A 144,179-nucleotide genomic window follows, 5' to 3' on the forward strand; every position below is an offset into this window, starting at 1 on the left:
GGGGAAACCAAAACAAATCGAAAACCCCAAACTCATTCAACTCTTTTAAAAATTATTTTTATTGTAACTGTTATTATTATTATTATTATTATTATTATTATTATTATTATTATTATTATTATTTCAGGAATAACTACCCTGATCGTCACAAAAACTGTAATTTCAAATAAGGAGCAATGAACTACTGTTGGAACCAAAAGGAGTCCTAGGTGAACGTGCATATTTGGCATCTCCCACCTGTTTTGCAGAGGGAAAAGGGAAGGCTGATATTCCAGCCTGTGCAGAAGAGTGCATGCTCTAGTGGCCAGAGCCTGAACAACTATTACCTGACAACCCAAAATAAGAACTGCTACCATATTTGGATAAATGAACAATTTAAAGTCATATTCTTAAATTACAACGTGTGCATCAGATTAACATCTGAATATGATTAAACAGAATTCAAGTGCAGAGAGTCAATTTATGGCAGCTCAAGAAATAATCAGGTCCACTACAGTTATACAACACAGTATATTTAGCAGCTGTGTATTTTGAAGGCTTCCCTCCCTAGACCATTTATGCAACTATAGATTCAAGTAACCATTCTGAACATACACACTACAATGAATGGAGAATATGAAGAAGAGCAAAATCAAATTCAAAATAAACAAACCCCCACGTAAAGCAGCTTAGTGTGCCTGTTAACTTGAACATGTCAGTTCATCGGAGCCAAAAGTGTGATCAGCTTTCATACCCAGAGGTGTCCACAATGTTTCAGTTCAAAAAGAGTTGGGGCAGTTAAGACTCATTAAAAATACTCTAATGTACATTAATTCACTAGACTTAGGTTAAAGCATTTTTGCTGCAGGATAGGGAAAGGATGTGCTCATTCCATAGGCAGAAACATTGTTTTCCTGATCTGTAGAGCCTTTTGTCCTTTTATTAGGATAGGGAACACAAGGAATACTGAAAGACCTGGACCTTTTGCCTTCTGTGCACAGCTAATCCTAGACCTCTCCTTTGGATCAACTTTCTGAGCTCACACAAGACAGCCCACAGGACTTGTCCGATTTGCTTTTGTTTGTTTGTTTGTTTGTTTAAACTTGAACAAATAGGTAGATTCTCCCCTTTGGAGCTGCCAGAAATTAATATTATGCCAAAATTTTTAAGGCCTATTAACTGACTATGATTCTTTTTAAATTGTATGTAAAAGAAGCCTCAGCCTAATTGCAATTCATGTTAATATGAATTAGCTGAATGCAGCACTGCTGATGAAGCTTCAAGGTACTTACTGGAGGAGAAGCAAACTTCTATTTTTGTAAAAAGCATTTTTTTCAAGTGATCCCTGGCAGCCTCTGTAACATTTCAGGTTATTTGCCAGCAGGAAGTACAGACCTGGGGAAAACAGCAGTCCTGTGGCTGGGGAGGTAAATCTGCCCCTGGGTAAATCAGTAAGAATTGAAGAAAAACCCCACACAATTTACAGTCAAATGCACTGGACAGCAGGGCAGCTCTTCAGCATTGCTAGGTATTGTCTCTATGTGTTTGCACCTATAAAAATGTATAAACTGTCTGCCACAAACACACGCATCTTCCATTCTTTGCAAGGTTACCGTCAGTTACTTTTCAGCTCTTTATAGCAGGTAAAGTGTGACAAGTTATCACCACCTGCCCACCAGGCAGTACCAACCAGTTCATGCAGTGTGTCCTTAGCAGAATGCTGAAGCACTTTGCTGCTCTTGTATGCTCAACTTTCTATTTTCAGTGTCAAATCGGGATGTGAATTTCAGGTCTGCTGAATAACGGGATCTGTAGGATAGATCCTTGAAATAGCTCTCACACTGATTTCTCAGCAGAGAAAATATCTTTTCGTTCAAGAAAGTCCCAGCAGATAAGAAAGCAGCTCCCCACTTGTCCCAGCACCACACTTTGAGAATAGCATATAAAAATTCATTACTGCAAGTTTCCTCTGATTCTTTCACTCCAGAGGCAAAGCCTGAACCATGCACTGAATCAGCCTTGTCCTTTCAGTCTTCCTGCAAAGATTTACTGGGTTATTTCTTTATTCTGCCCCACTCCTGTCAATGTACCAAAATTCAGCAGAATACTGCATATGACATATCAAAGTGTCTCTTTCCAGTTAAGGACTAGATGTCCTTGAAGTCTTGTATTTTTTATGGCTGGCCATACATCACATTCCAGTTGTACCAAATGAAATTCTATATAAACATACAGAAGGTTGAGATCCAGCACTAACAAAATCCAAGAGAACAAATAAATTATATTTGGATGGAAACAAATTCTAGGGACTTGGACTGTCCTTCCTGGTTAAGATCAGGTGTCTCATATTTCCTTAACAAATACATAAGGGAATTTGTTATTTCCACTACAAATACAAGTATTTTAGCCTACTTAACCACACATCAGGGTAATCACCTCATCTCAAGCTTTTTTGAATAGGAAATTCAAGTGTTCTTCACATCAGAAGAATGCTTTAGCCTCTCTAATTTCCTATTTGGCAAGGATCATGCCCACCACAGCAACATCCCATTAATTTGGAAGCCTCAATATATCTTGAGGATTCTCACCACTTCAAATAGTAGGTTCAGAGAATCACATGGACATAAAACTCAAAAAGATTAATATTACAGAACTGACTGTTGATCAAACTCTAAGAGCAATACGGTACAACATAAATTAACCCAGGTAACCTGATATAATTCCAGACTGTTCAACTGTATTTGTGCAGGGTGAAATAACTAAGCTTTCTACAATCCTCTGAACTCAGTTGCCTACAGGATCTTTGGTTTCACATTTTTGCACGTGTAGCTGGCAAAAATCTCTCTCCCATTTGCAAACTGAAAGCCAAGCCTGCAGCACTTCAGCTCGCCTTCTGCCATATGTTTCAGTTTCACAAGTTTGGTCTTCTATTTGCAGAGTCTGAGTGTGGGGGTTTGCTATTCTTAGCATTTCTGCCTGATGAAAAGCTTGTTTTCTGGCAACTTGTAGCAGAGAGATCACAAAAGCTCCGAGACTCAGATTTCTGCAGCATGCACTTCTCCTCTGACGGTTTTTTATCTTTTACTGCTCCAAAGCACAGCTCAGGCTGCAAGAGCACATGCTGGACTGATCCACAGCTTCCCATATGCACTGAAATGGGATTTCTTCTCCTTGGCAACAATAAATAATCTAATAAAAAAGACACTGCATCTTATAAACAGATTTTTATTCCTTTGCAGATCTCTCCAAGGGCCAGCAAACTTTGACCCAGCAGACTGACATCTCCAGGCGTACCAGATTTAAAAAGAAAATACCCAGCACCACTGTCAAAATATCTATTACTTGCTTACACGACCCACGTGCCACCTCAGCTGTTTCAGAGCACTCTGAACCCAAAGTCCAAATCCAAGTGAGAATGGAAGTGTTCTGAGGTGGCCAGTGGCAGGGTGACAAGGGGCAACTTTAACTAAGGTCACACTGTGGTCGCCAACAGGGAAACAGAATGTATTTATGCATTAAAAGCTTTAATTGATCCCACAAAGGGATCGATTGCTCACTGTCTCTCTCAGTGCAAGAGAAGGGGGGCATCAAATGAAGCTGCGTGTTACAAGTTAAAACAACCAAATGAGGAGGACTTTCAGGCAGCCTGCAATTGATCTTAGATAAAAATTACATTAGTCCCTCCTGTCTCAACCATTCATTTTTGGGCTCTCATCTAATTGTACTCGTGCAAGATCATTAAGTTAAATAAGTTTAGAAGACCAGAAGCATCTCAGTTCCAGACAAATGTGATGGATCCAGATGGAAATATCTTTGGGAACCAGCCTTTTATTCATGGGGCTGATTCTCCTTGGTCAGTGCAGGATCATTCTTCAAAGTACTAAGGCTATCCCTATCTACTTTTCAATACTCCCTTGTTTCATAAAACAAAATATTCCTAGGCTGCACTTAGATACTGTAACTCATGACCCAGTGATATTAGTTGCTTTTTCAGTTTCTGAGAGTTTCTAAGGCAGTAATTTCCCAGCTTCCTCATCCCATTTGCTTTGATTAGTTAGACCTGGAATTTAGGAACAGAGCTCAGAATCTCTCCCCCTTCTGTGCCTCAGAGAGGTCTGATACCTTCCTGCTATATGGCACTTTGCCCCTTTACAACAAAACTGCTCAGAACTGCCAAGCTCCCTTTTCACAGAACAAATTCAGCTCCAAAATTCTGTCCTCCATCAGACCCAGCTCTAACATTACTGATTATAGGTTTGTCTCCTCTCCTCCCTCCTACTATTGAAAGTATGTTTCAGATTAATTTCCTTACACAGGTATTTTCTGTAGAATTAAAAACTAATGAAACGTTTCATCCCAAATGCCTAAGTGCTAGAGACATTTCCAAACAATTTGGTAGGAAAGTACATTTGGAATAAGAAAGAGGCTGCTTGCATTTCACTTCAGATTACCATTTGCCACTTTGGATTCATTTTACAGTCCACTTCATCAACATGCTCTGCAGTTGCCAAACACAGCCATGCAATTGTTACGCTATAGAATGAAAATCCAGCTGTACACACAAGGACCCAGGTGTCAAGACACATTTAGAAGCACAGCAACCATTGGAATTGATGGAGTCACACACTTAAATAGTGCAATGGAACTGGGGTCAAATTTTAGACACGAATTAAGACAATGCACAAGCTAAAACCACTCAAGAGGAAAGTTTTTCATGATCTTGGCTCCACTGCCAGTGTTGTGACCTCTTGGATGTTGTCAATGCTTGAGAACGTCAGATCAGACTCATTACAGAGCAACCTGCGTGAAATTCAGTGACCTCTGACACCAAGTGGATCAGACTAGACAATCTGATTATGCCTTCTGCGAACCTCCTAAGAGCCATGGATTAGATCCCCCAATGAAAAAGGCTTGGCAGGGCCCCCCATTGCTCTTAGAGCAGAGGTCTTGCCATCAGCACCTCCAGACAGAAATCAAAGTCAACCTCTCAATCGCCTCCCAAAAGCTGACAATATTATTTAATTCTCAAATGGTAAGAACCAGAAAGCAGCTTGGAATTTCTGTTTCCTAATAATTCTGCTGGAAGCACTGAGTGGAGAAGCTGGGAATTTGTGACTTGGAATTTAGACATGAATCAGCAAAGATGGGATACTCCACTTGGCAGAGTGCCCTTGAATTAGAGGAATCTGTAAAAGGAGCAATTCTCATAGTTCAAGTTATTGAGGTTTGTGCCCGAATTCTGCACAGATACACACACGTGGTGCTTCTCAATGAATAGATGGTGCTAGCGATTCTTGTCTCTCCCATCATTAAGTTTTATCCATTAAAAACACAAGTTTCTCCATGCAGACCTATTTTTATTGTAAGTAATGTAAGAGAGTAACTTAGCAAAGAAAGATGGTGGATTGACATTTGCTATATTTATCAAAGAACTACACAGATACCATTTCAGGTACGTGCCAAGCAGAAGGATGGGTCAGTGCATGAAAATACCCAAAGGACAATGAAGTATGAAAGATCCACAGAGCAGAAGCTGTGAATTGTGACAACTACTTGGTTTTAAAAATACTCATAAAACGATTGCCTGCATTTTCTAGCATTCTCTAAAAATTAAAGTTCAGCAAAACAAAATCTGTACATCTGCAGGACGAGCAGTAGTCCCGTTCCACATAGATTTACTCTATTTTAGGGAAAAAAAAATAAATTTTAAAGAATCACAAAAGAGGAAGCCGGTAAAGTCAGGCTACTTGACCACCGCAAATCCAACTCTGCACATGGAGACCTTCCCACTGGGCAGTGAGCCTCAGCAGGAGCAATCACTACTCCAGACACAGGAGAGAGGCTGCTGCTACAGGGAGATAAAAATTACAGTGCTCCACAAGGAAACCCACAGCCAAAGGTGACTGCACAGAAGAAATTCTTACTGCAGCCCCTTTTCAACAGACTGCAATGTGCACACCTGACCTGACCAAGGAGCTGCCCAGCAAACAGCTCCTGCAAACATCCTGAGTGGATCCCACCACTTTGAATGGAGCAGGTCAGAGCTCACTGTTCACTTTGTCTGGACACAACTGCAGTGAAGGCAATCAAGAACAGTTTCACAGACAACAACTGACACCAGGGTCCCTTAGATCCCATTTTAGCCTGCTTACAAGGATTTGTGGTCAAACAACCTATTTCTCTGGCTTGGGCAATTCTAAGATCGGGTATCCAATTAACAGTGCAAACAGAAACATAATGAGGCACCATGTTGCATGGCAGGGCAGGTGAAGTGCCACGTTTCTCCTCTGGATCAATCTGAATGTGCATGAATAGACACTTGCTTTTGGGAGGGAAAGTTGTCCTAACCAGTTGAATAAGCCTGTGGCTGTGCTGTGCTGGTGCACTTTGCCAAGAGCTGCCAGGTGCCAGCCACATCGGCGCTCTCAGGGAGTCACCACAAGGCAGATACTCTCAAGAAGAAGCTGTCCTGTGACCAACAGCAGAATTTATCCATACAAGTCCAGCCATGCCCCCAAGATCTTGCTTCACAAGCTCAGACTACACACCCTGGCTCTAGGAATACCAGCCCCAGGGATCCCACCAGGCCTCTGAGCACAGAGGAACAACAAAACTGCTCTGATTTACTGCTGCTTGGAGCCTCCATCTCCCTGCTTTCTTGAGACTGTTGTTCTAAGAGATGCTTCTCCCCATCCCTGACTCCTGGGCAGCACTGGGGTACTCAGTGTTTACAGAAAGAGGGAGATTGTGTGTGTGTGTGTTCCATCTGGGGTGCAAGCTGACTGAACAAAGAGCTGGCAACCAGGCCCAGTGGTCCACATCCAAACCAAAGTTCAACTTCCAGCTCGGAGTCTTTGCCCTTTAAAGTATTTTCTTGCACCACTCTGTGCCAAGAAAATGAACGAACAAACAGAGAAAGGCAAACAGAGGAGGCACTGATTGCAAAAGTCTATTTCTGATATTCTTAATGTGCTTAGTGACATCGACCATCACAGTCAGATGTTTAAGTTGAACAAATTAAAAGCCTGCTTTTTGCCCTCGGCGTATTTTGGTTTGTAGAGCATCTCATTAGTGTGGTTTCCTTTAATGGCTCATTTAGTTTTTGGACTGAAAGTTAGAAACTAAGCAAAAGCTAATTTAAGCAAACATTTTTTGTACAGCCACTTGCTGGCACCTCAGAACTTAGGGGGCCTGGGAAGGATTGGGAAAAAAGGACTTTCTGTTTATCCACTTCACCACAAGTTTTTTGATGCTAAAATATGCAGGTTCTAAACACTGCAAAGAGAATATTTGTTTTCTTAAAAAACACTTCCATGAGAATTTAGTGGTCTGAAGTTGATATATCTACCCTCAGTGGCCAATTTTAATAGGCAATATCCCTTTAAAAACAAAGGGTCTTAGCTGCAAAGAGGTGCTTTGAATGAGAAAACAAATTTGGTTTTGAGGAGTTCAGATGCCTGGAACCTGACATCTTTAAAGCAGAAAGAGCTTTCCTCGAGAGATTCAGCTTCTGAAGAAACTGAACTAAAGGCCAACAGCACTTGGAAGGGAAATCTTAAGAACTGAACAGAAACCTTCCAAAATCTGTCTACGTGAAAGAATCAAGTCTTTAAAGTTCGAAATAATGGCATTATATAAAGGAAATTAAATTTTTCTCCGTGAAGCTAATCACATTTTAAACTGCAGATGCAGAAAATGCTAAAGGTTTGTGTTAAGCAATGAACCAGACAAAGCCCTCACCCTTCTGGCCTTATTAAATATCAGGCAGACATTCACAATTGCATTCTAAATACTTCACTGTTTTACACTAATGACACATGATCTGACATCCCAAAGATGCTCCACGGGATCTCAGTGTTTAATGCTGCTGAACTTCTCTCCCCACGTTGTCATGGCAGAAACATTTACCTCCTCAACAGCATGATGCCAGCAGCATCTCTAGAGGTGGGCACCAAACAATGATCCCCTTAAATACAAGTTAAGCATGTTGTCCTAAGTGTCTTAGGCTATCCAGTAAATTCCATGATGCCATGGAAATACAACTCCAGTCTGACACTCTGGGGGAATCAATAAAAACAAAACAGCAGATTGCACAGAGAGCTGATGTTTTCCAATCCACACCTTCCTTAAATAAGTAAAACTGTTGAAACTCCTCCCTGTTGAAAGTCACATGGCAAGCAATGTTTTTGCAGTGCTGAAAAGCTCTGGAGATCCTCTCACAGAGGACACTGCTCATTTGGGAGTGCATTACAACGCTCCCAATCTGCATAAATTTATCCAGATCAGGAAGCTACTGATCTGTAAGTGATCCCAGCTATCAGCTCCCTTCCTCTGTCTCACAAATATATCTTGATAAAAATCAATTACCCATTTCATCAGAAAAAACCCCTTCAAAGAGACATTCCTGCAGCTGAAATCACCCTTTCCCAATCTCCCACCTCTTCAAAAAAGTCTCAAACACTTGTCAGATTCTAAGTCACGTAGAGAAGCAGGAGAGTTGAAGTCAACAGTCTTTCCCTGCTGACTCCCTGCAGCGCAGAGGTAGGACAGGTACAGCAGGACTCTTATTTCCAGAGGCTTTTCTACAGTCTCTGTGTGGTACAGGGGGAACATCCTCCCCACATCACGTGCCCAGGGGTGCACAGAGTGCTTTGTGACAGGTGAAAGGATGCTCTCAGATTTCAGAGCTGAAAATGTGGGTTGCCAAAGGGTCCTCTCTCAGAAGATGAACCTCATGCTGGCACCAATGCCACAATGGTTTTTTGCCTTTTCTTTTTATATACCTTTATGTATTCTCAATATTCTTAGCATACTCACTAATAGTAATTCTTTAAGCCTAATATCTTAACATAGTCCTGGTATTCTGCTAGACCAGAAGACCAAACATCCTAAAGGCCCCACAGCTGGAGGCCCAAAATGCTGTCTTGAGACACCAAGGTTCTCTCTAGAACATATTCTGTAAACCAAGATTAAGACCATCTGGGGAGAAATACTTTAAAGTAAGGAGACGTCACGCCATTCATTTAAGCCTCTCATTGGGAAATCTTTGTCAAATATGCTAATTTTCAAAGTCTATAAAATTGTATACATGATATTCTCTGTGTGTGCATTTTGGCTTATTCCACCTCGACAAATTGTTGCACATTATTAAATACCAGGGTAAAAACCCTTTTATCCCTTAACCGTGTTTGGCTCATAATTCTAAGACCAGGGGAAAAGGCATCAACACAAAGCTGCATAATTTCCAAAAGGACAGAGGAACATTAGCAGCCCCTGAGGAGGAGCTGGGCCTGGTCCTCAGCCTCGCATGCTGAACACGAGAATCGATCTGCACCACAAAGTGTCTGGAATTTTTTTAAGAGATTGCTCTTTCCAGCCACACAGAGGTAGCACGGATCACACTCTGCAAGGTGCTCCCAAAACTCCATCTGAAGCTGCAAGGGGTGTTTCCGTGCACAGCCTGAGAAGGTCAGGAGGCACAGGCTGTACTGAAATGAAAAAAAATAAGTTTAGTTTTATTTTTATCCAAGTTTTCTCTGCTATGCTCAAAGGAAAATGAGATGAGTAGAGCTGGCCAAGATTTTTTCCTTATTACATTTGCTTTAAAAATCCATAATTTGATATCTAAATTATTTGTATATTTGGACTGAGCACAAAGAGCTTGAGGAAAAACACAGTTCAAAAGTTGGTTCTTTTTTTTTTTTTTTACTATTCTCAATGAAACATTTTAAACAGCTTTTCCCAAAGCTGTTTATACCTTAAAAATTAAAGGAAATGTTTTAAATTAAAATATTTCTTTAATGTCTCAATGTGTTGGATTAACTAGAAAGGATTATCCACCAGTTTCATAGCTAAATAAGAACAACAAAAAATCCTGTTATTTCAATAGCTCTAAAGAATGTGGATTAGGAAGACAAATCATGTACAGCACTTTATAATTTTTGGAAGCACGTTATGAGAAAAGCTGGAGGAGAGCTACCTACAAGGAAAGCCATAAATAGAATTGGCAACCTGTCCATCACCACTGCTGCTGGGAGGCTGCTTCACAGGTCCACGTGGATATCACTGTGTTTTGTGAATATCATTCAGGTTTTGAGCAGATGAAGTCACTGCACTGAAGCAACTTCAGCAATTTGTTTATGGAACAAATATCCCATGACAGGGAGTTTTTTTTTTTTTTAGTGGCTCAGTACCCCATTTTGGTAACTTTCCAGAGATAGTGCCAGACTAATTGAAAAGGCTAAAAGTAAATAAGTAATGAAATTTGAATCTGAGAACTGATTCAGAAGGAGTCTTGTTGGTTTTGTGGTTTGGAAAAGTATTTTAGAGGTTTTGGGCAGAGAGCCCATTGACTGAAACTTGCAAGTTAAATGCTGTAAATACAGAGCTTGTGGTGAATACACAAATCCTCTTTGAAACAAACTCCTGTAACTGGAATAGCCTTTAGTTTAAGCAGTGTGTTCCCCAAAGGCTGTTTGAATTCTTAGGTCTGTATCAGTTGCATAAAAAGGTGCTGTCCCTAGAACATTTTGTTGTCCCAAAGTTTAGCTTTCAGATGACAAAACGTTCTAGGGACAGCTAGAAATGTTTCAGGGGCAAGCTTCAAGGAATCTATCTGAGGAAAAAAAAAACAGTTCAGGTTCTTCACAACTTTGAATCAAATTCAGTGCTGTGTTTGCCATGGGATTTATTCATTAAGTTGCCATTACCAGTAATGTGAGCTGTGGGTGATGCCTTGGGAAGGCTGACCTGAAACAGAGACTGGACAGAGCTAGAGAATAAAGTAGGTATTTATAAATAGGCCTACAGGATACACCTTGGGCAGGACAGGGCGTGACCAGGGCTACACCCAAGGAGGACCCAAAACGGTCACAAAATGGACAAATGGTCACGAGGTCTCACACTTATTATAGGTTTTGGTCTATTTGCATATTGGGGTTTAATTCACCAATTACAGCTTCAGGTTGTGAGGTCCCATCCTTCTTGTTTCCTCACTCTAACCCACCCTTGTTTGTGCTTTTGGGCCTGAAAGGTGTCCTTGGTCTTCAGCAGGAAAAGGATTTGTTTTGTCTCCCTGCTGTGTGCAGAACTGAGTGACACTGAATGTAAGGCTCAGAACTGCACCCCTGGGCAGCACAGAATCTGGAAAACATGACAGCTAAAACTTAAAGCATCATGGGGAGAACACATCACAGAGAAAATTTATCTACTACTGTATCAGCAGAGATGCTGAAACTCATGGGTGTGCATGACATCCCGGTTGGAGCCAGAACCCAAAATCTGCCAGTTGCAAAGTAATTCCACGGATGACATTACAAACAGCAGCACCAGTTTGGCTGTATCAGATCCAGGGTCAGGCTCCTGCTGTGGCTCAAAGCCACAGTTCCTCGGCATGATTTTCCTTACACGTTTCAGTCTTCTCCATGAATGTACTTGTTGTCAGTAGCGCCACATACCTTGGAATGTTTCTTCCCAGCCTCCAGCAAGCTGCACAGATCAGAAACAAATTAATGGCAACAGCCACTAATCTGATTTTTCTTTATAGTGGGGAAAAATAGAGGTAAAGTTTGAGTTTGGAACAGATACAGCTAAGAGCACCATCACAACCAATGCCACAGTGCCCAAATCCTCCAGAGCAGTATCATACATGCTGAACTGTTTGACATAATAGCATGTGAAGGTAAGTTTATAGAAATAGCAGCATTTTGAAAAGGGTTTCTAATACCTGGTTTTTGAAGGGGTCATTTTAAAGGATTTTGGTCTATATCTTAGACATCTGCATTTACCCACGGAGCTATTTAAAACTCAAACAAGCCTTTAATCTTTATTCCACTGAACAGGAGGGAGGCAACAACTTCATGTCAGATCAAGGATATGGACGTATAAACAGTAAGCAGCTGAGTTTAATTTTTAGAAAGATCTTTTCTGTTCTCTGCTCGCAGACTGCCCTAAAAACATATCCCTGCTAAATTCCCAGTCTGACCGACTTCTAAAGCCAGCTACTTTAAACGTTCAGACTCAGCTAATCAGGCAGACAGCACCGTTGTCCCTGTAGCTCTTCTAACTCCTAATCAAAACCATTCCACAGTTCTTCATTTAGATACAGAAAATATATCACATTTCTGCAAAACCACAGAGACCTCAGCAGCTGTTCGTTTCCAGATTAGTAAACTGTAATTGGAGGGTAGGTGCTGATCCCAAGTCATTAGCAGAACCTCCACAAATGCTGTGGATGGCTGCCTGCTGTGCTCCTCGGTGCAAATGGACCAGCAAAGAAACACTTTCTGAAGACCAGAGATAACAGAGGTCACCAGCACTGGGATCAAGGCTCCAGATAATCTCCAAATTAAAGCCTTCAGGTGCAATGAAGCCCAGCTGGCACACATCAGGGTGATAATCTAAACATAATCCACAACCTGCCAAACTGAAGACTGAATTAATTACTACACTGAGGGGCTACCTAAAAGACCAGAGATTACTGAACTCCTAATTACGGAATTTGATTACCCTGGAAACAACATAGCTATTCATTTAATTTTATCACCTTCAGTTCCACTTTGGACAGACACAGTTTTGTTGAACTAAAATTAAGCCCCTGCAAGATTTTGGCATGCAGGATCAACCTTGGCTGAAAAGCCTGAAAAATTGACAGCCAGGTAAGCTACCCAAATCTTTTAGTTCTTTTCTTCAGAACATCAAGTCCTCAGAACAGGCTGCCTCACAAGTATCCTGCCATGCTTCATGAGGTGCTACACAACCAAAGAACAGTCACATTCTTGAGGCACTTTGGCTTTTTATTGACTCCATCTTAAGTGGACAGTACTAAAAATAATGGGCAAAAGTAACAAATAAAAATCTAGGAAGATTCATGTTTAATTAATTTCAGTTTTAGATTTATCACAATTGGCTTACCGAGGCTTAATACCCTGTTACTCTATTATAACATAACTCAGTTCCCTGACAGTGAAATTCTCTACGTCTGCAAATAAAAAGCCTGTTCTTCATGCATTCCAGGAACTGAGATGCACACTGCTTAAAGGGGAATGATCCAAAAATACAGCAGAAAAAGTGTTCTGATCATTTTCATAAGCTAATTTTTTGCAAAAGCCTTGTTAATATATTTTAAATAAACCCACATTTTGTTCTTGTAATTTATGACTTATAATACAAAACTGCAGAAAAAAATTATTAACACATTACAGTGATTCACTAATCTTCCCTCTTCCACCTGAAATTAAGGTGGAGCTATCCAATTAAAATTCCTCACTGCTTACTGAATTGAGCATTACTGTTCTGTTCACACACTCCTCTTCCAACAGAGCATTTTTAAAACAAAAGATTCGTTCCCCAAAACACACCAACACACCATGATGTGTCCAAGTCCTTTGAGCAAACACATCATCAGTTTATCTCCATTTCCTTCCAAGTTTGACACTGAACAATGGCAGAAATCTGCCTCAATTTGCGCTTTATTAGCAACACATCTTCATTTGAAGCACAAGGTGAGCAACATTAAAACGCTGTCTGACTGCACTATTTCAACTCAATCTCTGTTCCTACGGATTTAAAGCATCTTCTTCACAGATAATATGAAACACTGTCACAAAAAGCACACTGGAAGAGCTGGAGGATGAAAAAGAAACTTTACAATCAGGTCCTGAGGATGACAAGTACTAGATTCAAGTACAAGAGATTAGGACTAAGGCTTTGGTGGAGCTGCAATTGTTTTTTGGGGGTTTTTTTAAGAAAAGTAGTAACCTAGCTGATATTAAGCATCACCTTTACATTAGTAACCAAGAGAGACTTTTCCCCCACTTGCATGTTTGTTCTGCTTTGAACAGCGTCACTTTGACCTAGAACTGGAAGTCTGAAAGTCTTGTCTGAAGTCAACCATTTCCAAAATTTCATTCAAGGCAGAATTTGGAAAGTGCATTAAGTACAAGAAAGTCCAGCTCTCAAAAGTTTACTCTTTTTAAAAAAACAAACAAATAAGGTATAGGTTTGCAGAAATCTACAGTTATTCTTTCCACAGGCAAGGAATATGAGCATGAATGAACCAGGAGAAGTTGTAGGAAAGGGCCAAGGGAACGAGTCTCCTGAGACCTAATTCACAACTGAATTCTCAGGAAACATGTTGGTAATAAACACGAACAGATATTTTTAAAAACATTTCAGAAGACTTATAGGGCTGCTCCCTTCAAAAGAAAAAAACAAAAAAACCCTAAATTAAGATGGTCCCTGCCATGCCCCTTCCTCCTCTCTTTTTTTCCCCACACTGTTTCTTAAATTCTGTGTTTATCTAATTTGAACATTAGTCATTATTTAAAAAGAAAAAACCCAAACTTTGGAACAGCAAGTATTCTCAGAAGAAATCTCACATATTTTTAGACTAGATCACAGTTTATAAAGTCCCCAGGGCATAAAGATGGAAATAAAAAGCATTTTAAACAAACTACAAATATGCTGTAAAATGAGCATGGGCTTTGCAGTGATTATGCTCATAATTTTAAAAATTTGGATTGGATTTGGATTTGTAGAGGATTCTCAAAGCCTGACAGAAGGCTCACATAGTCTTGTACATCCGTATGCAAACTCTGAGTTAAGGTGTGCTGGCTTAGAAATGCCACGGAATAGGACAGACATTGTTGAGAGAGAAATTGAACTGGAAACAAGTTTCAAACACTGGCCTTGCAAACAGACCAGATATTTTGGAGAATTAGAACTGTGAAAGATGCATTGTAACAAGACCTCGTGGGGTAAAATAATAGGTGACTGGTGTTAGAAGTATTAGCAGCATTGTGTGGCAAAAGCTGATAGGCAAAAAAACCCACTTATACTGGCTTGTAATTAGGAAATAATTTGGCTTCTGATTGTGATGGTGTGAATTGTAACATCTGTACTGTCTCACCCTTCCCATGAGAGTGAAAACAGAATAAAAGTCTTTAAAACACCTCTCAGGAGCCCCATCTCTGGGTCAGAAAAAGGGATTTTGCAGCAGCTGAGAGAGCCAGGACTGCTGCCTGGAGAAGTGAAGGCCCAGGGGGATCTTTGATGCAAATCCATACCTGAATGAAAGGTGTTGAGAAGGTGGTGCCAGGCCCTTTGCAGTGGTGCCCAGCCAAAGGACAAGAGTCCATGGGCACAAACTGGAGCACAGGAGGTGCTGTGGAAGGAAATGCTTCCTTACTGTGAGCATGACTAGCACAGCTTGCCCGTGGAGTTTGTAGAATCTCCACTACTGGAGGTATTTCCAAGCCATCTGGACAGAGTTTGGGCAGCCAGCTCTAGGCAACCCTGCTTCAGCCTCCCTGCTGAGGGACAAATGACCTCCAGAAGCCCCTTCCAACCTCAGCCATTCTGTATTACATCTGTGATTCAGTATCCTTGCTCATTCCAAAGCAGAAAAAAGAAAATCGCACCCTCAGACACTTCACTTTTGAGTTCCTTCAGGAAAAAGCCTTGGTGCCTGATGCTGAGAGCCACTGCACGTATTCAGAGCACTGCTGAGTGCAACAAGAGGTTGCGTATGGGGGGACAACAGCCCCCTATCACAGACCTGCACTTGAGGTCTCCCCCACAAAAGTGCTCTGAGGAGCTGCACAACCTTAGTAAACACCAAGGGAGAACAAGATTCTCTTGCCACCACCAAGCTGGGCACTCACAAGCCAGTTAGAGCCAAGACGTGCACCTGGGTGTGACATGGGGAGCAGCTCACTGCCTGAGGCTGCTGTAACGAGCCAGGAGTATCAGAACTGGAAAGAGAATCAGCCAGGCTGCAGAAAAGCATTTTTTTTTCTGCCTCCTCTGACCTAAGGAAGAAAGCACCTTTCCCATTCCAAGCAACTTAAATGCAATCAGATATAACTTACCAGAGAAAAATGCCCTTTATCACTGGACTTTGCAAATATCAAGTGTCAAAATGTTTATATATTCCAGAAATGGTGTAAGAGGCTACATTTTCCATTGCCTTGAATCTCTAGCAAGCACTTGAACCAGGACAAAATGGAAGTATCTGTACTAATTTCATATTATGATCACACACTGAAAATCATGTCCGGTAAGGACTGTAAAACAGTAATGATTACTCCAGCTTGTGCCTAATGCTTATTTTGTCCCCATTTGTCATGTAATTGCTTATGTAGCTGGTGACAGCAACAAAACAGAGTTCTCACGAAATGGGAGTAACTTCTACAAACCTGGCAAGACAAAAAGTCAACAGGCCAGTGGAGGTCACGAAGAAACACACCCCTCCGCACACACAGACCATGCCCCCAGCCACTAGGCAAGAAAAGATTTTAAAATGCAAATTAGACATCCACGTAGTAACAAATCACCGTGAGCAGAAAACCTTTCAGCCCAGTACTTTAATTTCAAGATGACATATAGTTTAATGTTGGTGCTATAAAACCTCAGTGCTGTTTTTAACTTGCTGTTCTGCTCTCCCCTCAGATTTACTGCAACAGAATTGAACCAGGGTTATAAAGAGCATGTGTAGTTAAAGAAATTCTATTTGATCCTGGAAATAGTTTCAGAATGGACAATTAAATCCATTTTTCCAGCAACTTAGATAGTCTCAGCAGTCAGTGTTGTAATTTGTTGTAAAGCCTACCACACATGAAAAATTGTGGCTATCAGTTTCTGGCTTTTTAATGGTGTGATGCCAACCACAAGAGCTCTTTAATACAGTAAAGCTTAAAAAGACCAGAAAATGAACATTTTTTTTAATCTTCATTTTTCAAAACTGAAAAATTCTCCGACTCTTGAGATGAAAGGCACCACAGAAAGGCTTTCATATTAATTGTCTATGATACGGAATTCAAATACTCCTACAGGAAATCGCTAATCTTGGAGTGATATTAATATAAGTATGACTTAAGACACCAAGTAAGACTGTACATGGATCAAAGAAGACATTCAAGAAGTTGTCTTCTGTGGCTTGGGCATGAGCATGGGCAGAAACAATTGACATTTGTTTGTGTTTTTTTTTTAAATCTGGACAGAGCATTTTCTTTCTCCCTGACATAACCCCTGCTCTCTAGAAAGGAGTCATACTTCTTTCACTGCATTCCTCCTCTCACCTGAATTCAAGAAATACTGTGGATTTCTGCAAAGTACCAAAGCAGACAGCTCCTGATCTCAGTTGTCATATCTATACATTATGATACTGCGAAACAAAAAGAAATATTCTAAAAGGGAAACACAAAGTTTAGAGTATGAGGAAGTAAATCTCATTCTTTTATGTATATACTCACACACACACACATATAGAATTGCAGAATCCTTTAGCTTGGAGAAGACCTTTAAGCTCATCAAGTCAAATCATTCCCTCAGCACAGCCAAGCTCACCACAAACCCACATCCCCAAGTGTCACATCTACACATTTCTTAAATCCCTCCAGGTGTGGTGACTCCACCACTGCCCTGAGCAGCCTGTTCCTGTGGTTGAATACCCTTTCCATGGAGAAATTTTTCCAATATCCAATCTAAACCCTGGTGTGAGTTGAGGCTGTTTCCTCTTGCCGTGTCACTCACTCCTTAGGAGAAGAGACCGATCCTCCCCTCACTACAATCTGCTCTCAGGTAGTTGTAGAGAGGGGTACGGTCCTCCCTGAGCCTCCTTTTCTCTAGATTAAACAACTTTCCCAACACCGAGGTCAGGCTGACAGGCCTGTAGTTCCCAGATTCTCCTTCTGGCCCTTCATGTGGATAAGGATCACAGTTGCCCACCTCAGCTCAGCTGGGACCTCCCCAGCAGCCAAGAGTGCTGGTCAATGACGGACAGTGAGCGCTTCTGGTGCCTTGGGAAGGGTGACCTGGAACAGAGACTGGACAGAGCTGGAGAATAAAGTAGAGATTTATTGAAAGGCCTTTAGGGTGCACCTTGGGCAGGACAAGAGCATGGCCAGGGCTACACCCAAGGCAGACCCAAAATGGTCACAAAATGGACAGCTGGTCACGAGGTCTCACACTTTTGGTCCATTTGCATATTGGGGTTTAATTGTCCAGTTCCAGCTCCAGGCTGTGAGGCCCCATCCTTCTTGTTCCTCCCTCCAGCCCACCCTTGTTTGTGCTTTTGGGCCTGAAAGTTGTCCTTGGTCCTCAGCAGGAAAAGGATTTGTTTTGTTTCCCTGCTCTGTGCAGAGCTGAGTGACCCTGAATGTGAGCTCAGAACTGCACCCCTGGGCAGCACAGAATCTGGAAAACATGAAAGCTCAAACTTAAAGCATCACTTCCACCAGGTGCCTCAGCACCCTTGGGAGAATCCCAACCAGCCCCACAGACCTGTGTGTGTCTAAGTAGTGTGGCAAGTCCCTGAGCATTCCCCCCTGGATTGCGGCGCTTCATTCTGCTCCCTATCCCTGTCTGGCCTCTTGGGGAGTTCTGTACCAGGACAGCAGCTGGTGTTACTATTAAAGGCTGAGGGAAATAAGGTTTTAAGTATCAGCCTTTTCCTCATCCTTTGCCACTATATTTTCTTCTGTGTTCAGTAGAGATGAGAGGTTCCCCTTAGCCCTTCTTTTGGCGCTATTTATTTACTTTTTACTGCCTTATGTGGCACTGGGCCGATTGAGTTCCAGCTGGATTTTGGCCCTTATATAGGTGTGTGTGTATAACACTAGAGGCAGAATGAACCCACATTCTCCCCGTTCCATTCTTCCAAGTCTGGAACTCTTAGTAGCAACAGATGAGGAAGCTTAACAGAAGTAAACAAAAGAGATAATGCCAGACAGAATTGCTGTGGGCAGCCATGCCATGTGTTGGTGTCTCCTGGAGGGTCACATTAAATCCACACACTGCAAAAGACATTGGAGGCAGACAAAGGGAAAAGGTTTGAATTGCGACTGAGGACATGTTTGAATCAGGCCTCTCCGAGCAGATACTGCTCTAGAAATACTTACCAAATATACCTCAAACCCCATGTAATTAAAAAAACTGAATAAGATGTTTTTAAGGATTTAATTTCAGCAAAAACTCCAACTTACACCAGATTAAAAGATAAAATCTGACCTTTTATAACTGACACGGTCAGCAACTTGTTTAGTGTCCTGCCTTACCCACAGGATTTCTGACAGCTCACAACCTTTCCTCTTCTGTTGTGCTTTCCAGCTGAAAGATCATACAAAAGTCCCTCAGCTGAACTTTACCCAGAGCTGGTCAGGTGGCCTACCAAGCTCCCTCTGCTCACTGCAGGAAAATGCCATTAAATTCTGTTTTTTTCCAGCTGGGTTGGAAAGCTGTTTGTTGTCAAGCACTAAAATGGTCAGGAATGATGCTGAAAACTGAAATAGCTGTAACCTGTGCAAAGTGGAAAGAAATAAAACACAGATGTCATTTTCAGGGCTTCAGTTCCACACCCTACCTTTAGTTCAGGAGTTTACATTTTTTTAAGGGAAGCATCTTGGACTGCCCTGAATTTCTTCTCACGTCTGGATGGGGTTCAGTATTCAAAGGGCAAGTATCCATTTCTGATGTCCAGGAAGAAAACTGTGCCTGGAGAATTTTTAATCTCTATCTTGGGACAAAAAAACATAGTCAGAAATATCCTGACAGGAAAAATATTACATAGCAATCCCCATGTATTTACTAAAGGCCCTGACTTCTTGGTGTCTCCAGCTATGTATTACAGAATCTAAATTTATCATTGAAAGCCATAACCTTTAGCTAAAGACAATCTGAGGATCAAAAGAGCAAAGCAAAGGGATGATAAATTCAATACAATCTCCTGTGTAATATCAGACAGGACTTTTGCACCGCACCACCTGCTTCCAGCGAGCTGCCCAAAAATGAGGCAGATTTTACACCCACAAGATTAACTCTTAAAAAGATGCTTAGCTTCAATTTGTCCACCTTCAGTACTCAGAACAGCTCTGTGCTGTTTAGGAAAGGCAGCACATCTTGAATATAACCATAACATTTCCTCATGTAATGTCACATCCCTGCTTTCATCTATGCCCAACACAAGCTGGGGTCTGCCTGTGCCCACAGGGTATGAAAAGCTCCCCCTCATTCCATGAAATGTTAAAACAGATGACAGTACCAGTCAATTTGAAAGCTTTAACTGCTCAAGAATTAGTATCCAGCCACCATGTTTACTCCACAGAACTTTTCTCTCTTTGATGACTGCTCCATTATTCGAGGGTCAAAGGCCCCAGTTTAACCCAAGAGAGAGCAGAACGAAATCTGTCTACAGAAAACATAACTAGTAAAACTAATTCACTCTCCTATTTCAGAATACTGAAACATTTATTTTTAAAACAGCAATGATTTAAATCCTCTAATTTATTGTGGCATACCAATGCCAGGATACTCAGCCTTAGGTTCCTGTGTTCTGCAGACTACACCAACACTGGCTAGAGTATCAAAATATGTAGGCAAACACCAAGATGAGGAGGAATCAGGGAAGAAGAGAAATTAGAGCAGCCAGTCTGACACTTGTCAAAGCAGCTGTCAACAAAATTTTTCAGGCATTGAGGCAAAGTGTTTCAAGGTTGGATGTCAGAAGGTGGCTAAACCAAGTTACATTTGAATGTTAGGAAAAACATATTGCAGAGAGTTTGCAAGGAATACTTTTGTCAAGTTAATTGCCTTGCCACAGGTTGTAGCAATTACTATATGCCTTGAGTACTGCTCACGCTTGTGCTGGGGAAGCTGAGATGAGGCTTTACCAATTTATACACTGAGCTGAGTCTTTGAAGATTCTGCCATTCAGACTATTTGTTCTTGACATGTGTGGATTAAGATTTTTGTCAAAGCCTGATTTTGTTCTTTAAGTAGTAAAACACTGGCTGCCTTGTATCATGTACAATAAAAATATTCACTTAATAATGTCAAGCATGAGAGAATTTCCAGCAGTTGTGCCTCATCTTATTAGACAGAGCAGAAATGCCTAAACAGTCGTCTCCTTGCTGCTTCAGTGTGTTCCATAAGTGAATTCCCCTTCCTCCCACTTCCCACTGACTGCTCATTTTCTTTCTAAGCTGATCACACTAATGGTTTCACCCTTGTCTACTTGTGTGGGTTTGAAATTGGACAAAGAATCTCTCATACCTACTTCCAGAATATTTTATTTCTCTTATCTTGATAACATGCATTAGGAGTGTGATAAAGTGGTCTCTATCAGCACTTTCCTCTGTATTTAGATGAGATCATTTTGAGCAGCAAGGCAGAAGCAGGACTTCCAGATGAGATCATTAAAAATGATGCTGTGGAATGCCAGAGAAATCCAATCTGAACAGGTCTCATTATCACACAGGCTACAGACTATCATGAGCAAGTCTAAACTACACGCATTGTCAGCTTTCCTTTTAATATTCTAAATACTGACTGTCCTTTGTTTATCCTTTCCTACCAAAGTCCTCCATTTTTCAACAAATCTTACCTTATTCCAGAATTCAGCCCGTCTCTGACCTCAATCCATTATTATGAGGAAGTCTACCAAGATGATTAGAGGGATGGAACATCCTGCTTTCCTGCTCTGAGAACGGTTGAGAAAATTGAGATTATTCAGTCTGGGAAGCTTCATGGTGACATTTATGTGGCTTTCAGGATCTGAAGGGAGCCTACACGAAAGATGGAGAGGGGCTTTTTACAAGACCATGTAGAGACAGGGCAAGGGAGAATGGCTTCAAACTGAAATAGAGAAGGGTTAGATCAGATATCTGGAGGAAATTCTTGGCTGTGAGGATGGTGAGATGCTTGCACAGGTTGCCCAGAGAAGCTGTGGCTGCTCCATCCCCAGTGGCAGGGGGTGGAACGAGATCTTCAAGGTCCCTTCCAACCCAATCCATTCTATGGTTCTATGATCACTTCTAGTGAGTTTAGCAACCTGAAATGTGTTAGATGGAAAGTCTAGAGAATCAGCCTAATACACCAATTTTAAGGTGCATGATAAATAAATAATCATTAACAGTCAGGTTTAGCCTCAGCTACATTACTTCTGGGATTGGTTCACTCTAAATCTTCTGTTCAATAGCTTCTCAGGAACCCATGAAAACAAAGTAAGCACAGTGAAAGCAAAACACAAATGTAGATAATGTGCATTCTAAAACATGAGTCCTGATTGTGCATGTACTACATATAAATTGGAATACAAAGCTGCAATACATGCATCCATCCAACTGATGTTGTAGGGCAAAACGCTGACTCATACACCTGTGCAAAGCAGCAGTGCACGCAGCAGACATCCTGTGCTGAACTATGAGGTTATTTTGGATGATGGGGGAAACACAGAATGTGAAAAAGTTTATACAATCTGGTACAGCAGGGACCAGGACAGAGATTGCACATTCAGCCTTACCTTTGTCACTTCCACCGTGCTTTTGACAACCCTTAAAAGAGCAGTCTTTGGTGAAAAGTGTAAGTCTTCACCTCTGCAGAAAGAAAAGCATTGACATTTTGTTACTGATGTGCTTTCCCACAAAAGGTGAAGGAATGTTGCGGTAGATCTAAATAAATTCTGCCTGTAACAATGGTTGCACAATTGTACATTTTATCATTTAAAGAACAGTTACAAAATTACATCTCAACTATTCCATTTTTCTTTTTAAGGAAAGAACTGCAAACCCCGTGCCTGCCCTTACAAAAGTGTTACTGATAACGGATAGTGTATACAGAAAAGAATTTGTTGAAAACACTTTCAAAACCACCTAAAAATATAAATGCTGCTGAAGTCTGACCCTTTGTCTTACTTTGTAATGGTATGGTTGTGTCAGAGCAAATAAATTCCTCTCCAATTTATTTATTTACTAGTACCTGAGCAGATTTTAATTTTGTTGACACCTGCCCCTAAAAATGATAAAAGCACACCCATTCTGCCTCTCCCACTGCCTTATTCTAATGCATATGAGGGCAATTACTACTTGACAACTCCCTGATGAATAACTGTGCTCTTTGCCAGGCTTGTCACATTGATCACTGGCCAGCAATACAATTAATAAAGTATTGCTGTCCACATAGCTCATTAATAACTAGCCCGAACTAGACGTGGCAAGTCTGGTAGATCCAGAGCATTTTAATCTTTCATACCCTGCCAGCTTGGAAGATTAAAGGAAATCTCCAAGACAGTCTCCACATGCCTGCTCTGGGTTCCATGACATCCCAGCCACGGCTACAAACTCGACACCTGATATTTCATTAATGCAACTCAGTTGGACATTCCGAGCTTCATTTCCAAATGCTGCACTGCCTTGTGGTCAAAACATTATTTATTTCTTTCTCCTTCCTATTTATATTTCTGAAAGGTAGAATTGATTAAAGTTGTCAGTTCAACCAGAATTCATTAGAAAATAATGGCCATAAATTTAGTGCACTCTCAAACATTGCTTGATAATTCCATAACATTTAGAATGGAAAAAATCAATCTAGGACAGGTCCCACCTCTTTAATACAGAAAAGGATGAATTAAAACTCAGTCATGAGCAGCAAGTCTGGAGTTTTCCCACAACATTTTAGAGTAATTTTAATGTCTGCTTTTAGAGTTTTCCTGGCAAACAGGCTTCAAAGATATTCTTTTTTTATTTCTAGGATATATTATGGTCTGCTCTTTTAGTCAAGTCCATCCACAGAGGAGATAAAGTCCATTTAGCATAAAAATATTTTCAAGAATGCCAGCAAGCTACTCTATCATCCTTGGAAATATCTGTGCCTTCATTTTGCTTTGTGAGAAAATTCCAACTGCATCTCAAGCCTTGGATCAACAATATCCACATCAGGATCTCTGCCATTGTCTGTCCTCAGCTTTGCACAACTTCCAGTCACTTGAGGCTGATCATTCCCAGCAGCCACAAGGAAATATGGCACAGTAGAGATCCTCCATTAGGATCAAATAATCACCCTTTAATTGCACTAGCTTTATTAGGCAGAAGCAACACGGGGGAGGTAAAACATTCTAGGGAAAAAAAAAAAAAGTTATGTTCACCATTCTTTTAGAGATATGAAAGGCAGGAGAAATGCCTGAAAGGACCTCACTAATCGTAATCACTAGTCATCAGCCAGGAATAATGAAATGGGATGAAAAACGAGTCCTTATCTCTAGCAGAGTCCCCCATGAGGAAGGGCACAGATTCACGCCCTCCCAAGGAGCAAAGCGTCCCACCACTAAGATTATTCACCTTCAATGGGCACGTCAATCCTTTGCATTTTATTTCCAACTTTAGAGATTTTGTAATTCCCACCCCTGGCACAGAACAAGTCTTTTCCACACAGGTCTAGAGAGAAATGCACAGATCTTTATATCTTATGTGAATTTGACCTGTATCATCCTGCAGAACAAATGTTCTCTTATTGTTCTCCCATTCCAACTTTCCCTCAAGTGTTTCCTAAGAGCAAAAGTGTTCAGCACACCACCTCAGGCAATGACCAGATCACCACTGAAGTATCTGTTCCAGCAGATAAGCACAGTCCCACTGAAATACCTGCTCCTCTTCAGGTTGGCAAAGTACAGAAAGCCTTAGGACAAAGCTTCCTAGACAACACAAAGTGCTGCAGCTCTATCCCAAGGTTCTGGCTGCCAGCAGCCTGCTCAGCTCTGGAGGGAGTTTTGCTTTTAGTTTATCTTCTTGTGAACTCAGCCCAGCTCATGGACCAGGAATGGATTACACCCACAGGCAGTTTGCTGAGGATGTTCTCAGCCTCCCAAAATCCCTCTGTTTTCAATTCCTTGCTTCACAGGGCCAAGAATGGAAGCTGTGCCATCAGGCTGTCTTGCTATGGTATTCTTTTATTATGCTTTATTTTGCCTTTGGTTTCAAGGGCATGTTTAATACCCGTAGGCAAACACAATGGGATATCTTATTTGTCTATGTACATTACATTATAATAAAAGTGACATAGCAGAAGCTATGTGGACTTTGGAAGCTTCTTCTCACTCTGTTTTAATAAAAAAGTTTAATAAGGGAATCTTGACTTCTAGTAATGAAATGAAAGTCTATTGAAGCGGCATAATACACTGGCAGTGGATGGAATCACAGTTTGCACTTAATTAAAAAGATGGCTTTCATAAGATTACCCATGCAAATTAGTTGCCTCTTTCCTATGCGTTTAAGGGTTGCAGAACCAAAAGACATTTGTACTGTAAATTGTGAACAGAAAGATGGCAGCACTCAGTTATAACACCAGTTAAAGTCATCTCTTAGGAGTGCATTTTCCTTATCCACACCACTTTCTCAAGCTTAATGCACCAGTTCAGCTGCAGAGATCCATTCCACAATGAAATTTTGCATGCAGACGTTTGGAGAAAATAATATGCATGTAAAATGTCACTAGAAAGGATTATCATGGGAAACAAACTTGTAACAGCCCACTGAGGATGGATAGATGAGATCTGTCAGAAAAAATAACGCAACTGACAATCCTCAAAAGATTGCAGAAGCCTCTGGGAAAAGGTGTAGTATTAAATTCCAGATACTTCTATCAAGTAGGCTTTTTTTTAGCACAGGCAATACCAGGGCAGTGGGAAGTGATGAGATAGCTCAATGCCCAATGCTGGGGTTCCGAAGGAAGAGACTGTTGGTGCAAGCCATTTACCCATTGGCCTGGAAGTCCTGCCATCAAATGAGAAGTGGCAAAGTCCCATATCCAGTCTCCTTAGCTGGTCAATTTTGTTTCTAAGAGAAAAGAAAGAATTTGAGTTAAAAACTAAAAGTAACATTTACAAACCTTTCGAAGGAAGCATCTAAAACAAGCTCTTTTCAAATGCATTTGTTCTTTTGGTTTTGTGAAAGGGCTGTTGAAGGCAGTTATCACAGCAGGAGAGACTCGAAATTTTCTCTAACAGTCACCCTTGCAAAAGTCAGGGAGAATTTTTCCAAGGAAGTCTTCAGAGTGAAAACAGGAAAAATGCAGTGATGACAAGCGAGAGTGAACTGAAAGGTGGTGGTGTTCTACCTTCTGTCAACATGAGTGCTCTCTGCAAGGCCCAGCATAAATGGGTCCTATCAGCTCACAAGGAGTTGGTGCACTGTCTCACTCCAGAGTTTTGTTGTTCTTTTTTTTTATATATATATATTTTTAGGGACCAATTTTTAGGCAGTGAAATGTGCTCACAGAAACCCAAACCAACCCATTTATAGAAGACATAATCTTGAAAAGGCTTTCTAGGCATTTTCCAGAATACTTGGGACTAATTCTGGTTAAGACAGGCAATGAAGGTATAGGAATATATGTTTTGAGTCTATTTAACTCTCCACTGTAATCTGCTCCCATTTGTTTCAAACAGGAATATTCCTAACAACAGGATATTTTAATAACAGAACCTTTGTCAAACATCCTCTGCCTGCAGAAAAGTAACAGACCAAAGGGACAGCAGTGATTCTCACTGAGACACTTGTCCTGATTGCTCTGTGGCTTGAAACTGGTGCCTGAGGCACCTCCACGTCTGAGGCAGTCCAGAAAGCATTAAGCATTCTGGCCCAGCTATTTTCATGGCTGCTGCCACGTGCAAAGCATTGAGAGGCAGAAGGTGCCCCCTCCTTGACTGGGACTGCAGGCACCTGTTCACAGCAAATATTAAAATACAGAATAAAGCCCAGCATCTTTACTGCCATGGGACCTGCTCCCCAACAGCCAGACTAGTCACAGTTTTGGTGGGGCTCAGTGGTGCAGGATGTGAGGGATGACTGGCATGACCAGGGACATTATCCACTGACATTTAAGTGTCTGGGGGCAGCCGACAGGAAAGCATGTGCAAACAAAGCACATTTTGGAAATAACACCATTTTAATCATCAGTTGAAGTCAATTAAAAGGGGCTAGCCTTCAAGGATTCATTCAAATGATTTTTGGTGAGCAAATGCCCTCATAGGCAACAGGAAGTCTTCCATCTGGGAGAATTCCACTTTGGAGAGATCACTGGAAAGAGGTTTTCAGGAGTCTGTTTTAACTCCCACTGTGAGACACCCTGGAGATGTCCTGAACAGCCAGACATGTCAGTCCAGCATCCAGAACATGAAAAGATGGGAACAAACCCCAGGGTCAATGAGGTATTCAGTCAGGTAACTGCTGCTCGAGATCTTTACCTCAGTGTCTTGGGAAGAGGGAGGCTATGGGCAGCATAAGGAACAGGAAACATTTCTGAAAGGGAGAGAGAAGAGTGAGTGTAGCCAGGGACTCCAGTTTGTGTCTCTCAGTTTATGATGTGCAGTATTCACTGAACCTCTGATAATAATGACCAGGAAATGAAGAAAACTAAACAGAGAAAACACAAAAGCCACAGTTTTCAAGCAAAAATGGGCATGAGGCAGTTCAGATACCCAAAAAAAATCCCAGCACCCATAATAAGAACTGGAATTGCCTATTCTGTCGTTCAAATTTAGCTCAGCATCAGCCAGAAGCAGTAAAATAAGTGCCCTATATTTAGTGACAATGACTCACTATGAATGGTGATAGTTTTGGTTACAATTGCTCCTCACTGTCATAAAGAGCTGCCTGGAAAGTTGCCCCTACACAAAGATATCTCTGCAGGAACTCTCCCTTAGCTGAAGAAAAAATATATGTGATCTGCTCCATGACCTCAAGAATTTCTGTCAGGCCTTGGTCTTTGTGTAAGGGGTTCAGTGGTGAAGCAGCCCATGACTGTGCAGGGAACCCTTGGGTGGAAAAGGTGGGAGCAGCACTGACTGTACCAGGAACTCCTGCTGCCTGGCAAGAGTGGGAATAGTCAGTCACACCCTGAGAGCCCTGGAACATTCCTTCCAACTGCAACCTGAGAGCAATGAAAACGTGTTGGAGTTCTGCAAACTCCCACAATTACCAACCCGGGCTGTGGTCAGGATGGAATCTCACTGTGATTAAAGCCAAGCATCTTGTGACCCTATAAACACTGCTCCTACATGAGGCACTTTGAACACTCCTGGACTGCAGCAGGCTGCAGCCAGTATCTCCCCCTGAGAGGATGCTCTCAGAGCTCACACACCCTTCTGCAATAATCAGAGGACCCTTGCTGAAAGCTGACAATGGAGCCTAGGCTGATAGCCCTTCTCCTCAAGGCTCAACCCTTGCCCAGTGAGAAATGTCAACACCTTTGAAATATCTCACTGAAATATTCACCAGGGGAATTTTCAACAGGTACCTTTCTACACACATGTGTACATATACACATAGGCACAACTATCTTCAAGAGTGTACGGGTAAAAATCAGACCAAAACTTTTTGACTAATTGGCAAAAAAAAAAAAAAACTAAAAATACATACTGTATATATTTGTTTGTTTGTTTGTTTTGAACAACTCACCATCTGCAAGTTGACTGCAGGCAGACCATTTCTTCGTTTGTGTCTTCAAAGTCAAAATGCAAAAAATTACATAAATGAGAATCTGAAAAGAATTCTAAAAGAATCTGGACAGCTACCTGAGCATCCTGTTAGAGTGACCGGATATATAAGTGTCCATCTAAGTGCACTAAATCTGCCCAATTCTTAGAGCTCAGCAGTCAAATACAACATTGAAAGGTAGTAATGTAGATCATGATAATTATATCATATTATTGAATAGGATAATTACAGTAGAAAAAAAACCCAGGAATATAAGGTGCATATACTAGGAAAACTGCAATAGAAGGCATCCACTTGACTTTAAGAGACTTTGTTATTTGCGCAGGATGTTCAGGCAGCTTTCACTGTGGGTTTGCAGCTGGGACAGCAGGTTCCTTCCTGCTGAACTTCAGCTTCATGGCATCTGTTGGTGAAGGGCTGGGCACTGCATCTGGGGAGATGCAGGTGGAGAGGACTGTAAGGATGTTGCTTGCACTGCAACACAACGTCCTTGAAAAAGAAAAACATATCCATTATTTAAGTGAAAATCTTGGATTTAATTCCCAGGTTTCTTATAAATCAACATCACTCACTCATACTTTAACCTAAAAAACTTGTTCTTCACAAATTTTAGATATTTGTACTTTGGAAAGGGCCATTTGCCAAGACAATAATATTTAAGTAATTAAATATGAAGTTGCAGATCTCTTTTGTTTTATAAAACCCTTATAAATATGAAATGAGTGAAACAAAAACACAGTGAGGAGTCAAGCAAGTCAGTTCCAGCCAGTAGTAGATGCTAGTTATTAAAATTAATTATTAAAATTAACTATTAATCATATAATTATTATAAAATAATGTATATTATAAAATATACATTAACTGTGAATCACATCATTAATGGCTATTTAGTCCTTGAAATAACTGGAATTATCTCTACCTGCCAGTGTGCCACGGTCCAGCAATCCCCAAATACAAACACATAGGCCAGAGTCACAGATTGCTGCAGCTCAGCCCACATGTAAAGTTTGCAAGGAAAGCATGTGCCATGGATGGAGCCTTTGTTCCTTACCCAAACAGAGCAAGTCCAGGGCACACAGTCCACTATCAGCTTAGAGATTTTTTTTCTCTCTATTTTTAACCCTGATTCCTCATAAATACATTCACAGGCACCATTTAAAAGTCACTTCTTTGTTCCAAAGAAATGCAACACAACAGCAGGAAGAAATTATGCAGTAACACACCAGGGCAAGCTATATGCAAAGGAAACCTGCCAAAACTATTTTTTCACCTTTTCTGCAAGGCAGCAATTTTTCCCTTAAGCTGTCTCACTTGAGGGCTTATATGAGTATACAGTAAAGAGGCAAAAATCCATTTCATTTTCCTCTCTTTCAGGCTGTCATCAGCTTCATTGCCATGACACCAAACCCCCTTTTACGCTGCTTTGTGAGTACACAACTGTGTCACACACTTCAGGCTGACTAAGCACAGCATTCCAGCAACATTTCCATGGCTCCCAGCCCTGATGCTCTGAGAGAGGAATGGAGACCTGACTGCAGCACTGCAGGAAGCACTTTCCCTCTTCTTTCCCAGGGCTGTACCCATCAGAGTCCACAAGTTTTGTGTCTCTTCCACATGAGCCTTTCCTCTCCAATTTCTCATTCTCATCAAAAGCATGCCCCTAATCCAAATATCTCAAGTCAGGTAACTGTAGAGGGGTAACAATACAATACAGATGCAAGTTGTCTGTATCTTCCCAGGGCCACACAACTTGTTTATAGCTCCAGATGCCTATATTATTGAATTTAAAATAAAAAGCAGCATTATTTGTAGTCTCAGTGGACAGATGACTTGGTGTGATTTATCCTCACAAAAAACCCCTCTGCTTTTCAAAAAGAAAATTCTCACTTTAGTCGTAAAGGAAAAAAAAAAAAAACAAAAACAAAAACAAAGAAGCAGTCAGATAAAAATCTGTTTTGAGGCCTTACAACATAAATTAAGTTAGCACAGCAGGGCTTTCACTGTAATAATTTAACTTGTCAGTTCACATCATTGACTAACTTGAAGAATTCATGGGGCTTAACTGATCAATATAATAAACAGTTTGGATGGCTCTGCAGGAATAGCCCAGTCTTAATTTGAGGGCAGTTCTTATTCCTTTTAAGTCTCATTAGCAGAAGCCAATGTAAATCCAGAGATGTGAGGACAAAAGCAGAAAGCTTTGCATCAACAGCAAGGCCAGCACAATGTCCAGTTGAATTGTTTGCATCCCAAGTGCAATCTCTTCCAGGTCTCTGGCATGGAACAAAAAGCCAGTGTGATCACGGGCAATAAGGGGGAGAGTCCTAGGTTCAAGCCACCATTTTTTCTTTCTAGTTTCAAGCTGAAAATACACCATGGGTGTACCAGGCCACATTTGCAGCTAGCACAAAAAGGCTTCATTCTAATAAACTCTGCAGAGAAAGCCGATCTTCAGCAGCCAAGTTGTTGAAACAGCACTGTTAAGCAACCGTTGCCTTTCACCTTTCATTTTCTCCAGCAATTCCCTGAATGCCTGTCCCAGCCTGTGCCTTTGTACAACCTACTGTGGAGCCACAAGCCAATTCTGCAGGAGCTGAACATCACCAGGAGCAGCACAGCAGCACCAGCTTTGGCCCAGGGCCACCCAGCCCTGTCTCCAGCCCAGCCAGGCAGGTGTCCCTGGAGTCCCAGCCTTAGACGCTGACAGGAAGTGCAGCTTTAGGGGAGGCAGAGCTTGGCAGGCTTTGTGAACTGGGACCCACTGCTCCACCATCAGCTTAAAAGCTGGCCTTAGAACAGGGACAGCTCTGCCCTTGTGTCTAGGTTTGAAAGACGGGCTAAGGAAGGCAGGAGCCTCCCTTGGAAGGAAGAATGTAAACTCCCTCCCTCCCTCCCAATTATTATAATTTTGAAATTAAGGGATGAAGATATTGGAATAGGAACAACAGCTCTTTACTAGGAATAATAAAATTGAAAAAGTTAAAAAAAATAAAAAATCCAACACTGACAGAGTCAGAACACAACCTGACACCCTGTTGGTCAGGATGTTGGGAGCAGTCCAATCAAGTCCTCCTGCACTGACAGATGTGGTTCTGTTGGAGCAGAGATGATCCTGCAGAAGGGTGTAGTTTTCCTCTGAAGGTCCAGTGGTGGGGAGACGGGTCCAGTCTTCCTCAGGGAATCCAGTGCAAACAGGCGGTGCTGCTGTTCTGGATCCCAGGTTTTATCCAGGTGGGAATGCTGGGCTCCTCCCCCTGGGTGGAGCATCTCCCAGTGGGATGATGGAATTGTATCAGCCATGCAGTGAGCCTGGATGGCCCATGAACAGCAGAGATCCCCTGGAGGGAGGATGGGTGGTGGAAGAGATAAAGAACACTGCCCCACCTGGTTTTAACAGCTGGCCCATTAACAGAAAGACATTCCCTGGAGTTATGAGGAATGGGTCATGGAAGAGATAAAGAACACTGCCCCAGCTGGCAGTAGAATACATACTTTTGGTTACATCTTGCATTGCAGCCTAAGAACCCCTGTGGAGAAGTCCCTTTGAATACTGATCTGTTTGCCTGGTGTGCAAAAGATTGAAGAGTGCTGCTTTAGCCTTTTCCATCTCCTTCCAAACAGCTACATGTAATCACTCCCAAAAGAAAGGAATGTCCCAGGCCTAAACTTCTGACTGAGCGGAGGAGTAGTGTGCGAACTCCACTACAATGAGTGAGAATACTGAAGCTGCCAGGTAATTAGTGAATGTTCTTTTTCCCTCAGCTCAAGATTTCAGAAGCTCCTTCAGCTGAAAAAAACTCTTAGAGCTAGAACTCGTGGCTTTTTGTCTTTACCCACACCATGCCATCCTCCCTAAATGAAGTCCAAGGAAACCAACTAATTAACTTGTGCTGAAGCATAGGGAAAACCAACCGTGAAGCCAGGTGAAGTAGCAACCCATGCACCCAGGAGTTAAGTTCAGGTAAGGTCATCAGCCTGTGGACAGATGCTTCTGTAGCAGAGTGAAAATGGAAGAAACATGAAAACCACTTCTATTTGAAGAGCCAGTTGAAGACCAAGACTGTAGGCTGTGAATCTGTAAAGGAAGAATTGAACTACATAAATTCAAGGACTAAACCCATTTTTATCTCAAGAGGGAGGCAGTGAAAAGCAATAGTGCATGGTAGTGACAATGACATGTTAGAAAACCAAATGCATTCAACAATCCTTCCATTTTCCCTATTTACTTGTTCTGTCATTCTGTGTGGAACAAAACTTCTGCTTCACAGCTGAGACACTCAGCTCCTCAGAAAAAAATATCTTGAACCTGATTAAAACACAGTTGAACTGGGTGGAAAGATGACTTCCATCTACTGTTATTCAGGTGCATAGAAAATATTAATAGATGGTTATAAAAGTGGCTGAGCTTGAAAGGAAGTCAATCCTCTTAAAAATCTATCAGGACATCAACTGCAGCAAAATTCCCAGAACTGTGTAACTATTGTTGCATCCAAGCTCTGTACTTCCCAGTGCCCCAGATTGAGTTTACATTTTAACAGGAAGGCCACAGAAACACTAAAAAAATAAATCTTCCTTCATAGTCCCATATGGAGCAGAAGCTCATTCAAGATATGCTTCAAGGTGCCGGCTTCCAATTTCAAATATGAAAGAGTGTTTACTCTGTTTCATGTGTTGCAGACCAACTGTCAAGCCACAGAAAGATTTCTGAAGCCAGCTCTGAAATATCAATTTGCTCAGGTAGATCAAACATCACTTGTTTTCTGAAGTGAGGCTGACAAAATCATTGTGATGGTCGGAGTGGGCAGTGCTGTAAATGGGAACAGTTTCAGTCCTTGACATTCCATGTGTGGCTTTTCCCCACTACAGGATTCACAGCTCAGGGAGCACGGCATTTTTCAACCACTCCTAGACAAAAAGGAAAGCTTTCATCTTACAAGTGATGCAGAAAGAACATCCTGAGAAAGCTAGAACTTCACAACATTCAGAGTGGTTCCACTTTCACTCTGGTAAAAATCGGTGCTTTGGTAACTAACTTTGGCCCATCACTACATCCGTATACATAAAGATGCCAAATCCTTTTCTAAACTCTTTCTCATATTAACACAATGTCCATGTCTATTGATCCGTTTTGTCCATGTTTTTCACTGTGAAGGCCATCCCAGTCACTGCTTTTCCACATTACACTGTCATCCTCTGCTGAAATCTACACACAAAACTCCTTTTTACAGAAAATGCACAAAAATACCTTTCCCCCTGCCAAGTGTTAAGAACACTTGCTCCAAATTTGAGCAAGATGTACTAAACCCTGTGCCTCAGCTCTCCTCCTATCAATTCACACAACACAGGTGTTGTATGAAATGGACCATCACTTAATCTGTCAGCAATGCTTGCAATGAGAAAAGCATGTGGGGACCTCACCATAAACTTCCCATGTTTAAATGGAGAAAAAGGCATAGAGTAATGTCATATACATCAGCTTTTCAAGTGAAACAATTCTGTGATATACAGACTGCTAATCTTCCATGAAAATATAAGCCAGTATAAAGAGTCTAACATCTAACTGAAAGATCAAATGAAAGCTCATTTTGCTAAGGTGCTTTGCTCCTGAGGAATACAGCCTCTCCTAGTAAATGGTGCTTCCCTCTGAAACCCATTTTCCCTGAGCTGAACAGTGCACTTAGAAAAGAAATCAAAGTGAGATATCTAGGAGAAAGTTTTGACTTCTCATCATGAAAACCCCTAGATACAGAATTTAAGACAACCCTGACTCCTCAGGTGTAGGCATCTTTACAGAAACAAGAACAACTTTGACATGGCCAATTCCCACTGGCTGACTTGGTTCAGAACTCCATTTTGGAAAGCCCCATAGCAGATACCTGCTCTGATGGCTTTTGTAATAAGGGGGAAAATTAGCTTTTTCACTAGAAATAAACCCATTTCCATAACTTTCACCCTGTTTTTTATTGCATCAATACTAAAGAATGACTCAAAGGAGACGTGGCTACGTGCAACAGCTGAGTGTCCCTGGTGAGTAGCCCCAAAACAACAGGACAGCTCTGATGCCAAGCCTGCTCACAGTTTAAAAGCCTATTATATGGAATCAAACCCCTAGCAGGGCAATTTTCCTTCTGAACCACTTGAACTCCAGACTCTGCTTCTTCTTCCGGGTGCTGTGCTATCCATCAGGTTCTAACGTGTCCTGCCTGATGCTCCAAGGCCTCTTCCTTCCATGGGGCTGGCACTGCCACATTCCTAATCCACCTGCATGGATGGAAAGAATCATTCATGCAGGTGTTAATATTTACCCTGTCACCACATAATGGTGCCGAGGTAGAGGTTTAGCTTTAGTTTTATTCACCATCAATGCTGTTTACACAAATTCCTTTTCCAGCAGCAGTATATCTTTTGCAAGTTCCTATTCAGCACATTATCCTGAAAGTCATAAAACAGAAGGAAACAAATCAATAGCATCTAATCTGAGTGTGGTTCAGTTCTGTGCATTTGGTTGAAGGAAAATTAACTAATTAGCAGCCATCTAGTTTTAGATACAGTATCAAACACTGCCAAATAGGGTTTTTCTTTCAATACAGTAGTCCAGAGCCAATAAAACACTTAAAAATATGATAGTAAAAAAAAAAAAATCCATTCATTAATTTCTATGGTATAATTTGAAAATAAAGTAGTTCTCAGATAATTGCCAAATTTCCATATTTATAAGAAGATGGCACATATGGGGATAATAGCAAAAATGAAAGTACCACTTTTCTATTAATGTGGAAATTCAGAAATTATTGGAGTTATCTGTTATAAATCAACTTTCTCATTTTTTTTGCAGATGGAAATGCCATTTATGCACTACAGTAAATTCCAAAAGTACTAATGCAACTCCCCCTTCTACTCTGATAAATCAATGTAATGGTTGTCATGCTTATCCTCAAATTTGGCAGGAGTTCTGCTCTTACATTGAAATGGGTCAAGCCAACCCTTGGTGCAATATCAGTACAGGTTTTGAAGTTAGAGGGAGGCTTTGCTCACACAATTTTGTTATTTGTTTAGTTCAGCTGCCCCAAACAGACACTGCACAGCCACATAGGTAGCTGCATTATTCACTTAAACTGACCAAAGCAGGCCATGTGACTCCAAGGCAATATTTCATCTGCTTGCACTGGATAAATGATTTAGTGGAAACTGGCAAGAACAAGAGATTTTTCAAGGATTTGTTTTTTATACCAGGAATTGCATGTTGCTTGCTATCAGGGTGAAGGTAGCCTATCATCTTCCATAGAGGAGTGCAGCAGCGGACGCCTTCTTGTGGGGCAGAAGAGTCATCTGTCTTTATCTAGAAACCAGTCAGATGCTGGAATTGCAATATTTTTTCAAGTGCTGGTCCCCTAACGGCATCGTTCCTCTTTCCCAAAAGTGGTTTCACAGTTCTCTGACACCTCTAGAAGTGGCAGCTGATGTGAGGTAAGAGCTTACACCAGGGCCTGGCATGGAGCTCCTGCTCTCTCTGAATGCAAAAATTCTACAGAACACAAAGGGTAATCATTGACCCTGACCACTGTTCCCCGAGTTTCTCCATGCACAGAACTTTTGCTGTCTCAGAATGAACATCAGCACCTGTGTTAGTTACTTGCTGCTTTAAATCAAGGTGGGTATTCAGCCTATTGATGTTTTGCCTTCATAAGGTGAACCCTGGAGCTCACAGGCTTCCCAGCAGGGTTTCACATACCTGAAATAAAGCATCTCTCAAGATGATGTTACTGTAATCAAATCTTAAAAAAGAATCCTGTCAGGATTCTTTTAGGGTAGCACCTGCCTCCTGCAAAGCCTGCAAGGCAGCTGGCTGGGCCAGCATTACACAGGCACTGTACTCTCAGAAGCAGCAGCAACCAAATGTGAGCAGTAACATCCTTCCCTGTTTTTCCACAGCACTAATTCACACATTACAGAGGAAATGCTGAAGCTGCATCCATTAACACCAGCTTCACAAAACTGTCTCTACAGGGGACTTTTTCAAGCTGGAAAAATCAAACGAGTTGTATCACTGCTTAGCAGTAGGGTCTTTGTATGCATGAATGAGGAAAGATGGTTCTCACCTGCTATGAGGTTTAATTTACTATTCATAGGGAGACATCTAGAAGAGAATTTTACTTTTACCCTGTGTGTTATTAAGTTCTAAGTGCATCCCAAGATCTTCCCAGGGTCCTCAGTCTACCTGTTCAGAAAAAAAAAAAAGCTCTTCCATCAATATTTCTGTCTCCTGCCAGACCCTACAATTTCCCCTGCCAGACCCTACAATTTCCCCTGCATAGCTCATAGAGCACAGAGCAGGCAGCTGGGACAGAGGGCCAGGGCTTAACACAGCACTGGACAGAGAAATTCCTCCCAACTAAACCAGTTCCACAGGCAAGGCTCCAAATGATACCAAGGCCCAGCCAGTCACATGCTTGTCACTACACCCAAGGACACCCATGAGTATCCTTTATACTCCTCCTTGTCACTGCAGCTGGGTTTTAACAGTGTGGCTTCAAGCTAAACAGTGACCTTCCCCCGGAGTCACTTGCTTTTGAAGCAGTGTTCACATTTGGAGGATGGAAGATTCAGAAGTATCACTCATTCTCAGGCTAATGAGGAGCCATGAGCCCTGCTGGTACCTCCTGCCCACTGTGCTGCTGTTTTTTGGGAGAATCCACAGAGAACCCTCTGCCACCATCCCCGTGGCTTCCCCTCCTACCACAGTGCTTACACTCAAAGCATATTCCAGAGTTTAAAGGTCAGACAGAAAAAAACTGCAGGATGATGGCATGAATAATTTGTTTCAGTAATTTAACAGCATTGGTTTGTTGTGATTATTGCTACAAACTCCTTTCGTATTTACAACAGTGATCCTTTTAACATCTGAATTATTTATATACAGTGATCAGTGATGCGTGTGTCAGAGAATCAGGAAAATTAGCTCCTCTGATGCTCCCGGACTCTAAGAGAACTTATTTTCCCATCCAATTATATTGTTTCTCTGTTGTTTGCATTTTGAATAAAGAGAAGTACCATGCCAAGAAATTCTGAATGGGAGCCACAAGATGATCTGTACTTAAGATGTAGCCATACAGACACACCCATTAGACATGCCAATAAATTTCACCTTTCCTACAAGAATCCAGTAAGGATCAAGAAGATGGGAAGAACTGTACTTTTCACCAACTCACACTGTGCAGCAATTTAAAATCAAAACCAAACAACAAAAACAAACAACTCCAAAACAGACACTTCTCTCTCCAGCACGTTATAGAACAAACTGAGCAAAGAGGAGGAGCTGAGGAAGAAAAAAGTTACACCTTGTAACACTTCTTTAACTGTATGCAGCCCTTATGGACAACAGGGATCCTGGAGGACATTGAGGGAAATCCTGTAACATCAAAGACCCAGAATAAGAGGTGTTCTAGAAATACTGAAGTCAAACCAGGAGGCAGATGGGAGATTGGTATCACTGAAGCTGAAAAAAGATGGAAAATGTGGGAAGGAAACTTTTATAAAGAGGCTTTAAAGCCTGGGACAAGTACCAAAGCTGTAAATTTCATTAGCCATCCCATGGGCTGACATCCTCCTACAAACCCTCTTGGGCAGAGATAAGTGTGCCCAATACTTCAACAAGACAAATCAGCATGACAAACACAGAGAAGACAACAAAAATAGTTGATTTTGATTTAACATGAGGCATGCCTGACAGACTCAGTTTGTGCAGGAATATTGATCTGCCAAAGGAGGGGCTGATGGAACCCAGGTGCAGCCATGGCAAGTGAGGCTGGATGGAAACTTCCCTTAAGAAATGTCAATATCTGGAACACGTTTGATAGTGACGTGTTTAAGGGACTCATCAAACACGTCTATTCCAGCCTGGACCTGCAACGGCAAGGCTTCCAACAAGCAGCTCAAACACAGCGTGTGCACTGCATTATAGTTCAGCTCCAGCAAGATTCCTGCCCTTCAGGAAACTCCTGCAGGAACGGTATCTCAGACAAAGCACAATTTTCCAAAATCCATTGAGGTGTTTAAAAAAGAAGAAAAAAAAAAAGAAAAAAAAAAATCCCAGGTTTGCTCTGTCTACCCCTGACAAACAAAAGCACAAAATTTATGAATCCCACCTCAGGAAGCCACCACTTCAGCAAAAAGGTCGTACAGTATTTCCCACTCCCAACCAAGGGACAGCTGTGAGCCAGTGCTAATCCCCCTTCCAGGAAAGGCAGAGACAACAGCTGCACTGGCTGGGACCAGGCTTCACTCAAAATCAAGATCAGGCATCAAACTGCCTTTTGGCTCGACCCTCACAGCTATTCCTGGAGTATCTTCCTCCCCAGCAGGCTTGTGTCAAAGCCCAGTTGTAGGTTCTAGAAGTCACTTGCCTAGTTAACACTGGCTTGCTCTGGAACAGCAATTCTTGATGGAGAGGCCAGACTTGTTCCTATACACAGTCTCCAGAGACTGAAACGCTGCAGAAGGTGCTCTCAAAAATTTTTTATTCAGAGATAGTGGAGGAAGCATTAAGGTATGAGCCTGCTACATTTGCAAAGTGGGAGAGATTTAGCACATAGGAAACAACAAAAAGCAGATTAAGATGCTTATGCTTAACAGATGAAAATCAGGAAAAAATACGCTGATTGTACACATTGTCCAATATAACAGATAGAAGACCAAAATACAAGATGTGTGGCCCAACAGCTGCATTACTTTCAGCTGCCAGAGCCAAAACTTATAGAATACTCCTTTTGCTGATTGAAATCTGTAAGACACTTCAACATCTGTTAGAACAAGATGTTTGTTTACCACATTCCCCTACGAAATGGAATGATGTTTCTTACCTAATGTACTGAAGAATTTTTAGATGAAAGAGGGATGTTTATGAGATCCATGCAGGGTATAATTGAAAGAATATTTCCGGATAAAAATACCATATGTTTTGGATTTCCATCGAACCTATAAATATCTCTCTAACAGTTTGGGCCCATAAATACCATGATTGGGAAGAGTTTTATGCGTTTGCTTAAGGCTTTTATTACTTCCAATTATCAGTTTGCTCACTGCATCTCATTTCCCTGCCGCTACATCGCAGTATTCCCAAGGATCAACCCTGAGATGTCAATAAGGTCACTGGGATGGGCACAGACCTGAACAGTGCTGGGGCACATGGAGGAATCTGGCTTCCACAGGGCACAGAGAGCAATTCCTCCCCCACCACAAATCCCACGTGCTCCCTCTTACAGTATGTAGAGAGATTTATTTGCTGCCTTGGTCGCAGGGTATGATGGGGAAAACCTTAAAAAATGCAAACCTCCAGGAAGTCCCAGCTGCACAGCAGAGCTGTGTAATGTAATTCTTCCTGCACAGCACATCAGCAGGAATAGTGGAATGTGAGCATACAGAGAGAAATCCAAGCTCCTAGAGAGACAGAAATTACCATACCTTACTACTGACCACATAAGAAATTCTTCCTCTCTTTATAAAAAATAATAAATTCTAAAATGTCAATGTTTTCTAAATCCTACCACTGAAAGAATCCTTTCCCCCATATGAACAGGGAAAACTGCCAATATTTCAGGGAAATATGCCATTTTTAATATTTTTTTGCACTGCATTTTGGTAGTGCAAGAGCACTGTTTGTCCTTGTTTTGAGAAAAACTTATTTACTATCAGAGTTGTTAAAATCTGATTTCTGCACTACTTTTCCACTCCCTCAGAAAGAAATTCTCCTAAGAAAAATGAACCTTTGCATATTTCATATTCAGCTTGACTTACACAATGGTTTTATTCCTCTGATGTTTCATGTCAAAAAATAAACATTAGAGAACACCTCTGCACAGTTAATACAAGCCTTGCAATTCCATGTGCACTGTTCGATGGTGCCAATAACGTTATTCAGATGCATGAAGATTAAAATAGAGTTTAAAAGTTGAAGAATTCAACAATATGCAACCACCAGTTTAGAAGGTGTTGAAGTCACCTGGAAGAAGATATAGTTGCTCCACTGAAATTTTTCAGTGTCACTGTTATTCCAGATTACAGTGTGTAAGTATTTGAAGTTCCATGTTTCTCTCCATTTTGCACACAGATCACCCTTTTCACCTTTAGCAGGTGATGCCAAAATTGTTCCGTGGCACTCCATGAACTGAGAGCTTTGAGAGATAACCACCTCCACCAGCCAGGAAGATAAAATGTTGTACCCAACCAGTTCCATGATCAGACTTTAACAGCTTTCTTTAAGCTAGGAGGAAGAAAAAAATGTAGGAAAAAATATTATCTCTGGAATTGGAGCCCAAATTCAAATTCTTCAGCCAAATTCCATGTCAAATGAGGAATTTAAATAGGATTTATAGTTTAATAACAAAGTTTTCTGTGCCTCACAGTACCAGTTTCAGTCATCAGAGACTCAGCACTGAACACACAAATTCATTTCCCAGACAGTGTAAAACTAAATGCATTTTTTTTCTTTTTTTTACTTTTTCCAGTACTGCATTCATTTCAGGGTAATAGTACAGGACTACAAGAGAGAGAAAATAATTTATATGTGCGTGTGTGTTCCTGATGTAAAAGTTATTCAGCAACTACTTGGTAAAGACAAATTTTACCACCATTGTTTAGGCAAAACAGCAACTTGTAAGCATCTCTTTATTTCCTGCTGCTCAGAGCACCTACTGACCATGGGGACACTGTGTTTCCACCTCATCATTTTAAGTTTTATCAAGTGTTTAAACCCCACTGGAACAGAGCTCCCACAGGTTTTGCAGAGTGGTGATGCCACTCTCAAGCAACAACCTGTACCCTGGCCTGGGGTGTTCATCTTTCTGGAGTCCACAGGACCTACCAAATCAGACAAATATCAGTAGACTGCTCTGAAATGCACACTTCAAGGGAGAAATAACATCTGCTTTAGGGCAGAGTTCTTCTCACTGATTTGCAAACAATTTACAATTACTGCAGGAAAAGCCCTTTGGAATAGTGATTTTCCATGAGAGTCAAAGCTTCCTAGGACAAAAAAAACCCAAACAACAAAAACAATCAAACTGACTAAAGGGACCTAATGGTAGTACATTAGAATTCAACCAAGAGCTCACTCTGTGCTTTCTGACTCACAGCTTCTCAGGGCTGAGGGGATCTACAAGGTCTAGAAAACACTGCCGTTATCAGAGGAGTGTGAGGTAACCCCAGAGTAGACCAGAGCTACAGCTTTCAGTGAGCCAAGAGTCTCTAAGCTCCAGGAGACCAAATCACAATCATCTGTGTAAACCAGCACTTGGAGCACAGAGCCAGGGAGGTCAGAAGTGCAAGTGAGCTCTGCTTGATGGTGTTAGATGCAAACTGTGATGCTACAGGCCCAGGTGGACACACGCACAGGATTGACTTAATGTGAAAACTTCAGGAGACCAAAGCCAACACAGATGGCTGGGCAACAGGCTCTCCACAGACCTTGGGTTTAAATACTTCTCTTGGACTCTTTCCACAGTCTGAAGACACTCCTGGAACTACCTGCAGCAGCAGAGTCAATGGGCTGTCGGATTATCCCTTTTTCGGACCCAGAGATGGGGCTCCTGAGAGGCATTTTAAAGACTTTTATTCCATTTTCAGTCTCATGAGAAGGGTGAGATGGTACAGATGTTACAATTCACACCAACACAATCAAAAGCCAAACTATTTCCTAATTACAATCCATTATAAGTGGGGTTTTTTTGCCTATCAGCTTTTGCCACACAATGTTGCTAATGCTTCTAAGCCAATCATCTATTAAGATACCCCACATGTGTCTTGCTACAATACATCTTTCATAGTTCTATTTCTCCACAATATCTGGTCTATTTGCAAGGTCATCATTTGAAACTTGTTTCCAGTTCAATTTCTCTCTCAACAATGTCTGTCCTATTCCATGGCCTTTCTAAGTCAGCACACCTTATCTCAGAGTTTGCATACGGATGTACAAGACTAAGTGAGCCTTCTGTCAGGCTTTGAGAATTCTCTGCAAATCCATTTCCCACATCTCTTCTTCTTTCTTGAATGGAAAAAATCCATTTCCCACAAAGGGCTTTTCCCATTTTCTAACTGTTCCCTTCCTGTGCCTACTGCAGCAAAACCACCTGGAGACAATTTGCTCCGACAGGAATGAATGACATCAACACGGAGACTCACAAAAGCCCTCCCTAAATGAGGTGTTTCAGACATTTTCCCAGTGGTCTGGACGAAACTGCAGAGTTATGAGCACCACGAGTAACAGCCCTGCAGCCTCACAAATGGATTTCAGGGGACTGGGAGCCACCAACAGCAGCCAGATACATTCTGGACATGTGTGCAGCAGCTGCCCTGGCTGAACATCATTCCACTCAACTCCTCCCTGCACAACCTTGCATACTGGCTAAAATAGCAGGATCTCTTCAATTTACAGACAATTATGGAGAGAAAATGAGTCCTGGACACCTACAACCAGGCAGAGCTCACACAAAGGGCAAAGCCTAAGGCAGGTCTGCACCAGCGATCTGATTTCCTGTATTTTGGTTTCCCAGACATCACATTGAAGAGCAGTTTTTATACTGGGTCACATAAAGCCCACCTCCAGGGATTAGTCTTTTGAAGGAGGCTGTTTCAGTGCAGTATTTCAGAACGTTTTCTCTCAATGTTAGATCCAATTTATGTTACTCATCTCCCATATTTTCTTTGGGTGTATTTTTCTGAGAGTTTCCCCCCCATCAGTTGTTGTGAGTGCTTTAGGACAGCCTGAGCTTTGGGAAAGCACTGTTGGCTTACTCTGACTTGTTAGCACTAGTGTTCTACTCGGAAATCTAGGTCAGAACTAGGTTGACTGAAGATAAATTGCAGAGTACTCAAATATTATCTTCCAAAACTAGTTTGAAGGAGGAGGACTCATTGGGAAGGCTACAGATTACCAACAAAATCTGGGCATTTGCAGCTCAGAACAGGGAGCCTCAATGTACAACTACCATTCAGGAAAGAGTCCTTCAGTGCTGCTTGTCAGGAGAGTGAATAGAACACTTCCCATGTCTAGTTTTAATAAGAGGATTGATTTACTGAGAATGTTTTGGTATTGTGTGGTTACAGACTACTGGAATAGTTGCCCCTTCATCTTAACCAACTCCCTCACATCCATTCTTAGAAATAACTCTGGAGAGGAGCCAAAGAGGAAATAGCATTTCTAGATCTGCCAAAATATCATTTGATTAGTTTGGATATCGAGAAAAACCACCAGTGTTGTTTTTCTTGCTTGAAGTTACATAGGTCATACACAAACACTTTTATACCCTTTGAAAGAGGTGCAAAACTGCCAGCAACAGAAGAATGGCTGTTTCCCAGGCACATTCTTTGTGCTGGATCCAAAGTGCACACATTTTTCAGAATATTATTTCTATTCATCACCTTGCCAAACTTGGCAATGACTCAGTACTGCTATTGCCTCGGTGTGCTGTGCCCTAGGGCCCATCATTGTATGCTGATCCATTATGGCAGGTTAATAATCTGGAAGAAGCTTGTTCAGGTAAACACACCATGATAAAGAACCAACCCTAATGGTTATTTTCTTCAATTAGACTGCAGGTGAAGCAGGCTTGGAAAATTCTGAGGCCTCTGATAGAAAACTGGGGTTGAGAATTGTTTTGAATCAATGTTAGACAGCAAATTTGGCTTCAACGGGCATAGCTTCTAAAAGTTCCCCTTTATTAACAGTAGTTATGGAAGTTAAAAAAGCATTAATCTAAGAGTACAGCTTCCAAGTGTATCACTGATCCTCTTGCAAGAGTTTCACAGAACTAATTTACTATAGTAAAGAGCTTGATGGAATTACTCTTAACAGGTGAAAAAATTGAGCTTAAAACTTAAAACATTAAATTTATAATTTCTATTTCTCTGCTTTCTGTCTGTGGATCACGATGCTTCATGACAGCAGAGAGGATTTTTTAGTAGAATTTGTTTGCCTTCCCTCTACTGTACTGGAATGACAATCAGTTTTACTCTGCATCATACTAATTACACTGAGAGTACAGTGGCCAATAGGTGGACAGGATGGAAAAAGCAGCAGAAGTTCTATAACTTTGAAAAAGATTGCTATCCATAACTACAGTGCTGAAAAATAAAAAAAGGAAGCTCATCTACTCCCATTTAAATCAGGGGCTCTTCATACAACCTTTTCTAGTGCGGTATAATATTACTTTTTAATGGTCAACACCTCTTCCTGCCTCTAGTGAAGATCCTGTTCCAGTACTGAATGTAAATTTAGGATGGCATATGAGAGACAGTACCTGACTCAGCCTATGCTCTAAAAATTTGGATTGACTGACAAGTGAAAACCACCTTTACAGGACATTTTATAATCTTAAGACCCTTACTGGTTTCAATCTCCCTTGAAGATTGCAATTCAATGCCTGAGAAATGATGGGAGGAATGAAGAGAAAACTTGGAATATAAAAGTTAGAGAAGAGACAAATGGAAGTTCCACCCTCAAAATAAAATGCAGCCACACAGAAGCACTGAGCAAGGAAATGAGTGATGGTTTGATTGCCTCTCCTTACAATAGCTCTGAGGTTCTCTATAAAAGGCAGTAGCAAAATTGAGCATGACCATGTCATGTTCTCCCCTTTCAAGGTCTAAGTCTTAGAGAATTCCTAACCAAGCTCTAGGAAGAAAGATTAGCATCAAATACATTCTAGATTACATGTTTTACAGGTTTCCAGTGGCATGAAAGCATTTTGCTAGAAGCTTTTTACAGTTTATTTGGTGCTTAGGGTAAAATCAATAAATGGTTATAAATGTAAGAATTCTTTTTACTTTGGAGATGGAAACATACCTTCATGTGCTACGAACCCAGAACCAACAGAAGAATATCAGTGAATGTGGGTTTGGGGGGATTTTCACATCAAAATCAGCAAAACTCAGCACTTTAGGATTAAAATTACCAAGTGCCAAATCCTAGGAGAGATGTCTTAGACAACATTGTGCCTCATTCAGCAGCGTGCCTGGCCTGAATGGGTTTGCCTTGTGGATGCTGAGGGTAAGACTGCAACTTCTCAGCAACTGGAGGTCACCAACAGCTGGGGATCCAGCAGTGAAATAAGAATATGCAAGCTGAAGAGCTAAGAAAATGTGTAAAGCAGAAATTTTAATATATTGCAATCAGAGCTCCATCTATCATGTGTTTGTTACAGAGGAGCTGAGCCCTGTATAAACACCACAGAGATTGATGTAGTCAAACATGAAGAGCTGAGTATGTTTGCCTTGCTTTGCAACATACCAATGTATCTAAAAACATTATTTAACCCACTAAGCAGCTGGCTTGGGTACAAAGGAGAAGAGTTTCTCTTTTCTTGGATGACACTGCGCCTCCCACATCGGTGATTCATTCCTTGGGAGAAGCAGCCTTCTCTCCTGGCTTATAAACACATTTTGAGGTATCTGGCAACCCTGGTGATCTCTGCTCAGAATTCCTTCCCTTATCCTGCTTCCTCCTCAATTCAAACAGGCTCTTGAAATTTCAGTAGACAACCATAAATATCCTTATTGTTGTTGACAATTTCGTTGGAGAAAAAAAAATCAGTCCTTAAAAGGTTTGGGAAGAGGTCACACATTTAAACTGCATCTGTTCAAGAGCAAAGTACAAGTTTCCTGTGCTTTCCACATTAACTGCCAGTCCAGGAATTCACTGGTACAAACATCTCCCTAACGCCTGGGAAAAAAAAAAAAAGAAAAAGAAAAAAAACACCAACAAAACAAAAAAAACCCTCAGTCACAAGATTTTCACCACAAATTACAGGAAAGTAGGATTTTTAAGCACTATTTCTGGAAATTCAAATGCTAGACTGAAAGTGTTTCTTAATGGCATATTTACATGCTTGATGCTAAAATCGGAACTAGCCCAAATGTCTACATTTTTAATGAAAAACCATGATTGACCCAGTTTTAAATCACACAATCTGGTTAAAACCTTCATGTTTTTCAAAGAACACTGTGCTTTCTAAACTTATTTATATAAATTTACATTCAATTCCGTTTGAGTTTTTTTTCTCTCCTTTCTACAGTCTGTCTTTTCACTGTTTTCCTTCACCAGGAACTGAAGGATGTGATAAATGCAAACACCCAAGCAAAATTTCAACCTGAAATTCGTTTCAAAGGTTTACCAAAGACTTTGAAAAAAACTTTTCCTGACTAGTTGCATAAGTAAATTTAAATTTTTTCTTCACTATACATTTGTACACATACATACATGCTGTACATAGTAAGCAAGAATAAACATACTCTCATCCTAGTGATCCAAATAAGTGAAAGACTTCCACTCTGTATTCATCAGTTAATTTGCTCTGAAAGAAGTTTCTCTTCTTAAAGAGCTTTGCAGAGGTGAGTTCAAGCTTCTACCTTGTTTTGGACGATAGTCCTACCTTTCTCTGCAAAAAGAAGCATAAGAGCAATTGAAGGAATAAAAATGGCACAGGTTCATCCTTGAATCATATTAAAGGAGTATCTGGAGAAGCTGATAAAGGCACAGATTGCACTATCAGGGACTAAATTTCTACTGCTTTAAGAGCCTCATTTCTACTTTCTTCATAGGAAGCAATATTTTCCAAATGCTAAAGCGCTTTTGACAGGCTCAGCTTTGTCACAAGTTGGTTGGTAGTCACAGCATTTTCAGCCTATAAAAAGGAAACAAAGCTGGGAGCTGATCCAGAGTACAGGGTCTGCAGAGAGTTGGCTGAAATTACCTCAAACTGATTCCATCAGGCAGGACACTAAAAGATCACGACTGAAGGAGGAAAAAAACAGAAACAGGGACCAGCAGAAAACAACAAGGTAGTTCTCCTAGGAAAGCAATTTCAGCAAGAGATTATAATTTCTGAGAGATAGGGATTGCCATGTACAGATGCCTTTCCAGGTCCTTCAGGATAAATGGCGTGATTACAAAGAACAGTCACCCTGTAATAATAGATTACATTCTGACCTTAGTGACTGTCAACATTAAGAAAAGTGAGGTTTGCTTTCAAGTCAACACCCAAGCTGCTGAAATGACAGGCTCTGTCTATCCGTAATCAAACACAGCTCCAGCCCTGATCTTTGTGAGGGGAGAATGTCCTGCTTTCTGTTCAACCCCCCGCTACTTTTAGTCCCAAAAAGAAACATGGAAGTACCACAAGACTGCTGTTCGGAGAGAAAAAAATCCATCTAAATAGGACAGTGTAAGCCTGCCTCAAGTGACATTTGTAGTCAACCTTTATACGTATACAGCACATGGGGAAGCAGTAAAGCCAAACACTGGGGTATAAATATGCACTTTGAATATTTCCTTTATACAACTTTGGTGTTTTCCCCCCAGATGCCAAAGTCAGGAGGTGATTTGGAGCACACTGCAGTTCCAGCTGAGCAGGAATTGCAGTCCATGCTAACAGAGATGCTCCTTGCAGTCCCATGACTTCTGTCCTTCCAGAGCAGAAGAAAACAGGGCAAGCAGTTCACAGTGCGTGGAGATAAAACATAGATAAGACACATTCACTCATTTTCCAGCAGTGCTGGCTAATTGGTGAGGTCCCAGCTGACTGCAGGTTAGCAAATGTGATGCCCATCTATGAGAAGTGTTGGAATGACAGTCCCAGGAACTCTGGGCCTGTCAGTCTGATCTCAGTGCTGGGGAACATCATGGAGTGTTGGATTTAATATCCAATAATGGGACGGGGCAACTCAGAGGCTTTTCATGAGTTTTTTATATCAGTCTCAGTGAAGGTAGAGGCAAAAAAAGATGGTAAAACTCATGCCATAACAACAGAAGCCAAACTTCTTGTTTTCACATGGCCTTTTAAGAGTCGTTTAGCCAATAGTAATGCTAAAAGTTTACAAGCATCTACTTAAGCCAATCAATAAACACTACACGTACACCTTACAGCATACAGTAGTTGCTTGGTTTATGCTTTTTGTAGCTCAGAAATTTTCTATGCTCCAAATATTTCAAGGCCTAAAATTCAACCCTGTTTCAAACTTTCATCCATGTAAGCCTACCGCAATGCTGTAAAATGCTCTGCTTTTTCAGTTCCCACAATGGACCAGATCTTCCTGGGTGCCATCAGACAGCACCTACAGGACCACGAGGGGATCAGGCCCACACAGCATGGATCCCTGATGGGCCGGTTGGGCTTGAGCAACCTGATCTCCTTCTCTGACAAGAAGACCCACTTAAGAGATGAGGGAAAGGCTGTGACTATTGCCCTGGACTTCAGCAACACCTTTGACACCAACTCCCACAGTATCCTCCTAGAAAAACTGGTAGCCCCTGGCTTGGACAGCAGCACTTTTCACTGGCTAAAAACTGGCTGGAGGGCAGAGCCCAGAGAGGGGATGGTTACACCCAGCTGGCGCAGGTCACAAGTGAGGCTCCCCGGGGCTCAGTATTGGGGTCAGCTGTGTGCAGTATCTTTATCCATAATGCAGACCAGATGGAGCCCTCAGTCCGTGTGCAGGTGACTCCAAGTGTCACACTGGCTCAGAGTGTTCACCTGCTGGAGGGCAGGAGAGCCCTGCAGAGGGATCTGGACAGCCTGGACCAATGAGTCCAGGACAATGGCATGAAGTTCAATAAGCTGAAGTGCCAGGTCCTGCCCTTTGCTCCCAGCAAGACTCTGCAGAGCTACAGGCTGGGGGCAGAGTGGCTTTTCCAACCTAAACAATTCCAGAAGTGTCCTTCCTTCATCTGGAAGTCTTCTCAGCTACTGGGGGAACTGTAGAGCCAAAGCTGTGTAATGGCATGATCTGTTCTGACTTGCTACATTTAAAATACGAATGCATTCAAACTACTTGCTGCAATCATGAAGGATTTTCCTGTTCTGACAGTTGATTGCTACAATTCAAATGACCAGCTGACCATCTATCTTCTATTGTTCTTGGAGTTGTGGGTATTTTTTAACTGCACGCCATGTGCTTTACTGGAGCCACATTCCAAAGAAAAAACTCTCTGTTTTTGCCACCTGTGCACAGGTAGTGCTTAAAGGCGTAATGCAGTGGGGTTTGCTGGGATAGACTGACATACAGTAAAGGATTGGTTGAATTGGACATGCAACTTAACAGTGAATGAAAATCAAAACAGTCACAGCTGGATTTCAGTTCATGTCTCATTCAACGCTAGTCAAGCACAAACTGCAGTAGGTCTTTGTGCAGGCTATGAAAAATTCAAATTGTTTTTGTACTGTGACTTCATAATACTGAATTTTTAATATTTCTAGGCAAACTTTAGGTAAACAATCAAAGATGACACCTAAATTTTCTATGACTGTTCGAGAATAGGAGAAGTTCTCACCACCACACCAGTATACTTCTGAAAAATTAATCAAAGTGTTTGTGGCTAAACTAACCTTGAAATGAATACATTTATCAACGTTATTTTTGCAAGATGGTAATGTGCTTTATTTGAAATATTAAAAGCTAATTATTGGTGTTGCAAAATCTGAAACAAAATATATTCCTTTTTAGGTTTCCAGTTTTCATATTTCCATTTGCCTTTACAGTATAGAAGAGCAAAGGGACTCTTCTGGCAATCTACCAAGGGTGCTCACTGTGATCAAATATAACGGTAAAATAAACGGTAGCTCTTATTTTAAATATTTGACTTAAACTTTCTTACTTCCAAGATCCAGAGAGACATACCATCACTGGCCTGGACACGCCATACCTAATTTTTCTGGCTTCACCACGATAAAATCACAGTATCTCCCAAGGACAGAAGGTTTTCACCTGCACTGGAAATATCAGTGCTGCAATATTTTTGCATTCAACAGATTGCAAATTTTCTATGACTAACGACGGGCACTTGTAATAAACTTTGCTATCAGTGTATGACAAATTGAATGCTGAATCAACTCAAGTTCTTCTGCAGAACAGAGGAAGCTGTTGGGATATTCAGGCATCACCAGACACCACTTCTTTGCAGTTGTTGTCTCCTGGCACTAGAGAATGTAGATACACCTTCTGGATAGGCAGGTTTCTAGAATACAAAGAAGTTTTGCACTGCCCATTAAACAGGAGGCTGCATTAATAAAAAAGCTCTTTTCAAATCCACATCAAACAGAAAAAGAAGTTGTCATAGACTGTAATTATTCCCCAGCATCTTCAAGAAAGAAATGTGAAAAGCTGCTCAAATCTCAGTTTGCATCTATATCTCCCTCACACCATCTGGGATGGCAGAGGGTGCCTGATGCAAAGCTCCAGTCAGGTTATCTGTGTTGATTTCAGCTGGCTTTGAATCATGCTCTAAAAGAGGGGATGTTTCTTGCCTTTGAATAGCACTCAGTCACAATAATGCCTTTTTGGGCTACCTGAAAACAGAGGTCAGACAGAATCAAGGGAATAAAATGCAGCTATATTTATTTATTATTAAATATACTTAATAATATATTATTATTATTCAGGTACATTTAGGGCAGACAAAGGCCCCACAGGGGCTACACCCAAAAATGGATGACAGGTCATGGGTTTTCACCCATAAGTTTGGTCCATTTGCATATTGGGGGTTAATCTTCCAATTACAGCTTCAGGTAATGAAGTCATCTACCCCAAGTTTGCTCCCCCCAGCTCATTTTTGTCTCTGTCTCTCAGGGTCTGAGGCAGTGAGGTGTCCTTGATTCTCAGGTCTGGAGGAATTGCTGTGTCTGACCAAAAATGTGAGGACAGCAGCTCACACTGTATATGGAGTTTAGAGTTCTACACTAAAGAATTACAGGATTACAAATATACGAAAAGTATAAAAGCTGAAATCCTAAGGCATTATCAACAATACCCTGCAAAGACATTTCAGTAGCAACCAAAGAACTGCCGGGTGGACTGGCTGTCAGCTTTCACAAATCATACCAAGCACTCCCGGAGTTCTGTTGCAAAGAGGGTGAGGATAAGTTTCTAGATCTTAAATTACGCTTGTTTTGTAAGTAAATAACAACAGGCTGTTAGAGCACAAACAACTAAGGAACTCCTCAGCTCTTCTGGAGTTCTGACCTGCAAGGTTTGTGCACCTGGTTGGGATGCTAAGTTTAAATCACATAATGAACTCCTACTGCAGTAAATATTTACTTCCATCTGAGTGCTCTACTGCAGGTTTAATTTAGAGCACACTTGACCTGAGAAATTCAGGCTGCAGGCACCTCACCTGAGTATCCTTTTATACCAATGATGTAAGTTTGCCTTGAATATATTGCTATTAAACCTACGCTTGTTGCTATAAACCAACTAACAAACTCTGAATTTGATGGAGTACCTCATATCATGCTAGGCCAGGACCAGAACTTTGAAGGATGCAGCTTATTTCAGCCACTAAGCACAATCCAGAAATTGCTTCTTCAGCTCATTCTCAGGCTCTTCTTGGATGAGCCTGCAGTGAGTAGCATCCCAGTAATATACTCCACCCAAAAATAGCATTTTGCTTTCTTGGGTGTTATGGGTCTTGAATGCCACCTCACTGCACAGGACATATATGCTGCAGGCCAAGAAAAGTATGCTGCAAGTGTTCATGATTTTCATAGATTCTGGCCTTGTAAAAATCTGCAAAAATAACTTTATCCTAAATTCTTTCCAAGCTCCTCAGGCCCTCCTTGTTTGCTTCTTAGCATGAGATTTCTCTGTTCCTCAAACACTTTGGTCACAGTATGTGAACACAGCATCTAAATCAAAGTACAGGTTCCTTTAGCAATCCTGATCTTGTTCTGGCAAAAATTAGCTCCTGCTAGGCCATCCCATTCAGTCTTCTTTAGACAAGGAGTTTAATTCAGTAGAGAGCTTTAGCATATTCGTACTTATGAATATAAATATGATAATGCCTGCTTGGATTGTCCTTTAGCTGCCTCCAAAGATGGAGTGAGACAAGGCTTCTAGCAGCTTACAGCTGATTGAAAACATAGAACTGTTTGGTAGTTGACTCATAAAAATATCAGCATTCACAGTTTGCACAACGATTCCATTAAGCATCACAGCAGGGTGATGATGTTCAAGCAGCACAAAAAGAAGGAGCATCCTTTCTTGTGAACCAGCTTTGTTGGCATCCTGCAGTCTGATTCACTCATCAGGTATTTGAAACAAGATACCTTTGTATTGCTACTGGCACAATATCATGCAGCCTCGTAGGGTCTGTGAGGCTGAGAAGCAGAACAAAGAGTTTTCTGCAACTTGCAAGAAAGGGCAGTCTGATCGCTAGTTTGCTCTTTTCTTGTCCATTGCCCTGAACAGAGGTTGACCCGGAACACTCATGGCCAAGATGTCTATTGTTGGCAGCCTTGCCTAAAAGGTCACTCAAAGGAAGCACCATTACAATAACAGGTGAGCTAAAGAAAGGGTTCCAAAAAGCCCTCTTGCTTTAAAGTGTTCTGAAGTCTCCTTTTACAGTTGATTTCTCATTAAACACTTCAATTTTAGCAGGTGGTTATAACTGTTTAAGGCTGAGTTGATTAGATAATCAAAAATTCAAATCTGCTTGAACATTACCCTGAGAAATCATTGGCTCTTGTGCAAGATCCCAATGTATTTCTAGAAAACAAAACATTTTGACCTTAAATAGCTAATCCCTGTTCTTGCTATTTTATTTTGTGGTGTTATTTTCATACCAGTCACGTTATTATGAACATTGAAACACAAATGAATTTCTGCACAACAGGTTTGCATTGTTTGTAGGGGTGGTGGGAAGTCCTCAGGCCATTAAATGAGCTTGATATTAATCACAGTTCATGCCACAAACTTCAAACAGTTTGACAGACAGTACTCATTCTTGTAATTAACCACAGACTTGGTGCCCTCTTGCTTCAAGGCCGAAAACTTGAGTAAGTCAAAATTGTTTCATTACATTGTACATCCTACAGCCCTTCCAATCTCCCGCACAACTATCAATTACTTCAATCACTGATCTGCCATGTGTGATTTTTGGTGCCTGAGGCAGGCAAGGTAAATTACCTGCACAGCACATCAATTTTTTTTATGCTTGGGGTTTAAAGCCCTACATACAGCATGTGTGGTGGAAGGTCCTGAAATGCTGTGCTTGCCCCTACAGAAAACTCGAGAAGCTGGAATAGGTTGTTTTGTAAGGCAGAAGTTCATGTCATCATCATGGGGTAACCAAGCTGGAAGGGTTTAGAAGGGCCACTACACATCCCTGAACGGAGATACCCTTATAAAGTAGGTAAATTAATCACTGTGCCAAACCCTTAAGTGTCTACATATCAGCCAAGGCATCCAAATTCCTATGTTTTCCTTTCCAGAAAGGCATTTTACAACTGGCACTATGGGGTGAATGTTTGCTAGCTAAGTTTAGGACAAAGAGTAGGCAGGTGTCTCTTGCAAACCCCCTGATCCGGCACCTGCAGCACACAAAACCAGCATCTGACAGCACATCTGCTCCACAGCCACACTGTGCTCTCAGAGCCACCCAGTTTCAGGTCAGATAGGCTGGAACACCTGGAACTCCTGGTGCTTTGTGCCCTTGAGGCAGCTTCCAAACCAGGATGGAAGCTCATCCACATTAGAATGCCTTAGCAAAAGCTGCCTTGGATTTAGTTCTACAGGAAGGAGTTACCCACAGCATCAGTATCTTAATCTTTTCAGGTATAACATTATGTCCCTACATTTGCACTTACTTTTTCTGCTTAGTTATGCCAGAAGCCCTGGAAAGCAGACCTTTATTGGAGCAGATAATTCCCTTGCATAATCCAGTATCCATCCCACTTCACACTCTGCAAGGCTGCTGTTCCACATGGCAACTCTGCTGGGCAATCAGCTGAGGAGAAAGACAGCTGATGAATAATGGATGGCTGTTAGAGCTTCTGAATAACAGGACTGCTTAAGGGAGATAATAAAAGATAAATGTGCACTCCTGCACATCCTTCCAAACCCTGTATGTTTAGCACTTTGTTCTGTGCAGTTTTCTCAGCCTGTAAATAGGTATTCAGGGAGAAATCATGCAGCGGCAATGGAGAGGGGGTGGCTTTCAGTCTGACAAAGTCACTTAATGTACGCAGAGGTCACTTGAGGAGTCACCCTCGAAGAAACGAACTAAAGTACTTCCTTGCATTCATAAAAAGGGAGGTGCAACACTGTGGTCTCACACCAGAAGTAGTTTTGAGCCAGCTGGAAGCTCAGGTTCCTCGACACAACTCATTTTCAGAACCATAAATAGTTTCCAGATTCCAGGATCAAATCAACAGGTCACCTTTATTCTTTTAGCTCATTTAGAATATGCTTAAAGTAACTTTTAGTGGAGGTTTTAATATGGTTAACATGGATCAGTTTTGATATGCAGTGACCTCATTCATTTGCTGTGTTTTGAACATCAGACATGGTGCTCCTGAGGCTTGGAAAGCAACTGCTGCCCTGACCTGGAAACTACCCTTATTTCCAGGAACTCTTCTTCACAGTTCACCTGGTCCATTTTTCCTCTAAATCTGCTTGCATATGGCAACTCTCAGTTTCCTATCTCTTCCTAACCACCAATTTTCTCTGTGACGTATGCATTTCTTTCTTCCCTGTAACAGTCCTTACCTCTTATCCCCTCCCAAGGCACGTTAAGTTCTTCCTAATCTTCTATCATTACTCTCAGTCACATATTTCTTTTTTTTTCCAAAACTTCCGTCCAATGAAAGCAATATAATGGAGATCTATCTTCACACTGCCTCTCGAAACACATCTGTTCCCATTTTGTTCTAATGATGTGTTTTTTATTAATTGGTTTTGCATAGATTTGAAGGGGAAGAGCACACTTGCCAGGAAAACAGTGATTTCTCTGAATAGTCAAATAATATACATAATCAGATAACTTCCTAGAAAAACTACTCACAAGCATATATAGCTGTGTTTAGGCATTGAAAAAAAAATAAGTGGACAATTAAGGTTCCACAACATGACTCTTTCATCTTGAAACGTGCCCTTCCTTGAGTGCAACCATTTGTTCTCACAGATCAGCACTTCTGAACATAAATTTGGGTTCCATCCCAACACGTATTTGTACAGATTGTACTTGAAGCTCCTTTTAACACAAACTCTTAACGCTAAGTTGGGATCGTGCAGTTGGTTCTGAGCAGATAAGCAGATTACACTTCTTGAGGAAATATGACCTGGCAATAGAATGCAGCACGGTACTAAGATGAAATCCAAGGCAAAGCTACTGCTGTTCAGAAATGTATCACATCTCACTGTCTGTGAAGCTGTTCTAGTTCAGAGTTTTTCTGTTTAAAATCCTGTTAGGGTCTGGAGTGTTTATTTGGCTTTAGCAACACCCATGGCTCAAAAAAAAATCAAATCTCAGACTGTTGTTCTCCTTCTTTTGGTTTTAATCAGAAAATGCTAGGCTGAAGTGACTCCATTGTTCCAATAGTGCTTCATTAATTACTATGTATTTACAAAGGCTGATAGTAGCACTGCAAACTCTGTGAACCTTTGAGGGATTCAACAGCAATGACAGAAAGAACACTCACATTCAGATTTTGAGAAAGTTGCCTCACTTGCTACGAAAGGCATTGCCCTCCATTTGCAAGTACCTTCCATATATGTCTACTCACACTTTTGAGTAAAGACCCAGATACTCCAACCATTTCCTTTTCCAAGCTCACTTCAGCTCACATTGTTGAAGTCAGCCTCCTGTCTCCCTTCCCCTCCTGTATGCACCCAACCCCATGGCTTGATAAACCTGAGTTATCCTGGCACTGTTACAGGTCCAGCCTCACTGTGTTTGCTGCCCACAGATGATTTTCTCCACCCTCCAACAGGAGCAGCTGCAGGAAGCAAAATCAGGCTCTCTAGGTTTTGGTAAGACTCCAGAAGCAACCAGGTAATTGAACAGATGCCAGCCTGAGACTTGGGATGTTACAGCATGCTGATTTCCTTATGCAAAAGCCATCACCATTTCCTCACCATTCTCTGGCTTGGCTAAAGAGGATTTGTTTACTGCTCCTGCTTGAGGGGGAAGAATACTACGGGAAAAATGTGCCCTTTGTGCAGCCCAAGGGCAGAGATTTTTTTAGTTCATGGCTTTGGAAATTATTTCCCAATTTCATTATTTGAAAATACAGCATTCTTTTGGAGAGGGATTGTCTTCTTTTTCCAGCAAGACTATATGGGATAGTTGAAGGACAAAGTTTGTTCCAGTGGACCTGAAGCTCTTACACTCCTCTGTGGACACAAGGATATGTATCTCAACCATAATCTCTGGTACACCTAAACTTAAACCCGTGACTGAACCCTCATTTGGGACAATAAAACCTTGGTTCCTACCTAATGACCTGATCTTGTCTGGGTGGTTCTCCCAATTCCAGCTCCTGGAGGGCAACCCTGGCAGACCAGGTTTGAGATTTTACCCTTCAAATGTTTATGTGAGCTCCATTTGTTTCAAATTGGCAATCCTGAAGCTAAAACCTGACCAGGGACACCACTAAAATTGAGAAGACACATTTTAGTAATTCCTGCCTTATACAATATTGCTTTGCTAAAGCTCTGAGGGTCATTCAGAGGCAGAAAGATGGGCTGAAATGGATGACACACCAGAAAAAAGAAGCCATCATGCAGTGTACAGGACCAGACCCGAATGGTTACCTTCCTTTGATGTGACTAGAGCCGTATAAATTTTCTACACCTGTAGAAAAGAGTGTGTAGTCTATTTTATACCACAAAGAGGCCTCATTAGGATGACAGCACCTTGGTGGCATCCCCTAGGTCCTCTAAGACTGTCCTCCCTGATCATTCAGCACAGGAATTTTCTCTTAGAGGCTTCTGTCAGCATCCTGTCAACTACAGATTACAAAATGCAATGACAGTCTCAGCTACCCCCTCTATGACTTCAGATTCTTCTTCTGATTTCCAACCTAGACTTTAATCCTCCTCTGCTAATGCAAAAAAAAAGAGTAATCTCGGTTAATCTGAGTGAGGTACATTTTTTATTTGTTTCTGAACTGCTTAACTTGCTTCCCTCTTTAAGGTATCTCCTCCAAGTGTGTTTTTTTAGACAGGTCCCATATTCAGAATTGTGTCTCTAACTCTGGGACTGTCTATGCTATTCAATCAGTTTGAATATTGAGACTCAGAGAATCTGAACTTTCCTTTAGGTTTGCTTTAGATTTCCACTTAAAATATGGGAAGCACAACTTGGCTGACCCTTTACTTTGTCTGGAGAATATCTGAAATCTCCTACCTTGCATGCTGCAACTTCATGGTCTCCTTGAAAAAGAGGTGGTTGCTAAAGCTGGCCTGTCCATGACTTAGAGGACAAGACAAAGACAATCACAGGTCAGCAAAATATTTTAAGAAAGAAGAGTTTTGCAATTATGCAACTGTCATTTGTGTATGGAGTTTGTTTGCAGAAATCCTTCCCTGTACTGCACTCCCAGAGAGCAGCCTTATTCATTTTGAGATCTTCAGTGATACCTATCAGGCAGAATATTCTACCTGGAAAATAACATTAAGGTTGGTGCAGACTCCTTTGCCTAAGAGTATTGTTTTTAAGTTTATCATTGGGTCCTCTTTGGAGGTAACTCCTCCCTACAAGTAGGATCAGCCTTCACCTTCCCATGGATAACAAATAAATTGCTTTTTACAAGTCAGTGCAAGGTGTCCCACCACCAAAGGTAAGCCTCACACTCAGATCAGCCAAGTGGGAGGATTCATTCTTTCAGCACCAGCAGGTTTAGCACCTGTGAAGATAAATGGATAGAAATCCCTCCAGCAAAGTAACTCAGATTCCCAGCATGGAAACACCACGCTCTGCTAACAGGGACCTCTGGAGAAGAATACATACCAGTGCAGCATTCTAGAGTAATTCTACACAAGAGGAACACTTCAACAAAGCCTTCTTGTTACCATGTCAGTGACTAAGTAGTATATTAGTGTAAGACAAGACACACATTAGAGCCCCAGCTGTTAGGGGCTATTTTAAGATTACTCCACTGCTACTCTTAAGTTCCTGCACAGGCAAAACCAAATATTCAGGGTATTTTGCTCATTCTGGAGTGCTTCTTTCAAAGGACACTCCATTTAACTTCCCTTTTCACTGAGACCAGCACTTAAGGGGTTTCTGTCAGCAAATAGCTGAAATATCAGAGTACTTTCAGAGAAATCCGAAGGCTGCCATCACAGCTATCAAAAATGTTAGTCACTACTGACTTGCTTGAAGGCCAGTGACAGAAAACTGAGTTTTCATCCCTTACCCCCAAGCTGCCTGGCTCTGTGCTACAAGGGGAGATAAAACAATCAGTCAGACTGACACATTATTGTGTGGTATTCCTCAGCCTGAGGTTTGTTTCCATGCATCACTGTTTGTTTTGACTGTGCTGTTCCTGCACACACCTCATTTTATCCTAAAGCAAAGTACTGTTACTTTTCTTTTTAGTTTCCTGATTTGGGGAAATTGTCTTTCTTGCCATCAGGTGAACTAGTTTATTTTTTTTTCTCCCCAATAGCTAATTTGTAATTTGTTTTTTTCTTCTCACAGTTGTTTTGACTAAATCATATGCTTTCACCTGACTATAAAATTACGTTTTTCTATGCTATTTCATCTCCAAAACACAATATTATATTTTTTTTTTAGAAAATGAAAAAAATGAGTGAGAGGTAATAGTAATAGATTCTAAAAGCCAGGACAAAGCCAACTGAACACAGCTATTAATGACACCTATTTGCTTGTCATACACATTGCAAAAGTAGCTGTGCTCCTATTTCCATTCCCATACTAACTTCCACTTGCAAATTTTAGAGGGAACAGGTATTGCTTGCCCATACCACATCATACAAACAAACAGAAAAACTGAAAACCCCAGAAAATTGAAACGTTTCCACCAAAGAAACAAATTACATTGGGAAAAGCCTCAACCAACCTGGTGTTCACCTTTATCAAGACACACAAATCTCAGTTCTATGAATAGATTATGCAGCAGTTTTCCCCACTCGTTACCAGCCACCTGGCCAGGCCTGACAGATAACTGCCAAAGCAAAGGGCCACTGCAAGTAGCCCCAAGTGAGAAATCTGATCTTTGCCAAATTAGCACCCACGTCGGGGCTATCAGCAGCTCACAGCATCCAGCCTGAAGGTTTCCAGGTGATAGCTGAACAATCTGCTAAACACACATTCCGTGCAATTAAACATTAAGGGATAACCTAAAGCCTCCCACCCAGTGGGGTCTGAAAGCCATTACAGCCTGCCTCTTACAGAGTATGGCCAGAACACATTTCACATGCAAATCTACACCCAAGCCCCCTTCGACCCCTATGCATGCAAAATGACTTGGACTTCTGCTTTCTGAAATACTCTCGCTTTTTTTCCTGATTTTTGTGTCTACACAGCAACGCACCGTACCTGGAACAGAATGATGTACAGTACCCTCTGCCTTTGGACACCCCACACACAGCAAGGTGCTTGCACCGTGGATTGCCAACATTCCCATGTCATCCATTCAACTCAAGGCACAGCATTCAGCAGAGAAACAGAATTAACTGGCACGTGTACAAAGTTCAGCTTTGCAGGTGTAATAAGTAAAATTTTTAAAAATGTCTTATATACTAAAAGAAGATTTAGAGACGACATTTAAAATACCAGGTAAGCTGACTTCAAGGAATCAGGTCACAATTTAAAAATGCCTTTATGAGTAGCTTATTAAATTCCAATACAATGAAAAGCAGTTTCAAGCATATAACAAACACAAGCAGCACAGGTTAGGGGTGATGGACTAAGAGATTAGAAACTATGATTAAACTACTCTCTCTAAAAAAAAGCTGCTTTAACAGTAACTAATAAGTGCATTTTTTAATCCATTCTAGTTAAATTCATTAACATCAGTGTCCATAAATCATAAAATGTGTCTTGCTGGGTGATGTGGAAGCTGGTTCCCCAGAGGTGCTGTGTATTGCTGTGATTTCAGTGACATGCCCCAGGACAGGCTGAGCTACAGCAAACTGAATGGGTTCTTACTCATGAAAAATGAGAGTGGGGGAACGAAATTCTCTTTTGAACAGACTACAGAAGTCCCAAAAAAGACTTCTAATTTAAGCTATGGGACAAAAGAAAAAGTCTCTAACAAAGGATCCTGTAACTCCCAACCACAGGACCACACCTAAGCCAGCAAGGGCTCAATTCACTGCATCCCTAATTCCCTCAGGTTCATGGGTAGCACCTCCCACAGCTTTAGTCTACAAAGATACAGAAGCAATTCACATTGCTTCTGGGAGCACATTTCTGGCTGCAGCTCCACTTGGGTGGCTTACAGCTCAGAACTAGGAGTGTTGGTGTTTAACCAAACAAATACTTTAATGGAGCCCTGATAACAGAAACTGAGGATTAGGAAGACTCTGGTCATGCTTGAGCTGGTCCTTGGGATACAGGAAGAGTTACTTTGGTCTTTGGGACAGTGTATCTGCTTTTCAGCCTCACTTCAGTCAGACCTTTGACATCTCCCGAGAGCCAGCAGCTCCTGGAGGAGGAATGAGAGAAGCTCTAGGACTCATTAGCCAAGTTTCATGCCTACTCATGAGGGAGCCTCTCCAGCATAAGTGCAGACTTAGGGAATGTCTGCTGCAGTCACAGATAGGGGTAATATAAAGATATCAAAGGTAAATTTAGACCACAGTTGACACCAGGCTAGTTTAGCCACAAGAGTGCAAAGTTCAGCATGAGCTGACTCGCCTAGCAGGCCTCTGGGTTAGGCTTTTATTAGCAGGTCTTAGGCTCTCCTCAGATACACTTCCTCAATTCTTCCAATATACTCTGTGGGAAGAATATTCCTCACAGTAACTCGACTCTTAAGTGGATTTGTATGCATACCTCCCACACAACTTGAACATTCAGGGGATTTCTCACCACACCCCGTCCTAGATATACATCCATCTTTCTGCATGAACTAAATCACTGTTTCAGAGCTTCCTCTTTCTCTGAGAGCGTACTAAACTGGGGTTACACAGTGCTGGTCCCCCAACCCCTACACTGACCAAGAGAGGGAATTGATTCAGTGGTGGTATCATGAGAAATCCTATACTGAAACAGTGGCTTTGAAATCCTCCACGAGTCAGCCAAGGTTAAATGACACAAAGTATGCTGTAAGGCAACTGGAATACTCAAGCCATGGGAAAATGACTTAAATGTCACCAGGGCAGACCAGCTAGGATCAACTGAATTCCCCAACTGCTGTGGCTCATGCACTTGTAAAAATGGCTTTCCGCAGACCCACATTTACAGCAAGTCATTATTTTGTTCTTTCCTTATAAACAATGCCTTTATTTAGCAAACTAATTTACATGATTCAATAGGTTGCAAAGGTTTTCTTGATTTGCGGTACAGGGATTACTTTACAGATCTGGATCCTTGTTTTTTGTAGCATGTACACTGCCAGTACACATCTGGCATGTAAACTGCAGATGAACATTCACAGATGGCAGAAAATACCTCAGCAAATGGTTTGCCCAGATATAGTTGTGGATGAAATTACTCGGAGTGCATTGCTGGCAAAGTTTTGCAAGAATGTGAAGCTGTACATGAAATTTCTCCTCAAATAACTGTGAGGCTAATGCCTTTACTCAATGCATAAAGAAACCTGCCTGGATCAAATCTATATGATTTGAAATTTCATAATGTGTCTAGATATTAGATTTGTAAAGACAGACTCCTGAAAGAAATGCCCGTGACTTCTGAGCTTTTTCTTGCCATTGCACACATACTTATACACTGATTACAGGGACAAGCTGAGAGAACAGTTCTGTTCAGATGCCCAAAGGTGGCTCTGCATTTCATTACTGTATGTACATTATAATGCAGTTTGAACAGTGTGCCCCAAATTTTTAACCATATTTAAAAATATGGCAACTCTTTTAACACTAATTACATATATTCACCTGTGCTAACATGTGAAATGGATGAGGAAAGCTGAAAGCATGTGGCTAAAGCTAAATGTAAACATCAGTATCTTTATCAAAGAATAATGTTTGAGTTTACTGTTCACTATATGCTATATACCCTCAATTTCTTCTGTTCCTTCTTGTCGTACAAGAACAAAATAATTTTATTCCTCCTATTAAATTAACTCTCCACTCTGCAGTGTCTCTAAACAAAATACATTTGACAGTCAACAAAATCCAAAAAAAAACCCCAAACAAAAAACCAAAACAACAAAAACCCAAACAAACAAAAACAAAGCAAAACAACACCAAAAAAATGCCCCCCACGAAACACAGAGGGAGAGCTGAGCCTGAGGTTCCAGGATTTTGTCCTTAATGAAAAGCCTCACTCAAAGGGTGTTTCATTCTTGAGGAGAAACGGCATCACTCCCATCTGGTTGCCATGCTGCAGCAATTTGGCAGAAGGGATAACAGATGCTGAGACTCCAAACTGCTCCCACACTCTTTCCCTGTCTCCATAGGGAGTTGCAGAGAGTCATCACTGAACTGTTAATGGGTGCAAGATGTGTATTTCTGCAACACTGAAGGCTGTAAGCATGTGCAGGAAGTGAGGGGTGGTTGGGCTTTTACAGCTAAAGGAACCACTTAAAACTCTGTCAGTATTCAACTAATGTGTACCCTCCTCCCCTCTCTCACTAGTAAGGTATCTGCCTTCCCTCTCATCCTCTCAATGTGGCCACGAAATGGCTTGAAAATCAAAACAGACAAGCAAGGCCTGTGGAGTGAACCAGAATTGTTCCTGTACACTACAGGTCCCCCGGGAAATATTCCAGCAAAACATCCCAACAAAACTGGATAATCACAGCTCAGAGCAATCACGCAGCTTCATCACACAGAAACAGACAACAAAGGGGCGTGAGCTGGGACACAAGTGTGTGGATTTCTCAGCCAACCAAATCCTCCTTAGGCATCCTAACCTATGCTGGATCTTCTTAAGAGCAATCTCTCTGACTTTCCAGAAACAGTTTGTGTCCAGAGGTCTGTGCACACAAGTGAGATTCTGCCTGCTAAATTTACGAAAGGCACAGAGTTTCTCCCAGATGCAAACTGCCACAAGTTGGAACCCTGGCTGCCCTTGGAGTGCCAAATGTTCTGCAAAGACTGGTGTAAGGTTCATGTTGGTCCGACCATATACGGCATCACTTGGACTAACTTGACCCATATAGCTTCTTCCCTCTGGGTGGTGAAAACCGAGAATTAGTGCAGTATTGTGCTGAAAATAGTGACAAGCTGTACTCAAAAAAAACAGTGACAAGCTGTATTCAAACTCCACTCTCCTTAGTGATAAAATTAATGGTGAAGTTCCTCTATTTTTTTCCCGGGATTTGTGTGTGATCCAACTAGTGCCAAAACAGGAAAAAGAGAGTTCTTCCAGAAGTGATCTCAGCTTGAGTCATGCCTACAATAAGCTTGTGCACCTAAGGGTTCCTCAAGTTGCAAACAGGGAGTGATGCAGTTAGAGCATTCCCAGGGCACGTAATGCAGTTGCTCACCCATGTTTCCTCCTCCCCTGCGTGACACTGTGCTGCACGATTTAGGCTCTGCTGCGTGTTCCCGGCAAACAGATGATGGGCAAAGGATCCTGCAGGACTCAGTGTTATTTCGGTCTGGGGAATTGCATTTTTATTCCATGAACTCTACTTCCCTGGCTCCAGCCAGCCAGTCCTGGCTCTTACGTGCTCCCCAGTGCAGAGCACTTTGCATGACCCCCTTGAAGCCTGTGCTGCCTCACCGAGCCCCGTCTGTTGGGAGTGCTCTCAGTAAAGCGTGTGCTGGGATAAACCTGTCCCGCTGATGTTGTGGGCATCAGAGAGAGGGTCAGGCTTCCCCAGGCACCACCCTATGGAGTGACAAAGCTCTGCACATCCCAGGAACCATCTCAGTATCACAGCTTCCTGTGAGGGCAGCTCCGGGAAGAGGCTCAACATTGAAACAGGGATGTGGTGCAGCTTCTCTGCCAAAATGCCTCTTGCCACTCTCCACCAGCATTCCTAACAACACAATACTCTTCTGCAGACACCACTCAGCCACCAACATTTTCAATAAATATGTGATATTACAGCCAAAACTACCACATCAATGATTTGCTTCATTGCTGTGAGCATGAGCTCATTTCATAAGGCTCCAATGGTTAGTAGAAAAACAAGAATTTTGTGAGCGCAAAAATTAACATTCCTCCTCCAAGACATGAGACAACCATAGTGTATTTGTACTGTGCAACTAACTTGTCTCAATTCTTGCATGATAAGTTCATTATAAAGCCAGTACTTCAACAGGTGAGAAACGCTGTTTCACAACAGCAGACATCATCTTGTCAGCCAGAAGTCCATCTTGAGATTTTTCATATTTTACCGAATTATTGGAAAACTCTTCATACATATGTACAGTAACATTTCCCAATGCTTGCATGCTTCTAATACACTTTGAACTTAAGAAACACTTAGCATATAAAGAAGAAATCCAGTCCTATTCCCCAGCTAGCCTAGGCTGTCTGAAAATCTTAGTCACAGAAAAGGCTTTCTGTCCAGGAGTGAATGACGTATCGCATTTCTTTGAAAGTAGCACATAATCAAATTCTCAGCAGCTGCAAATCCATTTTTGCTGAAACAACCAACTTTCCCTCTAGATTTTTTCACTATAAATTTCCCAAGAGATGAGTAGATAACTGATACTCTGACTCTTTGTAAAACAGCAGGAAAAATTTGACCAGTTAATTACATTGGCTGCTCTGTACTGTTGTAATCTATTCCAAATGAAGAGATGCAGTCAGATTTCCCAGGAGTCAAAAGTATCCATGTTCAGGTTAATTCCGCATAATCCTCCAAGTATTACTCTGGCTTGCCCAAGCTCCTCCTTATAAACGTGTGCCAAAAGCAGAGAAGCTCACAAATGCTGTCCACTACCTCCATCAAATCACATTGACAGATTGATTCACTGACATCTACCAGTACCATGTTTTAAGTGCTGCTGTTTAATTCCCTACTGCTCCAAACATTAAGCTTGGAATGAAGAAACTTTACAGAAAGGTGTTAATGGACACTGCAAAGGGATTTATCCCATTAGCTCACTTCTTCCATTGCAATACTCCTGTAAAAGAGCATTTAGAAATTCAGTCTTGGAGCATTCCTTCAACACTGAAGGAACCCTGCAAGAAACACCATGTAGTGTAATGTGTGGAAAAGACATCTTGTCAGGACACTTGGGAAGACAAGTCTGGTGATGTGACTTGGCACCAGTTTTGGAGCAATCATTAACAGTGAGAACTGAGGGACTGAGATGGAGTCAAAATAGTTCTTCCCAGCTTTTCCCAGGAAGGTTTTAGTCCAGGAGACACAGAGGAGACCTTGAGTATAGGCAGTTGTCTCAGTGTGATCCAGAAGGAAGGGTGGAGATTTCCACAGGGTCGGCAGAGACTCACATTTGGGCGGGTTGGGAGAAGTGAGTTTCACAGTGAACTCCCCCTCATGGAAATGCAGGAAAGACCACTGGTAAAAGACAGGGATTCCTGAAGAATTCCACAGTCCAAAACATTTTCAAGGCAGCTAAATATTATCCTCTGCCCATGCTAATGTGATGTGGCATGTTGAACCATACATGCCATATCTGCACATGTATCCATGTACTGTCCAAAAACTCCAAGACATTTTGTACACAAAGCTTTCCAGCACTGTTGGTGTATTTACATGCATAAATTAAAAATAACACATTTGAAACACTCAAAATTAAGGTTTTAAATTCTGATTTAAACTGTTAAGCAGGTAAGATTCCAGTGTCTTAGCCACTTATACTCACTGCAGTTTACTGACTGCACCTTTTCTTCCCCATTCCTGAAACTACATATCATTATAGGTTTTCATTACACTATCAATACTATTTCTTGAACCTGTAGGTCTTGCCATGAAACACTTCTTATCAATCTTTTTATCTCTTCATTATAGCAGTATTTCAAACATCAAAGTTAGGACTAGAAACATAGATTTACAAAATTTTATTTTCGGATGGCAAAAAATTAAAAGAGTGTTTGGAAAATATGAAGGGCAGCAAGCAGATGGAGAAAAAAATGAAAAATGAGCTCCAAAGAATGCATCATTTTCCAAGTATTTCTTATATTTGTCCTGCAAACAATATAGATCTATCCTAGGGTTGGCCTTATGTGCCTTGTTATGTTACTGCATCACCAAGAGCATTCACGTCCCTTTTTTGAAATATTTAGGGGAAATCTTGTTGCTGCAGCCTCCACGTGGAAGCTACAGAACCTCCTAATGCAACAAGGAATACTGCAGTTTGTCTCAATAATTATAACCTCATTTAGCATGTTAATACAGCTAGCAGTGAGCCCAAAACTTGTTCAAACTAAGGGAACAGTAAACAAAATATTTGCCCCTGTTAGCAGAAGTGTTGCAGTACAGCCTGAAGGTCACACAACAGGGAAGAGCTGCAGAATCATGAAGCACTGCAGCTTTCTTCAGCCCTGTTGTGAAAATGCTGTACCAAAAGGTTACTGGTTTGTTTTAGTTTTGTTTGTTTGGTTTTTTTTTTACTTTCTGTCTTAATACCTGACATCGCTGTATTAATTTTCAGCCCAGAACTCCAGGAAACACCTCCAAGTTCACATGTTTTCACAGAAATAATGTTCTCTAGAATTATCACTCTTTTTGTTCAAAAGGTGTCAGTGTTGAAGAGAGATTTTGTGATATAAGAAAACTCTAAAAGCAATTGAGCTCCAAATACATTAGACCTTTACACTCAGCTACTAATTGAAAAAACAAAAAAAAAAAAAGTGTGAATGCAGACTTAACTTTTTTGCTTCTCACAAATTTTGACATGTGGCTAAGCAGGGTTAGCAAGTACTCCTCAATATTCTGAATTTAGATTACAAGGACAAGAAGGCATCACCCACAGCAGGTGCAATCTGCCCACCTGAATCTTCCTATGCTGCCAGCTGGCTCCAGCCTTTTTTACCATCTCTTGGACTTAGAGCTATCACAATGTATTTTTACTGCTGAGGATAACCAAGATTAATAAGGCTCAGTCCTTTCTTCTTGCTTCATCTGTGTCCTCACAGCTTTGAGGTCATTGTTGAAACACTGATAAAAGTACTGCAATGGCTGAATTTTGCCCAGAAAAATCTTTAGCCTAGGCCAGCGAGGTAGAATAAACATCCAACCCTGAAAAAGCAGCATTTGATCTTATGGCATGCTACTGCTATGCATGGAAGCTTTATGTCAATGAACTTTTCCCAAGGCTCCCCCTTACTTGTGCCAGTTTTAAAAGAGGAAGTGGATGGAGGTAATTTCGGAATGGGCATGCAGACAGATCTAGCAGTGTCAGAAATCAAGCCATGGCCAGGTGTATCTCACTTCACTGCCTTCATCTCAACACTGCAGTAGGATCTCTGCACAGGACTCCAGCTGTGGGCAGCACATTTGAGGAACAATGTTGGCTAAATCTGTACCAAGAGGCACTGCCAGCCAGTAAGGCTTTGGCACTGAGTAATACCTTGGCTTTGTCAACAGCCCTGTTCATTTCAGCACTGAACTTGTGAAATAAGAGAATAAGCACAGGATTCACCATCTGGCTCTCTGTGGATATCCAAAAAGCCATAAAGCTGCTGTTCCTGAGGAAAATTTTATTTTATGACTTGTTAAGACATCAGATCTCCAACATACCATTTGCACTAATGCTCATTAAATTTAATATTTAACCTGGCTGGCTAGTTGTGTTGCCACTACCTTTTCTTGTCAGAAATGAATCCAACCCCCTTTTTAACTTGCTCAGTCCTCATCCCCCAGGCTAAACAGTCTTGCAGGCATTATTACCTTAGAGGAGAACAAGTATGCACAACTGAACCTGACTATGGAAATATATTTCAGATAACAGCCCTACAGAAACCATGAGGGGAGCAACTTTAATGCAAGGGGAAGCAGTGAACTTCCCGTATAAAGATCTGATAGCAGGGTTTGCAAGTTCAACACCTGCAGCATACCTGGGGTTTAATCTCCCTTCAGCTGACTAGACAATTAAGAACTGGGAAACACCTTCATAGAAATGGCTGGAAGGCCAACAAAGCCATTTGAACGACTGCACCTCCCAAATCTCTTTTTTTAATTACCTATTCCTTAGAGGCTGGCAATTAACTGTTCTTTTCATCGATCCAGTCTCTCCCAGCCACCTTGCTTGACAGGCTGCCACAGCACTGGCATCATTCCTTGTGTTCCCAGTGACACTTGGGATTTCCACTTGGAATGGGCTTGTCTGCAGCCACCACATCCACGTGCAACTTCAATTTCCATTGAATAAGGGATGACTAAGGAAGGAAGATGCTGGCTTTAGAGCTGTTTTGGTTTTTTTTTTCCTTCCTGTGCCTCTCCTTAGAACACAGTCCTCTATTTTCAGCTGTAAAAGCCATTGTCTTTATCTGCACCAGGAATGCTGTGCCAGAGCCCCTTTTTGAAGCAAGTGGGTGACGGATTCCCTGCTACATGAAACCTCAAGAAAGAACAGGGGGAAAGTTTTCTCAGGAAAATAACCCTAATATTTCCATTAATCATTTAATGATTTCCATTTAGTAAGATCTCTTTCAAAACTGAGAATAGGAGCAACAGGGTCCTTCCCATCTCTCACTACAGTTGGTGCACACAAGTGTAGAGCCCGTTTTTAGGTAAGGCTGAGCAGAAAAAGCTCATTCCTTGCTCCTTCCCAAGGACAGGCATGAGTCAGCACCCAAATCAAACTCTCAAACTACCTAAACCCTCACCCAATTTCTGTGTCCTTTGAAGTGGAGGTGGAAATAAAACACACTGTCATATGATTTTCCAGCTCCAAGAGCTCTACTCAACCTTCTCTTAACTTTCTTTCAAGCTGGTCAATTTTCAGCAACATCCTGTTGTCCAACTTAGTAGGAGTAAGAAATTAATTCCTCTCATCTGGTTTTCTAAATACTTGGTCTTCACTAAATCTCTGGCAGCCAGTGATTATGAATAGCTCAATACTATTCCCTTGATCTAGTCCAGATTTCAAAGTGAGTCCATGAGGAGGGAAACATCAGATAATCAAGGTATCAGCTTCAATTTCATCACTAGTTTGTCCCTATCACCATAGGCATACTAAGAAAGTGAGTGGGAAATTATTGGTCAAGGGTACCATGGAAGAAATCAGTAAGGCTAAACCCCATAGACAGCTCAAGAAAGCAAAAGATTTTAACTTTGTTATAAATTATGTTATGTTATCAAGCATTGTAATGCTTGATATGCTCTATGTCATAAATCTTCAACAGCTTCAAAAGCTCAAAAATTGCTGTTTAGCAGTAGTCAGTGAGATTGTTCTTAAAAATATTGTCAGGGTCTGAGAAGAAAAGGCTGGTGACAGCAGAAGGAATGTCTGAGTGTGTAGCATTTCTTCATTGTGAAGCATTGCCTAGGGAGTTACAGTTTAAAAAAAAATTAAAGGCTCAAAGGCCGGACTCCTTCACAATTTATTTTTAAAACTCAGTTTCTGCCCCAATCCTTCAGCTTCCACTGTACAACTGGAGTAATTCAAAAATGAATCATTTGAGCAAATCCCACAGGAATATTAGAAATACTGAGGTTTGTTCCCTCTGTTTGACATGAACACGAACCAGAGCTGTGACCTAGCCTAGCCTTCTCGCTTCAGGAAGTGCCAACAGACTTACTGAAGATCACAAACTTTTCCCTCCATCACTTTCCCCCTGAGGACACAGGCCACATGAGATGATGAGTTAATTTTGTTAGGTCTTCATGACAAAAGAGTCAAGGTCATTTCATCCCTGCACATGCTGCAGAAAATGTCTGGCAGTACATGATTTCTGACATTTTGAAGCAGCACTCTGATTCTGCTCATGTGGCCAGTTGTACTGCATTTTTTGCCAAGGCCTGGATTTGGCTCTGCACAGACCAAGGAGCAGCAGCCAGCATGAGAGGTACAGCAGCAGAGCTCCTTCCATCTCCTAACATCTGCCTTACCCACTCTCAGCAGGCCTTCCCCATCGGATCACTGCCTGGAAACAGTCGCCATGTGTTCAAGATATCGTCATGTTAAAGCACCACACCTTCTCTGGATCACTGTCTGGCTGAGCTGAGTCAAGGGAAGGTCACAAGAGCCAAAAAGGAGGTCACTGATTTTATAGCTCTGCCCCCCACTGCAAAACCACTCTGTGGTCTGCACACAGATTCCAAGGGACTGAATTCTAAGTGGCTTAATTGAGATCAACCTATTTATATCAACCTTTCGCCCTACCAAAAACTTCTACAAAAAATATCCATCCATATCCCACAGTTCATTCAATGCAAAAGCAAAGGAGGGTTTACAATTCACAGAGAGATTATGAAATCCATTCAGCACTGGGCACCATGTTTCACTGCAGGGTGGCAACTGAACTTTTAGTTCAAATGCTGAGTTCTCTGCTAATAAGAACACAGCCAGTGAAAAAAAAAAGGTAATTATGTCTTGGTCCTTTGAGCAGCAGAAAGCTTTATGTTCAACTGAGAGCAGTTATACACAAGAAAGTAAAATGTTGTCTATACTGGAGTAATTTTTTTGCTAATATATCTAAGTCTACACAAGATGTTTCAATTTCTAATTGCAACCTGATGGTAAGCTTATATCTGATTTTAAATATATCTAATTTTAAAAAGTAAAAGCACTCAAATGAAGCCTGAAGTCGAGGAATGCTGCATTTTGAACCTTCAGTGCAGTTAAAAAAAACTATGCTAGTCCCCAGCTTTTATTCCAGTAAATGTCAATTTGTAGCTCCCCTTTCTTCTTCTGTCAAATGGAAACAATCTCAGAGGAACAACACCATTTAAAAGATGTGAAATATTATTTTTCTAAGTGCTTCCATGGTGTCATGCCATAGAAAGGCTGTAGAGAAACCCCTGTTTTCAGAACCAGTTTGGAAGTAAGAAAACTAAACACTACATATTTTGATAGCAATTTTAAATGGATAATTAATTCAATAAGCAACATTTGACTGAAGAAAATGCCTCTAAAAGCTTTTTTTTTCTTACTCCAGCCTTCTCTGTGGAATAACATTCATTTCTGAAAACTGAGTCCTCATACAGCACAAATGACCCCTAGTCTCATCCCAACGCACCTAACCCCAAAAGCAGCTTATGACAGGTTGTATGACAAACCTGTCAGATCCTTTACAGAACAGAAGGCTCATTTCTATTTTGCTGCTCTTCAATGCTACACAAGCAAGAATATAAAATTCCACTTCCACATAAGCTTGTATTAACTTCCCTTCTGGTTTCCATTCCTGGATATTATCAAAATGCAGTTTAGAGCAATGTAATTATAGTCTCTAATACAAAAAAAAAAAATAGCAGGAGACAGCTCTTCATTTTATCAGTCAACCACGTTTGCTGAAAGACATAAAGCATTCTCTCTCTAAAAGCCTCTCTTTGGGTGGCTCTCCTCTCTCTGGTTGGCCTCTGCCCTAAGAAATAAAGGGACATTGACTCTGTGTAATAGTTTGCACAGGTACACTATCAAATCCAAGGATGGACATTAAACGGTTCCCTTAGCAACAACCCTTATCAGCATTCTTTGAATAAAAAGAGATTTTTTTATCCTGTAGAAAATTTCCTTCTGCTTAACAACAGCAGACAGAATAATGTTTTGAAATTCCTGCTTTACGTAGCATTCCTTTTTTTTTTTTTTTTTTGTTATTCCAGGCTACATTAGGAAAGTAATGATACAGTTCTAGTACCGTGAAAGCAAAGACAGAAACTCAGCTACAGCCCCTTGCTGCACTGCTGTTCCCATTTGTGGGGATGCCTCAGGCCACAGCGTTTCACTCCCCACTGTACAGCACAACGTCACAACAGCCTGCTGGGGTCACCCACCCAGACAAAGAACAGAAGAGCAGAGGCAGGAGTGACTGTGTGGAAGGAGAACCTTTCATGCTGGCTTGTTGGAGACACTACAATGTCAAACTGCACCTTAATTATTTCTGCCTGGTGAAGAAAATCTTTGCATCAGACTGAAAGCGCAGAATTCACATCACACAGAAATGAAGATTTTAAATCAAGATAGCAGACATCCTTTCAGCTTCAACCCAATCTTTAAAAAAAGCCCTAAAATATGGGTTCTTCCCAAGTGGTGCCACTCATCTTTAAAATCTTGGCACACTCCATTCTTTTTTAGGGATTTGATCAAATAACTCTCATCAGCAAGCCACTGCAGTGGCTTATAATTATACCTACTTCTAGTTTTTGAACTTAAATGTAATTGTGTCTTTTTGCTTCTAATGCACCACAGCCAAGCATATGGACACGTCCTTTAAGCAGCTGGGTTAACACTCCTTTCAAGTCTGTTCCACTCTTCCAAAACACCTCCCATTTATAACTTACAGAAATGTACCAAGACGCTCTTCTGAGCACAAAGACCTCATCAAAGTTCACTGCCTAACGTTGCGCTGCTAAGTAGAAACTATTTGTGATAAAATAAAGACAGACTCTGAACTCCTGAATGCTGAGCCTCTTGCTGGGTAGAAACCCTCTATGCATCTGTCAGCATGGGAGCTTTGGGCACATTTTAATTCCAGAGCACTTCAGGTGCAAACCATACTTGAACTTCACTGGCCCAGTGCACAGACCCCTCACCCGAGGCTGCCACACCTGGTGCTGGAGAAGTGAACAAATTCATCTCCCTCTGGAGGCATTTTCCCCCTTCTCTTACACCAAGGATGACAACTGCTGCAAAGAATGGAAACAACGTTCTTCTGGACAGATAGACAAGACACCTGTTCTCTGACACTGGAAAATGTTTTTTTCCCCTGTGTTTAGTAGTTTTGCTGCTGACAAGAACAAAACATACTGGCAGAACAGAGCAGAATCTGCATGAACTCATCAATGCCCAGAACCCAAAAAACAGCTGGCAGGTTTAATTAGAGTCCACTAGCCCAGACAGAGCCCTGTTGAACCCCTCAGCTCTTGTGCCAATGAAAGCAACGCAGAAAGGGCTTTTGCTAGAAGCTGATAAGAGGTTTAAATTGGAATTTAAAAGGATGTAAAATGGTAGAAAGCTGGTTAAGCAGCTGGTGCTAACCTTGACAGTATTTAGTTAACGAAAGCACAAACACCTCTTAAGTAGCTGGCCCTCAGCTATGAGAGCATTGACAGACCCTCTGTTTCCACCAGGGGATGTCAGAAGTGAGAATTCTCTTCAACCCTCATTCCTGGACTTTAAGACACAGTTACAACACACATGATGGTCCATCAAAGCCTTACTACAGTGTAGTAGCTACAGAGAAAAACAGGACAGAACACTGAAGGTAACAAATTAAGAGCAGCTCTCAGTTCGATCCTTTGATGAGGGTTGACTCAACTCTCCTCTACACACACTTGCAGACAGCAATCAGGCACAGAGATCCAGAGCTCACAGACCAGAACCAGTCTCTTAACTGTATAAAAAAGGCTGGTTTTGACAAAAGGCATCAAAAAGATGATCTTGTAGTACAGCAGAGTTCCTCAGAAATGGGAATTCAAACACAGGCAAGTACTAGAGCAATTGTTCCTCCCAGCTCAAGCAGAATTGAGTGCTCATAAACAAGGGCAGCCAGTCCTTCTTTCATTCCATCATACAACCACCAGAATTAGGTCATTCCTGATGGATACTTGTCTAACTTGTCCTCAAAAACACACATGATAGATCCTACAGCTTTCTTGTGTCTTCCTTCCAGCATGAGGCATCATCTTCCATAAACTTTTAAGCTCCCCTTAAATAAATCCTATACAGGACAACTACTTGACCTAGCAACCACAAAACAGACTTCTTAATAAATTTTGTAGCATACCTGTCACTTATACTTAATGTAGTTTCAGAACCTGGCCTTTTCCACATTAAAAAAAAAAGAAAGAGGTCTAACATACTTAATTAAACTAATCTGAAAATATGCTCACTGCAAACACGACAGGGAGAACCGTCCCTAACGTCCCAACCTCAGCTGCTTCCAAGACCACAAGTATGCACCAGACCTTGGCAAAGAATCCTGGCATTTCCAGTGCCTTAGCCATCTACAGGGAATATACACTGGCTGATAAAGGAAAAGGAAATGCCCAGAGTAACCTGCTGAGCATTTAAGAGATTTGGTAGCTTTGATCTTGCTGTTGGCATGTTTTGCTTCACACAAGTCTTTAGGACACAATCTGAAAATACCTGTGCACAGCTTTAGACCTCTTAGTGGTTTTATTTTATGCCTGAACGACTGGCTGTCTCCATGTCACGTGGAATTTTCCCTCTGCAGTTATATACCAGCACAAGGAGCTCAATCTCTAGAGCAAGAGGCTTGCAGAGGGTACAGGCAAATACCAGGTGATACCAGTTCTCCTGTTCCTCTTCAGGTTTAAATGCTCAAGAAGTGAGCATTTAAAGAAGTCAAAAATCTGAGCTAAAGGGACTTGATGCTGGTGGCAATCTGAGCACTCTGCATCTGAAGTACACAAAGAGGTACAAGGTATAAGGTACTTACCGTTACTTGGATCTTTCCTTTTTTTTTTCTTGGTAAGAAAACCAAGGCCAACTCGCATTTTGAAAGATCTGGAATTTCTCCTAGCAGTGAAAGAGCTACTGAAATCTTCACCCTGAAAAACAGACATGCATCTAACAGATGCAGATGGAAAATAACCTTTAATTATACAGGTATTTTGCCACTTTCTTGTTTAGGTAGCCTTTCACCAAGTGCAGAGCTTAGCAAGCTTATCTGTAGAAAAGGTGCCCAACTCCCCCAGATATTGCAGCAATTGTATCTTTTAATTAATGTAAAATAAACAGATTGACTTAGGGCTTGTTTAATCATTGTATTTGCATAAAAATCTAATGGGTTTAAGGAAAGTCTGCATTATATTTATCATTTCCAAAGAAAGAATTCCTGGAGTACAGTCTGATTTTAAGAAAAATTCTTTGCAGGATGGTGTATAAGGTGCTTTATTGGTGTTTATCAAGTTTCCATTGAAGTTCAATTAGAATAGTGGATAAACACGTCCACTCACCAACTGCTAGTCTATGTGCAAAACAAACGTAATTACAAAATATTAAATCCTCATAGCAATCTAATCCAAAATATCTGCTTTAGGAATTACATTTTTCATTAGGAAAACATAACACTAGAAAAGCTGTTATATCTGCAAAGGTATGTAAACAAAATTCCCTACAAAACTTCATGCTTCTTTACAAGCATTGATTTTATTAGACCCCTTGGCATTAAGAAAAACACATTAGTAGGAATTAAATTTGCTTCACTTACAGTATAATTGATTTCAGAAAGCAATTGAATTTTGTTTGATATTCTCTGACTTGTAGATAAATTAATCCAAACTTTCAAAAAATGTGCAAATCACCACTCTGGCAGCAGTGGGGGCTCAGCAGAGCACAGGTAGTAGCAGGTCAATACAGAACTGCACTATTTAAGTGAAAATCAAAACCCGTGAAGCCCTATTTCCTTCAGATCTCAGCAGAGCAGATTTCTTTATAAGTCAAAGATATCATCCTAAACGCAGGTTGACGACTTTCTCTCCCTGGCCAAACCTACTGGATCTAAAGCTTGGTGTGTGGCTTGGACAAAGGGAATCGCATTTTCTCAGGACGACAATCAAAGAACAAGCCCCCCTAGATAACCTGTTAGTCTGTGTCACTGTGAAGGTTAAACTGCCCCAAAAGAGAAGCTACACGTGCAGTCTGTCTTGCACATTCTGGCATCTTCAATGTATATTTTAATTACCTATTAATTTGCTCCAAATATTAAAGGCTGGTAACTTACTGTAAAAAAAAAAAATCACTGCACATATGAGTTTTCAACTCTAATTTGCCCTATTATTTAATTTCATAGCAATGGCAAACAGAAATTAAAATGTTCAATTTGCTGCAGTAGTTCAGCTGTAATATATAAATAGACAAGAAAAACCACTCAGATTTCCACAACTACTTGCCAGTGCTACCTTCAGTAATATTATTTTCCAACTGAATAGGAGCTACAAAACCTCCATGAGTGAGCTTCAGATGAAAGCAGCACTCCATGTCCTATATGCTGGCACTTAACATCTTTAGTATGAAATTTGGAACTCACACCTAATAGTGATTGTCATTCAGTGATAACTTTTTAAACAAAAAGTGCATCCCACTCAGCCACACAAACCTCAAACTTTCAAGTTATCTTTTGAACTGATTACCTTTCTCATTTCTAACAAAAGTCTCCCAGCATAAGTCCTGCATTTCTCAATTTCTGGGAAACATTCAAAAAATACATGAGTGATCTGCACTGTGCTGTTCACCATCAGCTAATTGTTGTCTAATTACCTTTTGTGGTTTTGTTCTAATTATCTGTCTTTTTTTCTAATTATCTTTCTTTTTGTTGTTTTGCTCTAATTATCTTTCTTTCAAGACCTGCAACTTGGAGAATCTTTTTTTTTCAGTTTACACAATATGCTCAGCAAATAATTATCATTCTTTATATACTCAGTTTTCAAAAATGGACCTGATAGAACTAATTTAGTTAATCAGTTCTTAGTAGGGACTGAAAATCAGATTTTAACCAAATTTTTCTTTGCCTCATGCATTTTTTTTCCACATGCTGTTGCTGAAAATCCTGAGATCCATAAAAGTCTTGCCTACGTGCAAAAAACATACTTAGCCTTAGAACTAGTACTTATTCTAAAGAATCAAAAAGGTACACCCACCCCATCAGAAGCCCTGTGTATAAATTCTTCAGTTTAGGGGTAGTAAATTTGAGATACGGAGGAATCAATGTGCTGTCCTGGAAAGCACTACACTCCAAATTTATTTGCAGATACATGAAATCACCTCAGAAAAAAAAAAAAAAGAAAAAAACCACACACAGAAATAACACTCCTCCCCCCATCCCCAGCGCTCACACAGAGATGGGATCTCTGTTTTCCTTACTTTCACATAAGAATTGCATTATTAGCTCTATCCTCACGGAGGGACACCACAGGACCCACACAGTCTGTGCCTCTGAGAGCTCACAGATGTGAAGGTGCCACTCCAAAAACTCTGTTCCAACATTGCCTTTACAAAGGATTGATCACAGGGAGTTTACAGCATTAATTTTAATGTCCTCTGGTTAGCAGCAGCAGGACATCCCTGTTATCGTGGCTATTCCATTTCTCCAAATATTTCACTCTCACTGAGATATATATGCATTGGAAAACAATAGCTTCATCGAGTAAACTCCATTACTGTTGCAAGCAATATTCAGTGTGTTCCAACCATCATATTTATATGGAAATTAGACTTTGTTTCAAAAAGGCATGTTTCCATAAGCTCCAGTCACTGTCCACTGAACCTGGGCATTTCCCTTAAAATCAATGCATTTAAATTTGAGGTAATATTTTTGGCTTTTGCTTTTCCTCACAAGTTGTTTGACAAAAGCAGGGGCTGGTTAGGGCTTACAAGGCTGACCTTTTCCCTGAAAACAAATTGAAGCAAATGGAGTATTTTTTGACATTCTACTGTGGAAGAAGCTGATCAGAGTATGAGTGGAAGCACCACAGGCAGCTGCTTGGCAGAGACTCTAAGCCATGTCTCAGTAGGTGGGAAAATAAACTATTTTTCTGGTCAGCAGTTTCCTGCTTTGGGGACCTGCATGAGGTCATAGGGAGTATTCTGACATTCACTACAGAAACAAAAAAACCCATGAAAGTTGGGTTTTAATAAACAGTAAAGCAATGAATAAACAAATAATAAAATAAAATAAATAATAAATAAAAATAAAATAATAACAGCATTTTACTATTACAAAGTACTTTGTGTATCATGCTCAGGGAAATATTATCATTCAAGTAGAAATCATATTGTGCTTTGAGCCTCACCGAAATGACTTCCAGGATTCCTGCCATCTTTGTCATCCCTTTCCTAATGTCCCAAATTGTCTGGATTTTCTACATACATGGAGCAGCCACCGTCACTGGAGGGAAGTTTTAAAATTCATTTGCTATGTTTTCCAACATGCTAAACATCACAGGACATTTACTGGACATAGCAGTGTGACATGTGCCAATACATGACATAACACAGACACTTGCCACAATGCATATGCAAATTAAAATAATGGCATTTATGCAATTAGGCTGGAGAGAAATAATGGAAGAACGTTATCATAGGCATTTACACGCAGATTTAAATTGTACCAAGACACGCTAGTGTCTAGTAATGCACACATAGCAGTGATAAAGGCTTTTAAGCACTGGGACAGCCCTTCCCATAAATTCCATTTCACTGAGTCCCTGTGTAGCAGGAATCTCCAGAAAAGGAGAAAACTTGCTCACCCAGTAAAACGGAAATCAAAGGGAAGAACAAAAATCGAAGGAACCAGAATTTAGAGATGTGCACCCAACAGAAAAAGCCTGAAGTCCACCAGCTGCAAGAGTGGCTCTGGCAGCAGAGCACGGCAAGATACTCAAGGCAAAGACAGAAGACTGACTTTCTAGAAAAAGCTGAGAAGGAAGGAAAAAGCCTGGCACAAAGCCAAAGGAACCCTTGAGTGGGGCTGACAGCAGATGTCTCGAATTGAGATGGAGTATAAGGCAGGAGACTCAAAACAGCATGAGGGAAGAGGTAGCACTGAATGCAAAAATAAAGGCCCGGGCCAGATAGAAATATGGGTTAACCTTGAGATACATCACCGCTGCTCAGTGGTAGCTGCTCCAAAATTCAGCTTATCCACCAAGGAAATAACTATTCCCCAGGTGTGGACCTTACCCAGCCAGTCCAACAGCAATAGGCTCATCTACTGTAATTTTCAGCCACTGACTTCTTGTAGCCACAGGGGGGAAGGAGCAGCAGGGAGAGAAATCAATGAACAGTTTTGCTTGTGATTAATACACAGGTCTTTTGTGTCTTCACACAGTTCAGCTACCAGCTGGAGCACATGCTGCAGCTACTACTTGAGTTTCTGGCCTTGTTAAGCTACTCAGAGAGACCACACAACTAATTTGCATCAAAACACCCCAAAATCTTGATTTTTTTTGAAGGGCTGCATAAAACCCAGCTAAAGCAAATTGTACTTCTTAAGAACAGGGAGATAACTTCTGTTCTCAGGTCAGTGCCATCAGTCTGCTGGTTCTAACAAGAAAACATGCTTCGAATCACAGGCAAACCTTTAGAGAATAATCAGATGGTGGGGAAGGGAACAATTTTGTACTTCTACCATTTTTATATGCTTTTCACTATGCTTAAGTACTTTTTGTGACACTGACTTTCGGTGGCCTTTCCAGAAGACAGCAGCCACTGGCCAGTGACCCAACACTATCAAGCACATAAACATTAACATTCAGCTAATTCTACTTGGCAAGAAGGCACCTTATCTTTTTACAAGCAAAAAGCTCATAACTACCAGAGCACAAATCCCTCAAGCTTCATTATTCCAGCAATTGATGCTTCCTTAAGGTAAACTCGTTTAATGCTTTAATCCTTCAAAGAAATATTTTAGGAAAGGGTAAGAAAGTAGGCATATGACAGTATAAAACACTTCTACAGGCCTAATACATAGGGTAGAAGCAATACATTTGCCTTCAGAGTGACTCAGGCTTTTAAGAGAAAGAGATTAATCTTACTGGTGCCCTCACTAGAGCATGACTGGACAATCACCTGCTAGGTGAGTGCATTTGGCACCTCTTGACACACAAAACCCTCCCCTGAGGCAGTTCTTGTTTCCCTTGTTTCCAAAATGAGTCACTTTAAAGCAGGAACTATCAGAAATGCCTTCCTCCTAGCAAGGCATCATGACACCTCTCCTCATGTGGAGCTTCTTAGATATTTAGAGCTAAATTTGCAGGTTGGTTCTGCTATTGCAGAGCTCAGTATTTTTATACATTACACAAGCCCTCAGGCTAGTTTCTCAGCCTGTTTTGCTGAAACCTGTGCCCTCTTACACTCAAAGAAAAATTCTTTCTTTAAGCTATGAGGAAATGCATGCATCTTTACTTTTCTGTACTTTGGCAATAGCAGCAGTAAACAGTGAATTCTTTGAAGAAGCTAACTGAATTAGGAGAAAAAAGTGTTACAAAACCCCTGAGCCTTACATAAACACTTAAGAAATCACTATTTTTCTTCAGTGTCAAAGTAGTCACCTAAATCACCCCTCCTGTTTCATTCATTGGAGGACATTTTGCAGAAAAAACAAGGAGTAAAAGATCTTTACAATGTCAAGACTGCCTTGATGCACACTCAGAAGAACGGGTCCAAAATAGCTCCTGCGAATTAGTACTGGTTTAATATTTTAGAATTCATAGCAAGGACTCTTGAGCCTTGTATCCCTTGCTAAATATCCGGTAGTAAATGAGGTAGCAGTAAATCTAGGCAGAAACAATTCATTTTCATATTACTTAGACCAGTTTTAATAGAGTACACACAACAGATTGTCAGACATTTTATTTCCATCTCAAAAGCCACTATGACCTGTTCCAGTACTGATGAAAGGTCACATAACCCACACGGGATAATGCTCCCAAACAAAATCAAGGTTCATGCCACAAAAATCAATGATCTCCATATACAGATCTTAGATAAACAATTCATGTAGTCTGAAAAGAACAGAATACTGTGGTTTCATCAGCTGAGCTGTGGCCAAACATCGGGATTCAGCACAACTACTTGCATTCAAACAAGAAAAGCACAATATGTGGATTTAGGTAAAACAAAAATAGTATTAACGATTACATGTTTTTCATATTCCATGTGTGAGCTGTGGAGCTTTCAAAGCAACACCATCAAATCACTTTTGTGTTTAGAGGGCAGGTATGCTACAATTCAGATATCAGACAAGGTGCCAAGTTTCAGTAGTAAGCAGAGGTATTTCTTTCCACCATCCCCATCCAAAATGGTTGCAGCTTTGCTCACATCTTATCAATCAATTTAGGCTGCCTGACTTATGAAAATAACCCAGTTAGCAGTCACATAAAAAAAAAAATATTTTTTTGGTTGCCCCTAGTGTTTCCCTTGTCCCTTCAGTGCTTATTACCTTCAAGTACCTGACAACAGCTATTACCACTACTGATTTGAAAAAGGTACTTTTCTCAGGCAGCTTTTGAGAGGGGTTTGAAATTGCCATTAATATTCATCAAAGCTTTGATGTGGACACCAGGGTTGAATGAAACTCAAGCTGTGATCGTGACAGACCTCAAAGCTTCTGTTATCTGAACTATAATGTTCACAATAAGGTGGCAGTCTTGTTCTGCAGTCGCCTTCTTTTTTTTCCTTTTCGTTTTTGGGTGGGGTAGGCACTGCTGGAGGATGGGGAGGGTGGTTTGGTTGTTTTGACAACACCTTTGTGACTCCAGGAAATTTTTTGCCTTCATCCTCACACTGTTTTTCTTTCATCAACTTGTCCATTGGATATGTCTGTTAACTCACCATCTCAACATCATATCATCAGTGCTACCTTTGGACATCTACAAAACATTCTGCAGTATTCTAGTTCATATGATAGCAATGTCATCTCCTAATTAGGGCTTCAGAAGTCTTCTGAGAACAAGGAAGGACAGAACCAGAGTTGGACTAGAACGGAACACTTGTCACTGACCTCGGCAACACTGAGTGCATCATTTCCCGTCGTCCTTTCCTTCCTCTGACATTTTGATTGCTAGTTCTTACAAAGCACCAAACCTTCGCAAAATTCCTATATTCGAGTTAGCTGAGACTTCTAGAACTGCAAGAAATAGCACTTGTCTGTGACCTCTTTCTACTGCAACAGACATGGACATAATTAAAGCCAAAAGGCCTCTTGATAGGGATAATTAAGACAGTGTTAAAGGCCAATCAACCAGTGACCAGCTGCTGAATTTTCAGTGGAAGGAACAAATATCTGGTACTGGTTAGCTGGGAAAAGAACCAACCAAGTGAACAACTGAAATCTTTCACAGCAGAACAGGATTACATCATGGTTCAGTATAGAAGGGGCAGCTTCACCAACAACTTGATAAGGACAAGAAAGAACATCACATCTCAGCATATCTTCAGGAAGCCCTTATCTCTCTGCTCAGAACTTTAAAACATTAATTTTCTGAACTCTCAGTAATCAGCTTATAGCTCTCTCTTTGCCACGTAACAGCTCAAATGTCCCAGTGATTAGTCAACTCTAGAGTAAATGAAGTAGCAGGGACTGTATTTTGCCTGAAATATCTTGATACAGCCAACTCCACTCAAAAAAAAAAATAAATAAAAGAAAAACAATAGTGGCTGGTTTATCATCAGAGGAATAATTGAGCGCAAGCTGGAATTAGCACTACAACTGAGAAATCAATTAGATCTTCTTGTTTTCTCTCAATTTACTTTATTACATGAGCATTCCTGACTCCAGGACATTAAGGTGCAGGAATAAAGGGCAATAAGCCTCCATTAGAGTGGTTTAGCTTAAATTTTTACTTCTAAGATAAAAGAGAAAAAAAAAATCAGACATGAGGCTGCTATTTGTTTTCTCTCTCACCTCGCAGGGACACAGTACAACAAACAGAATAACAAGGCAGAGATGATGAGTACCCCTCACAACTATTTCTTCTTAAACTGTAAGGGAAGACAAGCAAAGATGTTTAAAGGTACTTCCAGAAGTATCCCAGTCTACTTGACCTTGGTATAGCACTTACCTCTCTCCTGCTTTCAGGAGGAACTGACAATTTTGAGATGTTTTAGAGCACTGTAGTGTCACAGCAACACAAAAAATAATTAGAGACATCAACACAAAGCTTGATAAAAAGATGGCAGTAGGAAAGGGAGCAACAGCCATCCCACTGCCTGGATAAGAATGTCTGCCCATATCACAGCTCTTGAAGAGTGAGGGAAGGCACAAAAGTAGAAAGGAAGAAAAACACTCTCCTGTCTTATGCTCTTTAATTCCTCCCAAGCTTCAACACTGTATCATCAATTTTTCTCAATTCCTATTCTCCTGATTTTGACCCCTAGAATTTTCAGATCTACTCACTAGATTCGCTCCTTTTCTTCTTTCTCTCAGAGCTGTGAAAATTCCAACCTGCACATCCCATGTTCTGAGTACCTCCCAACATGTACTGTTCACTACAGCCAGCTAAGCACAGCCCCAGCCTTGTCTCCAAAAGACCTGACAGTGCTTTTGGGGAAGAACTTAAAAAATCTGGACTCTGGCAGCCCCTGCCAAAAAACCCTGCCCAGCAGAGCAGTTGCACAAGGAACCAGATGTGGTAGCTTTTAGAGCCTTTTTAAACACTTTTTCCTCTCCTTGAGTCAGATCAAAGCTGTTATGAAGAAGCAAACTTTATTTTTAAGGAGAAAATTACTTTTACGCAGATGCCAACTGGATTCCATCGAGGTTTGAACAAAAATATTTATGTTGAATTCATGCAACTTCATTTCTCTCCCTTTCAGGGTCAGGCTATGTTAACAGAAGCATCAAAATGTTCATCTCAGATGGCCAGTTTCTATTTGCCTCAGCAATCTCTACCAGCCTTTTTTTTGGTTGAAATTTTACACTATTTGTATTGTGTTACTCAAAATCAGCTTTATTTTCACCTCTAACCTCAGACTTTGCTGCTTTTCCATCTTTCAGTATTGGAAAAGAAACTTGATTTCCCACAGGAAAAAAAATTTCCTGTAGCTTTTTGCATACTTACACAAAGGTTGATTTCATAAACTATGTAGGACAAGTCCCCAGAGAGAAAATATACCCTTTGGTACCATGCATGGCTCTGTCTGTACTTGGAGACATGAGAATACACACACAGGCAAAACCTGTCCTGCATTTCATGTGAGTTTTTGTTATCAAGTTAGGACAATTAGTCCGTTTCTAGCTGAGGAAAAACAAAGGTAGGAAAAACAAAGGAAGGAAAAACAAAGGTAGGAAAAAAGCTGATTCCTCTAACACAGCATGGCCTTTCAGCAGAGTTACTGGGCTGAACAGTAAGAGCTGCAGAATATCCAGCTCGTGTAATTTAAGCTGAAACACAAACCCAGATTCTAAAATGGGCTTCTTACCCAGATGATCTGTGCCTGCGCAGAGCAGTTAGATTGGCTGTGTCCAGGTTAGTGCTCACATTTGGGCCAGAAAGCCCGCAGGAGTTTTCCCAAGGGAGCAAATTAGGCAGAAGAAAAAATAAAAAATAGCTCCACTAACAGAGGCATGAGATGTCCTCTCTGGGGTCATGACCAGGCACCCAGCCCTCTGGAGGCCTCCTGCTGCTGCAGAAAGAAAACAGCAATTTCATAACTTCACCTAAGACTGGGTAAAACAGGGCTGAAGTGCACTCTGCTGCCCATAGTGTGCTTCATCTTGAGGAGCTGTCACATGGAACCGTGACATGAACCTCAGCTGCTGTTCCCCATCACGTGTCAGTATTTCCTTATGGGATGTCTCTCAATACTGCTGCCAAAGGATTCCCAACCCAACTCCTACACTACAAGCCGAAAGGCACAGTAGTAATCTGTCGGAAAATCCCTTTTCTCACCTAGAGATAGGGTTCTAGCGAGGTGTTTTAAAAGATTTTATTCCATTTTCAGTCTCAGGAGAAGGGTGAGATGGTACAGATGTTACAATTCATGCCATCACAATCAGAAGCCAAATTATTTCCCAATTACAATCCATTATAAGCATTTTTTGGCCTATCAGCTTTTGCCACACAATGCTATTAATGCTTCTAAGCCAATCACCTATTAAAATACCCCTTGTGGGTCCTACTACAATGCGTCTTTCATAGTTCTATTTCTCCAAAGTATCTGGTCTATTTGCAAGGTCATCATTTGAAACTTGTTTCCAGTCCAATTTCTCTCTCAACAATGTCTGTCCTATTCCATGGCATTTCTAAGTCAGCACACCTTATCTCAGAGTTTGCATACAGATGCAGAAGACTATGTGAGCTTTCAGTCAGGCTTTGAGAATTCTCTATAAATCCATTTCCCACATTAATCCAGTTGTAGATAAGATTGATAGATACACACACACCAAACGTAAAGCACCTTGACACATTTCAACAAGCTAAAGCAATGGAAGGTAGTTAACCTCCTCGTACTGGCAATGACAAATATTTTCACACCTAAATGGGAGATTCAGCTCACTCATTCTCTGATAACAAGTGGTCGTGGACAGTATCCTAAAAAACCATTGAGTTAAAAAAAATTACTGGGCTTAATTGACTTACAAGTCCTTACAATGCATCTGAGCTGTGCATTGGTAATTGGGTGAGGGGCACATAAGGACTCCAATGAAATGTTCTTTAGGAACTAAATTCACCATAAGATGCATAATTCTTCAATGGTTAGAATGATGTACAGGTAAAATCCTATCCTACTGTCCCCAGCATGTTCAGACAACGTTGTCAGGTGTGTTGCATAGTTACAGAACTCCCAGGTTAATAAACCACACAGAGGAGGGGTGAGGTTGATAAAGCCAGTGATGCCTTTGCATGTTTGGTAAAGCTACACTGAAAACAAAAGCTCTGTTTTCTGAGGCCTTTCTCACTGCTCCATTGTGACTAGGGCTGGGGCTGTTATTTCATGCTTCAGCAGTTGCACTAATGGAGCTGCTCTGTGCTGCCTGAATGAGAATTTCCTGGTTGTGAACACCAATGGCTTGAACAGTTGGGCTAATCTGAATTAACCTATACAGCATAAATGCACTTGAGTCCACAAATACAAGATGACATTAGCATAGATTCCTAGTGAGCTAACTCACATTTAGACACTGTGGAAGCCTGGGGGGAGTAGGGAGGAGATTTAATTCAAAAATTCAAACGGGAAAACCACCAAGCCTACATTTATATTGAGAGACAGTTGTAATTTGTGTGCATGAGTGCTAGCTAATTCTCTGGTAAAATTCTCACAGGAAACCAAAACCCCAAAACAAGGAGAAAAACTAGCAACATAAGGATGCCAGCCTTCTTCAGGTGTAATTCTAAGTGAGGTCTAAAATTTGCCAGAAGGAATTGAACCAAGTTTGCAGCAGGATCTAAATTGGTTCAAGTAATTGCTCAATATCCTAAGCTTGAACCTGAGGCAGAAACAAGGACACTGCACTTGCTGAAAAGAACAGCAACAATCCCTTTACTTGCAGTGAATAAGAAAAACAACAAAATTCTGCTTTTACAATGGCTTCAGTAGCAGTATAATATTGTTTCACAATGTATAAAACAAGGTAGATCATGGTGAGGTAATTAACTACATTCTCAAACAACAACCATAAAAACACCAACTCTGAGCAAGCTAACAATGAGCTGCCTTCTTTGCTTCATCCTTCAGTGCCTGTCTTAACTGAGATTTGTGCCACGGCAGTTGACACATTACTGCTTCCAATGCTACACCTTTCTGGGAAAAGTGCACTCCTCCGAGCTATATTTTTTGAACAAAAGCTACTCCTTCTTTAAACAGAGACCTTTTTTGCCTCCTCTTAGGAAGAAATTCATTGTTTGCTGCTCTGTGACGGCCAAAATAAGTGTCTAGGTTCTCCAGGGTGACATCCTACCAAAAATCTGCACACTGATCTCTTAACCCCCTTAAGAGCCTTCCCTTCCTCCCTTTGAGGAACGAATGTTCATTTGCTCAGCCCTCAGGTGACCTCTCTCCTTGGAACTGCACTTAAAAAAATCTAAACCACCATTTTGGTAATTATATGCCTTTAATTTATCTTTGAAAGATGCTTCCTCTTGTGCTGAAAAAGGAAGTCCAAAGTGTTCACCCTGTTCCAGGGGAACGTTTGGACACCCAGCTCTAAGTTGTCACTTGAGTTTTAACGGCAGAGAACATTGTAGAAACTGAATGAGTTACCAGCCACAGTCCTGTCATTAATGCATATTTACAACTTCATTAGCAGAGCCAAGCACCTTATGCATGAAACACTTCACAAATACTCATTCAAATGGGTGCCCATATGACGGATAGTCCACAGGAGTATTTCAGGCTATGAATGTTTAAGTTTCAGCTGCAACTCTTTCTATTGCCATCTATGACCTGTGGGGTTTTTATAAATATCTGCACTACTTACAGCAAATACAATTATTTTAGCCTTCCTAGATGACTCCTGAATTTTCTAGGATGATTCTTAAACTGTGATAACACAGTTCAGCATAAATCCTTGTAAACACAGTTGTAGGAACACCGTGTTCATTTCAGCTGATATGAAAATGTGATTGCTTTGCCTCAGGACAGCAACTACAGCTTTTAGAGCCTGAGTGATCACAGCACCCAGAAACTTGGTCATACCCTCAATATTAACCAAATAAGTGATAGTCATTTGGAATTTTCTTCCAAAGAGGAAGGATAAAGGTAGCAGGGCTGCTGCCATGCTCTTTAGATGCCTTCCAATAATAAAATTACTTTACACAGATGACATGAGCTTGGCAACTTTACTGCAAGGAAGAACCTACAGGTGCATTTTTTTTTTTCCTCTTGCTTTAAATTCAGGTCAGATCATCTGGTAAAGATTATGTAAACAGAAAAGTTTGGGTACCCACAAGTTGGAAACAAGCAACAAGAAAGGGTTACAAGAGGTTCCATGTAGCAATTATAAAAATATGTGCTTTTATCTAAAGAGGTTTTCTGAAAAGGAAGAACTCAATTGCGTTTAAGATACAGAATAGGAAACTGATTAAGATTTGACATTTACTTCCTTAGCCTAAGGTCACCGATTAAACAACAATGAAGAAAACTTCAAAGGGGAATTAAACCAATCTACGAAAGAGAAAAAAGTTATAAAATGTAGAAATATGCAAATGGGCTACTGAAAAATGTATTTAGATAACATTAAATCTATGCTACAGTATTAGAACTCAAACCAAGAATTCAGAAGTCTGAAAACATGCACTCTGACTTACAACTACAAATTGTAGTTTTGCCTGTTTGTACTCAACAAGATAGTCCTTAATTAAATAATTTAATTAAGTTTAGGTTTTTCCCCCTGAGTGAACAATACATACGAGTCTTAGATAGTGTTCCACCCTAGTTTTCCATGACTTTGATGTTACCCAACAATAACTACACTCAGTTCCATCCCTTTCAAAACACAAACTCTCCCAACCTTAGCACTTCCCTAATCAGGGGGGGATGTCTTGGTTTCTTCTGTATCACTGGGCAATAGTTTGCTGTACGGAGAACACAAACTGCAACCCAACTTCTGCAGTAGGCAGTCAAAACCCCCACAACTTCTGTGTTCATAATCAGCAGAAATTGAACTCAGGATTTTCTGCTACTGTGCTGAACAGGCAATTAGACTCCAGGCAGTGCAGTGGGGGTTTCTCATTCACTTCCAGTAAGGAATACTTTGAAGAAAGGAACATTTACCTAGTGTGTCAGGAAAGCATGAACCTCGAGGTCACTTCAACCATCCTCCACCATTAGAAATTAGATATTCAGCATCTTCCAGAAGGAAGACTTCTAATATTAGTTACACAGGTGAGAGCACAGAAGGGACACACTTTTTTCTGTTCATAAATTGAGCCACTATCAGCACAAAAGCCTTCAAAAACACAGGAATAGAGCATTTTTCAACCTAAAAAGAATACTAGTGCTCTGTTTTGTTGCAAACCAATTTCCCTTAAGTTTCCATCTGCACTTTTAAGAAAGATTAAAACTTGTGCTTATGAGAAGACTGGGAAGAGGTACAGTTGGAAATGGGATTATGCACGGATGGAGAGGTGCAGTTTTCACACTGATACTAAGTAAGGCTTCCCAGATTTCTGTACAGTGACAATTGTCCTCTACTTAAAGAGGTTCTGCACCTAAACAAAGAGCACTCACCCCAATTTATTTACCTTGTTCTGATACACCTTGTTTAAACCATAACTCTTCAAAGCAAAGGCTGTAATGCATCCCTGAGACACTGAAATTTGAACTGTAATTCAACTTGAAGTCAAGGTATTATAGCCCAACAAGTTAATGTCTCCTACCTTGCACAGGTGGAGTACCACAATAAATCTCACTCTTATTTGTACGAGAATGAAAGGATACTAGAAAGATGGCAAATTTTTGGCTTATTAAAAAGATGCTGAGAAGGGAACTAATAAAACCTTGTCAGGACTTTCAACAATATGGAAGTAAAAGTAGTTTTAATAGCTAACAGACAGAGTGTTCAGGAAGACTGCCAGCACAGGTATTTAATCTTTTCTATAACAGTTTTACTAAATTTCTGAGTGATCATGTGAGCCTTACCTCACAAATCAGGGCCATTTACAGAAAAGAAAGAAATAATGAAGTAAAAGCAGATAACTTATGATACCTCCTCTACTGATTCTTCACACACCTCACAACTGACAACTTCAACAATGCCTGGATCACGAGGCCATGAATCAGTCTCAGAGTAACAATGTGATTTACATTTCATCCATGACCATGTATGTCCTTCAGATTCCACACAGAATTGTCAATACTGCATTAATTTGATATGGGCTCTTTACAAGCAGTTGATTTAATCTGTATGAATCAGGGGGACCCGAAGATAAAATCCCTGATCAGTATTCTTCAGGAGAGTTAAAAGAACTCTCAGTCAAAGTAAATCACTTGGCAACGGAGCCACAATCCTTCTTCACAACAGATTGTCTAGAAAGCTTAGGACAACCCCAGATGAAAACATGCCACCTTATAAGTAAATGAAAAGGAGCCATCTTCCTTCAATAAAATACACATTTAAATTACATAAGAATTTTTCATTATGTTTGATACCAAAATACAGAAGCTCCTGCTATCAAAAGAACATTCCCTTTCTTTCATGCGAAGTACAGTACACACCAAGAAATTCATTTTTAAGAAGACTGCATACAGAAATAACTCCAGAAGTGTTTGCCATCTCAGCAGGCAGGAATGAGACTGGAGGATTTTGGTTTGAGTCAGCAATTGTGAGGTACATGTGTGTTCAAGAGCTAAAGTTGAAATGAGACAACTAACCCCAGTTCATATTCCAAACAGCCAGGGTTCAAGTGCCACCATTTATCTCCCCAAGCTTTTCACACAGGCACTTTTTGAGCTTTGACTTGTACAACATCAAGTGTTTTATACTCACAGGTACAGTGTTCAAGCCTTGATTTATAACTCAGTGTCTTATACTCCCCAGTGCACCACTCAAGTCTTGATTTATAGCTGGGATGAGGGAATCAATTCAGATAAAATCCTATTCAGACAAACCTTCACCCTTTTGGGGGAGCCAGTACAAAGAATAACCTTTTCTATATCATCTCAGAGAGCTATGCCCACCTTTTTGGTCCACTTTTGTGGAAGCTATTTCATTCATCAAAAATCCCAGTTTTTCTCTAGTCTCCCCATAAGAATCTACACAAACGAGTTGATTCAGCTCCCTAAAGTTTCGGCAAGTTCACTGAACACAGGTTGTTTGCTTTCTTCTCACAAGAAGAAGATCAGCAAATAAAATGTCATCTCTGCAATTCCCTGTTTATTTCAGCTGTCTTAAGAAACATAATTAATGACAATGTCTTCCAACACCAATAGTTACACCTATCTTATGATAAAACCATCTGGGTGGTATTTAAATTTTTAAAAAATACTTAATGAAAAAGTTAATTATACTCATCACTACGCCTTTGAATCAGAAATTTTACTCTCAGCCAAAAGTAGAGAATCAGATGAAAACACAAAGAGTTGTGACCAAATCTATTGCATTTTTCTAACCATGAAACCTTTCCCATATAACCATTAGACCTAGAAGGAATTAATTTTGGTTACCAGTAGAGCGTTGGCACAGATGCCAAAACCCTCACAGCCCCATGGCCACACACACAACCTATATTAACTTCCAGAACAGTTCCTCCCTTCAAAACTCAGGTAAGGCAGGCTTCTAAGGCAGTGCAGTAGGTACCTGAAAATCTAAAATTGTCAAAAATTGAGCTTCACCAGACACTAGGTTCTACTTACAGAAACTGCTAATCTGAAGTCTCAAAATGCTTATTTTAAATGATGAGGAGTGGTGTTAACCAACAAGTCCAATTGTTTTGTCAGTTTTTTTAAAACATTCTTCTCCAGATAGAGAACCTCATCTTAAGAGATTCTCACTGCAATAAGATGATTACAACATCCTGAAACCTTGACACTACTTTAGCCCCTTTGTTCCTTCAAGTAGGAAAAAAAAAAAAAAAAAAGAAAAAGAAAAAAAAAAAAAAAAAGTGGTTCTATATCCTGAGCACAGCCTCATGTAAAGAAATGAGAACAAAGAAAACAAACTCCTGGAAGAACAAAGAGGGACTTGAGTCTGAAAGAGGAAGGTCTAGCACAAACTTCCCTAGCTCTAAAATACAGCATAAAACCATCCCATCAACCCTGAAACAGAATTGCAGTTATGCCTCTCTGATCTTTCAGTTTTTCAGGAACGCTTGTCTTACACAACCATTCCGTGTCAGCTCCTCATTGCTGACTGCTCTCCCCATTGGGCAATTTCAGTTGGACAAAAGAGGAAAGGTCACCAAGAGATGATGCTCCTGCCAGCCTCAAGCCTCATGTACATAAGCAGCCATAGGGCAGATATCCCTGCTGGAGGGAAATCTGCAGCCTCAGCCAACTCTTTACTCTGCACCAAATGTCTATTTCAGGACAAAAAACCAAGCAGGTTTTTCATTAAGCAGGATACAAGCATGACAACAATGCCACAGGAAATATTTCACTAGACCCGCTCTTCAGAGAAGTGCTCAAAACAAAAAAAGGTCTTAAATGACCTCCAGAAGACTGGGGAGTGAGGGTGAAAGGTGTGATGCCCACGAGAAAGTCAGAGGAATTTTCTTCCAAGTGCTATTTTCACACAAAGCACTGAGTTGACTCAACCTTGGTACAGCTGAGAGGCTGGAAGCCATCTTACACTATCTGGCCCCACTAAAACAGACACTTTATCTATCTCAGACCTGCTTTCAGACCTTTCCATCCCTGTCCTTTCCCACACACTACATATCAGAACAGAATTGCACCCATCTGTACCAGAAAGGGAAGAGTGACAGCAAGAGACACTGACTGTGCTGCCTAAGTCACAAGAGATTGATAGCCTGGGACATGAACAATGGCCTCATAAATCCCAATACAAAATCTTAACTGTAAGGCCAGTTTATTGCTATTCTGATTCCCCTCTAGCAGCTTAGTTCCCCAATTATAAAAGCACCTTTTATGTTACAGCCTCCTCATAATTTTCTCCTCAAAGTACTTCTGAAGTTATTTAAGTCTATATTCCATAAAAAAACCTCTGAATGGAATCCAGGTTATCACCGTAGAATAGCACTCCACTCAGCATCGTTTCCTCCAAGGTAATTTCATACTTTAATTATCTCATTCCTTGAATCATCTTCCATAAGAAGCCCACAACAGTAGCACAACTCAAAGTAGCGCACTTAAATAAAATAGAGAATAACACAAAGTGTATTTGCAGGAGTGTCCTTCACAAAATCTCATTTACGCAGACTCAAAGGATGAAAAAAACAAATTTTTTTTTTGTCTTTCCTAGTCACTTTAGCTCCTTTTAGACATAAACTACACATAATATTTGCAATATCCCTGCAGGCCATTTTTATCTCAGTTTAAACATCTTAAAATACTTCCACTTACTAAAGTTCTCCAAGTTGCACTTTGCTGGGGACAATAGTTGCAAAATGTATGGCCTATTGTGCTTGCCCATTCTTCTTCTTGGAGTATACACTAACGAGGGCAGAGAGGGACACCACATACTAAGAACACAAGCCAGGAGTTAGTCTACACAGGAAAATAAAAACTAAAATACTTGAAAATCTGCTTTCGAGTAGTTGACTGTCACTGACTGAAGGTAACTTGCAAGTTATTGATGCAGACCTAACAGCAGCAAATGGAAAGGAAACAAGTGTATCATCTTCCAGCTTGTCTGTTTCATCTGCCAGGTAATTAATAAGTAAAAGAAAAGCATAAGCCTAATCCCCAGTTGTCATGGGGATGGTTTATATCCCATATACATTTTTGTTTTGTGTCAGTAATTGCCAGTACAAGCGACATGGTGGCTTCCAGGCCAGTACTGGGGGAATGCAACTGGGAATCTGAAAGTTCAAAAGCCTGATTAACTACAACATCTACAAAGATCTAACTAAACACCAAGCTGTAAAGTAGAACTGCCAAAGTGCTCGGTGTCTGGGGTGCAGCAGGGACCTTCTGCAATTTCAACATCCCAGGTGGGAAACTGGTTATCTACAGAGACCTGCAAAATATTTTTAAATGTAGTTTGCTAAGCCTAATGCTTCTCTTCCCTAGAGGCAGATGTACAGCTGCTGGGAAATGCACAGCTGTCACTGTCACTGGCTTCAGCAGGGCTGGGACACTGCAGCAACTGCTGCAGACCTGCCCCAAGGGATGAGTAAGGGGGCAAAAGAGCAAGTGGCATCCACAGAGAGACTGGATCATTCTTCTCCCACTCACACCACAAGTATATTTCAAAGCTCCTTGGGCACAGGGCTGTCTTCAGGAGCTTGTTTAACTGCTTCAGGTAAGACTGGGTGATCTCAGATTTGACACACGAGCACATCACATTTCACTCTGATGCTGCAGTTTACCATCAGGTAGAAAAGGGCGCAGCCAAAGATTTCTGACCAGTGCCTCTAACAATGCAATGCACTTGAGGGCTGGAACCTAGCAGCTGCATGGCACAGGGACACATAAGTATGAGTAGCAGTCATGGTTTTTCAGAATCGCACAGAATTCCTGGATTTTCTAGATTTGAGGTATTTTGGGACATTTTTTGTGTAGACCATTTCAAAATTCCAGACACCAGGCAGTCAACAAGTCATAAGATCAACAGAAAGGACTGAACCTTGCTGATGCCAATTTTAATGCTAGGAAAGTGTCCTCAACTTCCCTGCCATATAAGTAGAAAAAATTACCATATAGCGTTGTATACAATACTGTAGGTGGAACAACTCATTTTCTAAGCACACAACAGAAGCAGAGGCATGAATATTTTGAATATTCAAAATTCAATATCAAGAAAATTAATAACCTAATTTGTTTTTTTACTTTGATGTTAGCAAATAGACCATTTACACTTTGCTTTGCACATAGATCTCTGAGAACAATGATTTTCATGACAATGAATAAACACATCTGCAGAACAAACTGAAAATTGAAGATAAACAAAAACATAGCATCAGAGAAATAAAATGCTGTAATGCATTATTTAATAGCAGGAAAGCATTTCACCCTGTGGCTTATCTTTAGTTTTTCTGTATAAATTGACCAGATACTAAAACATCAGAAAGCAAGTCCCAGGGCCAAAAACTTCGAGATCAAAGATGCAATGGAATACTCCAGGGATCCCATCTTGCTAAGAACAATGGAATTTGAAAGGGCAGCTAATAGCATGGGTGTAAAGAGGCTGATAGCTGAATATTTATCTATGTGAAAGCATGAAGTGAGGCAACCTCAGCTGCAACATGTTTGTACCACACCAGAAGTGCAAGGTAGCAGTGATAACCTTTCTACAAAGATGAACCCAAGAAAAAATTTAGCCTACTTACCATATTTAGATTGTTTACTGGACATCTGATTAAGCATGGTACAAGTGATAGACGCTGGACTTGTGAAAATGTGTGTGTGCATGGGAAAAAATAATGTGCAAACTGATCCAACACTGAAAACACAAGGCTTGTATGGATTCACATCCATATATTCTCCCAGCCGCACCAAATTTCATCCTGAAACTTTCTGCTCCTCCTCTAGTCTGGGGGAGAAGCCAGTAACAACACACAGGTGTCATTATGAAGAACTAACGAGTTTCAAATCCAATCTTAGTGTCCCCTCTGTAGGAGACGGGAATACAGGTGACCTTGTCCCTGATAAGTCACAGCTGTGTTAATTACTCAATATAGCCTCACTCCTGATGAGTCACAGCTATATCCAACAGAATTAAATGTGATTAAAGGAAGTGGGTTAGCTGCTGAGGGGAATAAACATGAAGAAGGAGGATCCTGGGGAGAGAATCCCTGCTGTGAGGTCAGTCTGGGTCTGCAATCAGAGCCTGTTGTTGGAACCTGCAGCCACAGTCCAGCCAGGTAAAAGCCTGCAGTCACAGTCTGCGCACTAATCCCTGCAATCAGAGTTCAGCAGGAAATAACCAGCAGTCAGAGGCTGCAAGGGAAACCTCCAGCACGAGCTTGGTGCAGCCAGAGACAGTGAATGATTGGAGTCAGGATGGCTGAGTTGTAAAGAGGAATAAACCAGGAGCCTTTTCATGCTGTGATAAACAAGTCTGTCTCAGCTCATTTCTACCCTCTAACAAGAGGGCTGCTACAACATCCCTCTACTGTCTTAGATCCATCCTAAATCATGCCCCATAATTCAGCAGCAGCTATTTCTTCTCATTAGTTCATTAGAGCCCCTTCCAAAACAATCCCCACGGATACTGTTCAAGCTATTGTTCAGCAGGCAGCTTCTAATTAACCCTCAACCTTCATCAAGCTAAGGAGGCATTTTGTCTGGATCAGAGCCCAACCTCCCTGGTTTGTCTCTGCAGCCAACACAGCACTGTACAGACACTGTGCTTCCTGGGGGCTCAGTTACAAATGTTCACCTAGCTCATCTCCATCAGTTTTTTCTGCTGCAGGAACCTCTCACAGAAAAAGGCAGAGTAGAAAATGTAAAACTGCAGTCTCACTTGTTTTTTAGCCCTTCTTTAGAAGATTCCCTCTAATACACAGCTGGTGCAATGCATGGATTGGGAGCCAAGAATCCAAGTCACAGCCAAAGCAGGCTGGTTGGCAAATCACATTTGGCAGCCAGCAAGGGATACAAGTCCTTGCCACGCCAGGTTCCCTGCGCTATGTGCTTGTCATAGCCAAAACTGCCAGCACTAATAGCTAAAGCAACCTAACATTTTCTGTGCTTAAGGCCTCATTTAATCACTTTCCCCCTGTCCCAAGTCATTTTGGATGACATTTCCCACAAAGACTGTCTCAGACTTGGGATTTTTCTTCCAGCTATGCAGGAAGAGTTTATTTGCTCAATGCAGAAACACTGTTTTGTCAACATTTTTAAACAACTGTTAGGTCTAAAAGCTTTTATATCCATCTGCTTTTGAGCACAGACTGAAAATTATCAAGCTGTCAGGAATGTTTCTTATTTAGCCCTATAAAATCTTTCAAATTTGGCAGTGTTAAGCCTCTATAAAGCTGCAGCTTGCCCATGCTTTGAACTGACAGGTTAGAATCTGGCAGCTCAGTTTCCTGAAGTTGCCATCTGCCCTGATCATTCTACAATCCAAGACTGAGTAGCACTTCCTTCACAGTTGCTGCTTTCAGTGCCTGTCAAGCTGGACAAAGGAAAGCAGACTGGATTCATGTATTTTTATACTCGTATCAGAGTTCTGCCTGTTTCTGCACAAGGAGAAAAAGTGCAAGTCCTTTCAAAAACAGACTTCATGAACCATAAATCAGAGTAGGAGTGAAAAGCTTACTTTCTCAACTGCATCTTCCTATTACTTTGCACATTCAAATCACTTGAAATTCCTCCAAGGACCAACTGTTACTTCCAACTTCACTGCTACTTGTTCTCCTGCCCTTATGGAATGGACATTGACTCACAAGGCTGTAAGTCAGCAATGAAATTCTAAGGTATCTCTTTTAAGTGTCCTCGGTACATGGATGCCAGAGCTTTGAAAGCATGAGAGTTCTGCATCAAAAAGAGCAATAGTCAGTCTTTTTATTTCAATGCATGCAATTAAACCCAATTACATGCACACATAGTTTCATGCACAGAATTACTGATGAGAATAACATACATTCCTAATTACACAATTATTTTAATTGACTCTTTCCAGCTTATGTTTGTATTGTTCAGCAAGTCTGATGGCTTAATACCAGTGTAGAAAAACATTCTATACCATTTATAACTATCTTTACTGGAGAGAAAAGGAAAGTATAGGCTAGATATTTTACCACCTGTACTTAACAGGAGTTAGGAAAGTATTACTTGCTAGTTATTCACCTGACCTCCTTTCTCCCAGAGCTGTTCAGTGTCCAAGACTTACTAGACTGTGGTGTGACCAGATAGCTTCACTTCTAGGTTCAGTTAACTCAGTAACAGGCTGGGGTTTTTTTCCCCTCCAAACTTTCAACAGGATGTTTAGGATGAATAATTTGCAAGTTCCTTCTTGTTTAATCACATATACTGACAAAATTAGCAAGGTCTCCTTGTGTAAAACGGAATACAGCACTTCACCATTTCAGAGCAAGTCTTCAGAAAATGAAGTATTTAAAAAGAGATCAGTTATTTTATTTTAGCTCAAGTCTCAAATGTGTCTTCTTCACACTCTTAGTATGGCTAGTCTCATCCGGTCCTTGGACACCTCTGAGAACATGGTTTTCAGTTTCAGAAAGAAAAAGGCAGCAGAGATGAATAATAAAAAGTACATCTTAATCTACTAGAAAGAAAGGACAAGACCTAAACTGAAAGCCTGGATTTCAGATGTAGAATCTATTGATTTTTAGTGGAGACTCTAAGTGAGTGCCCTCATTCCCTCTCACTGTTAAAGCATTCCTCTCTAGTCACTAGTGACTCCAGGTAGAATACACCAAAAAGACCCCAAAAGTAAATTTTCAAGTAATTTGTTCTCCTGACTTTACTGCTGAAACCCATGCCTTCATCTCCTTTGAAATGAGAGCTCAATGGCTCCACATCAGCCCCTTCCAGGCAGCAGTTATCTGCCACCATGAAAACATTGCACATAATTGAGCAGGGTTTGAGGAACATCTGCTCATGAAAGAAACATCTATCTCAGCTAATCAAAAGGCTTCAATAAAATGTTCCAAGGTTATCATCTTTTGGCTCTGAATAAATTGGATTTTCTATCACACATCTTCCCTCTCCAACAAGGATTCAGGAACACAAAATGCACATGAAATCTATCCAACCTACAGTCTGGATCAGCATCCAGAGCTGAAAGGTTCTCTTTGCATCATTCTATGTGTACTATTAAATATGTACTTACATCTTGACAAAAGATCTAGAGCTCTTAACACTTACTCATATCTGTTCAGAACAGGAAAGAACTCCAGGAATATTTAAGATTTAACAACCAGCATGAAGAACTTTTTGGCTTTTTCTTATGACTAGACCAGGGAATTGTTTGAATTCAGCATTAAATTTGATTTCCACTGAAAGGTGATAGTGAATGAAAAAGCGGAGAAGCAGCACAGATGGAAAACACAAATATGGAAGTATTTTATCTCTGTATCTTCTCACCACCTTCAAATAGCACAGTGCAGAACACCTCAGAGTGTTATCCATGGTCACACAAGTGAAGAAATTTCACTGTTGTTCTTCTGAACTCAGAGGCTAAATCCATGATCCCATACCCATAATATTTAAATAAAAATATTTAAATAATATAAGACCCCTTTTTTCCCTCCCCATGATTATTTATCCAAAGAGTAATCAGCAAGAGTAGATTAAATGCTCCTCCACCACTAAAGGCCATAGTAAATCTTCTTGGGAGCTGCAAAAGATTAAACACAAATGCAAGCACAGATCCCTGCAGCATGCCTGGCTGGAGTGCTAGCACTGATGGTAAGAGCAGTTTGTTGACCCATACATATGGAGAAGCTTCACACTTCTGATTTGTCTTTTCTGAAAATAAAAAAAAAAGTGATAAGAGGCCAAACCCCTGAAATTTTCTGAACGTGTCTCAGCTTGATCATTTCTGGATTGGAGCTCAAGAAATGCCAAGATTGGCACAGCAACTGACAAGTTCTGTGACCTCTGACAAGTCAATCCACTTTTACAGCTTTGTCTCACTCACAAGCCTTTTTTTAACTGTTGTGTACTTCAGACAGAACTTGTCTTTTATTATGCCTCTATACAATGTCCCTATAAAGTCAAGTCAGGCCATCATCAAGCTCTAACACAAGCTTGAACCTTAAAGCATTCTAACACTATTTTTATTGACACAAATTCATTTTTCCTTTCAGAGTACTGGAAGACTGCTGAGATTCACTGAACTCCAAGAAAATGTAAACTTGCTTCAGTGAGAAACACCTGAAGTTTTATGAGCTGAGTATAGAGTGGTAAGAAATCCCCCAGCTACACTGAGTTGTAAAATTAAATGTTTCTTTCATTTGTACATATGCTTAAGTGTGTTGTTGTCTGTTAGTTGTTGCAGTTTAAACTGTTCCATAAAATAACAAATTATTTTTATTATCCCTTTGGAATGTTCCATAATTATTCTATAAAGGCAAAAGCGTTTATCAATCCAATATAATTACTTTTAGTGCAAAGATGTATTGGTGAAAATTAGGATACACTTGTAACTGTTCAGAGAACACATTTCTTTTATTCCCTTGCTATCACACTTACAGAGCAATCATACATAACAAATAAACAAATACATCTGAAGAACAGGTACTTGGATAAGTTATCACAGATACCTCATGTTTTCATATCAAAAAATCCTTAGGCTTTTATTGGATCTCTGTCCTAAATCTTTCTGAGGAGAAAGTGCTTTTTTGTCAAATTTAAAGGTCAGAATCTGAGGCAAATAAACTAAATTAGCACGTCCTACCCTGGCCATCCCTATCTGAACAGGATGGAAAATCCTCTTCTGCTTTTTAGCCATTACATTTGAACAGAACACTAAGTCTGATTGCCAAATTTCATCTGCAAATCAGTGCCTTCAGCTGACATAACAAAAAAACTACATATATTTAGAATATATGTACACTTACATATGCACACTCTTCCCTAGAGTGGTAATTTCTAACCCCAAAGATCAAAGAATTCTATTACAGTCTCTCTCTGGGTTTTCTATTAATTATTTTACTACTCCATAAGTTCATGGTGAACCTCAAAAAGCATTTGAGATGAAGGAAGAAAGTACAGAGCAAGAATTTTGGGGAGATACACCACACAAATTCCTGCTAGCATCCATTCATCACAAAGTCTGCAGACTTTTACCAAGGTAGTTACTGCTGATACCACAGTATGCCCCCAACAGCTCATTATGGAATTTCAAAGAGCTCACTGTCCATTAATTCCATTATTTACAGCATAAGGCAACAGGCGGAGGACTGGCCTTAAGATACATACTCAAGGTCAAACAAGATTTCTAAGAAATCAGCTCAGGTCTCCTCTGATTCCAGGATCACAGGTCTGGGCCTTAAGATGGCACTTCCAGATAATTTGACTATCAAGGAATATCTTCTCAACAGTTAGGAAGGCATCTAATTAAAACTCTTGAGATATTTTAGCAACACCTTTAGAAAGGGCAAGGAGCCTTTGCACCATAACCCAGGATGCTAGAGACCTCCTGCAATCAGGAGAAAAAAAGATACTGCAGAGTACTAACTAAAGTGTTGAAAACCAATCTCTGAAGAATCTCTCACTGAGGTTTAAAGACACCCCAGGACAGGAGTCTCATTCCAGCTGTCCCTCCCTGCAACTAGGAAAGTGAGTGCACAGAGAAATCATGCCTGTAGTCTGCAGCAAATACAGGGGGAACAAACAGCATAATCAGTCCCACAATTTCAGTGCCAGGAGTATTCAATTTCATTTTGCCTAACTGGCAAAAAATCAGCCCTGATTCAAAAAAGATTCAAGCATGAAGTTTGATTTCCACTGAAAGGGGCAAGGTGATAGTGAATGAAAAAGCTGAGAAGCAGCTCAGATGGAAAACACAAGTAGGGGAGTATTTTGTCTCTGTGTCTCCTCACTACCTTCAAATAGCACAGTGCAGAGCACCTCAGAGGGTTAGCCATGGTCACACAAGTGAAGAAATTTCATCAGGCACCATTGATCTTCTTCTTCCCTGAGGCTTAGAACTCATGGGCCCTCTAATCATTTGCCCTGCTCCTTCCTCCTCTTTCTTTTGGGGGGTATGAGCAGCAATGCAAAATTCCTGTGCCTCTTTACCAGTGCAATACTGTTCTTGTTTTTTACAAAAAAACAGCCAAAAATGTCAGCATAAGAGAGCAAGTCCTCAGTGAATTGGTGACTCTTAGCAAATGCTTATGTTGCATAGATTCCTGTATCTAATTTGAAATAGCTTCATGCCTCCCTGGGAGAGGATTACCTGGTAGAAGACAAAGCAAAAAAACTTCACCCACCTCCACATGCCCCAAGTCAGATTCCAGCTCCAAATACAAAGACAAGCTGCAGCTCCTTTAGAAATCAGAGACCAGTACCTTGGCACCTCCACTGCGTGTCAGGACCTGAAGCACTTGACACACACGAGCCCCTGTCTGTTGACTTGCAAACACTCCCTGGGCAGATCAGCAGATTGCTTTGTTCATTATTTCTGTACCAGCTCAGAGTTTTTGAGCTTTTCTTTGGCCACTTTACAGAACAAGTCTGAATAGTTTCACTGGTTATTTTGATCAGCCTAGTCTATATAATTTGAAGAGTGAAAGCCTGAAGCTGCTTCAGATCTTGGCTTAGAGTTCACTAGTAAAGGTAATTCAACAAGATATCACAATCTGGTAATCATTTTGACCAGGATAGGTTTTTTTATGGCTTAATTATTTTTTATCTATTTATTATTACTTCTCCTCCTAGCAATAGCAGCAAGGATGATTTTGGGTTTTTTGATAAGCAATAGGCATATTTCAGTGCTTCTATTTTCTCATTAGCAAGCAAATGCTTTAACACTTCAGAAATTCAAATACCATTAGAAGCACCATTTAGTATTTAGACCAAAATGTAAAAATTATACAAAACAGCAGCTAGAATCAGTAGGCTTACGGCAAAGGTAAAGCCCCTTTCTCATGCAGTCAAATAGCCATTCAAGGGGAATAAAAGACAAGCTATAAAAGCCCGACTTACATTAGAACTTGCAAGAGATGTATCTCCAGCAGCAGTTATTCAGAGGCTGATTTAGCCAAAGTCAGTGTCCTTTCATTTCTAAAATAGGATGTAGCTGGGAGTTACCAAATGGGACTCTGCCATTAGTACAGCACTAATGAAAATCCACTTTTTAAAATGCTAGCTAGGAAAGGCATGGTAAAGAAGTGATAAAATCCAAACCACAACTTAGTTTTTTAATTCTTTAGATACATATCTATATGTCTCGGAAACAACCAAAATTTTTAGAACTTCCTCAAAAGTCAAGATGTAGGATCCACTTCACACACCCATCCCCACATTCAAAAGTTTCATACCATCACAATGAGAAGTCAAACTCACATTTTCTGATTCTGTTTGTCAGAAAATCATCTTAAAGCTTTGAGATTGCTAAAAAGGCAAGAGCACTAAAGAGGCTGCACCAGCTAGAACATTTTGCAATTTTAATGGTAAATATACTTGTGCATGAATACCTTACTCTCAGATTTAGTCCAATGAGAGTGCTTAGATGGTCCATTAAATGCTTTCATCTTCATGTCTAGTTAAACATTGGAGTTAACATGTCTAGTTAACCATTGCTACAAGTTGAAAAGCATCCAACCACTTTGTTCTTCATTTACTTGTACTTTAAATGATGCCTCTTCTGCCTCTGAATCTCCATGCCAACAATCACAGATCACTTGGAGGTAGGAGGGGGTGTGAGTTGTTAGGAGCAGAGCAAAGTGAGGACTAAACCTACTTGTCTCAGTAGCTCTTGCAGCTTCTGTTTGCCTGCTGAGCCATAAACTCTAGACCTGACTTTTCTCTCTTCAAGGTGATGTTTATAAACAGCCTACCCCTTACAGTGCCATCAGCTTCCCATATGCTGTTTTTGATTTTACCATTATTATCTTCAAATTTGTTCTAAATTTTAGGATAGCAGGGGTTTCACACATCAGACATCATCCCATTTTACATCTTTCCTCTCCTTCCTCCCCTGGCACTGTGGGATAACCTGGATTCCAGGGCTGTTGACTTGTTTTGGAATCTGTTGGTGTCAAAATAAGGGAAAGCTAAGCAATTTAAATAATATAAATAAACCAGCAAAGAATATTTGACTTTGGTGATCCAAGGAGGGTTTATAGCAGAACTTACCACTGCTCCCCACCCTTTTTTGGTTAGAGAAAAAGGACCTGCATCACAGGCACGGTTCTGTCTTCTCAGGAAGGCTGACAACAGCTTATTAACATTAACCTGAAATAATGTCACAGAGTTGTTAAGCATTAAGGCAGGGAACTCCCAAAGACAAATTCTAAAACAAGGCTATGGATGAATGGTCACATATTGTACCAGATAGTTTTCCTTCATAATAAAACTTTCCAGCTCATCCTTCCTTCTCAAGTCCTCCTCTTCAACAGCTCTGTCAGATGCCATTCATCTCATCTCAGACAGTTTTAGCAATCCTTTGTAGTCCTGCATTGCAGACACTTATCAAGTCCTGCTCTGTCTTCACCAACAAAATACTCTTTTCTTCACAAAGGAAACAAAGTAGGAAAGGGTAGTTTATATCTACCCACAGGGCTGGGACTTCTGTGCTATCCTGGGACAGTCAACAAGTGAACCCCTCAGAGAGCCCGAGTGCTGTAAACCACTCACCAAATCGATTTCAAAAAACAGTCAGAAGGATTTAGAATCCTGACGCTGTTCCTCTGACACATCACAACGCTGTAGAAACTCTCATATCAAAATCTTCACACATCCAGATGCTCAGCATTTTACTGCTGACCTGCAGGCTCTCAGCTGGGCCATTCAAGCCACAGCAGGGCACTAAGCACAAACAGAAGGCTCAGACTCCCTCCCTTGCTGTTACTTCCACATGAGTGGCCATTCCAGCTGGCCCTGTATCAGTGAAGAACATTCACAGCAGTGAGTAGCACCATGCTGCTGCCTGCCAAGGTTTGCCCAAGTACTGGAAACACTAATTTTCCTTCCAGAACAAAACCCTACAGCTTTCGATTTCCATGGAAAATCTCCTATTTGCTTCCCTTGAAACTGTGCACAAAAATAAGCCAATAGATATTGAAATCTAGCAAGGGATCAAACTCCGGTTTTTATCACTTTGCCACCACTTTCCTAGAAAATCAGAAGGAAATGTTAAACTCCACACTAATCAAATTAGTTGAAAAGCATGAAAAAACCCACTTATTTGCCTGCAAAGATCAATTTTTAACTAGTTTTGACTCTAAATCTCATGGGAGCAGAAGGCTAAAGCTAGGATTAGGATCAAGAATGTGTGCCACATTCCTTTGTTACCAAAACTCTGCAATCCTACAGCCAGGCAGGTTACCCTCACGATAATATTGCTTCCTTGGGGGAGTAAAGACCAACAGATTCAGCAGCAGCTACATTCCACATTTAAACAACTATCCCTCCCAACTCCTGTCTAGCTAGGGAAAGAACTACTGCCTTCAGAAGATTTTTCTATAAAGGAATAGTGTGTTTCAATATACAGGTAAAATATCCTAAAATTGTGACTGCAGTGGCAGAACCGTGTTAGATTCCAGATCACTCACCTTGCTTCTATTGACGCCAGTGTACATCAGGTCACCCTCACCTTTGACATATAACCTCACTAGCTCAGCACAGGAAACTGGACTCCAGTCAAAATTACATTCTTATGTACAAGAAATGACCTGAGAATTTATGAGAATCTCTGGTTGATATCTAAAGGATATTCTGAAATTGTAAACTACATTGCCTATCATCCAGCAAATGAAAAGGGTGACATTTCAGAGCTGTGGTAAGCTCTGTCCCCCGGCCTTCTTCACTTCTAAGCTGAAACAATGGTTTGACTTCACGCATATGAAAATTAACAAACTTCCTTTACAAGCACACACAAGCTGTGACAATAATCATCACAATTTTAATGGCAGGCATATCAGAAAGTGGAGCTGTAAACCCCTGACTTGGAGTAGCAGCCCCAGTAGAAGCCCGCAGCATGGTCCTGACTGCAGAGCTGCAAAAACCTGCACAGGATTTTGCAAGAGTTTCCTTTAACTACACAGGCATGGTGGCTCAGGTGCAAGCCTGACAACTGCAAAGGCCAGGGCCCAGATTCACTAAGGGCTACGATCCTAAACAATACCTGGCTTTACAGAACCATCATCAAATAAAAGCTTGTAGATTCTGAGATGAAAGAAATGATCTTGCCAAAATAGCCCATGCTTTTTATATCCTCTCTTCACTCTGTACAGCAAGACCTAACCCTGCTTTCTGTACCATTGAATTAGTAATTCAGCATAATTACATCTCACATTCACAAGGAATAACACTCTTGATGCAAATAGATTTTTACAACATTCTTCATTTTCTCAAAGCTGATTAGGTCCACTGCATCCAGAACAGTTTACCATACACAATCACCACAGCATGGCATGCTTCTCAAATCCCTCAAGTCACAAACATTTTCTGAAAAATGAAGTTTGGCCCTAGTCCTGTGAAGCCAGCCTAATTCAGCTCACCAGAAGTACCACTGTAAATCTGCTTTCTGAATTGCCACAGAACTGTTTCTAGTAATTTGACAGCTAATACCAGAATCATGCACATGCTTGAACACAATCTGAGCCTTGCTCCAGCTGCTGCCAAAAATGAAGTTAACATATCTGAATCCAGCTCATGTAGCAGCAACACAAAGGGAACTAGCAAGTTTCATTAGTCTATGCACAGCCCAGGCTTTTGTGAATAACACCCTCCCTGGATATCTGCTGAAGATTTGATCTGCAGGCCTAGGAGAGAACTAAGGGGTTAGAGTAGCAAGCATCATACTTACGAATCACAGGACATTTCAAGTGTTCAGATTTTACACAGGTTTTCATATAACCTGTGTGCAAACTGCAAAGCACACCTGGCAACTGTGCTAAGGCTTTTCAAGGGGAAGGGTAGAAATGGCCAGGATCTTAAATATATTTGCTACAGTTACATAATAGTATAAAGTCTGATGTAAAAGTAAAAATCTTCCATTCATTCAGGATGTAATCCTCATTCCTGGATTATTTTTACTGCAGTTTCATGTGTCATCTACTAACTATGCCCTTCCCATCTCATCTTGTTACAGCAAAACCACAGCAGATTAATCAGATTCAGGGCTCTGTAATTTGACACAGACCAAAGGGATCACGTACATATTATAACAACAATGACTGATTTTTGGATGTGGTATCTGCTTACTCAGAGCTGACTAGTTAGATTTCTCCTTGAAGCTAAAATTTGCATTCAGCGAAAGCATCTCCAACTTTCAGCTAGAGCCACCATGTTCCTTTCTGAAAGGGAAGAATGCAGAAGTACTTGCAGGAAAAACAAAACAAAACAAAAGAACAAGTCCTTCAAAACAATAGCATGGTCTAATCAACTTGTCGGTGAAATGAGGGGGCAGTATGAAATGCTGGACAGTTCTCATACATGCAAATTTCTAAGCACTTTTCCTCATGGTCATAATTTTGGGGACAGACCTAAACTGTAGTACACAAAAGAAGTTTCTGACTAAAACGAAGCCAAATAATTTAATCAAGTTATTCGTATTGATATAATAGAGATCAAAGTAGATGAGTTAAGACTTTCCGTGGCTTTGATCCAGGTAAGGTAAGATCTTAATTAAGATGCTCCACTCCTTCAGTCTAATAAATTACTGACAGACCAGTTTATCTAGAAAACAGGTGGCAAGGCTAATAACAGATATCATAGGATCACAATTACTAAAACCAATAGAGGTTTTACTTCAATGATCATGAAGTTCTACACCTGTAGCCTCCTAAACAGTCTGTGACTGAGGACACAGGAAGGCAGAGTTGAGAATGCCTGAGGTTTAATAATCATGGAAGTTTAAGAATGGTGGCAGGGTATAAGCAGAGGATGTTGATGTAATTCTGAAGACAGTTTAACCTAAATGTTGGGAGAAAGCTTATGGCGATGAGGAAATCTCAGTTCAAATGCTGAATTTTTGATCTCCTCCACAGGTGTTAGTTTTTCTGCAGCGATCTTTGTCCCAGCTACCAGAGTGAACGGACTAAAGAGTTGTTTTAGAAAAATATCCTTGGCAGATGGCTAAAGAGGGTACATTAGTGCATTGTATTTGAAATAGCAACACAAATACAGGTTAACTACAAAAGGTAATGAAGGAAGAGAACCTGTCAGTAAAAGCAAAAAAAACTTCAAGGTATTTGCAACTGATCATCGAAACATTTCAACATGATCTGCGCAGGGAAAGTGGCAAAATACCAGCAAATTCCACACAGCCTGAGTGGACAAGGGAGGTCCAAACCCACTGAAAGCATACACAGAGTGGGCACAAACTGCTGTGATTCCTGGGCCTGAAGGAGAAGCATACAAACTCAGAAGGTGGCAGACAAACAAGGGTTAACCAAGCACATCTTTTATTATCGCATCAACACAGCCCAATAATCTAGCAAACCAGTAAGGAGTGAATGAGCTGCTGCATGACCTGGGTTTCTACTGGGCTTCCAGTTCCTCTTGCTCACAAAAGCAGATCAACATAATGTGAGTGCCCAATATTCATATCAGACCACCCTTCTCTAGTCCTTATTTCCATCCTGAGAGTAGAAGATAAAGAAGTTCACCTTCTCCTTAGCCTCACTTCTACTGGAAAGTCAGGGGAAACACAAATTTGTAAGCTCTTCCCTTCTAAAAGGAGAAAAGTACAATGCAACTACTGAATTAACATTTTCTGCAGTATCAGAGAGGTGTGTTAACCCTTGATATGAGGGTATCAGGCTCCCTGTGTCTTAAATATTACGCTTGCTACAAGAGACACTAAACTATTTCCTCTTTTGCTGCTTGTACAACAAAACTCTCAGTAGCCTAGACAACAGACAGCTACAATTTTTATGCTAATGAAGTAAAATTCCTAGTCAACAGCCACTGATAAAGTGAAACTACTGTGAGTGCCTCCTGGATCACTAGTCCTGTTGTTTCAGGCAACCGTGCTTCTCTAAATGTTCCATAGTACAACCAGCTGGCTTACTACCATCTTGCTATGCAAGAAGGATTACAAAAGCAACCATTAAGCAGGAGTCTTCTAATTTGGCACCAGATGCTTCTTCACACTTATTTGCACCTGCATGCTCTTGGGCCATCTCTTTACCAGTTCCCCTCATTTTCTTTTTTTCTCAGTTATTCTTAATGGTTTACAGTCCACAATCCAGCATTCATTGCACTAAACTAAATACTTCCAACAAGAATAACTTCTCTTCAATAATCAGATCTGTTCTCTAGGATACCTTTACAGCTTTTCTCATCATTCATTCTTACTCCATTTGAACTCTTGGAAATAGTTTACCTAAATTATACACCATGTTCCGGACAACAATCTGAGATGTTTATAAAACTGCACTAACTCTTTCTAAACTACTCTAAAAGCATCACTTAGATTCAGTGACCAGATCAAGTTTTCACTGAATAATTGCATGGTGAGAGATGTTCCCATCCCAGTAATTCATCAGATCACTTGGATCATTCAGCAAAATGCTCCACATTTATGCCTACACACCTCCAGCTCAAAAAGGTCTTTTCTATCTCCCTGAGTATAGAGCCATGTGTAGTGGCAGTAACCCTGGTGCTGAGTGGAGTTCTTTTCATCACCAGCACAGCTGTCCCAGGCTCACTACAAGGCCAGCTGGCACTTTCAGTGGGCTGAAGACAACTTTTGGTGCAGTTGGACAGAAGGATGTGCTGGCTGACCTGGTACAATATGAGAACTTCATGATGTTGGACATAGAAGGAGAAAAATATACAGCTTTCTTTCCTCCACAGCCAGTAACAGATAATCATTCAGAATGAAGACAAAGGGCCAGTGGCACAGCAGCAATTTCTGCCTGTGATCAAGAACTTTCTGTCCTGAAAATAATCATCATTACTCTCCAGCAACAGGGAAAATGCTTATTTAACTCATGTAAGAACAGTAACTAATCACAATCAATAAGCTTTTTTCACAAATAAAAAAGAGATTAATGTGACTCCATGCCTACAGCCAATTCTCCTGTTCTTATTACGTTTTTTGCATGTTTCAACTTGGTTTCACAGAGGAAAAAAACCTGCCATATTACAAGAACTTCTTTCTATTCCATATAGCTGTGCCATGATTACATGTCCTGATTTTGGTTAGGGGAGAATCAGTGTTTTCTTAGTAGCTGGTGCAGTGCTGTGTTTTTTTGGATTCAGTGTGAGAATAATGTTGATAGCACACCAATGTTTGGGTTGTTGCTAAGTAGTGCTTACCCTGAGTCAGGGACTTCTCAGTTTCTCATTCTCCGCTGGAGAAGAAGTGCACAAGGAGCTGGGGGGAAGCACAGACTGGCCAAAGACATATTCCGGACCAAAAATTCATGCTCGCTATTTAAACTGGGGGGAGCTGTCCAGAAGGAGGGAATTGCAGAAGAATCCAAAAGGAGAGCATAGACCAGCAGGGTGGCAAGCATTTGTATTGTACATCACTTATTATTCTTGTGTTTTATCTCCTTTTTCTCCTTTTCATTATAATTGTTATTAGTGTTAGTATCAGTACTATGTTTACTTTATTTCAATTATTAAACTCTTCCTATCTCAACCTGCAGATTTTACCCTTTTTCTCCTGATTCTCCTCCCCCTCCCAAAGAGAGAACGTGTTTCCCCAAAAACAAGCTCTGGACAGCTTTACATGGTCATGGTCTAATCTGGGTTGGTAGGACTTTCAGGTCAAACTGGTTTTAAATCCAGTGCAATGGATTTACAAGAACATTAGAGGTATGTTCATATTTCACACACATAGGTGTAATATCTGTAAAGACAAAATTGCTTCATCCCTCTGAAGTTTTTATACAAGCAGTTTAGAGTAAAATATTTCTGCACAGATGTCTGTTAATCATTTGGTTAAGCTCCCAGCTGGTGCTAAATAGAGGGGCATCAAACAAGCAAGCTGCTGACACTGCTCATTTGCCACTTGGTGTGTCAAGTGAAACTCTAAAATCCAAGAATTTTACTAAACAGTCCTAAACTTTAACAGGAGGCGGGTTTCTCCTCTAAATTTATAAGAACACACTTTTAACAAAGCAGCAGCAAATATAGTTTAGGAGATACAGTGAATAACTGAGTTCTCACAGATTGACTAGCTGTTCACTCCTGCAAGTACAGACTCTGCTTTGGTACTGATCCAGACAGGAAGAGACCAGGATGGATTGACTTTGACAAATGTAAGCTATTTAACATATGCTGGCAGGAAATGTTTACATCAGTCAACCACGATTCTGCCAGGACCGCTAAGCGTCTTGTCAGTCTACCCCACAAATGTAGTTAACACAAGGCAAAACAGAATACTGAGGAACAAATTTGAATAGATGGCTCTAATTGGAACAGTATTTTCAAAACCTAGGCAACAAATGCTCAGCCAGTCGATGTTCCCTCACTGCTCGCACCTTCCTGTCTGTACCACTACCCTCTCTCACAGTGAGACAGTAATGTGGATGCCAACCTCTAAGGAAATCTTTCTAAATAAAAGTGACCTAAGCTTTTCTACCTTAAAAAACTACTCAACCAGTTACATTAGCCTATTAGCCTCACACAGCAGGACATAAGGCCTCAACGTGGATCTGGCCTATCCTGCAGAGAAGATTATACTATGAGAGTGGTTCCATTGTCCAGTGGTAAATACACTGCACTAGTCAGGAGCACTGTGACCTCTCTGCCAAGGGCACTCTGCCTGAGGGGTGCAAATCCATCCTCACCAACACCTGAACTACTGCTTTTTGTACAAGTCCCTTCTTCCTACCCTCGTGACTCAAGAAGGCAGTATTGAAAACACTTGCTGAAGCACTGAGAACAGGAAGATCTTGACTGTCCTGGCTTCATCACAGTTGTCAAGGGGGAGTAGCCTAGAGCCACATGAGTGTGGCTGGGTCACTATTCTACACCACCCACATCATCACAGGAGGTGTGGCCTCAGGGAAGGGGAAAACTGAACACGCACCAGAAGTGGCACCATTTCATTCCTGTTTTACTTCTGGAATGTTGACAGTGGCCAGTGCTGTGGACTCAGCTTCTCTCACACCGCTGCCCATCCCTTCCCATCCCTCGTGGGAGTTGTCCATCGTTGTTCTTCATTTGCTCAGGGAAGGGGAGCACCAGCTATGGGAACATCCACACCTTGTCTTTCTCCTGGGAATTACCACGTGTCACCTCCAGGCTGAGGAAACAGCCACATCTTGTCTTTATCCCAGGAATTATCCCAGTCACCTCCAGGCTGCAGGAACCACCTTGTCTTTGTCCCATCAGCCATGCTGAACTGGGTGGAGGTTCTGAGCACCTTCTTGTGTGTAAATCGCCCTGTCTTTTGTATACTTTCATTATTAATATTGCTGCTGTTATTGTTTGTTTGTTATGTTTCTTTGCTGTTCGTTTTCATTAAATTGTTATCTCAAACCAAAGTCTCTGCCTTTGTCCCTCTCTCACCAGAGGGGGTGGGGATAAAGGGGAGCAGTTTCTTTAGAGTTTAATTCTCAGCTGATTTTACACCACCACACTCACTCAAGCAGATTCCAGACATAAGGAGCTGTAATCTCCCCAACAGGACAGGATGCAAAATGCTGACAATGCCATTTCAGGATCAGGTCTCTGCCATCATCAGCAAGTGACCTAAGGCCTCTGTCCCACACAATTGAATGAACTGACTACAGGTGCTATCTTTGAATAGGAACCACTTGAGGTTAATGTTAAAGGCTCTATCTGCTGACAGCATTTTTTAAAAAAAATGCATAATGCATGATAAGCAGTGTTCAGAGGGAGACAAAAATAGCTCTGTATCAAAGAGGCGGGTTCCTTATTTGCCTCCAAGGGCAGAGGAACATGCTGGTCTTGCACGTAAGCAAATCACTTTTTCTTCTGAAAAGATGTTTCATCAAGTCTCCAACAGATAAACATCTGCCAACATCAATACTCACTGCAAAACAAGAAAAATTCCTTAACCAGAAGGTATAATATAACCTGCTTCCAATTAAAGGTCTCTCTTCAAAATAATAATGTATTTCCTGGGCAGATGTGACTATCTGCTGAGACTCCAAAAGACCTTAAAGATTGACATGCAACTGTTCTACATATGATGAAGTGTATGTGACAAGGTGATGCCACAGTGTGATATATCCTCATGAGATGAGTAAGGGAAGTCACCAGAGCTCTGGCCAGTTATATGACAAAATTCAACAAATGCAGCAAGCAAGGAAGCTCAGTCCGCTGGCCACTGACTCTTAGGGAAGAATGACCAGACTCAGGATCTGAAGGTGGTTTGGAAATTAAGACAAACACTAGTAAGAATCTGACCAGAAAACAAGATTTATCCAACCCAAACCAGACCAGGACAGAGTAAACTTCTGGAATCTCCAGGGAAATGGTGCATTATGCTGATGCCTTAAGTTTGAGCTTTCATGTTTTCAGGTTCTGTGCTGCCCAGGGGTGCAGTTCTGAGCCTCACATTCAGTGTCACTCAGCTCTGCACAGAGCAGGGAGACAAAACAAATCCTTTTCCTGATGAAGACCAAGGACAACTGTTACAAGTTTTCAGGCCAAAAGCACAAACAACAGTGGACCAAAGAGAGAAACAAGAAGGATAAGACTTCATAAGCTGTAATTGGACAATTAACCCCAATATGCAAATGGACCAAAACTTATAAAAGTGTGAGACCTCATGACCTGTGGTCCATTTTGTGACCATTTTGGGTCCACCTTGGGTGTAGCCCTGGCCAGGCTCTTGCCCTGCCCAAGATGGGTCCTGGAGGTTTAATAAATATCTACTTTATTCTCTTAGCTCTGTCCAGTCTCTGTTCCAGGACAGCCTTCCCACGGCATCAATGCCCCCCCCAAAAAAAAAAAAAAAAAAAAAAAAAAAGAAAAAAAAAAGATACGACCCGTGTGGCAAGTCTGATAAGGAACTAGATACACTACTCGGCCAGTACCACCTGGAAGTGATTAACAAAGGGATAAAAATCTGCAGAGCAATAAATCCGAGCTACAACAATTTGAAAATGAGCCTCAAATGCCTTGCTTTCTGCATCCAGTGATGTTACCCAGACATTTAGACTGAATTTAAACTTCCTGCTGGAGGCTGATGCTGTTGAGGGTCAGATCCATTCTTCAACAGCCAGCTAAAAATGACAAGCTGTAAAGGGTTAGGTACACAACTAGGTAGTGCTTCTAAGAGTCATGAGTTTTCAGGTCTTGGGATTCTGTTGGTATAACAAATTGAGTATGTCACTCAATAAAGGGAGTGATTTTTGTTAAGGCTAAGTGTAACTACTACCCATGGCTTCACATTCTGGTGACAGCACCCAAGACAAGACTTTCTCTAATACCCTTGAATTAGCTCTGGTTATTTATTCAGTTTGCATAGCACATACCACTATGAGAGTAGGTGTTTCTTTACAATGTCCCTCAAAAGTTCTTTGGGGGCTACCCCAGAAATATTACAGCAAGGCAGCTGGTAGATGACAAGAACTTGGGTAACTATAAAGAAGCCCATGAAAAACAACCTTCCTTGAATGGCTCAGCTGCCTCACAGACAGAAGGGAAAAGCACACGATATGACCAGCAAGATGTCCCAAGTTAAGGTCCTAGCAGAACCAAAGCTGCAAATCATAGTGATGAGGGGTAAAAGGAAAGTGGAACAGTTGTGTTCTGGTTGCCTTTGTGCAGGCTTTTAGCAGATATGTAATTCTAAGGGTAACACTCCCCACCCTGTCACCTATGCCAAGCAATGACGTAACACTATAAACCTTTATGTAGTAATTCTGCATTATGTCAGATATCTTGGCTAAAACAACTGTGAATAAAAAGGCATTACTGCCAAAGGAAGAAAACAAAGTTTATTTGGATTCTTTTCAGGGAGTAGGACAGCTGTGGACAGAGGTGAAAGGAAACTCAGCTTTTCAAAGAGTTTTGTCAAGATATCTCAAAGGCTCTTAAAGAAGTATGGCTGTTACAAATACAGGGCAGCAGCCTTCAAGTATTAATAACCCACTAAAAGATAAACAACAAAGTAGGAAGGAAAGCATCTTTTCATGATAAAAGGAGTTCACTAGTGTGGTCCCAGATGGACCTGTGTTGGAACATGCATTATTCAAAGTATTCAGTAGTGATCTGAAAAATGCTGCGAGGAATAAAGAACTACTAAGAACAGAGTGTTTTATTTTCTGTATAAATTCATGGAACAAATCTTATCTTGAGACTTTCCAGTTCTCCTTATTTCAAAATGAGTGTAACGGAACTAAGCCAGCACAGGAAAGACAACAACAATGAAAGATGTGTATCAATTCCTGTATGAGGCTAGATTATAGACTAGAAACATATCATCTAGAGAGAAAAGGATATGAGAATTTTACACCATCAACAGTCTTGACAAAGCACCACTAGTTTTTTTCTCATTTTACTGTATGCATTTTATCTATTATCACAGAAAACTTAAAAATTCAGAAAGTGCTTTTTGATACTATTTATAACTTCACTAAAATGCGCTGTCATAAAAGGTTGTGAATATCAAAGACTTACATTTTTTTTCCTCTCTTCCATGACTGCCTAAATACCATCTCTGCATATTTAGTCCTGACAACCAGATTAAAGAAATTAGTCTTTTACCCTGGTCCTATATAGCTTGGTCTACATTACCAGAGTTAACATCCATAAATTGATATCACTGGAAGATTTCCACATTAAATCTAGCAGTGAAAACTGATGTTCACAAAGAACCTCCCTAAGACACCAGCACAAATACACCAGAGCCTTACCTTAAGGCTGTGAGTTTCTGTAAGGGGTGGATATGGATGGCTGCTTGAAAAGTCACCTGGGCTCTGACTTGGACACTACACACAATTTTCAAAGGCTCACTGAACAATAGAGAGGCCTCCATCTAAAAATTATTTCTAATTTTTTCCCCTAATCTTTAGCAAGTACTTCATGATCTAGCTGCAGTTAGATGAGCTGTAATTTGAAGAGGAAACGTAAGTGATTACTATAGAAAAGAATGGACTAATCCTCACAACAGCTTCACCTAAAAATCCTCCAGGAACTCTACACAGCTCCAAGATGTATTTGCTTCTGCTGCTGCAAATATTAATAAACTAGGAACCAAAAGTATTTTTACTCCTTCATTCATGGAGCATGGTAGAGGTATGATAAATGGAACAAGAGGAATAGCGCTTTTATCTTTTTCAGCTGAGCAGGATACAGTATCTCTATTCAGCCTAATAGCAAACCCATAGGATTGATGCAGATGAGCCTCTTATCTCAAGAGCTTTTCTCCAGAAGTGAGATAGTCCAAGCAGAAAAGTCTCTTCTATTTTGTTCTCAAAGACAGAAGGAAAGAGGTAAAAAAGTCACCCTGTTCCTAGGTCAACAACAAGATACTTGAATATCACCACTTACCTCTTGAATGAAAAACATTAAACATTATGATTTTTTAACTTCATTCACTACCCAAGTGGTTTGACACAAATATCTAGAAATATTTCAGTCCGCCTGGGGACCACCTCTGCCCTGGACTCTTTATTGTTCAGTTTGCGTGAGTATTTCCTCTTCCTTTAGCAATAAATCCACTTGCCTTGGTACAATGTAGAGTTTGGTAAGACATTGCATAGTCCAATATCCTTTTCAGCACAAAGTGTGTGAAGAAGGCTTTACAAATTTGACATTCTACCTTCAGAACACATCCAGCCAGCCTTTAAGGGTTAGGGGTTAGTATATATAGTTCCTTATCAGATTCGCCACACAGATCATATCTTTTTATTTTTGGCATAATACACCATTTCCCTGGAGACTCTGAAAGTTGGCTCTGGCCATGTCTGCTTTGGGTTGGATAAGTCTTATTTTCTGGTCAGAGTCTTACTAGTGTTTGTCTTAATTTCCAAACCACCTTCAGATCCTGATCATTCTTTCCTAAGAGCCAGTCACTAACACAACTAAATTCTGTCAGCAAATGTAATTTCTATAGTGGGAAAAAAGTAATTCTCTAGAACTTGTCATCCTCCTCACTGTCATTTTTCAAGCTGCTTTTCTCCAAGTTTTACTTTTTTTTTATATGTACACACACTGCAGTCCTTCACCCAGCTTCAAACAAGCTCCATGGGGTATTTGTGCAAACTTCCAAGAGGGATACTTTGCCTCATTTCCAGTGTCCTTCCTGTCACAAACCCTGTACAGTCAGAGAAAGCTGTTAGCGGATCTTGTTACTAAATTACAGTAGCATTAACACATTAACCTAAGGACACACGTACATATGAGCTGCTCTCACACAAAATCCCTCAGATGAAATCTAAAGCAGTACAACACAGAGGATAAGGATTGCAATCTGGTTGGCCCTCGTGGCTTACTATGACCACATCAAATGTGACATTTGTCATCGCAAGACACATCAAATCACAGTAACAGAGCAATATTTCTCCTCCCAGCTGGCACAAAGCATGTGCAGATGTGACCGCTTTTGATGCCTTGGGAAGGCTGACCTGAAACAGAGACTGGACAGAGCTAGAGAATAAAGTAGACATGTATTGAAAGGCCTCAAGGATACACCTTGGGCAGGACAGAACCTGGCCAGGGCTACACCCAAGGTGGACCCAAAATGGTCACAAAATGGACCACAGGTCATGAGGTCTCACAGTTTTACAAGTTTTGGTCCATTTGCATATTGGGGTTAATTGTCCAATTACAGCTTCAGATTATGAAGTCCCATCCTTCTTGTTTTCTCTCTACAGTCCAACATGGTTTATGCATTTGGCCTGAAAACTTGTAATGGTTGTCCTTGGTCCTCAGTAGGAAAAGGATTTGTTTTGTTTCCCTGCTCTGTGCAGAGCTGTGTGACACTGAATGTGAGCTCAGAACTGCACCCCTGAGCAGCACAGAATCTGAAAAACATGAAAGCTGAAACTTAAGGCATCACTTTTACCCAAAGACCTCCCGAGTAAAGGAAATCAGCACACATCAGGACACAGGGATGGAAACAATGATCTTCTAGATTTGGCTAGATTTAGACAGGAGTCTCTCCTGTTGAGTTATGGGCTACATGACCACTCTGAACACTGTTATCTGCTGCGATGCAAAAGGCACCCCTTCCCTCCTTGAACAGTCAGCTGAAAGCATCAATATCTACACCTAAGGCAGTGTTTGTATTCTCTACAGCACTTTCACAATTGTAAATATCACAAAACATAACATTAATTTTAAAGCCTCTTTGCATCTGAATAAAGGGGTTTTTTCACTTTAAATAAATAACAGAAAATCAGGAATGATGCAAGAGAAGTTCTATACTACATTCTGTAGTATAACAGACTCATGTAGTTGACAGTGTTGTACCAACATATAACTGCACAAGATATTGAACAGCCTGGACACCTCTACAGAGGTGAGCTGCCAGCAAATTTAGCTGTAAGCCCGCCTTCATACCATTATTTCATTGAATGACTAACCCAGAAAGTTCTACTGGATTTACCTGCAATCAGGCAGTTAACAGCAACAACAAAAAAAATCTTATATTTTTGCTTCTTGAATCTAACACAGTATCAGAAAAGCCTACAACCCCAGCACAATAGTAGAATCTTTCTAATTGCCTTGGCTAGCTACTCAAGTTGTAAACATAAGATTAAACTAGATGGGAAATGTATCTTTTCCTTACCTGAATTTGCCCCTCAAGTGGCTGGCCTGCTCTGGGCTGCCCAGAGTCTTCTCACAGCTCTCCTTTAATCAAGCTTGCCCTAGAGGAGAGCACTTTTACCAAATTATCAACGCAAAGTTTCTAATTCACCAATTTCTCTTCCCTCCTGCCCTACTCAGTGCTTCATGGGTCTGATACTTAGGAAGACGATTCTTTTCTCTGCAAACATCTTTATGTGGCCTCTAAATTAGAGACAAAAAGGAGCCCTGCAGAAACTTCCCATAAAGGCCAATCAGTGCTGATTCCTATTTCCTGCCACCAGCTCAGCACAATTAACTCCTGACACCTGACATGATGCATTGCCTTGTTCTTTAAAACACCACAGTTTCAGGTTGATGCCGTGAAATAATATTTTCAAATTACAGCAGCAGCCACTCATGCTATGGAAACTGTAAAATTTCCACTCAATGAATGTTAATTGGATTATTATTTTAAAGCGATGCTCACTGCCTCCACATTAATAACAAATGAGCTCCCTTTAATTATTATTAGAGTAACTCCCATGCAAATTAATGATTAGGCCATTAACACTGTGCAGCTGACTTGTCATTAATTTTCACATTTGAGCAAATCAGCTAATAAAGTGACAATAAAAAAGGGAAAACCCATTATGCATTGCTGAATTCCTTCACTCATACCAAAGGCATTGAACAAAGGACTGTTAAGCACTTCTTCCTTTTGTGAAATGTTAAACGGAAAATATTCATCATTATCTGGTTAAAAATTACTACAAAAAGCTGCATTTGTAAGCCTTGTGTGTTTGTAGGTAGTGCTAAAGTGCAATCATTTAACCACTGCTCATAGGGTACAGTGTGACACAGAGAGTCACAGACATAACATAATCAGAATAACTCAAAATTTTAGAAATAGTTGTTCTATGTGCAACTGCACCAAATAATAGCTGTCACCTGATAACCACTGAAGGATTTTTTTACATGTGTAGGACATCTAAATCAACATAAACTATGCTTTTCAAAGGGATGTAAGCTAATTACACTTTATAATATATTGAGACTATTTATGTAGTATACATAAGAGACTATACACATTTATGAGCAGATGAATTGAATTTCTAAAATTGCAGGAATATATTATAATAAAAGTAGAAAACCTCTTCCTCGCTTGCCTCCCCTCCCCCCCTTTCTGACATATTTACCAGTCATTTACCCATTCTGCAGTCATTCAGTAATTCAATAAAACCCAAGCAGAGCTCACATTTTGTAAACCTTTGGGATTCCCAAACTTGCTTTAGTCTGAGCCTTCCCACCTTCTGAATCACAGGCATTCAAAAATCTAATGCACTCTTAGATAAGGGAGACCTTTCCCTCCACCCTCACCTTCAACCCATTTCTTTCTAATCTCAGGTTTAGATCATAATTTTTGAATTCTGAATATAGTTGCTTTCATTACTGAACACGCACTATTATCTTTGTATTTCTACATTATAAAAATTGGAATTTGCAGGGAAAACACAAGTTGCACTGCAGAAACCAATATCCATTAATTTTCCAGGCAGAATACCCATGAACAAGAACATATAAAAGATGCATAGCTCTGGATATGATTACGATGCTCTTTGGTGCAGAAGGAGTAAAGATCTCCCTTATTAACTTAAATGATCGTATTGCTCACAGTAGCAAAACTACATCATTTCATATTAATACCCTTGATCCTGGTATTAAAATCACCCAACTGATGTAACTGAAAATGTTCAGTACCTCCTTCTGGAATGATGAGTAGCAGTGGTCAACATTTTCTACTGATTTTCTACGAGCTGTGTTTCTGTGTGGATTACCCAGTACTGCAATTTCAGTTCAGCACACTCTACAAATGCACACAAAATCGTGGCCAGATGAATAAATCAGTGAACTCTGCACACTTTATTAGATTAGCATTCTCAGCAGTTTGCAAGAGCAGGAATAAAACATGGAGACCAGCTTCCTAACTAGTCACCACACCAGCAGAATAATAGGCATGCTCTGTAGACTCCATCTGGGCACAGAAAAAATAGCAGGAAAACTACCCCCACAGCATTAAGTGGAAATATATAAGCGTCTTATTTGTGTGATGTACTGGAATACATTCAAATCATACAGTGGCAACTGTGATTTAGTCCATTTATCCCATGTTTAATAAAGTCACTTCAGAAGACTGTCCAACTTACCTTTAAGCTTCAAGGAGTTTATATTAGTGCTAAATAAAAACATCCTTGTTATCTGGTTTATATGTAATTGCTCTGGTTTATATGTAATTTATATGTAATAAGATTTTACTTCTTCCCTTTCCAGAGGGCATTGACTGAAATATACTCCAAGTACCACATCCTTTTGGTCACACAGCTGCAACAGTGCAAGTACAGTGTCTTCTGCTCTTCCCCATGATCTGAGCAAGACAAGCTTAGGAACTCTGGTTCAAGCACAATTTGATGCTCAAACCTGCAAATAAGCCAAAACAACAGCAGTTCTTCAATGTTGTAACTTCCTTTCTCCACCTGGGAAGAAGTAACAGCCACTTTGACATTAAGTGTCACACATTGCTAGGTGTAAAACACTTTACTGCTTCACACAGGTGGAAAAGCTGAAAAGCATCAAGGACTGTGTTTGGAAATCACCAAACAATGCTGAGCTTCAGCTACAGCTCGTTATCCTGCCTGTAACAAAGATGCTCAGGGTACAGAAAATATCACCTATTTAAGCCCTTTGCCATCACCCAAACCTCTTGCCCTGGGACAAGCCAAAGCACACCACTGACTGCAGGAGGATTCATCTCAAACACAGGAAAAGTCCTCAATGATACCAAGATCAGCCAGGCTAAAATATATTCATAGCTGTCTTTATGTGAAAGTTCTGTAAAGTCAATTTGTCACTAATTTTCCAGGGTGTTACCAGGCTTGATAACCCCTATTACCACTTTATTTCCAGTATTTCGGTTCTTTTACATGTGCCATGATTTTAAGTCTTTGAATATACAGTCTCAGCCATCTTGGAGCTAATTACTGTCTTGCTTAAGTGTTTTAACAATTTTTCTGCACTCCAGTGTGTAGACTGGTGTTCTCTGTCTACTATTTCTCTCATAATTGCTTCAAGAACTATTACTTGTCCATTACGGGTGACTACCCATCCACAGGGGTGAAATCTCGCTTCTAATGCTTCAATTAATCGACAATCTTTTGCACTACATTCTGGCTTAATATCTGGTGGGCTAATCTCTCATTGTGGAACCAAAGAATGGATGCCTTTTTCTGCAGCCTCTTGAGACACCCTGTTGGCCAAGTCATTTTCTCATTTTGGCCCTGTTTTATCTGGTGTGCTCTACGGTACATATTTGCAAACTCAGCTGGTTTCTGTACTGCTCCCAGTAAATGTTATGTTTGTGTCCCAGGTCTGGTCGACATACCATGTACTGATAACAAACCTCCCTCCTTCCAAATTGCCCCACGGGATGCACACTATGCCAAAAGCAAATTTAGAATCTGTCCAAATGTTGACTTCCTTCCTTTCACTCAGTTCCAATGCTCTGGGGAGGGCAACCAGTTTGGGCTCCTGCTCTGAAACATGTGACATTAGAACCTTAGATTCAATTACCTCGCTCCGTGTAGTCACCACATATCCTGACATGTGTTTTCTACTGCAAACAAAGCTACTTCTGTCTGTGTATAGTTCCCAATCTGGGCTCTCTGTCAGGCTGTCCTTTAAATCCAGTATAAATAATAAACTGGAATAAACTTTGATCGTTTCTAGCCAATCATGTTCTGGAGTACTTCCCACTTTGGTGGCCAACAGAAACAAGGGTATATATATGGGGCGGAGTTGGGAACGGCAGCCAATGGGTGAGGGAGACAGCAGTGCAGAGGCGGGGCAGTGTACAAGGAGAACCAATGCGGGAACAGGGCCAGAACATGGGCGGAGGATTGCACCAAACCCGGGCCAATGGGGCCTTGGGGAAGGGAGAACATTAGGGGAGGACACATAAGGGGAAAAGGGGCGGGGAGGCCAACTGGGAGAGCAGAACTGGGGTACATTTGGACAGCAACCAAGGAATTCTGGGAGGAGGCAGCTTCTTCTCTTCCTAACATAAAGGGCCTTGTCCCAATTAAGGGACATCCATCCAAGGGAGGCTCAGGTGCTCTGGTTTAGGAGGTGTGCTGGCCTTCACAGCCACCCTTGGCTCGCATCATCAAGCTGTTAAAGGTATGCACTGGCTCGTCTCTGTTCCCCGGGGAATTGTGCTGGAACCCCCAAGGCAGTATTTTGTCACTCATTAGTGAATAATTCAAAAGATCTCCTGAAATCTGGCAAGTCTAAAGCTGGAGCCTTCATTAGTGATTCCTTAGTGATTCCTTAAGTTGTTTGAACGCAGTCCGAGTACAGTCAATCCATTTAATAAAACCTTTGTGGGCAGTTTTTAAAAGTCCACACAAAGGTCGGACTGGGGATCCGTGATTACCGATCCACTACCTGACCCTTCCAAGAAAGGGACACAATCCTCTCAGTTTGTTGCTCTGGGATTGGCAGACAGCTTTTTATTCTTTCTGTGCCTAGTTTCATTTGACCTCAGAGAATTTCAAAACCCAAAAGGTCACAGTCTTCTTCATCACTTGGGCGTTCTTCCTCGATACCCTGTGGCCATTTAGTCCTAAAAAGTTTAACAATTCAACAGTTAGGTCTCAGCACTGCTTTTTAGTTTTGGTGGCTGTCTGGATATCATCAACATATTTTAACTGAGCCCCCTGCAGATTAAAGGGCGTCCATTCCTCTAATTCCTTTTCCAGCTGATTCCCTAAAATTGTGGGGCTATTTTTAAATCCTTCTGATAGTACAGTCCAAGTCAATTGAGTCTTTCTTCCTTTCTGTAGCTTTTCCCACTCAAATACAAACTATTCCTGGCTGTCACAGCTTAGAGGTATGCAGAAAAAAGACATGATCTTTCCATTGAACTTCTTATGCAAAATTTACATTCAAAAATACAATCTCTCAGATCAGAGAGAGTCAGAAATTAAATGCTCTTGGGTGAGAAGTGATATCTAATCTAACTACTTCATTTTTCTTAAACAACTTCTGATGCAACCTGTAGTTAATTGGTGGTTTGAGTTTAGCTAGGTGCAATGTCACATCATCTTGCTGATTTTTACTGCACTGTCCATCTCAAACCTGGTGTAGCTTTCAGACATTAGGGGTTGTTGCCTGCACAAGTGATAATCACTGAATTAACTTCTTTTGTGGTCAAGGCAAACCTGCACAATCCAGGACCTCTGTTCCATAAATCTTTCTTGCTTTACTCCTTCTACTACTGAAAATATTTTCATAAATATATATATATTTATGTATGTTTATAGAAATATAAAATCTCCCCACAGTCAAGCAGTTCTATTAAGCTGACATCCAAGTTTGAAGATTCCTGCATCTCCGAAGTAAATTTACTCTGGCAATGTCAGCTTAACTGCTTTTGATATTCTGTATGTTTTAGACCTCTTTGGCTGATTGATTCTTTTGAGTGAAAACCAACAGCTTTCTTTGAGTCTGAAATAAGTGAGGCAAAAGTAGCCTGTAAAGTTTTCTGTCCTTCTGTAAGATTAAGATCACATTTCCTACCCAGATCTGGCCTACCATAGTGCCTTTCTGCTCAAAATTCTGCACTGCTTGTAATAAAATTATGCCATGAAAGAAAACTGAACCCTTTTAACCGTGACCAGCATCTAGATAAATACCCCAATGTCAAAGTGTTCCTTAAACAGGGGATGGAAGACATTGCCTGGAAAATACTGGTTTCCTCCTGATGATCACTTTGCTCTGCAGCAGACAGTTCATGGCTGCAGAGTTGGAGATGGTTGCCTCCAAATTTGCTTCTGGACCTCATCTCTGGTGTTCTGCAGCTGATGTTTGAATATGTATCTGCCCCGTACAGCCAGTGGAGAAATTCAGAATCCTTCTGGGAAGAAGAGGTTGTGGGGCAAAGAAGGATTCAAAGCAACTCTGAGGAAAACTTTTTGGTTTTTCATTGATTAAAAAGGAGACACAGGAAGATTATCTTATCTTCTTAAACATGAACTCTAATTTAGCACCAAGAGCTTAAGAACACTCTTTTAGAATCCCTTCTTCAATAAAGGCTTGTATTTTGGTATACTCGTTATTTGTGGTAAATTGTTCATTTCCTTCTCACCCCCTCCTAATCAAAGTCAGCATCCAGTTACAATGCAGCAGAGGAAATAATCTAAAGCTTCTGTAAGTCCGGAATAGTTGTGCCCCTGCTACTAAAACCTGCACGGCTCACAGCAACTAGAACTTTTGCAGTATTTTTGTGGCTGTCTGTAGATAGAGAATTTCATAGTCTGATGGTATTTTGTTTTCTCTCTCTATTGTTGCATTACCATGCCTCAGGTGCACCTAAAAGAAGGAAAAATGAAAAACCTGTCAGTGAGGACAGAAGTGTAAGACTTCAAGAAGTAAACAGTTCTGTACAAAATAGTAAACGTACTTTCTTTTGGATTTCAGAAAGCCAGCATGGTGGGACCATAGCAGGGATTCTACTCGGAGAGCTGGAGGTTTATGCATCACCCAGAATGTTTCCCCAAAGCTATGGAAGTGAGAGTAGAAGGCTGTATGCAGTGGTCCTACTAAAAGACAGGAAGTTTGATGTACTCTACCCCAATGCTACTTTTTCCAAAGTTTAGATTTCCCCCTGTTTTGCTGATAAATGAAGTGATTCATAGGTCTGTAGGAAAAAAAAAAAAAAAAAACAAAACCAACAAAACAGCAAACAACAGCAAAAAAGCCTGCTTTCATCTTTTGATTGGTAAATGCAGCTTGAAAATTCATTGCTCTTGAAACATTAATTCAGCTGATACTACAGCATTTTACAATGAGCTAGTCTTAAGTAAATCCTTTGCTTTCTTAAGGTATTTTTCAAAAGGAATTCTCTAGCACTTTTAAAAAAGCTAAAACTGGGTTTGGTGAATCTGTACTTAGCTGCATTTCATCTGCTTTTAAAACCGTTGTCTCAGTAAAAGAACATGTCTTTTACCGTGCTAACATATGGTATGATTATTTCAAGCTCAGACAGAAACTATTAGCAATAGGAGCCTGATTTCTTATCCCTAATGGGATCTGAATTTCTGAATCACTTGTCTTCAGACAGCAGTTCCATTGGTGTATAACCTCAGTGAGTATTTCATCTTCCTTGTATGACCTCTATATAATGTAAAATACACTTCCTGTTTAACTTTTCTTAGTCAGAACCTTAAATGCTTGAAAAGACATGTATAAAGGCCGTGTTTTAACCATCTACATGGTTAAAAAAGTTCAAGGAAAAATACTTAGAAGTAGCATGGCCTTAATAGTGATTTTTCATAAGATTAATGGCAGAGCTAGGTTCAGTGCTCCCAAACTGAATACAATAAAACCCTTTTTAAAATATATTTCTTAACTGCCCATTAAATATTGGGCAAGGGTATTTGTATTCAGTATAATTAAGATGTAATGTGACTGGCACCCTTATTTGCAAGTATCTTATAAGGATTACCAAACTCTTTTCCTGGTCCGAAAGAAAAAAATTTAAAATAAATTTAAAAAAACATGCAAGGAGCTGACATCTTAAAGAATGGTAAAATTGAAAAATAGGGGAATGGGATTATTTCGAACTGGGGAGTAGAACAGGAAATATTAGCTGCCGTTAATCTGAGAACTGCATTAAAACCTGGTCTGCTTTTGCATCCAATCCACCTTAGTTCCTGCATTCCTGGAATTATTCAGAGATCAGAATTTTGAAGTTGTCTTATATTCCTTGCACACCTTTGTTATGTTGGTGAGAAAATAAGATGATTCTGGAAAAAGGAGTGTTCAGGAGGTTCATTTGCAACTTTATTAACTAAGCCTTTGCCAGTGCCAGAGCACAAATTACAAATAACACATTCTGTTAAACTGGCTTGTAGTGTTCTGTATTATAAGAGTCATAACTTTATTCTAAGTGTACAGGCAAATGTTTTGTTTAAGACAGATGTTTCTGTAAAAAGAGCTTTTCTGAGAAACAAGGAATAGCATGTTTGGGGGAATAAAAGGTCAGCTTAAAAAAGAGTTCTGAATGCCAGGAATGGGATATTGATTTTTTTTCTATGTAAAATCATTCCTAATGTGTTCTTTTCAACCACTGACAAGGCTTATTCTAATCACTGTCTGAGGAAAATGAATGAGAGGCTACCAAAAATCTGTAATATGGAAAAAAATTCTTCCTTTGGGGAAGAAAAGGTTTTGATTGTGATTAAAGGTGCTTTTACTGACTGACTCTTCAAGTATGTGTAATTTCTAATTACTTTAATTATCTCATCAGTACTATAAAGCTGGAGCTATTTTAATCATGTGTATAACTGATACAACTATTTTTAAGATTCATTATTAAGCTTATATCCAGAAATACAAAGCTATCGCTCTTCTTTAGTTACTGTATTTAGTTATCTTTTTGACATTAAACTTCATTGACTCCAGAAGGAGCAATGAAAACACAAGCTTATCAGAGGAAGAAATCTTTGCGGGGTTTTTTTGTTTTGTTTTGTTTTTTTCTTTATATAACATGTGTGATTTATGGTCTTTTAAGATCACAGTGAGGCCATTCTCATTTTGCTGACACATTGCTGCCATTCACCCAGTGGCTCCTGACCTAAACAAGCACTATTTGATCTTGGGCTTTGCAGGTATTTGGTTTAATTAAAAATAATTAAAAAAAAAAAAAGCGCTACAGCTAGGAACAAACTTTTATATAATGGAGAATATTACATTCATATTGAATGTTCTGTAGAAGAACACGGAGCATTTATGTGGATAATTAAAGGATTCATCATGACCAGTAACACTTCCACGAAGAGCAGCCAGTCTCATGGGTTAGACTAAGCCATTCTTGGGCTGCAAGAGTGACTATTGGGGTTTTGCCACACTTGAGGAGGTCTGGAGTACTCTGACAAAGAAAAACATCAATCCCTATTTTAATGGAATCCATTGTATGTCTGGAAGCTGTCAGAATGCTGATGAATTATGTTTGCAAGAAGAGGAAGTGATTCACTGTCAGTGAAACACAGAATGTTATATTGATTCTAGTGCTGGCATATAGAACCTATACAACCTCTCAGTAGGTATGGAAATCTACATTGCAAATGAAGATTGAGTAATTTTTAAGGAGCTATCAAAAGTGAATTAAGCTGCTCTCAAAAAGATTTTAATTCTCAATTGACTTCTGCTTTCTCCATAGCAAGGTTCATTCTGTCTAGTACTCCAAATACCAATTTATGTCTCCCCTTTATTACAGATGGCTCATATCCTTTATAAATTTGCCAAATACTTCTTTAAGTTTTTTTTCATTGATACCTGTGGTTTTGAGAAGGAAAGAAATCTGAAATTACTAGATACAGCAAACGCAAGTAGTTAAATACCCACTGTAAAATGATGTTTTGAAATGGCCACAAAACTTGAACAACCAATGCTTCTCTACGTTTCTGTAGCCACACTGAAATATCTGTGGCTTCTTGAAACATTTAGATATAGTCTTATAGTTTTAAAAACAAGAATGGAAAAAGTATACTCAAAAAAATGTGAAGAGATTGATGGAGCATAGATATTGGTAGACATCCCTTGTATGATCTTAGAGACTATGGGATTTTTCTACACCAGTCTTTCTTACAAATTAAACAGAGGCAGGACCATTCGTTGGTTTCTTACATTTCATCTTTAGAAGTGAACTATCAAGAGATGCAGAATTTTGCTGCTGACAGAGTCATGGGGTTTGCACCTGAGTCACCTCTGTAATGTAATATGAATGATATTAAAGGTCTAGGTGAACCAACTTGAAGATGCCAATAAGACCCAAAAAACATTTCTTTCTAAGGATTGCAGAGTAGAGCCTTCTGTGCCTTTGTAATTATACATTTCTCAGAATCCTATTTTGATACTAGATAAGTTTTATTCCAGTAAATATAAATACTATGCTTAATAATGCGCATTCTACTAACTGTAATGTCAGGGAATTACTCGTTTTTTTCAAATCCGCTTATTTCCTCTTTATACTTTGTCACTCTTTTATAACAGAAGCCCTCTGACTGTGCATGTTTATAGACTGAATATTTTAGTCAATAAACGTTTTTATTGACTTGCAGTGAGTTCAATATTTGCTTAACACCAAAATGACTGGCTTGTGGGCGAGCTCTGAGAAGTGGCTGAACCCTATAAAGTGGCAGATAAATGTTTACAAACTCAGAAAAGTTGAGAGAACAACACAATGAGAGGTTTAGTCTGCTGTGTCCTAACTCTCCTTTTGCCCCTGATGTAAGACATCCCTCTACCCTGTTCTTTTATCAAATGGCTAAGGATTGTCTATTCAGTATTTTTCTGTCATTAACTCTTCTGGAGTGACTTTAGGCGTGGAAGTTTGTGGCAACTCGAGCATTAATTTGTAAAGACATTCATCTGGGTTCTTTGGGAACCTGCAATGCAATATCTCTCAAATGAGACTGTTCTTTTGAAACAGCAATCATCTTGGATTTAAGCTCAGGGCAAGCTACTGAAGCCACTGTTCCATGAGACAGCAGTAAAAATATTGTTAAGTCCTTTCTGCAGAGTATGGTGTTTTCAGAAAGCACAAGAAACTAAACTAGAATTTCTAGTGTCATGATAATACATTTTCCAGCTTAAGTTTATCAAGATAACTGACTGGTTAAAAACAGCAGTTTAGAAAAATGTATAGCAGATTTGGAAAATAAAATTTTAATTTTTTTTTTCCTATCTTGGCTGCTTTTGTTCAACATAGTGGCATGGTCAAAAATACCCTGTCAAATATTTGGATTTGGAATGCATTGTTGAAGAACAAATGCTACTTCATGGAATTCATGCCCTGAAATCCTTGAGTTGGCTTGCAACTTACAAATTTTCCTTGAACCTAATAGATCAGGTATATTCTTTGATTTGCTGTAAAATCCCCAATGCATCCTGAGTCTAGGCCTCTGCCATTTGGCAAAGTATTAAATAGACCAAATTCAGCATTTTCCACTTAAATATTAAAGTACAACTAATCTGAAAACCCTGTGCATCATTCTGAATATTCTTAATAGGATATTTTTCCTCATGGGATTTGCTTATAAAATATTTTTATTTGTGAGCCACGAGTCCTTGTTTCAAATTCTCTGCCAGGGTGTTTTTTAGCTGAATCTTTGAAACAAAATAGCTGGAGAAAATTACTTCAATTCTAGACTTTCTTTTTAAAAAACGTTGAAAGTAAACCAGCAAGAGGAATGAACCCCACAAAAAATAACTTGAGAGAACGCACTCACACTGTGCTAAGCCTCTGTAACCACAACTAAAGGCCTACAATGACAATATTTTCTAGCCATTATTCTAATTAGTTGTTTCATGGAGGGTTTTGATTTTTTTTTTTTTTTTTTTTACATGGAGTGGAAGGTTTCCTGCCTGGCTGCTTTCCATTTGTACTCCTCAGCTGGTAAAAACAGGGATTCTCCACCTAGAAGGACATGCCTGAGTGTTGCAGTGCTCTCCCATGCCCAAGCAGGTGTTCCCATATCAGGAAAAGAGTTTTAGCCTCACTCTTGAACTTTTAAGGAAGAAGAACCAAAAACTTCTATGCTCTTCTCAGTGTAATTGGTCCAGCTATTTTCTGTTGGGCAGCAAGCCAAAAATCTCTCTTAGATCATTGTATACTTAAGAGAGAGCACAGGGATTCTCAGGATTTTTCAGGGTGTCTTAGCAGGTGGAAGGGACCTCCCTGGACTGTGCAGGGCTTTTACTCTTCTGTTCTGTAAAGTTTGTTATTTTCTTCTTTAATTAAAACGTTTTTGCTTTTCAGAAACACCTCTGATCAGCTGTCTCACTAGTTATTCTTAAGCCATTTCTGGGAGGTTGCTGCCCACCCTCAGAGCTTGATACACCTTCCTGGGGCTAAAAACACGCTGGCCTCGCACAGCCACGTATCACCTGAGGTCTGCTCTCAACAAGTCTTCTTCTTGCAAGCTGCCTTGTCAGGGAAGGAGTGTCTTCAGATGTTGTAAGTTAAAGAAGCTGCTGATGGTTCTTCCAGAATCAGTGCTCGAACAAGGAAGATTGTTTATGGAATTGTTTATAGACGTCATGGAATTCTGCCAGCTCCCAAAGAATAAACTTAGTCTAGCTAAGAATCTGATCTGCACAAAAGTTTCTCTTACCATTACCCTACAGAGGAGCTGCCTGAGTCTAAGCAGAGAATATTGTTTTACTGGTAGCCGGGGTGGTGTCACAGGCAAGGAAAAGTGTGAACAGAGCTGGAAAAAAAAATTGCCACGCAACAAGCCACTGTACCAAGAGTGGTCACACTGTGCTTGAAATAAGGATTTAATTTAAACTTAATGAGTTTTCTGCATGCTGGTTACAACTAAATTGATTAGAAATATATGTTTTGGTTTAACAACTGTGCTGCAGGAGAAGCATTTATTACATAGCTGTTGAAGTGGCTGTTTTCTTGATCATTTGATCTTTCATGTCCAATAATAAAAATGGATGTAATCTAAATGCAGAATCCATCCTACTTAGTGCTCATAATTAAATGCTTTCCAAAAATGTTTATCATAACTTCCCACTGTGGCTTGTGGCTAATTTAATCAAATGGTAAGATCCTTCTCCTCTCACCTGTGTCTGCAGCAGATAAAATTGTGGGAGGGATATGTTGCTTAATTAACTCTGTAATTCTTACATTTGGGTTAATTAGCATCTAAATTAAGGTTTCTTGTGTATCATATGCTTGGTGCTGTACTCTATTGTACACAATTTATTCCTCTGCAGCTAAGATATTTCTGCTTGCTTACATGGTTTGATTACTTTCATATGAAAGTTTTAGTTTTTTCTGCTGCCTTGTGTGCACCTTCTTGGATACTCGTTACAGAACGCATCACCTGATAGCTGAAATAAATGAGTGTTCAAAGGATGAACAAGATCCTGACTGCCCTTGATATGTGAAAAATTTTGGAATCCTGATTGGGTCACCATATACATTTTGGTGAATGTGGCCACATTCAGTTGCAGTTGCTGGGATTTAAATGTGTCCAAATGTTGTATTAATTTGGATGCCTTTGCTGAATGCATTTAGCTGTTCAAACCTGCTGTCTCTACTTGCTCATGAGGTATCAGTTTATTTAGGATATGTTGACTGGAAAATGGCTGAATTATTTAGGAACATCTGTATTCATAACAGAGATAACAGGAAACGAAGACAAAAAAGTAAGTTGTAGCTTTTCCATCATATTAGAGTAGGAAAGCTGCAGATTGCAGTTTCTTACTCTGAGACCATCATAAAGAGGTATAGCTCTGTCCTCCTTCATTCATTTAGTCTGAGCATCCCATCACCTCTCTGATGGACAGTCTGGGGATGTCCAAGCTAAAATGGTTAAATAAAAATCAGAGTCAGGTATAGAACATAATTGTATAATGTGGTTTGAATTTCCAGGAAGGAATTTTGCTCTGAAGGAAAACACTTTGCAAGACTCTGCATTGTGAATTTAAGGCCCGAGCACCTTAGACTCTGTTGTTAGTGGGATGGCTGCAAAGAATTCGTTTTTTTGTTGAAACACAGAAAGTCTCTGGCTGGTCCAGAGCCAGTCTGGATAAACTGCTTTATTCAAAGAACTTGTAAATCAAATTCTCATTACAACTCCAAGGAGTGCCTCTAAAAATGGCCAGCCCACACACCTTGCAATCTCTAGCTCTCCATAAGTGGAGACGAAAAAAGAGCAGGAATTAAAATATTAAGCATAAGCTGAGGAGTATGGGGTTTAATCTTTTTTCATTCTGTACAATGTGTCCATTTCAGGTCAAACCTAAATGTGATGAACAGTTTCCGTGTAAAGGAAAAGCTCTTATCAGAAAGACTACTTAAAACAGCTAATGAATTATTTCATAAGGAAAATAGCTCTTTTCAGAGCATGCTTCAGAAACAGGAAGGCCAAATAAATGTCCTGGGTTTGCAGCAATAACAAGGCATGGCCGTGCTTTGCATGAGTAGAGTGATTTTATGAGTTACAGGATTTTATGCACAGGGTCCCTGACCAGAACCCTCTAAGGTCAGTTCTTAGGAGCTTACCAGGAGTGTACAGTTTTCAACTTGCAAACTTTTTAGGCTGATTAAATTGAGCTCAGTGTATTGTCGTCTTGCAACACAGAAATTTTTTCTGGCTTGTTCATGCTGTAACAGCACAAAAAAAGAAAAAATCTCAGAAAACCAACAATATAAAAACTTGACTCTGAAATTATACTGAAAAGTCTGAAACAGTGCTGATATGGAGTTAAAATTACTTCCTTATTTTATCTGTGAAAAATACCCTTTCTTAATGCGTTATTCATTGTGGACACAAATACTCTGGATGATGTCAGACCACTTGAGAAGCAATTTGAAGAAAATGTTTTCTAGGAAACTGTATATTATTCTCCTTAACCACTGAAATGAAATAAGCTAGCAAATAAATATTCAACACCGGCATTTTATCCACTTTTCCTCAACCAATCAAAACCAAGCTGTGAAACATGGGAAAACTGCTATTAGTCTATTGTGCAGGAAATCTGTGCACAGTATGAAAACAGATGTGAATGTGTGCATATGCACAGCTCTAATGTTGCCCATATTGTTACTGAGGTTGACAGAATTGCTTATTACTGCTGGAACTTCCTATGGTGAGCAATTAAAGATAAGGTCTTTGCCAAATATAACTGAACTGGATTTTCCATACCTGAGAATGTGCTGGAGTCTGTGGGTTTGGTTTGTTTGGGTTGGTTTTTTGGTGGTGTTTCTGAGGCTAAACTTGTAACCTTATGTCTTAGGTTGCAATGCAAGATGCAACCAAAAGTATGTATTCTATTACCAGCCGTTCAAACCAGGCGGGGCAGTGTTCTTTATCTCTCCCACCACCCATCCTCCCTCCAGGGGATATCTGCTGTTCATGGGCCATCCAGGCTCACTGCAGGGCTGATACAATTCCATCATCCCACTGGGAGATGCTCCACCCAGGGGGAGGAGCCCAGCATTCCTACCTGGATAAAACCTGAGATTCAGAACAGCAGCACAGCCTGTTTGCACTGGATTCCCAGAGGAAGACTGGACCCATCTCCCCAACACTGGACTTTTAGAGGAAACCTACACCCTTCTACAGGATCATCTCTGCTCCAACAGAACCACATCTGTCAGTGCAGGAGGACTTGATTGGACTGACACCAACACCCTGACCAGCAGGGTGTCAGGCTGTATTCTGACCCTTTCAGTGTTTTCTTTTTGTTTGTTTGGGTTTGTTTTTTTAATACTACCTTTCTATTTTAATTTTCCTAGTAAAGAACTGTTCTTCCTATTCCCATATCTTTGCCTGAAAGCCCCTTAATTTCAAAATTATTGTAATTTGGGGGGAGGTGGTTTACATTCTCCATTTCAAGGGAGGCTTCTGCCTCCCTTAGCAGAAAACTGTCTTTCCAAACCAAGACACCTTACTGTTCTTGTAACATGGTGCTGAGAAGGGGGGAGAGATGCAGGTGAAAAAAGGACAGAACAGGAAGGGAGAGTTAATTGAGTAGTGTCCAGAAGTCCATGTGTCCATGAAGTCACTGATCTCCTCATCCAGGCTTGGAGGAGCAAGCTGTGGATCCAAAACGTGACAGATCTATCCTGACTTCTGCAAGTTCTTAGTTCTGTCTCAGCATGTGTGCATCTGTTCAAAGGGTTACAAAGCACCTGAAACACTGAGCTACGAGCTCCTGCCAATGTGGGGGAAGTCCCAGATGGTGAACAGCTGGTTATGATGATGCCCCAGGTTTCACTTCCTTTTCAGTGAGGGAAGGAGCTAAAGGATTGTTACCAGCTGTTGTTACTGGGAGCAGCTGACAAAGTGTTTTTTTCAATGCATATTTTTAGTTTTGCCCTGAATACAGCTTGGATGCAAGAATCAGGCTGAACACCTCTCTCAGCATTTTCCTTGTAACTGTGAATCACACATTGCATTTATTACAGGGTGAGAAAAAATACATTGTTGATTTCTGATACAAACGTTACTGTGTCAGAACCTTAGCAGGGATAAATTTCTGTGGTACCCGTGAGCCAGGCTGCATCAGCACATGCACATAACTGCTTGAGTCAGAGGAATTATCCCAACTGAAGGATAGTGGGATGCAGAGAGCATGTTGAGTATTTCTGCCCGAAGCCAGCTTTTTCATACTGTGGTCCACCACATTTTGGTGTAGCTCCAGAGCAAGTAGCCAGGACTGTTGTAAGTTTCCAGCATAATTAGCTCATCTGTCTTACACACCTGGAAATCAGGGTGTACTGATAAATTATTCCCTTAAGCAGATTCAAACTACAGTCATTAATGATGAGCCAAAAAAACTATTTTATGCCTGAAGCTCGAATTAGAAAAGCGGATTTTCTGCAGGGGAGCTCCTGAAAGGCTGAACCACAGGCACTGCTACTGTAACCTGGTATTGAACGTTTGGAAAGATAAGAAGCACAATGCTTTGTGAGGTTGATTCGGGGTACTGTGGTTTCCAGGAACACAGGATTTTCTGGAGAGTCAAGGGCAATAACTAAAAAAGGCTGATAAATGGTGTTAAAATGTTTAACAAACACTTGCATCCTGCAGTATTTGGTAGCCTTTATGTTTATAGAGTTTTTGCAAAGTTGAAGTAAATATGAAAATTACAGTGCATATGATAAAAAGCATGGGCCAATACAGTGGGGAAGCACAGAATAACACTGCATAGCTGGAATGAAAATGGTCACAAAAACCTGACACTGTGCAAAGCTTGCCCAGGGGGTAATAAGAAAACTGAAATTACTATTACTATGCAGACTGTTGCCTTATCACAAAAAGCAGCAGGTAAAATTGGCTGTCAGGCTTTACGTATCTTGTTTCCAATACAAGATTGGTCATTCAGACAAGGCAGCATTAAATGGCAGCTCAGTTTTCTACTGGGTGAGGATATTCCCCTCAGAGCATCAGTTTAGACCTAGAACTTTCACAGAGTGAATAATCAAAGGTGGTGTACCGGGAACTGACTTACTTTCTAAGAATATCCACAGATCTGGTCAAAGCAAATGCAAGACTGTAAAACATTTGCCACTTGTGTCTCTTTGCTGTGTAATTACTGTGATTTGCAGAATTTTCAGCATATTTTGGGAGGATCAGATCAGATGGGGAGCGCTGGGGTTTAGGTGTTTAAATATTACCCAAGGAAAGCTCTGGTCCACTCACAATTCTTTTGTGCTGAATTGGGAGCTGTAGAAAGATTCTTGGTGAATCCTCCAAGGTGAAGCTAAATGTGCCTGTGGTGCTTCCCTTGACCACTTCTGAATGCATTAACTGAACAACTGATCCAATATCCTCTTTTCAAAGATTCCAGCAGTGGCAATGAGGTGTTCAGGCACGCCAAAGTACCTCTCACTGGGTGTCAGTAGGATAGTTTCTCCTCTGGGATTTTGCCTCCTCTTGCTTTAACTTCCATTGCTTTCTTAATCTAAATGTGGAAAAAGACTTGGAGACAGGATGCAGAGATTTTAACAGGACAACATCGCTCATGTTTGAAACAGCTGTGGGGGACTCCAAATGATGCAGAACTCTTGACCTGGCCAGGCTTTGTGTTTCAATCCAGCGATACAAGCTAGATTACCAAAGCTGATGCCATTATATTGGTACAGATTTGAGAATTAACACTTTTTAAGTAGTACTTGTCAAGGAATGAGTGTCACCGGTTTAAATTTTAATTTCAGAGCTAAGCATTGTTATCTTGCAGTGAAACTATTGAGAAAATTACAAAACTGGTGTTTTGTGAAGGGATTCATGGTATGTATTCTTGACAAAACATAAACAGGCCTATTTATTAGAGAGATTTTTTTTAAATTTTATCTTTTTACTCATGGTAGAATAATTTAAAAGCTTTATTATTATTAGGAATAGATGAAAATTCATCCATCTTATAGGAAAACTTCATAACAAAGAGGTTCCTTGATTTTAATTTTGGCAAGTTTGATATGTATCATTTACTCAGAGCCATTTTATATGCTGACTTTTCTTATAGACTAGTTAAATTCTGAAGATTGTTAAACATTGGAGATACTGAAGATTATTTTTGAAGCCTGTTGAAGCTGTTTAAAATATTCCATATATCTAGGTAATGCAAATAGGCTCTTACTTATTTTAAACTTTGTACAGTGTCTACCTTCAGGCAGGCTCCATGACCAAAAAACCCAAAATGGACAGGTCAGTGGAAGTGCTCCAAAGTAACTCCTTCCCCTTGAACACCTTTCAATAGCTGCACCATTCCCAGACTCTGAAAAAGCCATGCCTCCTTTTGCATGGAAAAGTTATTTCAGTGCTGTTTTGTCTACCTTAGTCAGAGAGGATAATTTAAAAGGGACAATATCCAGTGCCTGGGGACAGGAAAGAAATGTAAATCACCTAGTAGGGACTGTCTTACTGCAAGAGCAGGCAGTACCAAACAGTCAGCCCCATTTAACCATGGCCTTGTGCTGTCAGATCCATCAGAATTTACCTGTTAGCAGCACCGTGTTCACAGCTAATTTCCACTTGCCCTTTAGCAGCAGCACAAGGGTCTACACTCACCCTTATGCTGGTATCACTACAAGATACTTGAGTAAGACATGACACATCCCTTGCAGAATTTGCCCTTTGCTGCATTTTCTTTAGTGGCATAAGCAGGGCTCTGTTCAGGGGAGTGCTGAGAGACGTGCCCAGCCGGCTCTCAGAGTGAGGAGGGACACTTGAAATCATGTCTGAAACACCTCCCTGAATTAGAACATTAAACAACCCTGCTCAGGATGCAAAAGGTAAACTTAGGGAACAGTGATAAAGGCAGCTGGATACCTGTTTACCTTTAAAGGAAGTTAAAGTGAATTATTTCAGTACTATGTGGATGACATGGCCGGTCCTGCTGCCCAAACTTCCATTGTGGCACTGAAACAAAATGCAAAATGGATGTTCCACATACACATTTGCAAAATGTTACGTTCACAGCTAAACAAAACAAAGACATAATTGTCACAGTGTATTTGGGCTTCTTCTTAACAAGCACAGATATATTTTTAAATGCTAGGTGAACAGTATGTGCAAATATTGCTGTAATACTTCATCCTTATAAGCAATAACAGAGCCAAGGGATAAACTAAGTGAAGTCACAGCATAAAAGATTAATTTTATGCATTTCTTTTAGAGAATAATGAAATTTTAAGGAAGTGATTAAGTTTCCTACCTACTGAATAGTCTTAGGGGACAGACAACCAAAAATCAAAGTATCAGCTGCTTAGGTATTTGTGCTGGCACAAAGTCCCAATTAATTAGATCTAGTGTTACAGTTATGACTCAGTAGCACTCCCTTAAAGGAAATAGTGGAAATGGATTTTAAGACAATTGAGATTTCATTCTTGCAATGGGATGTCTAAATGGAGATCAATGAATTTGAGAGTTAATAAAGAGATGTATTAGTTCTCCAATTGTCCAGGGCCTTCAAACAGAAATACACCAAATTTATTGCACTTCTTACTATATCAGTTTAGCTGACTGGTTTTCAAAAATATTGCAATGAAATATATATGGCTGAGCAATTTTCATGTGGTTTGGATTTCACTTGTGTTATCACTTCTTGATTCTGACATACTGCAGCAAGTTTGAGTTGCATTCCACCCTCACAAATAAAAAGAAGCTTTTTCAAGTTTTTTGAATGTAGGTTTTTTGACTCTCTTAAAAAAAAAAAAAAAAGAGCAGCGGGTATTGAACACACTCAGAATTACTGAATGAATAGCCATTACCAGGTTTCTGTAGCTCGTTAAGACATTAGTTTGCTTTGATGCTTTAGGGAAGTTTTATGTGGCCGTGAATCTGTCCCACAAGGAATGGTTCCCACTTGAGTTCTCCCAATGTCCCAGTAAAACATTTCCACCACATTTTCCAGCCACCTGCAGCCTGAGACCCTTTTGGCCATTTTGAAAATGAAGCTGTGTTGTCCCTAGTCCCTAAGTAAATAGCTGGAGGGCACAAAGATGATGTTCTGGCCCATTCTGATTCTGACAGTGGTGGAAGAGAGCTTCTCTGCACTGGCTCTTATGTCACTGACTTCAGGCTGCTTGGCTCTGAAGACCTGCAACAATTTGGCCGTTTTTTTGTACTGCATACCTTTAGTCATGCCCATATCTATACCTACAGTGGCAAAGGTTGGAAGCAGTTAGAGAAAAGGGCTACTGGAGACCAAGCCCCAAGCCAACCCCCTTGTAAATTTATCTTTAAACAACGTGAGTCCACCATTTGTCAAAGTCTTGGAGGGAGATTTAATATTTTCCCAAATTTAATAGGGGTTACATAGCTTAACCACCCACTAGATTTGAAATTATCAACTACTTTTCCAGGAACTAGGTGGTTCTTTGATTATGAAAGACAAGTAGAGCACAGGTTCCTTTCCCCATCCTGCCCCTCCAAATCAGCTTGAAGTGTACTGGTATCCACAGTTTAAGGAGCAGAGTACAACTCAGCAGTGCTTTCTACCTGTATTAAGGGTTTTTGGGCAGATTTTTGTGGAATGTTGTCTTGGGATTTGCAAAACACATTTCTGTAGTAAACAGCCAATTGAGAACAATTACGGATTCTTTTTCATTTCAATGTCTTCATAGCACGGTGTTTAAAACAATTATTGTTATGCAGGAATGGGCATCAGTAGCTTCCTTGAGGTAGCAGGGAATTCTTGAGCAGCAAAAGCACAGCTGCCTAGCACAGCCTTTCCTCATGGTGTGAACTCCTGAGTACATTTTTAAGTGATAAAGTTTTCTGTAATAGTGTAATACCCAAACCCCTTCGTTTCTGGAGCTGACAGGGCTGGTGGACATCAATTCAACCCAGTGTGTTTTGTTTAGAGTGTCTGGTTATTGTCATAGATTGATCAAATGGACACAGACCTTCTCCCCATATAGTCCTTATTATTACTTCAATAGAGTTAGAGTCTTTGGCAGCCTGGGAGGACTCCGAGCTGAAAATGCTTAAACTTTGCTGAAAACCTGGCTACCATACTAAATAGGATACATTTCCACTATAAGTGGACGTGGGGAATTTCTCAGTCACTGACTGTGTGGTACAAAATCCACGGATTTGGCACCGGGGTTCTCATTTTGAAATATTTTTGTGAATCCTCATCCAGTGAACAAACTTTAAAGTACATGTTAGTTCAAGTTTCTAAATCCAGCCGTCAGTATTTACAGTAAGTCAGTAAGAGTGATTAACAGTGGTATTTTCTTTCTTGTAAAAACAGAGCTTTCTGGATACATTTAGTTCAATTCTTGTCCAAGAGCCAGATTTGCCCTTCGTGCAAAAGCAAATTAGCCTTGTCATTCTTAGGGTTTAATTGTTTGGGGTTTTTCTGGTTTTGTAGATTTTTGTTGTTGTTGTTGTTTGTGTGTGTGGTTTTGGGGGTTTTTTCTGTGTGTCTTAGTTTACAAGGCTATAGAACTGATTCTTTTATCTTATGAATGACTTTGGTCTGCTAGACTGTTCTAGATCATGCTGTGAGCAACACTTGCACCCTCTTTCCTCTACATCCAGAGTATAACCTGAAGAAGATTGAAGGGGATTGAAATGTTTTTATCAAGACTTGGAAGGAAGAGGACAGAGCTGCCTAGCTTATTTGAAACCCTGTCTGCTCGGAAAACAAACATACTATCAGGTTACAAATACTGCTGCTATAAAATGAAAATATTTTCTGAATTAGATGACTATAAACTGGGTCACCTGGGAGTAATTCAACTGTGTATGTGCCATCACGGTATGTACCAGAAATCCCCTGACCAGTTTCTTCTGTACCTCTAAGTCCTCTAAAAATAATCACTTTTACAGCTGCCCCCCAACAGAGTTTCCTCCATGTACTGCAGACCAAGGGTGAATTGTGAACCTGTTTGGCAATTAATTGATAGTTGGTCTTAGAATTCCTTGAATAATAACTAAAACCTAAAATGCTTAAGTTTTGGGGGGTTTTTTCTGCTGAATACAGAACCCTGGAACTTGCTATTTTTTTAATAACTTCAGCATTCTCTTGTTTCTGCACTATAATGCATAGCCTGGATAGAAATAAATATTCTTCATTTGAACTCCCATCGAGTAATTACTGTTTGAAATTGATAGAGATCTGCCATGTAACTCCAAAATCTGTATTTTTCTAATTGCTAGCCCAAAATCTCTGACAGAGAAAATGCACTCTGCCAAATTGACTGGCCAGCATTAGTGTCTTCTCAAGCTGTGCATATAGCACATCCTGAAATGCTGTTGCCCCATGAGACCTGTAACAACATTCTCATTGTGTTGTGCTCAAATATAAGATTCCTCTCCATTCCCAGGCTCTGTGCTGAGCAGCAGAGGCCGTGCAGCTGGGACAGGGCCAGCAGCCAACCTTCATTCTGCGCTAATTAAACTCTGCTGCCCCCAGAGCTCGCACACCCCGGCCCTGAGACCTATTTGTTCAAGTGGCTGTTTCTGAGATCTTTAGAGGCCTTTTAGTCGTATGCATGGAGAAGAAACATGAAGAAAGTGATGTATCAGAGCAGCTGGAAGCTAACCAGCTGTTGAAGTGAGCATCCTTCGGTCCTGGCACTTCTCCTCCACAAGCAAAGCAAGAAGCTGCTCCTCAGTTGTCTCCAGTGAGGCCCACCACTGGGAGACATCCTTTGCATAAATTTTTCTTCAGGACACAAAAAATTATAATGGCAAACAAGCTTTCATTTCTTTTCAAATTCCTCACTTTTTCTGGAATTGAAGAGAAAGACAATACGTTTCTTGATCTGAGATCATGTGCCCAACCTGGCAGTTTCTGTATGCAAAGACCTTTCTCCATTTCTACTCAACAGCAAGAAGTCTCTCTGTCTGGCCTGCAATTATTGTTGTATGGTTCAACAACTTTCCTAAGCAGAAACTTTGGGAGAGATATAAACAAGAGAAGAAGTTAATTTTAATATCTCTTCATTAAAAGCACTGAAGGATTGTTTGGAACACATTGAAGGATCTGTGTCCCTTTTCATGGGGTCCATAAAAGATTTTTGCCGTAATTTCATGAAAATGGTACAGTGAGGTATATAGTCTTTTGGAAACCATTAAATGCAGACGCAACACAAAATTGAGATTCAGGAGATTCACTGAGAGAAGAATCAGTTTTCTGTGCATGTTGTTGAATGCAGACTTGCTCACAGATAGGTGGGAACAACAGTTGGCAGAGCAAAGTATTTTTTTCCATGTTCTGTTAAACAGTGCCTGGGAACTTTGAATCATCAAGCCATCAGGAAAAACTGGGCACCCAACCTTTAGACGCCTTCAAATGAAACCTTTTAGCAGCATGGTTCAACTAGCATGTTTTTCCTTCACAACTGATAAATTCAGCTGTCTCTGTACTATCTGTACTTTCCTGTAAAACACGGTTTCCTTTCATTTTCTTTAATTTCCCTGAAGAACATTGTGAACTGTTGCTATGGTCTCAGAGTAAAACAGAACTAGAATATAGCTCTTGGTGCAAAAAAATACAGTAAGGCTGCTTAATGGTCTGCGTGGGGGAACCACATTTTCCTCTAATCCAAGGGCTGGAGTAGATTGCCTTGGAGGTAATCCTGAATGAGTGTGTACAGTAAAAGACTTGGATCATACTCATTAGTCTTCTTTACGTGCCTGCTTGGTACATCTTGATGATTCTTTTAGATCATGCCCTTAATTCCAGTGGACATCAGGAAGCAATTTTTGGGTTTTTACCTAGTTTAAGGTAGGAGAGTCTCTGCTATAAAGGTGCATGGATGCTGATTGGAAAGATATGGACACTGTTAGTGCACCCTGCTCTGTGCAGTGTCCAGCCTTGCCCTCTCCTGCTCACTCCTCCTGCCAGGAACCTGGCAGTCTGCTGAGGACTGGCTGAATGTATTGAATTCCTACACTGAGTGCAAGAATGTGTGAGAGGACTTGTGCTTCAGGAGGCTGTTAGATTTATTGGCTCATTTCAACCTCAAAATCAATGAAACTATCACGTGTCTCTTTGATTAAAAAATTCTGCATGAAAATACTTTTTTTGACTCTTGTCTTCTCAGCTGTATTCACATACGACTGCTGGAGTCAAACTGCTGCTGTATGAAGGTATATTCATTTTTTGTCAGCATTAGGCCGTACCTGCATCATTTTTTGTCAGCATTAGGCCGTACCTGCAGCTCCCATCCTTTCTGAAAGAGCACAAGTACTTTCAAAATATCATTGATCACCTTTTTTTAAGACCTGCTCATTCCTAGCTCTGCAAAAAGAAAAATTTGAAATTAACACTTAGAGCAGTAGGTATTTTTGACTAACAGTAATGTTAGAGTAGCAGGTAGGACTTCCCAAACTCATCACATCCCTGTTGATTTGTGTTCATTTTGAAAAGATTGGCAAGAAACAATAAAGCAGTACTAACTTTTCTGTGATTTAGAGAGCCTACAAATGTAGTGAATGTGGGGATGCTGTACACTGTGAATTCTTTCTACTTGACTATGGACATGTTACCAAGAAAGGTCTCTTTTGTTCCCTGGTGACACCTGGGATTTTGGCAGGTACAGAAAAATAATCAGAACCACAAGGACCAAGTCTAGCCAACTGGTTTGCTGTTTTGAGGAGCTGCCTGAGGGTTTCACAGAGAGAGGGGTAGTCTAGCAAATAACCTGGTGAAGTAGCATCAGGTCCCACAACTGTCTCAATGGTTTTTTCCATGATATTCGGCTGTGCTGGAAAACCTTCCTCCATACATAAACAACCTGAGCTGTCCTAAAGACGCTGGTTATTTTTTTTAAAAATTAAAAATGTCGTTTATATGAGGCAGGAAGAATGACCATTTCTGTTCTGTGTGGCTCCTGTTTGGCTCAAAAAAATATATGCACATTTCTCTATAAAGATGGCTGCAGACTAAGAACCAAGGTTGCATTGTTTTCTTCTGCACATCAAGTGTACAGATATTACCTTGCAAAAGTAGTTTGATGTTCAGGTGGGATTTGAAGCTGGATGTAAATGCAGTAAGAGAATTCATTGCTGAGCTTTTTTCCCTACTGAGATGAATACCCTAAAGAGAAGGGAAGAAAAACATGGTGTTGTGCACTCCAGGTGACCTGGAGCAGAAACCCAGTGGTACATTCAGCTCCCACCACCACTGGGATAAAATCTCCAAGGTGCAACAGACAGCTTTGTGTAGGATCTTCTCAAACATGCTCAATGTCTGCATGGGGGCAGTTCTTAAACCTTGTGAAACCTCTGCTGATTGGAGACAATTGCAAGTGCAGTTGTGGGCTGATTTGGCCCACATAAATGAAGTTGTGCATGCAGCCTGCAATCAAGCGAGCACATGTGCACAGCTGTGTTTATCTGACACTCTGCAAATCAGGATTTCATTTCTGAATAGCATGCTGACAAGAACAAGGTCATGGAAATCTTCCTATTAGCACTGAGAAATAAATATATATTTTTAGAATGTTACCTTAAGAGCTTAGAAATTATGGTTCCTAATTTTTCACAAAAGATTATGGGGTTTTTTTAGTGTTTTAACCTTCACTTAAATATACCCAACTACAGGATCTCTAAAATATAGCTAGGAAAAAAACCTTATTTAGTTAATGAACTGGCTTTTGGTAAATAAAAATTTGCCTCACCTTATACTTTCAAAGCAAAATGTTACCAGCAAAATATATGGGATCAACTATGACATGTCCAATTTATTGAGGTGGACTTCTATTTCCCACTGACTTGACTGGAATCAAAAGGCTGCAGTCTATTGAAGCTGAAAACCTTGAACCCTGGATTTCATTAATGACAATAGAGGGTATGTAAGGGTGTCTTAAGGGTTCTTTTGTGAAGTCAGTCTTTGATTGACCTTTCTGATTGTATTTTGGAAGGAAGATGGACCTTGAATTTTCAGAAGTTAGTTTTAAAAAATGCAGTTCCTCTTGCTGACAGCATATCAGCAGTACAGCTGCTGGGTGACAGATATGAGGACTTCTGACAGCCTGAAAAATTGGGATATTCCTGACTGCAAAGTTGCCTCCATGACTGTTACACACAGGACACACCCTGAATAATCAGGAAAATTTGGAAAAGCTGTGTTGGTGTACCATATGCTAAATACTGCCATTAAATGCTTTTCCACAGAATCACAGAATATTTAGGGATATTGGAAGGGATCTCTGCATATCTTCTAGTCCAACCACCTGCCCAGGCAGGGTCACCTAGAGCACATTGCACAGGAACGTGTCCAGGTGGGTGTTGAATGTCTCCAAAGAGGAAGACTCCATGAACTCCCTGGGCAGTCTATAGGAATTATTATAGGATTATACTAACTGAAGAAGTTGTTTGTAAAGCGTCTAGGAAATGCCTAAATATTTATTATGAACTCGTGGTTTTGGGGAACTCAGCTGGGGAGACCACCCAGAAGAATGAGAACCAGGCAGGCTGAACTTCTGATCAGACCAAAACCAAGACACTGGATAATCATGACTGCTTTATATGGAATCTAAAAGAAAAAATA

General features: G+C 40.5%; 1 long non-coding RNA gene across 6 annotated transcripts; it reads right to left on the reverse strand.

The window, feature by feature from the left end:
* Positions 1-21,104: 21,104 nt before the first annotated feature.
* On the reverse strand, positions 21,105-117,912 carry LOC136295293 (uncharacterized). 6 transcript variants are annotated; one of them, XR_010722628.1, is made up of 5 exons: positions 117,589-117,912; positions 74,653-74,783; positions 22,277-22,349; positions 21,359-21,454; positions 21,105-21,182 (listed from the first exon to the last, which is right to left on the reverse strand). It is a non-coding gene; the product is annotated as an uncharacterized lncRNA (long non-coding RNA). The 6 variants fall into 6 exon arrangements; XR_010722632.1 differs by lacking the exons at positions 21,105-21,182; positions 21,359-21,454; positions 22,277-22,349 and adding exons at positions 34,251-34,505; positions 34,603-34,676 and having other exon boundaries at positions 74,653-74,764; XR_010722627.1 differs by lacking the exons at positions 21,105-21,182; positions 21,359-21,454; positions 22,277-22,349 and adding exons at positions 34,251-34,505; positions 34,603-34,676.
* Positions 117,913-144,179: the final 26,267 nt, after the last annotated feature.

The sequence above is a fragment of the Chamaea fasciata genome, unplaced genomic scaffold (assembly GCF_029207755.1).
Source record: "Chamaea fasciata isolate MVZ Bird 193981 ecotype frontalis unplaced genomic scaffold, bChaFas1.0.hap1 SCAF_11, whole genome shotgun sequence".
Classification (NCBI taxonomy): domain Eukaryota; kingdom Metazoa; phylum Chordata; class Aves; order Passeriformes; family Sylviidae; genus Chamaea; species Chamaea fasciata.